Genomic DNA, 142,554 nt, shown 5'->3' on the forward strand with positions numbered 1-142,554 from the left:
CCGGGAGCTAAACCTCTCCAGCGCAGCTAAAGAAGTGTGGCTAAAGAAGCCAAGGCAGCGATCGTGATCCATCCCGCTCGCTGCCTTGGCTTCCTCTTTAGCCTTGCACAGCCTCTCCCAGCTGTAGAGGCTGCACGCGGCTATGGCAATTCCCCCACCTCCCGCAAAAGCACACAGGAGTGTGCGGCTCCTGCGGGCTTTTCTGCGAGGAGGGAGAAGGGACTGACTGGCTGCGTCAGTCCCTTCTCCCTCCTGGGGAAAAGCCCCCAAGAGACGCGCGGAGCTTCTGTGCGGCTCTTGGGGGCTTTTCCTGCCTGCCTCCCCCCTGCATTCGCTCCATAAGACGCACACACATTTCCCCTTACTTTTTAGGAGGGAAAAGGTGCGTCTTATGGAGCGAAAAATACGGTACCCATAAGACTGGCGGTTTGGAAATGCCATAATTTGTGCCGGATATCTAGATAGCCAGACCTTTCGTATCTTCTAATGTTAATATTATTACTTTAATACTAGGCTCTTGAACTAAAAGCAGCATGTGTGCTAAACAAAACACTAAAATTAAAACCACTTTCAATCTATTTTTAACTATGGTCTTCTACTTCCTCCATGGAAACAGAGACTGTAGCATTCTCAAGCACCTTGGGAGGTCCTGCTCCTAGCGTTTGGAGAATTTCAACTGCAAGTACTTTTCCATTGCAACAGGTGTCAAAGTGGACAAGAAAACCCAACAGTCAGTTTAACGTATAGAATAAGAGAACAAGACAAACATACGTTTAAAGAAGACTGGAAAACGTTTGTTGAATATATGGGAAATAATTGTGTACAGCTGAAAACACTGGCAGCATTAAGATAAATTCAACAGTGTAAATAAGTTTTGATGGATGCAATAATGGATTACTGAATGGTATAAAGGTAAAGGTAAAGGGACCCCTGACCATTAGGTCCAGTCGCGGCCGACTCTGGGGTTGCGGCGCTCATCTCGCTTTACTGGCCGAGGGAGCGGTGTACAGCTTCCGGGTCATGTGGCCAGCATGACCAAGCCACTTCTGGCGAACCAGAGCAGCGCATTGAAACGCCGTTTACCTTCCCGCCGGAATAGTCCTTATTTATCTACTTGCACTGGCATGCTTTCAAACTGCTAGGTTGGCAGGAGCAGGGACTGAGCAACGGGAGCTCCCCCGTCGCGGGGATTTGAACCGCTGACCTTCTGATCGGCAAGTCCCAGGCTCTGTGGTTTAACCCACAGCGCCACCCGCGTCCCTAGTTAAAAGGGTACCAATTTATTAACTTGCTGAAAATAGCAAAAACCATTCATCATCACAGAAGACTCAGCTGAAAGAAAGTAATACATCTCCAAGCCTGTGATATGAATTGCACAATAGGTGTTTGCACCAACTTTTAGTCAGTGGCTGTTTTTTGTTTTTAACTTTAGCTGCTTGTACAATTTCAAAGTAAAAAAATTAACTGAGTGTGGTTTTCATCAGAATCCGTTGACAGCCCAATTGCTTCTACTTCCTTCCTGTCCACCCGGTCCCGTTTCCTCCTTCTTTAGGAATTTATTCTGCAAACTCCCTCTGCATGTACCTTGTTACTCCTATAGAGCACTGTGCATATCAATGGTGCAATATCAATTATACCCATAATTGCTTAGAAATTATAATAAAAATAAATTGAACTGTTGTGGGAACCTTAAGACTCTGAATGGCCTTTGGCTAGAACAAATTAAGTTTCACTTGGGAGGAGCTACGTGGCAAAGGTACTCCTAGTTTAAAAGAAAATTAATTGACTTAAAGGCTCGTCTCATTTGAGACATGCAGGATGCAATACACTTCGTTTTTAAAAGTTGCCTTTTCAGGTGGGGGATTCAGCAGAATTTCAAATCTTGCTAGCCACTTTGCTGGAAGTTCTGAGAGGCTTCCTACATGGGACAGTAGCATACTGCTCCCCTTCCAAGAAATCCCATCTTCCTAGAACAGCAGTGTCCAAAGAGCCAGTGTGGTGTAGTGGTAAAGAGCGGCAGACTCGTAATCTGGTGAACGGGGTTTGCTTTCCTGCTCCTCCACATGCAGCTGCTGGGTGACCTTGGGCCAGTCACACTTCTCTGAAGTCTCTCAGCCCCACTCATCACCTCACAGAGTGTTTGTTGTGGGGGAGGAAGGGAAAATGAGATTGTTAGCCGCTTTGAGGCTCCTTAAAGGGTAAAGGGACCCCTGACCATTAGGTCCAGTCGCGGACGACTCTGGGGTTGCGGCTCTCATCTCGCTTTATTGGCCAAGGGAGCCAGCGTACAGCTTCCAGGTCATGTGGCCAGCATGACTAAGCCGCTTCTGGCGGACAAGAGCAGCGCATAGAAATGCCGTTTACCTTCCCGCCGAAGCGGTACCTATTTATCTACTTGTACTTGGCATGCTTTCGAACTGCTAGGTTGGCAGGAGCAGGGACTGAGCAACGGGAGCTCACCCCATTGCTGGGATTCGAACCACCAACCTTCTGATCGGCAAACCCTAGGCTCTGTGGTTTAACCCACAGCACAACCCTTGTCCCTTGAGACTTCTTAGGGTAGTGATAAAGCGGGATATCAAATCTAAACTCTTCTTCTTCCAAGCTTTTTTCAAAGAGGGCCAGATTTGATGAAGTGCACATGCGTGAGGGCCGACCATTTTGCCTGACATTATTTGATTGTTCCCCCAAAGCTGTTGGCCCTTTTTTTAGGATTGTTCCCCCAAAGTTGTTGGCATTTTTTAAGGATTGTACAGGGTCTCACAATTCTTAGGAAATACCTTTTGGAATAGCGGAAACTAGGTTCACAGGCAGAACAGAGAGCCGAACAGCGGGCGGGAGAGCGAGTAGGCAGTGATCTAAGGTGAATGGCTGCGTGCAGGAAGGGGAACGAGATTCCAGGGGCTTCGGCGCCTGACCCTCGCGGATAGCAGCTGCAGAGCTGAATTCCCCTCTTGCTTGCTTCATCCGCGCCACGCCTGCGTGCTGAGCTCCTGGTGAATGGTGCGGCAAGAGCAGCACCGACCAATCACGCAGTGCCGCTGCCGGACACGCACCAATCACAGCCCACCCTGCCCGCCTCTAACCTTCCTTGGCGGAGCGTTGGCTCCAGGGGAGAGCAGAGCAGAAGGCGCTCAGGGGCAGCAACAGATTTACTTTTCCAAATTCCCTGTGGGGCCGTTTTAAACCAGGTCATGGGCCGCAATTGCCCCCCCGGCCGGACTTTGGACATGCCTGTCCTAGCACAAGTACAAATACAGTGGTGCCCCGCAAGACGAATGCCTCGCAAGACGAAAAACTCGCTAGACGAAAGTGTTTTGCGTTTTTTGAGCTGCTTCGCAAGACGAATTTCCCTATGGGCTTGCTTCGCAAGACGAAAATGTCTTGCAAGTTTGTTTCCTTTTTCTTAAAACCATTACAGTAATACAGGGTGCATTGCTTGAAGAGGTGCAGTTGCAACTTGACTTCGAGGAGCAACTCATAGCACGCGGTGTGGTAGCCTTTTTTGAGGTTTTTGAAGACTTTGGTGATTTTTGAAGCTTTTCCAAAACTTCTTTTGCAGCCATTTGGTAAGTTAAACTTTTAAAACTTTTTTGGGGGTTTTTGGATTTTGGGTTGGGGTGTTTGGAATTCAAGGACTTGGTGTTGGGGAGGGGTTTGCAAGAATCTGAAAGCTTGTGTGGTTTTTTTTGGAATTTTTATGATTTTCTGTGACCATTGGGTCATGTTGTTTTTTTAAAAAAAAAAAAATTCTGGGTTTGAATTTCTGTGGTGGGTGGCTGGGGGGACAGTTCAGGGGGGGGTTGCAAGAATCTGGGAGCTTGTGTGGGGGTTTTTTGAATTTTTATGATTTTCTGTGACCATTGGGCCATGTTGTTGTTTTTTAAAAAAAAAAATTCTGAGTTTGAATTTCTGTGTGGTGGGTGGCTGGGGGGACAGTTCAGGAGGGGTTTGCAAGAATCTGGGAGCTTGTGTGGTTTTTTTTGGAATTTTTATGATTTTCTGTGACCATTGGGCCATGTTGTTTTTTTTCAAAAAAAAAATTCTGAGTTTGAATTTCTGTGTGGTGGGTGGCTGGGGGGACAGTTCGGGGGGGTTGCAAGAATCTGGGAGCTTGTGTGGGGGTTTTTTGAATTTTTATGATTTTCTGTGACCATTGGGCCATGTTGGTTTTTTTTCAAAAAAAATTTTCTGAGTTTGAATTTCTGTGTGGTGGGTGGCTGGGGGGACAGTTGAAAAGGGGTTTGCAAGAATCTGGGAGCTTGTGTGGGTTTTTTCTGCATTTTTATGATTTTCTGTGACCATTGGGCCATGTTGTTTTTTTTCAAAAAAAAATTCTGAGTTTGAATTTCTGTGTGGTGGGTGGCTGGGGGAGCAGTTGGGGAGGGGTTTGCAATTTCTGTGTGGTGGGTGGGTGGCTGGGGGAACAGTTGAGGTTTTTGAAGACTTTGGTGATTTTTAAAGCTTTTCCAAAACTTCTTTTGCAGCCATTTGAGGATTTTGAAGACTTTGGTGATTTGCAGCCATTTCGTAAGTTAAGTTAAACTTTTAAAACTTTTTTGGGGGTTTTTGGATTTTGGGTTGGGTGCTTGGAATTCAAGGACTTGGTTCAGGGTTTGAATTCCTGTGTGGCGGGTGGCTGGGTGCTTTTGAATTTTTTGGGTCTGAATCACTGATTCCCCCCCCCCCCCGAGTTAAGAAGATAGGAGCTGTGCTGCCATGGGACCCAAGAAGACTGCTGCTGCAGAGGCTGGCGAGAGGAAGAAGGAGAAGGTGACGCTGGAAATGAAGAAGGAGATCATCCGGAAGCACGATGGTGGAATGCGTGTGATGGACCTCGCCAGGGAGTACGGCAGGAACCCATCGACCATCGGCACCATCCTGAAGATGAGGGAGAAGATCCTTGCGACTGATGCAGCCAAGGGAGTCACCAGGATCATGAAGAACCGCCCAGCTGTTCTGGAGGAGGTCGAGAAGTTGCTCCTCATCTGGATAGAAGAGAAGCAGCGTGCAGGCCGTGATTTGTGAGAAGGCCAAGGCCTTGCACGCAGACCTCATCCGGGAACAGTCAGGAACCTCAGGCGAGCCAGAAGTCTTCAAGGCAAGCAGAGGCTGGTTTGACCGGTTCAAGACGAGATCCGGAATCCACAGCGTGGTCAGACATGGAGAGGCTGCCAGTTCTGATGTTCCTGCGGCTGAAGACTTTGCCTTGGAGTTCCTGGAGGTTGTGAAGACGGAGGGCTACGTTCCACAGCAGGTCTTCAACTGCGATGAGACCGGGCTGTTTTGGAAGAGGATGCCCAAAAGGACTTTCATCACTCAGGAGGAGGCCAAGTTGCCTGGCCACAAGCCCATGAAGGACCGTCTGACCCTGCTCTTCTGTGCCAACGCAAGCGGCAACCTGAAGATCAAGCCCCTGCTGGTGTACCACTCGGAGAACCCACGGGCCTTCAAGAAACACAAGGTCGACAAGGAGCAGCTGAGTGTCATGTGGCAATCCAACAGCAAGGCTTGGGTCACACGTGTGCTGTTTGTGGACTGGGTCAATCTTGCTTTTGGCCCTGCTGTCAAACAGTACCTGCTGGACAACGACCTGCCGCTGAAGGCTTTGCTTCTGATGGACAATGCTCCTGCTCATCCTAAAGGCCTTGAGGAGGACTTGTTGGAGGAGTTCAGCTTCATCAACATCATGTTCCTGCCGCCTAACACCACGCCACTGCTCCAGCCGATGGATCAGCAGGTCATCGCAATTTCAAAAAACTCTACACCAAGGAGCTTTTCAGGCGATGCTTCGAGGTGACTGATTGCACCACCATCACCCTGTGGGAATTCTGGAAGGATCACTTCGACATCGTCACCTGCTTGAAGATGATCACCACAGCCTGGAAAGGGATCAGCCAGAGAAATTTGAATTGCGCTTGGCGCAGTCTGTGGCCGGACTGTGTGGCACCAAGTGACTCTGATGCACAAGAGTCAACAGTGGTGCAGGACATTGTTGCCTTGGGGAGGACCATGGGCCTGGAGGTCACAGAGGAGGACGTCAGCGAGCTGGTGGAGGAGCACGACCACGAGCTGACCACCCAGGAGCTGGTCAAACTGCAGGCAGAGGCTGCGCAGGAGCAGGCCTCGCTGGAAGAGGAGGAAGCAACTGAGGAATGGCTGTCCTCCAAAGAACTGAGGGACATTTGCCTGAAGTGGAAGGATGTGCAGGCTTTTGCAGAGCGGAACCACCCTAACAAGCACGTGACACGTGACCTTGCGAACAGTTTTGATACAAGGGTCATGTCGTCTTTCAGGGAGGTGCTGAAAAGGCAGATGAAGCAGCAGACCATGGACAGGTTCTTAAGCAAGAAGCAAAGAGTGGAAGAGGAACCTTCTTCGAGTGGTCCCCCAGAGTCTTAGAAAATGTAATGTACCCTTTTTTGATTTTTAAATGTTTTTCCTGTCATGTTTAGAAACTTAATTTATTGTTCCTTCAATTTTTGAAATGCTCTTTACAGTATGTGTGACTTTAAAGAGCACTTAATAAACTCTTGTTGTACCAAATTTGGCATTGTTTGGACTATTTTTGACCATAGGAACGCATTAATTGGATTTCAATGCATTCCTATGGGATTTCGTGCTTCGCAAGACGAAAAATTCGCTAGACGAAAAAACTCGCGGAACGAATTAATTTCGTCTTGCGAGGCACCACTGTATCTGCTGGAAACGTAAAGAGAAAGAAGGTACCTTTTACCATATGTGGTGGTTGTGTAAGGTAATAAAAGCTTTCTGGGAAATGATATATCACGAACTGAAAAAAATGCTTAAAATAACTTTTGCAAAAAACCCAGAAGCTTTTTTATTAGGAATACTAGGTGCTGATATCCCAAAGGAGCAGAAAAGACTTTTTATGCGATGACAGTCACACGGATGCTACTAGCCCAGAGATGGAAAGAAGAGTCCCTACCAGAGAAACTGGCAAACCAAGCTGTTAGAATACGCCGAAATGGCAAAACTGATTGGAAAACGCAGGAAGCAAGAGGACAAAAACTTCAAGGAAGAATGGGGAAAGTTTATAATTTATTTAGGAGACCACTGTAAGCAGATGAAAACATTAGCAGGATTTTAATCTCACTTGTAATGTAACAAATACTATGGATAATATGGATAGATATAAAATATAGATATACAGTAATATGCAGTTGAAAACTTTGACAATAGGACCCATGGGGGGGGGAATCTCGATATTCAGAAAAATCTATTTATATGGGAATATAAAGAGCCCGCAGACCGTCTCGTCAAAGTGGTGCATGCTCTAGTTATCTCCCGCTTGGACAACTGCAATGCGCTCTATATGGGGCTACCTTTGAAGGTGACCCAGAAACTACAACTAATCCAGAATGAGGCAGCTAGACTGGTGACTGGGGGCGGCCGCCGAGACCACATAACACCCCAAGGCTGTTTGCCTCTTGCCCTCTTTATCCTCACCGCACCCCAAACTCAGGACTCTTTTTTCAGTTTAAGAAAACCCAGGTAGCAATTCAAAGTTTGCATCAACTATAACCCAGCATACTTTTTGCTCTGCTTCTGCATGTTAATTTAAGAAATTGGTCACAGGCATTTTGACTAAACCCCTCTGGATCACCCGCAAGAGCATATAAATGGGCAACGGAAGCATGCAGGTTTTTTGGAGCAATCACGGTGACGTGCAGGTCTAATGGTGTTCAAAGCTTCCTTTTGAGGAGCTGGCAAGAGGATTCACCTTTGTCCTGGAGGGTGGAAATAAAGATTTGTTCAGCTCTTGCCTAATATAAATTTCAGGGTGCAACAGTGTCACCCAGTGGACACACATGGAACTTATTTGTACAGGGACACTTCCTTATTCTATCTATTCTAGAGAATGCAAAGGGAGTTGGGATATCACAAACATAAAAACTTGGGCCTCCCAACAAAATATAATGATAATGCAACATTCTTAGTAGCACAAGTGACCTACCCCACAGCAATAAATTACTTCCAAGATCCAAATTCTATGTTCACCACTAAATAGATTTAGAAGAAATAATATATAGCATCTACATAGTGGCGCTGTGGTCTAAACCACAGAGCCAAGGGCTTGCCAATCAGAAGGTTGGTAGTTCGAATCCCTGCGACAGGGTGAGCTCCCATTGCTCGGTCCCTGCTCCTACCAACCTAGCAGTTCAAAAGCACGTCAAAGTTCAAGTAGATAAATAGGTACCACTCCGGCAGGAAGGTAAACAGGATTTCCGTGCACTGCTCTGGTTTGTCAGAAGCGGCTTAGTCATGCTGGCCACATGACCTGGAAGCTCTCTCGGCCAGTAAAGCGAGATGAGCACCGCAACCCCAGAGTCGTCCGTGACTGGACCTAATGGTCAGGGGTCCCTTTACCTTTACACATAGCATTTTCTGTGAATTACCGTATTTTTCGCCCTATAGGACACACTTTTTCCCCTCCAAAAATGAAGGGGAAATGTGTGTGCGTCCTATGGGGCGAATGCAGGCTTTCGCTGAAGCCTGGAGAGCGAGAGGGGTCGGTGCGCACCGACCCCTCTCGCTCTCCAGGCTTCGCACAGCTCTCTGCAAGCCGTGGGAGGCCGACGCTGGGCTCCCACGGCTTACGGAGAGCTGCCTGTTCTGGGGGCTGGGGTCGGGGGAAGCTCGGGCTTCCCCAGCCCCGAGCCTGGGGGGAAATAATTACCCCCCTTTATTCCCCCCCCCAAAAAACCTAGTTGCGCCTTATGGGCTGGTGCGTCCTAAGGGGCGAAAAATACGGTACATGCACTCCACAAACACGCATCACAGTAATCTTACACCAGCCTCTCTCTTGCAGATGAGGGACTTGGGCTCCCTTTTATGGTGTTACAGGAATTCTAAGGTCTCAAATATAGAATGTTGATAATTTCACAAGGTAAACACAAGTATATAACCCACATGTCTAAAATAGTGCAGGAGAGCAACCCAAAAGCCATCTTGGTTTTTCTTTCCTCTGCCTCCTTAATCCCCCTTGCCTGAGAACACACAGGCAGATAAAAGTCAGGGGGAGTTCCTGAAAGGATTCCTCTCCTATATCTATGAACCTCCTTGGTATTAATTATTGTTTGCCCAGATGCTCTGCATTGAGGGATGTCTGAGGGGGATCCTGATTGTCTTATCAAACGCTAATGTTTTGTGTAAACTGTGTCTGGAACTATATGAAATTTGCTAAGTCCTCAGTAATATCACACCTCAGCCTACCTGAGCCACAGCCTTAGGTGGGATGTAATTTCTGACTGTTCATAGAGGGGAAGTCCTCCTTCTCCACGCCATAAGGCAAACCCTTCAAAGAGATGTTTCTTCTCCCACGCTGGAGGAATGGTAGATGAAACTGATGGACTATATGGAACTGGCGGAAATGACTGGTAGAATCCGGGACCAGGGAGAAGAGTTGGTGGAGGAAGATTGGAAGAAATTCAAAGATTATCTTCAGAAACACTACAAAATTAAAGAATGTTAGAGTGATGTTGGATTGAAAATAAGTGGTTTCCAGCTGTACAGGTTAAAGTTATTGATAGACTAAGATTAAAGATTAGGATTAAAGATGTTTAAGGAAATGGAAATTTGGTACTTAAGAGGTAAAATTTTAATGTTATATTACATTAAGATTAAAGATTAGGATTAAAGAAGTTAAGATTAAAGATTAGGATTTACATTAAGATTAAAGATTAGGATTAAAGAAGTTATATATTATATTAAGATTAAAGATTGGGATTAAAAAAGTGGAAAAGAAATTGCTGGACAAACAATTTGGACTGGAATACAAAAGAGGGAGGTATGAGGAAGTCCAGAAAATAAGTAAATTCAAAAACGGAAATGGAAAAGTGATATTGTTTTTAAGTGTTCTGTTTTTTGTTTGTTTCTTTTGTATTTTGTTTTCTGTGTTCTCTTTTTCTTTTTGGATTATGTATTGTGTATTTTTGTATTTCTACTTTTATGTGTTTTTTTTTGTTTAACTTCTTTATTGAAATAAAAAAAATAAAAAAAAAGTGGATTTGTTAAAGACTGAAAAAAACAAAAACAAAGAGATGTTTCTTCTTGGTTCTGGGTCTCTCTTGCCTCCTTGCAAGGAGGGGAGGGAACTCTGTTGCAACAGAAAAACAAAGACCTGCCTTGCTTTCGCTGCATCCTGCCTCCATCCATTCATCTCTGACGGAACATGGACTTAGGGGACTCGGTGTCCCATGGGGAGTTGGTCAGCAAAAGCCGAACACCCCTATTTTTCTACATCAATAGAAAAAGGCCTCATAGTTAAAGCTATGGTTTTCCAAGTAGCGATGTATGGAAGTGAGAGCTGGACCATAAAGAAGGCTGATTGCCGAAGAATTGATGCTTTTGAACTATGGTGCTGGAGGAGACTCTTGAGAGTCCCATGGACTGCAAGATCAAACCTCTCCATTCTGAAGGAAATCAGCCCTGAGTGCTCACTGGAAGGACAGATCCTGAAGCTGAGGCTCCAATACTTTGGCCACCTCATGAGAAGAGAAGATTCCCTGGAAAAGACCCTGATGTTGGGAAAGATGGAGGGCACAAGAAGGGGACGAAAGAGGACGAGATGGTTGGACAGTGTTCTTGAAGCTACCAGCATGAGTTTGACCAAGCTGCGGGAGGCAGTGGAAGATAGGAGTGCCTGGCGTGCTCTGGTCCAGGGGGTCACGAAGAGTCGGACACGACTAAACAACAACAAAGGAAAAGGCTGGGGAGGAAGCAGTCTGGGGAAAGGGCAGCTTGCACAGAATAGCCTGATCTCAGTCACAACACAGAGAGAAACCTAGAATCCTAACAGGTACCTTGTTTGTTGACTCCAACACACCCAAACCCCTGGGAATGCTAGGACAGAGCACTCTACACAGGTAAGGGGGAACACAAGCCTTATAGGATAACCACCGCAACCCCCTCTCCTATATTCCCCCAAGCCCATCCCTGTGTTACATGTGAATGCGGTGAAAGTGTGCTGCCTAATCCATCTCTCTCCCCAAAGCAGCGAACAGTGTCCTCTGAACAGTGGGAAGGCACATCCGTTGCCTCATGCAGGCAAACCCTCCTCCACCTCAGCTTTTTTCTTCTTTGGCGATCACTCGTAGCTGAGTAAGATTGTCTTCCATGAACGCAGTCTTAACAGTGAGTCCATAAGTGACCAAGGAGGCAAATTCTGGATCCACACGTCCTTCCACAGTGGGGACATAGGTTTCCATAGGTTCCATAGGACATAGGTTCATGGTGAGGGTTTGCCAAGCATGCCTTCCTCTTAGCACGTTTCTCCCTTTCATTCGGAGTTTGAGCGTTTTCAAAGTCCACGACACCTTTGGTAAAGGCTGTTCTCCAACTGGAGCGCTCGCGGGCCAGTGTTTCCCAATTGTCAGTGTTTATACATTTCTTAAGATTTGCCTTGAGAGTCTTTAAATCTCTTTTGTTGACCACCAGCATTACACTTTCCATTTTTAAGTTTGGAGTAGAGCAGTTGCTTTGGAAGACGTGGCTTATACCAGATATAGTGAACATGTGCATGTGTCAAGAAAATATTGGGGGAAATGGTTTCAGATTACTGTACTGTAATAAAGAAAACTGATTATCTCCATGTGTATTAAGCTTTATTGCATACATGTATTTTTTTAAAAAAATAATGGTTCCCAGTTGTAGCGACAAAATCACATGCTTCTATTTTCAAGTTGTGGGTAGCTTCCAAAGCTTACTAGCAGAAATTGACATGAACTGGAGCTTGCATTTTCTGACATCAAGGACATGGGCTTGTTTGCGCAGCACAGCCATTCGTTAGAGAAGACCAAGCCTACCACTAAAGATCTGCAAATGCTAGAATGGTTGTAGCATAGGAACAAAATGAAATAACAAACAGAAATAAAGTACAGATGGCCTGAACAAAGCACTCCAGCAGGATTTATTAGTTGGTACAGCTAGGTCTAGTTTTGCTCCCCTCCTGTGCCAATCAAGGCCAAAAGAATGCTTATTTTACCATTGATCACGTGCAGCTGAAATACAACCTTAAAGATGAACGAGACAGAACAAAATATGTACAAATCAGTTGCAGAAATATGAACTCAAAGCAGTTTAGTTAACTCGGCGATCTTCTCTTCTCTTCCAGATGTCGTCTTTTCCACTATACTTGCCAGAAGTTCATGGTATTTATCCAAGCCAACCCTCAAGCTAAGGCAAATCTCCTTTTGGGGTCAGGGTGGGGGAGAGATAGGTAGAGTTACTTGTTACGAGTGAGGAAAAAACATGCTGGACAAACCTATAGGTGTCAATATCCCTCTGCTATAATCTATATAGCTCAGAATACTTCTGACATGTGCTAAGCTCATCAGAGCTGCACAAAACTGGACCTCTGTCTTCAAAGCATTACATATAATGGTATCATCTGCAGCCTCATCTCATCTCTGCCACATCCATTCGAGGACTTTATATGACTTATCACATGATGCATAGTGAAGCTCTATAAATGACAGCCGGTGTTTTGTTGCTGGCCATTATGGAATTCTGGGACGCGGGTGGCGCTGTGGTCTAAACCACTAAGCCTAGGGCTTGCCGATTGGAAGGTCGGCGGTTCGAATCTACACGACAGGGTGAGCTCCCATTGCGTGGTCCCAGCTCCTGTCAACCTAGCAGTTTGAAAGCACGCCAGCGCAAGTAGATAACTAGGTACCACTCCAGCAGGAAGGTAAACGGCGTTTCCGTGCGCTGCTCTGGTTTCGCCAGAAGCGGCTTAGTCATGCTGGCCACATGACCCGGAAAAACTGAGGGCAAATGTTGGCTCCCTTGGCCAGTAAATGAGATGAGCACTGCAACCCCAGAGTTGTTCGCGACTGGACTTAACTGTCAGGGGTCCTTTACCTTCACCTTTATTATGGAATTCTATACAAACTGCACCACACTTTCTGAGCTGGGTCCTAGTGCTTCAATGATATTTCCCAAAATTTTAAGCGCATAACTCGGTCATTTTTCTTGGCAAAGGCTTTACCAGCATACCCACCATTTTACCATCTTGGATTAGTAATAATAATAATAATAATAATAATAATAATAATAATTTATTATTTATACCCCGCCCATCTGGGCGGCTTCCAACAAAATATTAAAATACAACAATGCATCAAACATTAAAAGCTTCCCTAAACAGGGCTGCCTTCAGATGTCTGGTAGTTTTTATTTTCCTTTGACATCTGGTCGGAAGGCATTCCACAGGGCGGGTGCCACTACCAAGAAGGCCCTCTGCCTGGTTCCCTGTAACTTTACAGGCAATGAGAACATGTTTTATATTGGGAACCTAAATATGTTCAGGGCCATTGGCATGTGTGTTGTGTGTGTAGGAGGATGTGTTGATTTCAAGCAGAAAGAAACCTCTATAAAAATGTTCCACGGGTTCCTCTCTGGGTCCACGCACGTTAAGTACTAGTGTGTCCCTCTTCTCACCAGCAGAAGCCCCATCAGCATGACCTACATTGGCTCCCAGTACGTTTCCAAGCACAATTCAAAGTGTTGGTGCTGACCTTTAAAGCCCTAAACGGCCTCGGCCCAGTATATCTGAAGGAGCGTCTCCACCCCCATCGTTCTGCCCGGACACTGAGGTCCAGCTCCAAGGGCCTTCTGGCGGTTCCCTCACTGCGAGAAGCCAAGTTACAGGGAACCAGGCAGAGGGCCTTCTCGGTAGTGGCACCCGCCCTGTGGAACGCCCTCCCACCAGATGTCAAAGAGAACAACAACTACCAAACTTTTAGAAGACATCTGAAGGCAGCCCTGTTTAGGGAAGCTTTTAATGTTTGATGTATTATAGTATTTTAATATTTTTTTGGAAGCCGCCCCGAGTGGCTGGGGAGGCCCAGCCAGATGGGCGGGGTATAAATAATAAAATTATTATTATTATTATTATTATTATTATTATTATTGTTATTGTTATTATTATTACCCACTTGGCTTCTGTGAAGTTTGACCTATTCCACTTATGCATGTGTCGGAGTCATGTCTAATCTTTGCACTCACCTGAGCTTTCAACTTCTCTTTCTCCGCATTGTAATTTAGCTGCCGAATAGCACTTTTGAGCTGCTTGATTTCTGCATGAGTTGCTGTTAACTTCTCACAGACAGCTCCTCTCTTCTCCTGAAATTTGTTGCAGTACCTAGAAAATAATTAACTAGTTATTGTAGCACTAATCGCAAATAAAACCACATAGATAAAAATTGTACTAGCAGCAAATGTCAGTTCACATACTGGCGATTCACTACATCTGGGGGTTTTTTCATGCTTTATCTTGAAATAAGACAAAAGCAGAACTGGGTTTCTCTACTTGTGAATGTTTAGCCCAGTTTCCCAGACTTGGTTCTCCAGCTGTTTTGGGACTACAATTCCCATTATTCCTAGTTGTATTAGGTAGTAATGATGGGAGTTGTAGTCCAAAAACAGCTGGAGCAGTTTCTCAAGTTTGGGGAACCCTGGTCTAGATTAATATTACTCTATTCACACAAAAATACCGTGGAATGAGGATTTTAGAATATGAATCATATAGCTGAGTTTACTAACGATGTCAATTGTTTCTGAAGTTTTGAAAATAACTTTGGGAGAAGTTTTGCTTGAATTCAGTTCTATTGGCATGGCAATAGAGCTACCTTGTTTTTTTATCATAGCTATCTTTTTAAAAAAGCTCCTTTTTCCAAAGGAGAGTTCTAAGGATTATTCTTGCTTCTCCTATTCCGTCCCTCCATGAGCTCTCCCTGTCACTACTGCCCAAATTTACCAATTACAGTGGTACCTCAGGTTACATACGCTTCAGGTTACATACGCTTCAGGTTACAGACTCCGCTAACTGAGAAATAATGCTTCAGGATGAGAACAGAAATCGTGCTCCAGCAGCGCGGCAGCAGCAGGAGGCCCCATTAGTTAAAGTGGTGCTTCAGGTTAAGAACAGTTTCAGGTTAAGAACGGACCTCCGGAACGAATTAAGTATTTAACCAGAGGTGCCACTGTACATAGGTCCGGTCGTGACCGACTCTGGGGTTGCGGCGCTCATCTCGCTCTATAGGCCAAGGGAGCCGGCGTACAGCTTCCGGGTCATGTGGCTAGCATGACTAAGCCGATTCTGGCGAACCAGAGCAGCGCACGGAAATGCCGTTTACCTTCCCGCCAGAGCGGTACCTATTTATCTACTTGTACTTTGACATGCTTTCGAACTGCTAGGTTGACAGGAGCAGGGACTGAGCAAAGGGAGTTCACCCCGTCGCAGGGATTCGAACCGCCGACCTGCTGATCGGCAAGTCCTAGGCTCTGTGGTTTAACCCACAGTGCCACCCACGTCCCACAGACTTTTGCTTATTTACTCAAAGACCTGCTGCTCACCTTGAGCCTCCAATCCCCTTTCTGCCCTGAGGGCTGAGATGGAGAAATAAGAATGGGCCTTGCATTCTAAGTAACTCAGGAGCTAAACTGCGTCAAAGTCCCAATTCCTTGGAGGGGATTGGAACTGTGATGCGGCAAGTGTTGCCATATGAATCTGCTGCAGCAGTAAGAAGAAACAAACCAACGAACAAGAGATGTGTTGCATCTCTTTCGGAAACAAGCACAAAAATTCCCCACAGGTCTCGAGATTCTTGATAACCAGAAGAGGCAGAAAATTATGAAAGATTCATGAAAGGCAAATGGACTTTCGAGGGAGCCTTTGTGGCTTTTTTACAAGAGAATGAAAGAAAGAAGCCTTAAATGAGGACTGTGCTCAAAGTCAACTTGCATTGCGACAAACCACCTGCCAGAAGCAAAACTGTCTTCACGAAGTAGCAGAACCCCTTCCCAAAGGGTGTCATAAACATGTATGCTTTGGTCAGAATGCAAATTTCGAAACTGTATGATGATGTTTTAAGATACCAAGCAAAATAAGAACAGAAATATTAACTCATTCTTACTGAGTTATTGCTTGCTTGCGCTGTTCGATATCCTCACATGTCTTTTTAAGTTTGATTTCAGCAGTGGTGAGTTTCTCCCGTTTCACAGTCACTAGTCTCCTCAAGGTTATTTCCTCCATCTTGGCATTCTTTAATTCACTTTTGTTGCTCTCTATCTGGTCCTCTAGGGTTCGGATCTGATATGCAAAAAATACAAACAGCGGTTATATAGAGTCACTTCACAGTATTGTTGAGCTACTGAGTTATGTTTGGAATTTGTTTGTTTTTTTAGAAAAGAGCGTACCTGTCCCCACTCACATCCGATTGGCTAAGATATAAGCCAAGCTATTTATGGTCAAATCAGCAAATAGGTCAGTTCATTGCACAGAAATGTTTCTTGTCTTGCTGGGGGTAAGAGGGGAATAATTCTCCCCCAGTTTAGACATTAACCCAAGCTAAACTGACTTTGGTGGAGAGCCACAATAGAAATGTTAGTTCCCAATTACATTAACATTTCTTATTCTCAGGCAGAGGAAAAATGCCTCTATAGTAATAAGCTTAGCTAAAGTAGACGTTCTGATCATAGAACAGTAGAGTTGGAAGGGGACTCAAGGGTCATTTAGACCAACCCCCTGCAATGCAGGAATCTCAACTAAACCATCCAAGAAAGATGGCTGTCCAACCTCTGCTTTAAAACCTGCAAGGAAGGAGTCCACAACCTCCTCAGACCGTTCCACTGTTGAATAGCTCTTATTGTCATGAAGTTCTCCCTGAGGTTTAGTTGGACTCTTCTTCCTTGTAACTTGAACCCATTAGTTCTGGTCCTACCCTCTGGAGCAGGGGAAAACAAGCCTTTTCCATCTTCCATGTGACAGCCTTGAGATATTTGAAGATGGCTATCATATCTCCTATTATGCAAGGCTGTACATACCCAATTCCCTCAACCGTCACTCAAAAGCCTGGATTTCCAGAGCCTTGATCATCTTCGTCTTTCCTTTCCACATGCTCCAGCTTGTCAATATCCTTCTTAAATTGTGATGCCCAGAACTGGACACAGTACTCTAGGTGTGGTCTGATCAAGGAAGAACAGAGTGGAATTTGCTCCTCTCGATCTGGACGCTATACTTCTGTTGATGTAGCCTGTAACAACGTCAGCCTTTTTTGCTGCTACATCACATTGTTGACTCATGTTAAGCTTGTGGTCTAAGACCCCTAGATCCTTTTCACATGTACTACTCCCCTGTCTTACATTTGTGCATCTGGTTCTTCCTGCCTAACTATAGAAGCTTTATCCCTATTGAAATTCATTTTGCTAGTTTGGGCCTAGTTCTCCAGTCTGTTAAGGTCTTCTGCGGCATTAGCTACCCCTCCTAGTTTGGTGTCATCTGCAAATTTGATGAGGGCCCCATGTGCATAATTCCTTTGTCCAAGTCGTTTATAAAGACGTTGTACAACAACAGGCCCAGGACAGAATCCGAAGCACCCCATTTGTCACAGGGTGATGAGGGACCATTATGGGCTGGACCAGTATGCAGATGATACCCAGCTCAACCTCTCATTTGAATTGGAACCAGGCACACAGGCAATGTGAGTTTCTGGATGCGGTTGGAGGAGGAATGGCGTTCAATGGATTGAGGTTGAATCCCGACATAATACTAGAATTCTGGGGGCATTAATTAAACTGAATGTTGAAAGATTCAAGAAAGTCAAAAGGAAGTACTTTTTCACACCGCTTCATAAAAACTACATTTGCTCTCACAGTATGTAGTGATGGCCACTAACTTGGGTGGCTTTAAAAGACAAAATCAAAGAGGACAAGACTATCAATGGCTACTAGCTACAATGACCAAGTTCTACCTCCAGTCTCAAAGGCATCCGAATAAGGCAAAGGTAAAGGACCCCTGGACACTTAAGCCCAGTCAAAGGCGACTATGGGGTTGCGGCATTCATCTTGCTTTTAGGCCGAGAGAGCCGGCGTTTGTCCGCAGACAGCTTTCCGGATCATATGGCCAGCATGACCAAACCGCTTCTGGCGCAACGGCACATCGTGACGGAAACCAGAGCATACAGAAACGCCGTTTACCTTCCCGACACAGTGGTACCTATTTATCTACTTGCACTGGCATGCTTTCGAATTGCTAGGTTTGCAGGAGCTGGGACAGAGCAACGGGAGCTCACCCCGTTGCGGGGATTCGAATTGCTGACCTCCTGATCGGCAAGCAACCTGCAATCTACATCTGAATACCAGAGAAGCGCAAGAGGGGAGAGCGCTGCTGCACTCTGGTTCTGCTTGAGAACATTTCATAAGCACAGGGTTGGCCACTGTGAGAAGGTTGCCGGCCCAGCAGGTTCTCCTTATTTCCTTATGTCAGAAATATATGGCTGTGTGCTGCAAAGATTGCCCTAAGTCCACAGCCCCTTTTTGACTTTGCCCTTCCTCTGCACACACACAGGGACTGCCACATGATGGGTCTTATTTTTCTCATTTCCCCATCCAGTCCTCCATCTTGGTACCAGGAACCTACCAGGAATTAACCTCAGAGTTGTGCTAATACCAAAAAAATAGATTTAGCAACAGTTCCATAGCTAAAATGTAAGGGAGAGAAATTTGGAATACATACCTCTGCAACTATATTTGACAGTTTAGCCACATTGGCTACTTGGGTTTCCATTTTTTTCTGGTACAACTGGATCTCCTGCTGGCACGGTGGTAAGATTTCTACCAGGTCTCTGTAACTTTCATACTTCTTAATCACTTCTTGCTTTATAATTTTTTTGAAAAATTGAGCAGAATTTTAGCATCCCATGCACTTTGTATAGCAACATTTTTCAGAAAACCTACCATACCTGGCCACTTTCAAGAACTTAGCAAAATTTTCTGAAGGATTTGTATGCATTTATTATTTATTTAATAAAATTTATATATAAAAGGGAAAAGAATATAATGAAATTAGCAAACGCCATTAAAAGATTCAAAAAATTAAAAGAGCAATAAGCTATCAAAACACATCAGCATTCTAGATATTCTAGGTAGATATTCTATTATACTTTTTCTGAAGGGTGCAGAAAAAGCATTCAATTCCTCCTCTGATGCAATCATACAGATAAGCAATCATAAGGCAGAAAAGGAAGATTTTCTGCATGTGAAGCACACAACAAGCAAGAGGAAAGTTGTTTTTGCTCACTTGTCCAGCAGGTTTAATTGCTGCTGATATATAAAATACAAAGGGGGAAAAGATGGCTCACCTTGTCTTTCTTGAGTTTTTGCAGTGTCTGCTGGAGTTGTTCTTTACGAGTAGCCAGCTCCTCTGGATCATCTGCGATTTTGGACTTTAGTTGTTTTTGTTCTTCTTTTAGATTACATAGGGTTAGTTTTTGCTCATTCTAATTAACAAAGAATATAAATATTCTTAATGTTACCACAGGTTTAAATTAGATATTGAACAACTGTTTTGAAGCACATCTTTTACTGGACTGAAGTTAGTGACAAATAGACTTTTTTTTGCTTTCAAAACAAAACAAAGCCATTTCACTTGATTAAAGTAGTCAAGGCTTTCATTTCCGTGCACAGCACAAGGAGTGCAACATGCAGCCATTTCTGAATTTCCAAACTTTGGAACCTGTTCTACAAAGAGCAGCATGCAGGTAATTCTGCCTTAAAGTAGAGGAGACACTATTCAACACTATAAAGAATTGTAAACAGCTGAATAGAGTTTACCAACGTAAACAAACTAATAAAAGGTATTGGCATTGCAGTGTCCATGATCACATGCTAGTTTAAAATATAACCTCCTAGATTAAAAAGGCTGCTGCTATAAATCAGGCACAAAACTACATGTGAACCTGGGTCACTCAGAAGAACGAAAGTAGAAACCAAAACCATGAGATATTTCAGGACTTGTGGAATGTTGAGAGCATATTGTGTAGAGAAGAAATATGTGGCTTAATGCCAAACACAGAAATTCCTCTTTGCTGCTACGCTTTGTCTGGGGGGTGAGCCATGCTACTGCCCTATCACAATAAACACACAACTGGCTGTACTTTTGAATAAATAAAGTATACTATTCATTGTATCAAATTGTAAGTTTCAACGGAAGTCTCAAAGTTCAACGAAAAAAGTAGACGACCCAGTGGATCAGTTCATTCTCTAACAAAGAATTTCTATCTGTGCTTTTCTTATAAGGACGCACTTTAATTCTTGATTCATCCACAAAAATTTCTAGATGAAGAAAAGGTAAATGATGTGGGCTTGATGGATTATTGGACTCCAGGAACAGACATGTGGAATAGACACTTATACATGTATGGACCTTATGCATGAACTGATTAGAGAATGAACTGATCCACTGGGTCTTCTGCTTTTTTCATTGAACTTTATGAGACTTCCGTTGAAATTAACAATTTGATACAATGAATAGTATACTTTATTTATTCAAAAGTACAGCCAATTACGTCTTGTCTGTTTATTGAGTATGTTTCACGTAACCATAGGTTTGTTGTTTTTACTGCTCTATCACAAGCATCACATGAATATTTTTTTGGGGGGGGGGGAATGAAAATTTGTAAATGCTTAGGACAGAATTTACTCCATTTTCCAGCAAATTTGTTGTCGTAAGTTGCTGATGGCAACCAATAACAAAAACCTCTCAAATGAAAATTTCAGTGACAGGCATTTCTTAAGACTGTTTTGAAACTAAGGATTCCCATATCAAATATAGCTATTGGAGATCAATATATGCTGGTATTTCTTCGAGACTACCATTCCAGCTCCCCACTCAGCTCCACTTACCAGCTTCTGTGCTTTTTCTGCAACTTCTGTTTTCTTCTGGGAGATCTCTTCTTGCAAAATAGCCTAGTATGAAAGAACAATCACTTTTGCTAGTCAAGAAATGAAATTTGAAGGGGCTCATTCTGAACTCTAGAAGAACCTAGACTTTTACCTCACATGTCGGCCAGATTATAGAGGCATTTTGTAGAAAGCTAGGGGAATAACATACCCACAGGACCATAGATGAAATAATGGCAGTAGATAGATGCCCAATGCAAGTAAGCTCGTCTCTTTCTCTCTCTCATATTGCTCCTGCACAGGGCTTTCCTAAGCCCCCACTCAAATGAGAGAGATGCCAGCATGTTTCTATAGCTGGCTCTAGTAATTCAGAATTATCCCTGGAATCAGTTATCTTTTATTTTCTTGCTCTTATCTACAGCAGCCCAGCATGCTGCAGCAGCACAGCGGAAAAGAAGCAAGGTTTTTTCAAACATATTTTATTAATAAAAAAAAAAGTGAAGAGATTTTTCCATATTTGAACCATTTTATGTTCCCATCAAGGGACGTGGGTGGCGCTGTGGGTAAAACCTCAGTGCCTAGGACTTGCTGATCGTAAGGTCGGCGGTTCGAATCCCCGCGGCGGGGTGAACTCCTGTCGTTCGGTCCCAGCTCCTGCCCACCTAGCAGTTTGAAAGCACCCCTAAGTGCAAGTAGATAAATAGGTACCGCTTTATAGCGGGAAGGTAAACGGTGTTTCCGTGTGCTGCTCTGGTGCTGGCTCGCCAGAGCAGCTTCGTCACACTGGCCACGTGACCCGGAAGTGTCTCCGGACAGCGCTGGCCCCCAGCCTCTTAAGTGAGATGGGCGCACAACCCTAGAGTCGGACATGACTGGCCCGTACGGGCAGGGGTGCCTTTACCTTTACTTTATGTTCCCATCTCCTTTTTGGTTATTTTGGAGGTGGAAACCATTTTGCTGAGCCGCACCCCTAACAACGGCCATTTTGTGACTGGTGCTCATCATCTTAAAATTCCAAATGCACCCCCAAAAAGAGAGGCAACCACTCATGCCATTGACTTTAATGTTCTACAAATGGCAACAAGAAAAATTTAAAGGACAAGGTGTTCAACACTCTCCAGCAAAGACAAAAACTAAACAAAAACCACGAGTATTACTTAATAGCAAAGCAACTTTGGATTCCCAGCAGACTTCTGTAAGAAAGAACACACACCGTTTTCTGCCGATATTCATGGTTCAGTTTTTGCTCCAGCTCTTGAATATCCTGAGAGAGCTCCTTGAACTCTGCCTCTTGATCTGCAGGAACAGTACTGCACATACAGAAAAAGGGTATTTGTACTTGCCGTGTATGTTCACAAAGACCTACTTGTTTCCACTTAGTTCAAAAGCTCACTTTAATGCAATTGCCTTACAATCTTAGGGGTGGGATCCCACCAAAGGTTCTGCATGCAGCTGAGCTTTTCCATGCCCATTCCCTATACAGTGGTACCTCGGGTTAAGTACTTAATTCGTTCCGGAGGTCCGTACTTAACCTGAAACTGTACTTAACCTGAAGCACCACTTTAGCTAATGGGGCTTCCTGCTGCTGCCGCGCCGCCGGAGCACGATTTCTGTTCTCATCCTGAAGCAATCACCTTCTAAATCCGGCCCATGGACTGTCCGGGAATCAGCATGTTTTTACATGAGTAGAATGTGTCCTTTTATTTAAAATGCATCTCTGGGTTATTTGTGGGGCCTGCCTGGTGTTTTTACATGAGTAGAATGTGTCCTTTTATTTAAAATGCATCTCTGGGTTATTTGTGGGGCCTGCCTGGTGTTTTTACATGAGTAGAATGTGTGCTTTTATTTAAAATGCATCTCTGAGTTATTTGTGGGGCATAGGAATTCATTCATTCTTTTTTTCAAAATATAGTCTGGCCCCACACAAGGTTTGAGGGACAGTGGACCGCCCCCCTGCTGAAAAAGCTGGCTGACCCCTGCTTTAAAGTGAGGTATCCAAGCCTTAGTTGACTTACTCAAGTTTCTCCAACTTCAATGTTGCTTCCTGAATTGCTGTTTGAAGTCGTTGCTCTTTTTCCGCAGCTGATTTCTGCAAAAAGAGAACAGTTTACATTGCATGCAAACCAAAATGTACACTTGGGTCTACAAAACAGTTTGATCTTACAGGCCAGAGAACTGGGCCTATGCTTAGGTCCCACTGAAGCAGTGACTGTTTTTAGCCTATAGTACTGTACTTTATAGACTCAAGATTCCACTACTTTCTGAAGACAGTTGAATGTCATACAGAGTGATGACTGTCTGCAAGGTTCATTAACCTAGAGGCCTATCTTGCTGGGGGAGTCAAAACCATGAGTGGCTCTTCCTAACTCCCACAGTGGAAATAGGAGCACTTTCCAAAGAGGGAGAGTCGCTGCTGCTGCTACAAAAGTAAGGTGTTCCAGTCCCCAGAGCAGATTGGAAATCCAAACTTACCACACATTATTCCTTCACCCTAATGGTAAGAGGACTGATTGTCTGAAGGCAAGGCAGCTGGGGGAAAGATTTGTTCACTTTCTTACATTTATATACTGCCTTTCTTCCACCATGGGACCCAAGGTGGCCTGCAAGGAGTTCCCAGACATTCATGTACCCGGGCACCAACTGCATAGATGTTCAAGACCTGACATAGCTGTAGGCACTAACCAGCTTAGCAGACATGCCAACAATCCTACTGTTCAGGATTGGAAAGCTCTGAAGTGCTATTTGAAGGGGACTTTGCACTACAGGCTGAGGTTCACCAGTCAGAAGACTGGAGGTCTTGAAATCTTTGCAGATGCTAGTTTTGGAATTGACACCACGGATAGTACAAGCACTTCTGGAGTATGCTACATGTACAACCACTGTCTGTTTGACTGGTTGTGCAAAAAGCAGACGACAGTAAGCCTACGTTCCTGTGAAGCAGAGCTCAATGCCCTGCCATTTTCACTCATGGATTGTGAATGGTTGACGCAACTGTTTCAGGACATCAAGGTTTCTGTGAAATGTCCTATACAGGTGTATCAAGACAATAGATCCTGTTTGGCTTTGCTGAACTCAGAGTTGCAAGCAAATAACCAAATACTTGCAGATAAAGTCACATCGTGCAAGAGAGTATATTCAGAAAGGACTCATTCAGGTGTCCTACATGCCAGGAAATGAAATTCCTGCAGATCTGTTGTCTAAGCTTGTTGACAGAGAACAACTTAAGCTTTATGTACAGAGGTTACAATTGGGTTGAACCACAGGTACTACAGGTTACATGGAAAGGGGGAGCATGTTAGGATATAGTTCCGTTCCACCTTAAAAGGGTAGAGGCATGATGTTTGTGTGTCACATGCCTGTTTACTTCCAGCAGTCGCTGGGAACCTCCGTTTGTATATAGCTTTTGTGTTACTGCTGTTTTGACGGAGACGAAGGGAAGCAGACATGTTTTCCTATGCTGAATAAAATGCTGTACATTATGCTTGCATATCTCTCTGTCCGCCTCTTCTGCTGTGAGATGATTTACACACTCTGCTGACAGAGCGTGCACGGGTCTCTAATCGTATCTGAGGCTCGTGTCGCTGTTTGATGCTGTTCCAAGGGAGACCGGCTGCCGGCCGGTGGTTGGAGCCAGCTGGGGGCCTGCCTGATGCCCCCGTCTTCCCGGCAGTATCCCAACACCCAGACCCGCTTCACTTCAGCAAAGTGGCCCTTCAGCCCCATCAGACCACATCCTGGTAGGTATATTTAGCAGGAGCACACGGAGGAAGAAGTAAATGAAAGGCCCTGCAGTACGGTACCTCTAGGTACAAGAACTGGGAAGAAACTTCTGCTGCCAACTAGAGCTGGGGGGTGTCTGGTTTTCAACATCGCGATGCATCACCAGCCAAAGATTGTGGTCTGGCAATATGTTGCAATGTTGAAACAACGAGCTGCATTGGCCCCAGCTTGCGAGGTGCGGGGTGAAACTGCCTCAGTCCTCACCACGGAAGCCAAGGCACTTTTCACCCCAGCACCTCGCCACTGGAAGAACGCAGCTTGTTTGAAAGGCACGACTGGGGAGAGGGAGGGTTCCTGCCCCCCAGCTGAGCGAGCCCCGTGCCTCTCCAGCTTGCGTGTACATTGTACCCCCAGCGGTACATTGCAGGTGAAACCACCGCCGAGTCCCTCTGCTACCAGCAGCCCGATGTTGAAAGCAGCGCTGGTAGCAGAGGGACTCAGGAGCAGTGTCAGTTTCACCTGCAATATGCCGCCAGGTGAAGCTGCCATCAGTCTGCCCCTTATCAGTCTGCACCGATACATCGCCCAGGCCTACTACCAATTCTACTAAGCCCTGTCTCCAGTGACTGATGTGAGAACTCACATTGGATCTCCTCCTCCTGTTCTGAGAGAGAACCAACTGGTTAATCATCAGCCTGTGAAATTCAGATCCCCATATCCTTCCCTCACTGCCTTTTGGGTTTTGCCACACTTGTTAGTCTTTATATCTAGAGTCCTGTATCTTAACTAAAAGGTTGTTTAAAGGGAAATAATTTCATTAGGTGTGGGTTTTTCTCTTAGTTCTGGCAATAAATAGGTGGCATTCCAAAAGAACAAGAACCCCCCCCTGGCAATCCTATATCCCCCTTGGCTTTCTACCCCACAACCACCAAATCCCTAAACTTTGCCTCTGAAGTCCCCTTCTGCTGTCACCTATTACCCCTCCTATCTCTGTCGGAATCTTCTCCCCCCCCCCCGACCTGCCTTTCGTTGAAACCCATGCCTCCACCACCCACTATTTCTCATAGTTGCTGTTGAAAGGAAGATTTGAGGTGTTCTGTAGAACAAAGAGCTGGTAGGGAGTTAGGCAAACTAAAGGAAGTAGGATCAACTTCCTAAACTGGGATATTTTTATCTTGCCTCCTGCTGTCCCACTTTCTGCCAAACTGACCTTTATTCAAAAGAAACTGAAATACTGCATATATCCTATTGCCCACAGCTTCATTTTGACAGTACTAGTCTACAATTCTATGAAATGATACTATGGAGTGATCATTGTTTTGCGACATGTAAAGTCTAGAAACCCCAAACCCTGTAATTAATCTTACAAACGTGCTCTGGATTTCCAGGTAGACCTCACGACGCGAGTCACGGAAGAAAAGGAAGTTAATGAGGCCACTCAAAAAACGAGCTGTCCTCTTGGCTTCTGGAAGAGCAACATAAAAGGAAATGCTTTTGTAAGACATATGGGGCATACAATTTTTCAAATTCAAAAAGCCGCCTGAAGTTTAAACCCACAATAGATGGAATCTACCACATACAAATGATACATAGAAACTCTGGAAGCCATGAATATCGTGTGCAGGGTACAATCAAGGGAGTTAATCGTATAGTTTCAGAAAAGAGATCCCCTTTGAGCTGGCCACAGCATGTCTAATGGAATATTTTCAGGAACTGTACATGTAGTTCTGCTATTGTTTTTGCAGACTTTATCCTAATGCTGTTGTTGGAAACTGCAATAAGAACTGGAAAACTGAACTTTCACACAAAAATTCATCACAACTCCCGCCGCTCCCAGTATCCCAATTCAACAGCCTAAAATTGTGGGGGGTGGGTCAGTTTTAACTATTATCATGCAATCTTGCTAACCTACTGAAAATCACCCAGAGATCAACACTAGTAGATCCTGATCAATCTCTGCAATAAACAATATGGCTCTTTTTGCACTTAACTCCAAGCCAAAACCAGGGCTTTGCACAAATGCACAAGTTCCCAGAAATAAGAACGGCACCTAAGCATTCTGCCCCCTGCCCCATCTCCTGCTGCAGTGCTACTAGGGCTAAGCCACAGTTTGGCACAGTGTGTCTTCCAAACCTGGTTTCATAGTTTGCCCCCTCCAGACAAATCATGAATTGTAAACCAAGAACGAACCTTAATTACAGCTAAATTACTAACAAAATGTGCAAGCTAGTGACTCTTATGGGCTCATTTATGTATTAAATATCTATACTGCTTTTCATCTGAGGATCACAGGGTGGTTTGCAATATGAACACAAAAACACATAACACAGTAACTAACAAAACAATATTTACAGGGCTGTCGTAAAGATCCACCAGGAAAATGAATTAATTAAGACTTCAGTTTTTACGCTGGCTGGGTCGTAAGATGAGAGGAACATATTGGCATACATGGGGGGATGTATATATGCCGTACACGTACACAATTTCTAGAAGTGGGTTGCTATGGAAATTGGTATTATTGTTGGCAGACAGGTCGCCTTGGACGCTAAGGCATGTCTCTTATCCGTTTTTGATGATAAAATGTTAATGTAATAAAGTTCAGGACTTGTTTCCTCCTCCTGTAGCACGATGCGCCTTCCGCTTGGCTGCAATTCTACCCTGTGACGGCAACAATTGTAACCTGAAGACCGGACTGGCTCAAGGTTCCCCCCCCCCCCCCGTGATCTTTACAGCTTAACCAGCAATACGATAATCTTTATTGTCATTGTCCCATACTGAACGACGAAATTGAAAATCTACACCAGACATTCAGAAACCAACAAGTCTGCTATCCCAGCCTGGTTAGCCCTCTAAAAACTCTGATACCCCATAATTAAATACAATATACTCCCATAGAGACTACCTTACACTGCGTTTAAAACTAAAATCGCATTTGAATAGAAACTGTTTCTCAGGCAGCTAGTCCTAGTCTTTATAACCCTGTACCTTCTTCCAGAAGGCAAAAGCTGAAAGGGATCGTTTTTGGGGTGCACACTATCCTGCACTCATTTGAACCTGGGCCTCAGCAGTCCTAACAAACTGTAGGACAGGCAGTCGTGCAATAAAAATCCCTGACTGCACAACACATTCCCCCAGACGAACCCTTGCTGTGGGGAACACCGCGACTGCAAAACAGAATCCCATCCAAACTGCAACCCATGAGCCCTCGGTGGCAATTCCCTCAAGATCAAACCGAGAATTGTCCAAGACGCAACACATTAGAACACACAAGAGACATTAAAAGCTTACTTGGATTTAGAAGGTCAGCAATCTGGAAGTCGTTGACACGGCAGAGCGGGAAAAAGCGTTCCCTGTCAATTGTACAAAACATTAAGCATTTTTAAAATAGACTCTACATATACTTATAAACTTATTATTAGGGCAAACGATTAGAACCTGACAGATCTTTTCATGGGGTTACTCCCTAGTAAACATGTTTAGGATTGCAGATTTTATCTTAGCGCTCTGCTCTGAATCCGAATTAAACTTTGTTGTTGGTTTTTAAATAAAGATATCTAGCGGAAACATGTGCTTAACTCTATGAAACACCGTGCATGTGACACAACACTTTGAAAAAGCTGTGGTGCAAAGCCCGGCTGAGTAGAACTTTGAACTCAGCTTGCAAATTTAGCAGAACAAGATCAGCCATTACACAAGATTTATGTATTTGAGAAAATGTATGCCCTGCTCTTCCCTCACTATTACAATGCCCAGTGTAGCTTCAAGAAAATTTAAAATTACAAAAATGAGTCATGAAAACAGTGCAATAAAAGCAAGAGGTGGGCACAACAGATTAAAAACACACTGAGGACGAAGGATCATTAAGCTATTAAAAACTCAACAGCCACAGCCTGCTGGAACAAAGAAAAAAATTTTTTAAGCATCAGGAGGGGCTAGATAGATCTCCTGAACTAGGCAGCTCCATAACCCAGGCACAGCCACAATATCTATACCTGAACTCACAACACCTGCAACACATTTAATGTCTTACTAGAATAAAAGATGAACACAATGAAAAAAATTGAATCAAACCATACAAAATACATTCGCAGATCCATTTCAAAGGATAAAAATTAGTTTACAGAATGTGATTTCAGCATACTCACATGTTAGTAAAGAGATTCGCTATTGGCAGGAAGCCATCAAAAATCTGGGGATATGGAGTTTCAAAGGACACTGGCATCTAGGAATCAGTAAACAGAATCAGTAAAGAGATGCAATTTCTTTACTTAATTCTTCAGACAAATCTGAAAAATTTCTTTTCGTAGTATTATTATCTGCTAACCCCCTCCAGGGGTAACACAGCATTTCCGGCTCAGTGCCTTTACTGCCACCATCTGCCATACCACTGTGGGTCTTGCTTCCGGTGACCAACAGGAGACAAATTCCCCTCTCCTGGTGGCTGCTGGAATTCAGAATTCCTGCCTGTGATTTGTCCAATCATGTGCAGACAGAGCATGTGGGCCTGAGGCTGATTCTCAGGAGTCTTTAGGACTCCCAGCATTTAAAAGCCAGAATGGCCTTCGCTCAAGACCTATATTCATGGTTTACAATGTTCTGTTTTTCAATTGCCTTGTTACCTTTATGGACTTTGCTGCGGTCATTACTGTCACCGTATTTGGGTCCAGGCAGGAATTTCTCCCATCAGACAAATTGGGTTTTGCCTTCCTTACAGCCATCGTCACAACACTGGAAGATATGGCATTTGGGTTGGTTCCTAGTTGTTGGCAAAGGGGGAACTGGGAGCCTCTGCTTCCCCCTCTGGGGTGGTGTGGTATCCCATTAAAGGAATCCCAGGGAAGGGGCTTCTGTCCATAAGCCCAGGCAGGGGCTGAGGGCCACAGCACTACACAACGCAGCAAGACTGTGGGGGTTGCATCCATTTGATGTATGCCATGGGTCAATTCTTGATTCAGCCTTGACCCCTCGTATCCCTCCAGCCCACCTGCTGGATGGTGACTGACCCAGTGCCATGCCAAACTCACTGACATTTGCAATCAATAAAGTTGTGGACCAATTTTAACCCATAAAATGTAGCCTGTGGTTTTGGTCTACTGAGATGTCCTGATGTTCATGGCACCAAGGCGCACAAAACTAAGCCGCTTCTGGCAAAACCAGAGCAGCGCACGGAAACGTCGTTTACCTTCCCACCGGAGCAGTACCTATTTATCTACTTGCACTTTGATGTGCTTTCAAACTGATAGGTTGGCAAGAGCTGGGAGCTCACCCCGTCGCAGGGATTTGAACTGCCAACCTTCCAATCGGCAAGCCCTAGGCTCAGTGGTTTAGACCACAGCGCAACCCGTGTCTGCTATAACTCTGCATAAATACACAAGAGCTTCAAATTAGCATTATCTCCTGCGTTATGAAAATGACTGACTGTTCTGAGTGGGGAAGCCATGTTTGCTGTAATAGGCTAAGAATGTTGAAGACTCCTTAAGGCCTAATGTTATTTCTTGCAGCCTAAGCCAAACAACGGCTGCACTCACACACCACAGAAAGCCCTAGTGTGGATCCCAATAAACAATGATCCCTGGTTTGGGTGCAACACTATGTCACAGATTGTGGCTTGCTTTTCCTCCAACGTGAAAAAGAAGAGGCTAAATGGGCATAATTTGCTTGTGAGTGCTGAACAATGATTTATAGTTTACCACGACTGGCAAATATAGCAAATAAATTTGTTGTTTTTTAAGGTGCCCCAAACTCTCCACTAAAAATAACTACGGTTCCATTATACTCTGGATTCATTGCACTTTCCCCCCATGTCTTGTTTATATACTTACCATATAAAAGTGTTCCAGGCGGATTCCATACACAACTTGCAAGGCTCTCATAAAGATCATCTGCAGCACTTCAGGCTAAGAAGAGGCGAAATTTTATTTGCCATGGGAAACCAGACTAAGTTTAGATTTTATTTATTTCACTTTCCACTGCCAGAGGCAATTTTTTAAACAAATGCATATATTAATAATAGTATGTTTCTGCACAATAGCAACATTTGAATGCCACACTAAACCATGGGGAATGAGCTACAGGAAGCCTCAGGTTCACACTTCACCCTCATGACCAGTACAAAAATAGAACATAAGAAATTATAAAAACAGCCACAGATCTTAACTACGGCTAGTTGGAAGTCAGCTTGGTAATCCACAGTCTGACGCTGGTTGGTTTTCAAGTAGCAAGTATTAACATTAACCAGTTTGTTGGTCCAGATGATGCAACAAGCTATGGTTAAACAAACACAGAACAAAATGCTTCGAAACTCCTCCCTGAAGCGTGGGAAGCGGGTTTGTGGGTGCCAGTCCAATACTTGCTGCATCTCATTGATATTACACTAGCCATATGGAAGATGGAGCAAGCTTATTTTTTTCCTAATACAGAGGCTAGAACACAAAGAGATTCAAGTAACAAGAAAGGAGATTCCAACTAAACATCAGGGAGGTCTTTCAGAAAATAAGAGCTATTCAACATAGGAATGGACTCTTTAAGAAGTTGCTTAACTTCTTCCTTGGAGGCTCTTAAGCAGAGGGTGGGTGGCCACCTGCCACGGCTGCTTTAGTTGAGATTCCTGCATTGCAGGGGGTTGGACAAAGATGACTCTCGCGGTCAGTTCCAACTCTACAATTCTACAATTCCACCCCCTGAGCTGGGTCTGTTTTGCCATACAGTCATATGCTACGCTACCATAGCGCTGAGTTAAAGCGACATATTTACATGCAAACAGCTACTTTGGCTAAATTCACTCATTCTGGCTCTGTACACAGGGAAAAATCAAATGCATATTTTACCCACCACAGTGCTGCACTTTGATTCTGTGCCATAAATCCACTCTCTTACAGCACTTACCTTGACGTTTGGAAATAAGTCACCCTTGGAGAAGGTTTTGGCCTCGTTTGCTGTGAGCAAGCAGCTGCGGATGTGCGTGATGATGTCATTCTCACTGTACCTTGGAAAGGTGCAGTTATCCATTTTGTAAGGCGGTCTGCCCTAAAAAGAAAAAGTCAAGTACAACTTTTAAACCACTGCCAGGTGGGGAGGTGGGAGGAATCAACGACCAGCTTCTGCAGTCCCTGCCCAAATTCTCTCACCAACCTTTGTGAAATGTATGCGTGCAAAGGGGTTGATACCGAACAGGTGATTGCTTATTTTTAATTTCAGGGGTTCTTGGAAGTGGGAGCTATTGGGGGGGGCGGTTAAAGGTTCCCCTCCCGCCTGCTTATTTCGCCCATGTTGTGTGTTTCTTTACTTTTCTTTTCTTGAATTTTTATGCTGCGATGTTAGGACCGAGAGCTGCCTGTGAATTTAACTAATACAGTGGTACCTCAGGTTAAGTACTTAATTCGTTCCGGAGGTCCGTACTTAACCTGAAACTGTTCTTAATCTGAAGCACCACTTGTTTAGATAAGGCTGGGCAACAAAAACAAAAACAAGGCAACCTCATTTAGCAGTGTCATGGAATTGTGTTTAAATGTTAGCGTATGGTTCTGCTTCATAGCAGCACTTTAACACGATTAAACACTTAATAAAGAAAAAGAAAAGTTTCACTGGAATAATAATAATAATAAACCTTGTTCAACAAAAAGCAAAAAAACAAGGTAGCGTCATTTAAGCAGTGCAGTGGAATTGTGTTTAAATGTTATCCTATGGTTCTGCTTCATAGCAGCACTGTAACACCATTAAACACCTAAAAAAGAAAAGTTCCACCGGAATAATAATAATAAACCTTGTTCAACAAAAAGAAAAAGCAAGGTAGTGTCATTTAAGCAGTGCAGTGGAATTGTGTTTAAATGTTAGCCTATGGTTCTGCTTCATAGCAGCACTGTAACACCATTAAACACTTAAAAAAGAAAAAAAGAGCTTCACTGGAATAATAAGAAGCAAAATAAAAAAATAATATTAATATTAATAATAAAAAAACCAATATAACAACAACAACAACAGCAGCAGCAGCAGCAGCAGCAATAAACTATGTTCGCGGTGGGGAGCTATAACAATAACAATAATACTACTACTACTAATAATAATAATCCATATTTTGGGGGGAGGGGGGCTCTTTCTGGCTCCTGCCGAAAAACATTCCTACCCGGAGGCCTATGAAGTCGCCGTTTTATCCTCGCCTGTCTGTTTGCCGCAACCGAGCAGCGGAAGTTCCTCTCTCGGGAAGCGCGGCCTCCTCGGCGCTGAAGCCTCCCTTCTTCAAGCCCGGACGAGCCAACGCCTCCTCTTCGGCGGTTTGAATTTGGCGGGTAACGCCTCGCGCACGCGCGCACAAACACCAGCCCGGCGTCTCGGATGACGTCACGCCCAATCAGCGGCCCGGCTCGCGTCGTTCCGCTCCTTCCCTCGCTCGCGCGTGCGTGCGTTTGCGTCTTGCCCTTGACGTCACGCCCAATCGGCTGCCGAGAAGCCTTTTGTTTTCAAGCTTACCTTCTCTCCTCCCCGCCCCCCCCTCTCCGCTATTCGGTCCTTGAAGGTAACACGTGTCAGGATTTCTGTTGATCGCCCTCAGATTCACTTTTTTATAAAAAAAACCACGTTACAAAGAGTGGGAGTTACGAGAAAAAGGGGGGAAAGGAGGTGGGGAAATTTCTCCGCTCTTTATTTTCCTGACGGAGCTGTGTTCATTCTACTCAGCTGCCAGGAGGGTTTTCCTCTCTTGCCTCTGGTGTCATGGCGGCGGAAATTTACGCAGTAGAGTGACGAAAAGGTCAAAGGGGAGAGAGCAGTGCTCTGAACACTGAATTCCCTTCCTGTTTTCATTTATTTTATCTTCCACCTCGCGGGGAACAACAACAACAACATAAATTAATAATAATTTTATTATTTATACTCTGCTGAGCAACCTTGGGAGCTTACAACACATAAATTGTAAAACATTAGACATTAAAAATTTCCTCATACAGGGTTGCCTTCTGATGTCTTCTGTAAGTCAGATAGGGGAGTAATAATAACAATAAAAATAAAATTTTATTTATATCCCGCCTTCCCCAGCCGAAGCCAGGCTCATAGCAGCTAACAACAGTAAAATAATACAACATTCTAAAATCATTTCATTACAAAATCTGTTCAAATCAAATTAATGGCAACTATTGGGCTAGAGTTCTGTGAGGATTGCCAAAGGCTGTGCCCTGGCCAAAGGCCTGGTGGAATAGCTCTGTCTTGCAGGCGCTGTGGAAAGATGTCAACTCCCACAGGGCCCTAGTCTCTTGTGATCTCTGATTTTTACAGTGGTGCCCCGCAAGACGAATGCCTCGCAAGACGAAAAACCCGCTAGATGAAAGGGTTTTCCGTTTTTCGATGCGCTTCGCAAGACGAATTACCCTATGGGTTTGCTTTGCAAGACGAAAAGGTCTTGCGAGTCTTGCGATTTTTTTCGCTCCCCCCCCCCTTCTGCTAAGCCGCTAATAGCCTTTTAGCCGCTAAGCTGCTAAGCCTTTAATAGCCGCTAAGCCGCTAATAGGGTTGCTTCGCAAGACGAAAAACTGTTAGACAAAGAGACTCGCGGAACGGATTATTTTCGTCTTGCGAGGCACCACTGTATATGAATATAATAGTTGTTGTAACTGTGACTGTTAACCCTGGGAATGCCTTTCCCACCTCCTGTCTGGGGTGGTTTTTTGGGGGGGGGCTTTCTCCCCTTCCTTATTTAATTCCCACAACAACCCTGAGATGTAGATTAGGCTGAGAGGGGGTGACTGGCCCAAAGTCGCCAAGTGAGCTTCATGGCCAAGCGGGGATTTGAGCCCTGGTTTCCCCAAGTCCCCAGGGTGGCGCTGTGGGTAAAACCTCAGCGCCTAGGACTTGCCAATCGCATGGTCAGCGGTTCGAATCCCCGCGGCGGGGTGAGCTCCCGTCGTTCGGTCCCAGCTCCTGCCCACCTAGCAGTTCGAAAGCACCCTTAAGTGCAAGTAGATAAATAGGTACCGCTTTATAGCGGGAAGGTAAACGGCGTTTCCGTGTGCTGCTCTGGTGCCGGTTCGCCAGAGCAGCTTCGTCACGCTGGCCACGTGACCCAGAAGTGTCTGCGGACAGCGCTGGCTCCCGGCCTCTAGAGTGAGATGAGCGCACAACCCTAGAGTCCATCAAGACTGGCCCGTACCGGCAGGGGTACCTTTACCTTTACCTTTTCCCCAAGTCCCAGTCCAACACACTGAGCACCACACTATGCTGACTCCCTGTCTATTTACCTGGGGAAAATATTCCAAAACAAGGCTAGATTTAAGATGCTACAGCCACAGGGTGTCACTGTTGTATTTTTTCAGTGTCTGTCCACTTGGAATTTGGGGAGACAGGCAAACTAATGCCAGTGTACTGGAAGAAGCAAAGATCAGTTTCGAAGCAATGATTCTTCAACATCAACTTCGTTGGACTGGTCATGTTGTGCAGATGCCTGGTTATCGTCTTCCAAAGCAACTACTCTGAACTTAAAAATGGAAAGCGTAATGCTGGTGGTCAACAAAAGAGGTTTAAAGATCTCTCAAGGCAAATCTTTAAAAATATATAAAAACACTGACAACTGGGAAACACTGGCCTGCGAGCGCTCCAGTTGGAGAACAGCCTTTACCAAAGGTGTCGTGGACTTTGAAAACGCTCAAACTCCGGATGAAAGGGAGAAACGTGCTAAGAGGAAGGCACGCTTAGCAAACCCTCACCTTGATCAACTCCCGCCCAGAAACCCCACTGTGGAAGGATGTGTTGATCCAGAACTGGCCTCCACAGTCACTTACAGACTCGTTGTTATGTTCATGGAAGATGATCTTACTCAGCTACGAGTGATCGCCAAAGAATCCACTCAGAGCCAGTTCGTTTTGGGGGAATCTCTATGACTTCTTCTGGTGCCACTCCAATATAAGATTTGGAGCCACAGGGAACAACACCCTGTTGCATATGTCTTGCATATGTCTTGTCAGGAGGCAGTTGGAGGATGGATGGCGGCGAACAAATTAAGGATGAATCCTGACAAGACAGAAGTACTTTTCTTGAGGGACAGGGTGTGGGGAACTCCCTGATCCTGAATGGGGTAAATGTGTCCCTGAAAGACCAGGTGTGCAGCCTGGGAGTCATTTTGGACTCACAGTTGTCCATGGAGGTGCAGGTCAATTCTGTGTCCAGGGTAGCTGTCTACCAGCTCCATCTGGTACGCAGGCTGAGACCCTGCCTGCCCGCAGACTGTCTCGCAAGAGTGGTACATGCTTTGGTTATCTTCTGCTTGGACTACTGCAATGCGCTCTACGTGGGGTTACCTTTGAAGGTCACTTGGAAACTGCAACTAATCCAAAATGCGGCAGCTAGACTGGTGACTAGGACTGGCCACTGGGACCATATAACACCGGTCCTGAAAGATCTTCATTGGCTTCCAGTACGATCCCGAGCACAAGTCAAAGTGTTGGTGCTGACCTTTAAAGCCTTAAATGGGCCTCGGCCCTGTATACCTGAAAAAATCTGCAGGACTGAAAAAAAGGAATCTGAACAATCAGTTTGTTCAGAAGCACCCTCAGCCAAAGGCAAGCAGTACATGTAGGTTTTGGGTTTTGTGGAATGAAAGCATGAAAATATGCTTAAATAGATATCGTCTCATTTCAAAGTTTTACTGAAATCCACATTGAAGAAGCTGAATTTCAGTGTTCTGTTGCAAGGTTTTATGGGATGCTATCTATTTGAAAAGATAAAGTGACGAGGAAATGGGATGGACAGGCTAAATATTAGAGTTTAGCAAAGGAAGAAAGGATTTGCTGAAGAGAGTTGGTGCACTTGAGAATTATCTCAGCTTATCTCATCCTCACTCACTGAGTCTGGGAATGGATTGTCTATGTCCAGTTCTGGCACATTCAACAGATACTTGTTTTTATGGAAAGCTCCCACGTCTTTCTCTGCCATTCCTACTTCCCATATGGGAAAATCAGGAGCTGTCTTTAACCAGTAGTCTTCCATGGGACTTTTTCCAGTGAACCACCACTCCTAGGAGAAATAAGGAAACAGGAACTGCTCAGAATGTTACTTGAGAGAGTCCGTTTGGGATAGAGAGAGAGGAGTGGAGAGGAATCCATTCATCTTTTGCCTGGTACTATCTCTGCACCCTAGAATCGTGACACAGTTGTGAAAGAGCCACTTTCTGGCCAGCACACCACTCTGCTTGGTGGGAATTGACAAGGAACATAGCCAGTGCTATTTTTCTATGGAAAGAGGTGTCAGAACTCACCATGAACTCCTTCCTTGCTGGGACTGAGTTCTGGCTGACAAAAAGGTTCCGAGCGTACCACATGGAAAAGAGCAGGCTGCGCAAGATATGAAGCCACTCTGATGTTTAATCGTGTGCAATTGAGGTTTTTTAAAGTTGTTGCCTTTTTATTAAGAAATACAGATCAGTCAAAATTGCACACCAGCCATGCCATTCTGTATCTAGTCGTCTCCCAGGAATATTGGTCCAATCTCAGGCTTGTCCCATTTATATCTATATCTATCTCTATATCTATATCTATATGTATATCCCCTATTTCATTTACTCCCAATCTGTTACATACCACCATGTTATTCTTGGGCATCACAAATAATAATAATAATAATAATAATAATAATAATAATAATTTTATTATTTATACCCCACCCATCTGGCTGGCTTTGGGCGGCCACTTTGGGCGGCTTACCACATGTCTAAAAACATAATGAAAACATTCTTAAAAACGTCTCTAAACAGGGCTGCCTTCAGATGTCTTCTAAAAGTCAGATAGTTGTTTATCTCCTTGACATCTGAAGGGAGGGCATTCCACAGGGCAGGTGCCACTACCGAGAAGGCCCTCTGCCTGGTCCATCGTCCATTGTCCCTGGAGAAGTATTTTTTACTGACTGGTGATCTCAAGACTTTACCTTGGTAATTTCCAGCCAGGATTGCTCCAAATGGTTTCCATACATCTCGCTGTCCTCGAATGCCTTCTCAAGGAAGCTTTGGCTGTTTTCGTCCTGCCCAAGCATGAGTTGGACGTAGGCCTTCATATGGTAAACCCTGGAATAGTAGACGGGGCTTGTGGAGCACTGCGTAATTGCTTGTTCCAAATTCTAATGGGAGCAATAGGAGAATCATGCCAGGCAGAGTCAGAAGGACGGTGAGGTTGAATAGGAGAAGAAGGTTGGGAAGCAAAGACAAAACACGACTTCTCCCTTTTTAGTTCTCACAAGACAGGGAGCCAAACTGCTGTCTAAACCGTGGCTTGCGATGAAGCCCTCACCTCACTAAAGACAAACTGTAGCCAAGGTTTGTTCTTGGATGCAGCTCAGGGTTAGCAAGGAGATAGCGTAACCGCAGGTCACAGCTCAGGCAATAAACCTCAGCTTAGATCAGTATGGCAAGGAGCAAAAAGACCCAAGGAGAAGCAATATAGCCCATCCCAGAATCAGCTATTTGGTGGCTATTATCTTGTATTTAATGTGTTGCAAAAGTGTAGTCTCAAGAGGCTAAGGGAGACAATACGTGCTGTGACTCCTATCTTTTGGCGTACTGTAAAGGTAAAGGGACCCCTGACCATTAGGTCCAGTCGTGACCGACTCTGGGGTTGCGACACTCATCTCGCTTTATTGGCTGAGGGAGCCGGCGTACAGCTTCCGGGTCATGTGGCCAGCATGACTAAGCCGCTTCTGGCGAACCAGAGCAGCGCACGGAAACACTGTTTACCTTCCCGCCGGAGAGGTACCTGTTTATCTACTTGCACTGTGACATGCTTTCAAACTGCTAGGTTGGCAGGAGCAGGGACACTTGAGACAGAGGAAATTTCCAGAGCCCACCTCCAAGCCCTTACTTTTGTGATCTTGTTGCGCATCTCACGAGCCTTCCCAGGCCTTTCCTCGATATATTTCCTCAGCAGCAGAGCCTCACACTCCACAAACTTGCAGAATCCATGGTTAGCATAAAGCGACGCGCTCGTTCTCCTCACCAACCTTCTGGCCTGTTCAAACAGCTCCATAAAGTCATCCCACTCTTGAAGTCTGCCACACCTGTAAGACGGAGCGATGTCAGTTATAGGTCAAGAGGAGAGTCCTCTTTCTAGGGCTGTAGACTCTAAGCTCCAATTTCCAGCACAAATGGACAATAGATCTAAAATGCTGTCAGAGGCGGATTCCCCACAAAGAGTTCAGGGGCCAAGTGGACGCCTTTCCGCCATCTTCACAAAGGCCAAAAGCACTTGCTTTGGGAAGGAGGCTATAGCGCGAGGGTGCTTACATGTCCTAGAATCCTCCCTTCTTCTTCCTAAAGTCCTGCATGTGCCTGCCCAGCTTAGGGAAGGAGCTGGGAGGGCTCTAAGACCCTCCTAGAGCCACTGCACCTCCTACCCAAAGCCCAGCGCCCTGCTTACTGTGCTTTGTGGAGGCAGTGAATAAGGGGCACGTCAGATTTTGGCCTTGCGGAGGGTGCCCTATTACCAAGGTCCACCCTTGATGCTGTGATATTTCTAAGGTTGCAAGCGCCTTGCATTATCTAATAATAACAACAACAACAACAACAACAACAACAATTTATTATATATACCCCGCCCATCTGGCTGGGTTTCCCCAGCCACTCTGGACGGCTTCCAATAAAACCCTAAAATACAATAACCTATTAAACATTAAAAGCTTCCCTAAACAGGGCTGCCTTCAGATGTCTTCTAAAAGTTTGTTAGTTATTTTTCTCTTTGACATCTGATGGGAGGGCGTTCCACAGGGCGGGCGCCACTACCAAGAAGGCCCTCTGCCTGGTTCCCTGTAACTTGGCTTCTCACAGCGAGGGAACTGCCAGAAGGCCCTCGGCGCTGGACCTCAGTGTCCAGGCAGAATGATGGAGGTGGAGACACTCCTTCAGGTATACTGGACCCAAGGCCATTTAGGGTCAGCACCAACACTTTGAATTGTGCTTGGAAACATACTGGGAGCCAGTGTAGGTCTTTCAAGATCGGTGTTATATGATCTTGATGGCCGCTCCCAGTCACCAGTCTAGTTGTCGCATTCTGGATTAGTTGTAGTTTCCGGGTCACCTTCAAAGGTAGCCCCACATAGAGTGCATTGCAGTAGTTCAAGCGAGAGATAACTAGAGCATGCACCACTCTGGCAAGACAGTCCGCGGGCAGATAGGGTCTCAGCCTGCATACCAGATGGAGCTGATAAACAGCTGCCCTGGACACAGAATTGACCTGTGCCTCCATGGACAGCTGTGAGTCCCGAATGACTCCCAGGCTGCGCATCTGGTCCTTCAGGGGCACAGTTACCTCATTCAGGACCAGGGAGTCCTCTACACCCGCCCATCTCCTGTCCCCCCCAAAACAGTACTTCTGTCTTGTCAAGATTCAACCTCAATCTGTTAGCCGCCATCCATCCTCCAACCGCCTCCAGGCACTCACACCTTCACCGCCTTCACTGGTTCCGATTTGAAAGAGAGGTAGAGCTGTGCAACCGAAAAGCGCAACCTCAAACACTGCCCCCTCCAAACAGAGTGGCAAATAAACATAGTACTGTATTGCCCCTAGAATAAATGGCTAAAACATGGAAATTAGTGTGTTGCTTAAATATTTTTTGGCCTTTATCGCCCACGACATTTTGTTTCTTTCTAAGAAACAAGGCAAGTATTGCAGGGACGCCATCTATGGGGCAGCCCCCCCCCCCCCAATTCTTTCTCTCTCTCTAATTTTTATTAGATTTTCTGTTATGCAATTTAAAAAACTCGTTTTACATCCTTAAAATATCAATGACTTCCCTTCTTCTCTTTCCATGGTATTTTGCATATCATAAATCCCTGCATATTTTACATAAACTATACCATTCAGTATTTTGTTATTGCATCCATCAAAACTTATTTACACTGTTGAAATTATCTTAATGCTGCCAGCGTTTTCAAGTGTACACAGTTTCCTCCCATATATTCAATAAACCTTTTCCAATCTTCTCTAAACGTATGTTCTTCTTGTTCTCTTATTCTATATGTTAAGTCTGCAAGCTGCACATATTCCATCAGTTTAAGTTGCCATTCTTCTTTGCTCATTTTCCATTTTGGGGCTAACAAAACATGGGCCACAGTAGTATGATACATAAATAAGCTTTTCTGACACCTGGGAATTTCAGTCCAAATTATCCCCAACAAAAAGGACTCTAGGTTTTTTTTGAGGGGGGCGTTGAAAAGTACTTTAAAACATTTTTTTTCAATTCATAGTGGATTATCTCCCAATACTCTTTTACCCTTTTACAAGTCCACCACATGCAGTCTTAAGATTGAGATGAGTAACACCGAGTGCTAAACTTTACCAAATCGCCAGAGAAGAATACAGGCCAAGCATGATGCTGTTTTGAGACATAAGGATGCAGTTCATTTGCTGGTTCAAAACAAAGTCCAGGCAGAAGTCAAAGGACTTAAATGAAAAACCTGCAAAAGGAAAGACACCTGTAAACAGGCAGCCTGCCTCTGATCTCACAGGGAATGAAATAAACGTATGCAGTGCTTTTTCTGGGGGTACGCAAGGGTACGCATATCCCTAAACATTCTGTGAATTTAAGTTTGGCCTCATTGAGGGGCAGTATTTCAATATGAGTAGGAAAATGAGAGTACCCCTACCAATTTTTTTATATAGAAATAAAGCACTCAACATATGGATTTCAATTCTGAAATTACATCCTCTGCATTTATGAAATTTCATCGTGAAATTCAGTTGGGACATTCCAAGTATTCCCCAATGCAGAGACCCGGCCCGCCCATGAGGCAGGGTCATGCACCCGCCTCAGGCAGCGGAAGTCCAAGAGGCAGCACTCTGTCTGCCGCACTGCTTTTGTAGTCTCGAGGGAGGAGTTGCCTACAGAAAACGCTTTTCCAACTTGAAAACATGCCCTTTGATACAAACCTCATCCTTCTTTTCCTTCAACCAACTCCTTACCAGCCTTAACAGCTGTACATTTTGAGACCCATGCTTTCCAGTTACAGTGGTACCTCGGGTTACAGACGCTTCAGGTTACAAACGCTTCAGGTTACAGACTCTGCTAACCCAGAAATAGCACCTCGGGTTAAGAACTTTGCTTCAGGATGAGAACAGAAATCGCGCGGTGGCAGCAGGAGGCCCCACTAGCTAAAGTGGTACCTCAGGTTAAGAACAGTTTCAGGTTAAGAACGGACCTCCAGAGCGAATTAAGTTCTTTAACCCGAGGTACCACTGTACTTGCTTCTCTTCTTTGGCATTCCTCTGTTTTCTTCTTCTCAAGATGACTTGAGAATATTTTGCTACAAGGTGGGCTATCGATGTTTCCAATAGCTGCTTGTTTCTTGGAAGTCACACGCAGTGCTATTTTTCTAGAAAAAGAGGTGCTGGAACTTACCACGAACACCTCCCTTGTTCTCTTGGATTGGCAATGGCACTGTGGTGTTTGCCTCCTAGGTGGGTCATAAGGAAAGGGTTAAATGAGTGTGAAGTGATTGGCCGGTGGGAACCCAAGGGAAGGAGTTAGAGTTGGAGTTGTGTGGAAGTCAGCTGGGAGTTGGAGAAGGAAGAGGGAGGATAAGTCTGTGGGTTGGTCTAGTTTTAATGTGAGAGAGTGAGAGGACCTGTTAGGTGGAGTCAGATAGATAGTTGGGATAATCAGTTTGAAGTTGTTAGGAACGTATAGGTCAGTAAAGAAACTAAGATTAAGAAACTGCCAAGAAAAATGAACTGAAACCATAAACTTGCTCATGCTTATAAAATAAATTGATGATTTGTTCATGTTAACAACTGTCTGGACTCGTGTGTACCCGAGAGAAACGGGTTGGTGGCAGCGAGGAGGCAATCACTGTGGTGGCACAGGGTCAATAGATCGTCAAACATCCAGGGACCCTGTGCGCCCACCTGAGAGGTGTCGGAAATAAGTTCCAGCGAGTTCCAGCTGAAAAAAGCCAGCCACATAGTGATAAGTGCACAGTTCTTACCAGCATAAAGCATGAGATCGAGACAGCCGGTCACAAAGCAGGCCTGCCCAATGACATTATCATCTCGCATGGATAAGTCCTCCAGCCAGCTCAGCACATGCACAGAGTCCTGGTATCTAGAGAGAAGCACAAGGGTTGGGGGAAAAGTCTCTCCAGGCAATTCTGGTAAGGTACGGCAGTTCTTCCCAAGGCTGGCTTGGTTTGTTGTCAAAACTGTTAGACTTCCTGCTCCATGATTGCAGTCATGGGATTTTTGTATATCACATGACGGTACCAGTGGTACCTCGGGTTACATACGCTTAAGGTTACAGACTCCACTAACCCAGAAATAGTACCTCAGGTTAAGAACTTTGTTTCAGGATGAGAACAGAAATCGTGCTCCGGCGGCGCGGCGGCAGCAGGAGGCCCCATTAGCTAAAGTGGTGCTTCAGGTTAAGAACAGTTTCAGGTTAAGAACGGACCTCTGGAACGAATTAAGTACTTAACCCGAGGTACCACTGTATATGTTTTGACTCAACAGAGTGGGAAGTGACGGAGACAGAATGTTTGTGTTACTGTGTTCCATGAAGTGGGACTATTGTCCTTTGTTCTTTCTCTCTTTGCTGTCTGATGCTAGAGAGAGTGGGAGCCATGTTGCAGTGCTCCATGTGCGCTTATATGTAAATAAAGTAGATTAGCCAAAATGCTGAGAGGCTAAGGTCTGTTACGCAACTGCACAAACTCTGCGGATCCCTGAGTGTGCCGGTGTCGGTTGGCATCGGTCGCTGTGATGTTCGGGCTGAAGAAAGCTTTGAATCTCCCAAACGATCGACCAGGGGGGAGGGAAAATGCCAGTTGGGCATGTGTCTCTGCCACGGTCCTACTCGAGTGTAGGCTGAACTCCTGACAGCAACATGGTGGGTGGGCATTTTTCTGGCCATACTAGGCAGCCGCTAACTTATCATAGCTGTGCACTTCATGTAGGCTTTCCAAACTGTTTGTTGCCCAAAGCGCTTTTTTTGTGAGAATGCAAAAGCTGTGTTGTCCTCTTTGCAATGCCGTTCACAAGAAATAGCATGTGAGGGGCTTAAAGGTGACTTGAACCCAGTGCTGGCTTTACGTATAAGCTAAACAAGCTATAGCTTAGGGCCCCATTCTCTTGGGGGGCCCCAAAAAATTTAAAGGAAAAAAAACCCACTATATGTACATTTCCAAAATATAAGATATAAAACAAATAAAATAAAACCTACATACAGCAACAGTGTTTTGTGTTGTTTAGGCTCCTATGATGTAAGTAATGGGGGCCCCCTGCTAGCCTGCTCCCTAAAATATCACTGGTTTGCTCATTTCTATATACAGTGGTACCTTGGTTCTCAAACTTAATCCTATTTGTTATGTGCAAATGGCTTTAGATACCTATTAGGTCCATAAATTACAGTGGTACCTCGTGTTACGGACGGGATCCGTTCCGGAGGCCCATCCGTAATGTGAAATGCCCACAACTCAAATTGCTGCGTCTGCGCAGGCACACAGCCCGATTTGGCGCTTCTGCACATGCGCAGAGCATGATTTAGTGCTTCTGCGCATGTGCGATCGGCAAAACCCAGAAGTAAACTGTTCCGCTACTTTCGGGTTGCTGTGGGACGTAATGCGAAAAGACGCAACATGAAGCAGAAGCGAGGTATGACTGTACCATATAGCATATATTCAACACAAAAAACAGTGACAATTTGTTGTCGACAAAGGACAGCTGGACATATAAAGGGCCCCATTACCTTCAATAGCTTAGGGCCTCATCAAACCTAAATCCGGCCCTGATAGAGACTCAAGGATGAAAGCACACTGAGTTGTATCTACACTACAAACTGGTGTCAACATGGGGCTTGCAAGATCTGTGCATAACATCCACCCGTAGTATTGTTGCTACAGGAAACATAGGTATCCCTCACCAGATAATGTCAGTGTATCCCACTGTAATTCATGTTTCTGCATAAAGTGTAGAGCTACTTTTTGTGGTTAAGAAAGTCAGGCAGCCTACTGGGCATTGCGATTGGGCTTGATTCCTTCTCATCTTAAGGGAGGAGGGTCGTTCTCTGTGACAGAAACTTTAAAACTGCCGTTTTAGTGTATAGGAAATCTATCTGGAAGATAAATTGTACTTTGAGGAGTTCGTGATCTTCCTGCCTCTGTTCCTTCAGTTCTTTGATGGCATGAAGAACAGCATTTAATGCCCTAATCGGTTGGAAGGAAGTAATAGTGCTGGGTACTGTTAAGTTGTGGGTGAACATATCAGACGACACAGCGATTCTTCAAACAGCTCTTGTTTATTCACAGGCCAGAACAGAACTGGACTGAAGGGTTCAGCCAGCCTGCTTATATAGAGCTCCACTAGAACGCAACAGTAACCATTTTCTGTAACTATCCAAACACTGAACATCACTTTCAATCCCTTATTTGCATATGTGGACCTGAGTGAAAACTATCTACAGTACTCCCCCTGCTGGCCCAGGGTGAGAACTTCAGTACATAACAGGTACCTTCTTTGATGTTGGACATTGTTTTGAGAAAGTGGGGCATTGGGAGGGGGTAGCTAACAAATAATCTGCATGTAACCAGTAATGAATGATCTGCACATAGCCAGTCGGGCAAGCCACACAAGCTAGCTAGCTATAAATCAGATGATTTTGGGCAGAGTCTTTAGAGAGAAGCTCATGAATGGCGGCCGTGTAAACTGAGGCTACCTGGGGGAGTCACTTCACCGCTTCTTGAGAGCTTCCATGTGGCAGATTGAAGTGCTTGCTTGGTTTTCGAACAGCTTAGTTTTCGAACGTTTTGGCTCCCGAATGCCACAAACCTGGAAGTGAGTGCTCCAGTTTGCAAACCATTTTTGTTTTTTGGGTGTGTTTTTTATAAAATATTTATTGAAGTTTAGACATTGCAAAAAAACAGAAGAAAAACAAAAGAAAAATATAAACAATAAACAATTACAAAGCCTCAAAAACAAAAGTAAATACAATAGTACAAAACATCAACAATACAAGAAAAAAAAGAAAACAAAAGCATTTTTAAAAAAAGAAAAACCCAAAAAAGAACAAACAAACATACAAAAGAACCACATATTTTCATATCCTTATCTTTCATTTGCTTATTTCCTCGACTTCCTCACACCTCCTTTTTTGTATTCTAGTTCAATTAGATATTCCAGCAAGTCCTTTCCCTCTTTCACAAATTTAGTTCCATAATTTAACTTAACGTAATTTTAGACTTAAAATTACCTCTTTACCCAATATCAATCTATTCATACTTGATTCTTTATAATATTTCTACTAAAGTCATATAACTTCTTTCCAGCATCTTTCTAACATTCATTAATTTTAGAATATTTCTGTAAATAAGCTTTGAATTTTTTCCAATCTTCTTCCACCGACTCTTCTCCCTGGTCTCGGATTCTACCAGTCATTTCCGCCAATTCCATGTAATCCATCAGCTTCATCTGCCAAGTTTGCAAACCATTTTTGGAAGCTGAACATCCAACGGGGCTTCTGATTGGCTGCAGGAGCTTCAGATGCCACGCTTTGGTTTTCAAACGTTTTGGAAGTCGAACGGACTTCCGGAACGGATTCCGTTCGACTTCCAAGGTACGACTATATATTGCTTGCTGTTTAGAATAAAATCTTTAATCTTCTCACTCACTTGTGTTTTATATTACTTCTGAGTCTCATTTTAAAAGAACCACCTTCATTTGGCAAGACAACAATGGGAGATGCACGAGGCAAAGTACCTTGTCCTGAGAAAAAGAGCGTTGAAAAGGTCGTTGAGAACAATGCAGTCGAGTTTGGGCTTCTTCAGTTGCACACACAGCTCGTGCGCCCGGTAACCTGAAAAGAAAGCAATGCATAAAATTGCCACTCTTTCGATCCCAAAAGTCATATTTGGGAGCCGGCCAGCTGACTTACCAAGCTGGACAGCTAAAGGCAAGTTCCCCAAGCAGAGCTTCATGTAGGCTAGTGACGTGGCCAGCTTAGCTATGATTAAGAGCTCTTCTCCAACAACTCGAAGGTGTGCGCTACGTTGGATAGCCATTAACTCATATTTCATCCATTCATGCTGGTAGCCCATCAGCTGACAGCAGAGTGAGAATTCCATGTAGGAGGAGATTATCTATGGCGATGCAAACAATAAGACAAGTGAACTTTGTCGCCTATTGAGAGCTCTCGATCAGAGAGCACTCGAAATGGATTTAAGGAAGCATCTTGATAGATCAGAAGCCCTCTGAATTGATGCTGTTCTCCCCTTGATAACAATAACTATAACTGTAATTTTCAATAAGGCTATGATTTATGTTTGTCTGTTTTGTGTGTTCGTTTGTTTATAATATTGTGAAAACTAATAAAATTTTCGGGAAGATGCTGTTCTTCCTTTGACCCTTTTCATTTTTTAAAATTTTTATTATTAAAATAATTCAACATTAATACATACATGTTACGAATATACAAACATACAAACATACATTTCATACAATCCTTAAAAATATTCATACATACCACACTCAATCCCACAGATACTTCCTTTTCCCACCACCATCCCTCATCCCTCACCCCACCCTTGTGATAAACTTCCAATCTACTCAATTGCAATTTCTTTCCACTTCTATTACTTTCTTTCACATACTTTTAAACCAGTTTTCTGCTTCTTTTTCTGTTACACATTGTTATCCATCTTATGCAGTATTTCAGTATTTATAATGGAACTTGTTTATTCTAATAGGAGTTCTGATTTTTCAATATAATTTTGCAAGTATCCTTTAAACACCTTCCAGTCCTTGTCTATCTTCTCTTTTGAGATCCTTCCAATTTCTCCCATTGTTTTGGATATATTGTATTACTCCAATAATTTGGCAAGCCACTCTGTTTTTGTCGGTATAATACAAATTTTCCAATTTTTCGCAATCAATAGCCTTGTGGCTACTGTTGCATATAAATATAATGTCTTGTCTTCTTCCTTTAGACTTCCTGGTACTAGGGGAATAGGACCCTTTTCATTCTGACTTCCACCCCAGTGAGAGGGCCATGGTGGAACTCAGTGACTCTGGTGGGTGGGTAACATTTGTCTGGAGATGACCCAAGTTTAGGGTCCTGTGTACACCCAGCCCAAGAAGGACAAAGGGCCAGTGAAAAACACAAATCTCAGGGAGCTCCTGAGGTGCACTAATGCAAACACATACACACACGTTTCTGGTGGTTGGGCAGCTGGTGCCCCTCCCTGGACTTGTTCTGTGAGCTGGACTGTTGGTAAGGTAAAGGCAAAGGACCCCTGGATGGTTAAGTCCAGTCAAAGGCAACTATGGAGTTTTAGCATTCATCTCGCTTTCAGGCTGAGGGAACCGGCATTTGTCCACAGACAGCTTTCCAGGTCATGTGGCCAGCAGGACTAAACCTGGCGCAACGGAACATCGTGACGGAAACCAGAGCACGTGGAAACGCCGTTTACCTTCCCGCCGGAGCGGTACCTATTTATCTACTTGCACTGGCATGCTTTCGAACTGCTAGGTTGGCATGAGCTGGGACAGAGCAATGGGAGCTCATCCTGTCGCGGGGATTCGAACCACCGACCTTCTGATCGGCAAGCTAGCTATGCCAGGACTGTTGGAGCAATGGATGGCAACATCTACACTCCAAAATCCAGTACCCTCGTCTGACGGTGTAGCAAAGACCCCTCCCCATCTTCCAGCTCTGGCACAAAACCCCATAAATCTCTACCCCCTTCCCCTGCGTCGGCCTCCTGCCCCCCCCCCAGCTAATCCTGCTACTCTTCGGAGCCCTGCTATTCCCTGACATTTAGAGGTGATAAGCCTACTTCTGAATGATGTGGTCAGTGTGACCTTTTGCTTTGCTTTTGGAGAAATATAGAGCTAGGTGTGTCCTTTTGGGGGGTCTCTAATTGTCACTGTGGGTTAAACCACAGAGCCTAGGGCTTGCCGATCAGAAGGTTGGCGGTTCGAATCCCCACAACGGGGTGAGCTCCCATTGCTCGGTCCCAGCTCCTGCCAACCTAGCAGTTCGAAAGCATGTCAGAGTGCAAGTAGATAAATAGGTACCGCTCCAGCGGGAAGGTAAACGGCGTTTCCGTGCGCTGCTCTGGTTCGCCAGAAGCGGCTTAGTCATGCTGGCCACATGACCCGGAAGCTGTATGCCAGCTCCCTCAGCCAATAAAGCAAGATGAGCGCCGCAACCCCAGAGTCGGTCACGACTGGACCTAATGGTCAGGGGTTCATTTACCTTTACCTAATTGTCCAGGAGGCTTTCCCCTCTTTTAGACAGCTTAGATTTCGCTATGCTGGTCCTTACTTCCATATCGACCAGGTTTGATCATTGCAATGCCATCTAAAGAGAGCGGCCAACGAAAATGATTTGGAAGATGCAGTCGGTGCCAAGTGCTGCTGCACACCTCACGGGCAAATTTTCCCATGAAGGAGCAGCCAGCAAAAAGGCGGGAGCAAAAGCTTTCTGTACCTGGGACTCGTCTTGAGATTCCTCTGCACAGTTCACATTCATGAGAGCCGCTAAGCGGGAGAACTTTTTGCTGCTGCTGGCAAGATCCAGGCTGAAGAGCTGCCACAGCAGGGAAAGGCAGTGCCCTTGCTGGTACAGAAAAGCTAGTTTCTTCTCCCTGCTATAAAAGATACCATAGGAGTGCAGGGGATCAGAAAGCCTCAGGCTACCCGCTCCCTCACAACCCCCCTTCCTATCTTTGAGATAATCCAGGAAGTTCCAATTTACTGGTGCAATAAGTCCGTTTACCTTACTCCACCACCTATCAGGAGCCGGATCCTAGCCTGCACCCCACTTTGGCGAATGGGGATGCAGGCTCGGACATGGGCTGTGCCAGGGGGCGGAGCTGCGGAGCAGGAAGGCTTCCCTCAGGTCCGCCCCCTGGCCATTTAAATAGCCCTCACCCAGGGCCCTGCCTACTTTCCTTTGTCGGGTTCCCCTGCCCGCCCGCCCTCGGTTTAAGCTGTTAGTCAAGGACTTTGCTGTGGCTACAGCGGTCACCGTTTTATGGGGCCGGGTAGGAATTTGTCTGATCGCCGAAGAATTGATACTTTTGAATTGTGGTGCTGGAAGAGACTCTTGAGAGTCCCATGGACTGCAAGAAGGTCAAACCTATCCATTCTGAAGAAAATCAGCCCTGAGTGCTCACTGGAAGGACAGATCCTGAAGCTGAGGCTCCAATACTTTGGCCACCTCATGAGAAGAGAAGACTCCCTGGAAGAGTCCTTGATGCTGGGAAAGATTGAGGGCACAAGGAGAAGGGGATGACAGAGGACGAGATGGTTGGACAGTATTCTCGAAGCTACCAGCATGTGTTTGACCAAACTGTGAGAGGCAGTGGAAGACAGGAGGGCCTGGCGTGCTCTGGTCCATGGGGTCACGAAGAGTCGGACACGACTAAACAACAACAACAGGAATTTGTCCACCAGGCTAATTGGCTCTGACTCAGTGGTTTTGCCTACCTCATAGCAACCGTCACAACTGATTGGGCATTGGGGCAATCCTTTGTTTTGGATGGAGGGGAGATTGTAGTCTCCGCATGCCCCTCCAAACACTGGGGTATCCTGTTAAAGGGATCCGGGGGGAGTGGACATGTCCACCTGCCCAGGCAGGGCCAGGGCTGAAGGCACTCCCCCAGACGTCGGTCCCTCTGGGGGTCACCCTATTTGATGTAAGTCTTAGGAACCCCCACCTGGATTGACCTATGCGTCATAGCTGATGGGACAGGTTGGAGTTACAAGGCTGCAAACTGACCTGTCTTGCACCAGGTGATGTGGGAGCACAAACATAGGTGCAGATGCAGAGAAAAATGTACAGTGGTACCTCTGGTTGCTGATGGGATCTGTTCCGGAGCTCCCAGAGGGACCGATTCTGCACATGCACGCGGCATGGTTGAGTGCTTCTGGGCATGCGTGTGCGGTGAAACACTTCCAGGTTTGCTGCTTTTGCAACCCAAAGTTTACGTTACCCTGAAGAAGCGCCTCTACCCCCATCGTTCTGCCCGGACACTGAGGTCCAGCACTGAGGGCCTTCTGGTGGTTCCCTCACTGTGAGAAGCAAAGCTACAGGGAACCAGGCAGAGGGCCTTCTCGGTAGTGGCGCCCTCCCTGTGGAACACCCTCCCACCAGATGTCAAAGAGAACAACAACTACCAGACTTTTAGAAGACATCTGAAGGCAGCCCTGTTTAGGGAAGCTTTTAATGTTTGATATATTACAGTATTTTAATATATATTTTTGGAAGCCGTCCAGAGTGGCTGGGGAAGCCCAGCCAGATGGGCGGGGTATAAATTATTATTATTATTATTATTATTACCCGAGGGTAGCATAATCCGAGGAGGTACTGTATTTCTCATCTTCTCTAAGAAGATGAGAAACAATTGTCCATCCTATGCATAGTGACTGGGATAAAATCCAATCCAAGGCCTTACTCTAAGGTAGGTCCCAGCTAAGTATATTATGAGAAAAGTTTATGGCCCAAGCAGCAGTTGAACAGAACAATATGCTGCCTAGAGGGGGACAGAGTTGGAACAATTCCTCGACTTGAGAAGCTTCCTACTAGAGGCTTGACAGGCACCCAACTCAAGGTTACTTGAGATCTCGGCAGTGGACCTGTTGATCCACAATATTCCTTTCAGTTCTATAACTCAGCAGCACATCCACTCCACCTTCTAAAAACAATTTGCCAGAATCACCATACCCACTGGCCATTTGCCAAGGAACCTGCTTCTTCTGATGAGACAAGTGTTTGGAGGTTTCCACCATGGACTTGAAAAAGGCTCCTATAATGGTCATTGGGAAGCTTCTCTTCAATAAACGCAAAGCCTTCTTCACCAGTTTTTTTGCCAAATTGATTTGACCCATGTTGTAAGAGACCTACAGAGACGTGCGGGAGACAACAATGCAATGGTTATTGGCGAGTTCTTTAGTATCACCTGATAACTTCGCTTCTCGCAGTGAGGAAACCACCAGAAGGCCCTCAGAGCTGGACCTCAGTGTCCGGGCTAAACAATGTGGGTGGAGATGCTCCTTTCGGTATACTGGGCCGAGGCCATTTAGGGCTTTAAAGGTCAGCACCAACACTTTGAACTGTGCTCAGAAACGTACTGGGAGCCAATGTAGGTCTTTCAGGACCAGTGTTATATAGTCCTGGTGGCTGCTCCCAGTCATTTGTCTAGCTGCCACATTCTGGATTAGTTGTAGTTTCCGGATCACCTTCAAAGGTAGCCCCACGTAGAGCGCATTGCAATAGTCCAAGTGGGAGATAACCAGAGCATGCGCCACTTTGGCCAGACAGTCCGCGGGCAGGTAGGGTCTCAGCCAGCGTACCAGATGGAACTGGTAGACAGCTGCCCTGGACAGCTGTGAGTCCAAAATCACTCCCAGGCTGCGCACCTGGTCTTTCCTGGGCATGGTTACCCTGTTCTGGACCAGGGAGTCCCCCACACCCACCTGCCCCCTATCTCCCCAAAACAGAACTTCTGTCTTGTCAGTATTCAACCTCAATCTGATAGCTGCCATCCATCATCCAGCCGCCTCCAGACACTCACACAGGACCTCGACCGCCTTCACTGGCCTCCTCCTGAATCCCAGACACCTTGTTTAACGCATGAACCTGCAAGAGAGCCTCTTGGGCACATCTTTTCATGGGGGTGGGTTGATATGGGGCAAGGAGTATTGCATTTGTGTAGCAAGACTCCAACGGAAATAATGTTTGGCCATGATCATTCATGTTGCCTACGCAGCGATTGGGAGTATGTGATTACAAGAGGGGCTGCTGCAAGAAGCAGAGTGAAGTTGCTCATAAAAGTGAACACCACTATTTAATGTTTGCAAAGAAAATCGTGGGGTGTGCACCAGCTCTGCTCACCACACAGCAGCAACGACTTCTGTAGGAACTATTGTAGCCAGTTTTCCCAGAGGGGGGTGAGAAAAAGAAGAAACTTACTCAAGGGGTGGGAGATGAAGGTTATCCCAGTGTGGTATGCCCAAGAGATGGGTTACCCTCAACCACACCATGAGGGATAGATCAGTTGGTGGAGCACAAGACTCTTAATCTCTGGGTTATGGATCCGAGCCCTGCATTGGACGAAATATTCCTGCACTGCAGAGAGTTGGACTAGATGATCCTCATGGTCCCAGAGCCGTCTTTCCCATAGGGCTTAGTGGTTCATTACGCCAGGGCGCTGGCCTCTCAGGGGTGCCCCAGCGAGTGGGGGAGCTGCGCGGCTTTGCTGGCGGCCTCCCCTTTCCCTGCACGCCTGCCAGCTGCACCTCGCCAACCATATGGCTGGCGGGCGCACAGCTTGTCTCCCAAGCCTCCGCAGGAGGAGAGCAATCCCTGCAGAGGCTTAGGATGGAAGCTGCACCCCAACTATATGGCTGGTGGGCTGGTGTGCAGCTTCCTTCCCAAGCCTCCCTCCCTCCCTCACCCCACACCTCCAGGCTCCCCTGCGGGAAGGTAGCATCTCCCTCCCTCAACCCACACCCCCAGTCTTCCCTCCGTGAAAGTAGCAAGATGAACATTTGGGGGCGCTGGGCAGATCTTTGCACCCCAGCACCACATATGCTAAAGACGGCCCTGCATGGCCCCCTGCAATTCTACAACTCTATGATTCTATTATCTGATTTTGCCTTTCCAGGGTCTTTTTCCTGCCTCCATGTGAATTAGTGGCTCCATTAGTTCCTATGGGGGCGGAGAAACAGCTTGTGGGAGGAGCAAAAAGGTTAAGCCACCCTCACCGGTCATCCACAGGGCGGTGGCTTTCTGTCCATACTGTCCAGTATTAACCAATTTGATTTTTTAAGAATTGAGAAGGTTGCTATTTTTAAAACCCTTCACTGCTTAATGAATAGTAATTTCATTGTGGTATATTTTTGTTTTTTGAGCGTGTTGTGCTATTTTCTGATTTTGATTTCTATTAATCTGTATTGTTTGATTGTGGTTTGTTTTTTCTTTGTTTTTTCTCTCTCTTTTTCTTCTTTGTTTTCTTTTGTAATTCTAAAATTTTCAATAAATATCATTTAAAAAAAATGAATAGTAATTTCAATTTTAACAAATAACTTGAGTGGAATTAGCATCTCAAACTGCACAAGACTTCTGACAGAGCAACTGGGTAGGAAATGATGGATTGATTTAAAAATAGAAATGTGGGGAAAGGGGTCATACTTGAGAAGAAAGGGAAGCCCCATAGCTCTAGCCCTCAGGGCATCTCTGTGGGCATGTGCGCACCAGGTGATAAGGTGCACATTGTTAGTTCTGATTGCAGACCAACCATTACAAACTAATAGAATAGAATTAAGGGTGTGTTTGTGCATGTGTGTAAGATCTATTAAAGCGATACCAATAAATGCAATTTAATCAGCCCCCTCATTAAAAGCAGTCAGCTCCCAAAAGACTGTTGGAAGAAGGAGGTCTTCGCCGGCTGGTGATGCGACAACAAGGAAGGAACAAGTCGGGCATCTCTAGGGAGGGAGTTCAAGAGTCTGGGAGTAGCCACCAAGTGGGCCCCCACCCCAGGGTGCTTGTGAGGGTGGCAGGACCAAGAGACAGGTCTACCCTGAAGATCGCAGAGCCCAGGGAGGTTCCTATGAAGGAATACAGTCTTCCAGAAAGCTTGGACCCAATCCATGTAGGGCTTCGAAATTTCCACCCTCCCCGTATCAACCAAATCCAGCAGGTCCTCTTACCTCTCCCTTGAGGCTGTGCAATACTGACTCCTCAAACAAGCTAATGTTTCTTTGCTTGGGACTCACAGATTTCAGCATGAGCTCAGCTGTGTTCAGATATGTAAAAGCCTCAAAGAAGGACAACACAGAACAGAATATTTAGTTCCTTGATCCGTTTACTCCCATTCCCTTGCCCATATTCTGGTGCATCTGGGGTTGAGCTCAGCGTGCACACCCTCCATTCATCAGAGGAGTACGGGGAAACGGGCGAGGGGACAAGATTTCCTCTTTGCCTTTCTGACAAGTCCGCTCACCCCTCTTAGTGCATTGCGGGACGGCAGAGGCCTCAAACAGGGAACTTCAGGGCCCTTCCTGATAGGCGGTGGGAGCATAAGCCCCCGTCGCCTATCGGAAACCAGATCCTAGCCTGCACCCTGCTTTGGCAAATGGGGCTGAAGGCTGAGATTTGGGCTGTGCCAGGGGGCAGAGCCGACGGAGCGAGTGGCCTTCCCTCAGGTCTGCCCCTTGCCCATTTAAGCAGCCTACACCTGGGACACTACCTGTTTGTTCCTTCACCAGGTTCCCCACCCACCCTAGGTTTAAGGTGATACAGTGGTGCCTCGCAAGACGAAAAGAATCCGTTCCGCGAGTCTCTTCGTCTTGCGGGTTTTTTCGTCTTGCGAAGCAAGCCCATTAGAGGTTTAGCGGCTTAGCGCTACAGTATTAGCAGCTTAGCCGGCTTAAAGATCAGCTGATAAGCGGCTTAATGATCAGCTGATAAGCGGCTTAAAGATCAGCTGATAAGCAGCTTAGCATCAGCTGTTAAGCGGCTTAAAGATCAGCTGATAAGCGGCTTAGCATCAGCTGTTAAGCGGCTTAAAGATCAGCTGATAAGCGGCTTAGCCATCAGCTGATGAGCGGTTTAGCGGCTTGGGAAAAAGGAGGGGGGAAAGGAAAAAAACCCCGCAGGAACTCGCAAGACATTTTCGTCTTGCGAAGCAAGCACATAGGAAATTCGTTTTGCGAAGCACCTCCAAAACGGAAAACCCTTTCGTCTAGCGGGTTTTCCGTCTTGCGAGGCATTCGTCTTGCGGGGCACCACTGTAGTCAATGATTTTGCTGTCATTACAGTCATCACCACTTTATAGGGCCGGGTAGGAATTTGCCCACTGAGCTAATTGGCACTGTGACCCGGTGGTTTTGCCTACCTCATAGCAATTGTCACAACTGATTGGGCACTGGGGCAATCCTTTGTTTTGGATGGAGGGGTGGTTGTAGTCTCCGCCTGCCCCTCCAAACGCTGGGGTATCCCGTTACAGGGATCTGGGGAGAGTGGCCATGTCCACGTGCCCTGGGGGGGGGGGCAGGGCTGAAGACACTCCCCCAGACAGCGGTCCCTGCGGGGGTCACCCTATTGGATGTAAGTCTTAGGAACCCCTGCCTGGATTGACCATGGTGAGCGGACCAGAAGTACTGTATTTTTCGCTCCATAAAACACACCTGACCATAAGACCCACCTAGTTTTTAGAGGAGGAAAACAAGAAAAAAAAAATTCTGAACGAAACAGTGGATGCATGATTTTTGTGGTTCATGCTGTGGCAACAGACATGATATGTGATTTGACGGTGAGTTTCTCTCCTCATTGCTTGCTTTAGTATTCCTGTCTCCTCTCTTTGCAAGTTCGCTGTCTTTACCTCCCCCCTCTCGGGCAGCCTCCTTTATCGCCAGAGTCCTTTATCTCCCTCCCGATCGCTTGCTGATCAGCTGCTCAGCGGCTTTGTTTCAACACCCCCTCCCCTCTTTCTGGAAAAAAAAAGCACAATCTGCTTTTTGCTCCTGGGCAATTTAGCTCCAGGGACCACGCATTCGCTCCATAAGACGCACAGACATTTCCCCCTCCTTTTTAGGAGGAAAAAAGTGCGTCTTATGGAGCAAAAAATACGGTATTTAGATTGCCCCATGCCCATGCCAAAACTCTTTCACCTGTATTCAATAATGTTGTGGCCTGTTTTGACCCAAAACCAGTCTTACTGGACTCTTATTTATATGGGTTGGGGTATGGGGAGCCCGGTGTCTGGTCCTGCAAAGCTCGAATAGTTGCCCAAGCCCAAGCCATTTTTGTCCATTGACAAAACTGACCCTCTCACCCGCTCAACCAACAGAAGAGAGGGAGCAAACTCACCGAGCAGGGGAAACTAGCCTGCAGTAGAGTAAAATAAAACTAGCAATGGTTCTGTTCCCCACGTGGAACTACAAATAAGAGGACAAACTTCTACCATACACAGTTTTGCCCTACCACTATCCTGCGGCTTGGACTTTCACAAAACTTGACACATGCAATGTTGTGCGCGTTTAGGGTAGCCTCTGACTGTGGAGAAGGAGAGAGGGATGAAGGACATGGGCAGCTGGAGTGGGGAAGATTGAGTAAGTCTTACTCACCATATAATTGTTGGAAAGGTGGACATAACCACATGCAGACTCCAACAAGTAATAAAAGGCCCGAGGCGTATCTTCCACAGCCACGCAGTGTTGAGACAAAGGTATGATGATGTACTCCACAATCTCTTCACATTCACAGGAGCTCAGGTTCTTGATTCTTTTCTTGCCCATCTCAGTAAGCATGATGATTTCATCCATCCTCTCTAAAAACTTCATTTCTATATCTTCCGCTCTGACCAAATGGGGACAGTGGGGGGGGGGGGATCTCAGCAACTTCTAACATATGCTTGGCTCCTCAACCCAGGACAGAAAGGCTTAAGGCTTGTCCACCCTTACCTTTGCTACGCATTTCTGATATTTAGAATATACTGGACCCCATTACGTTTGTTTAAAAAAGGACTACCTAAGGCAGTCTGTTTCGGTGGCCTAATCCGGCTCGCTGGTCGGTATAATATGGCCCCTGTGGCAGTTTATTTCCTGGGGTAAGATCCTTAAAAAAAAACCTCCACAACTTCAACCCTAAAAGAAGCTCAACAACCCCAATCTAAAAGAAAATTTTGTGGTAAAATAATAAAACAGCTCAACAACTTCAATCCTTAAAAAAGGTCAACAACCTTGGTTGGCCCTTTGGTCGGCCCTCACGGCCCTTCACTTCATCAAATCTGGCCCTCTTTGAAAAAAGTTTGGACACCACTGATCTAAGGTATCTAACTGTTGGAGATGCAGTAGGGATAATGCTTCTCTAAAATGTATGTCTTTTGATTGTCCTATATGGAAATATTTTTGGCAGAAGGTAACTGAAACCATCAACGGAAGTGTACGGAACAACCTTACCTTTACAGAGCAAAATATCCTTTTGAATTATATGCACATGGAAGCTTACAAAAGGACAGTGTGCATGGACTCTCTGTGCCCTTACCACAGCAACAAGACTGATGCTGATGAATTGGAAAAATAAAAGTGCAGCTCCCCTTCTACGATTGAAGACTTATACAAACTCGCAATATATGAACAACTTGCATATAAATGCAGACTTGCCAAGGACAAATTCAATGATATTTGGAATCCACTTGTCATGGACACGACAGCTCAAAATCGTGAAGAGTAGCCGGAGCTAGAAAGCAGGCAGGCAGAGGAAGGACAGGAGACTGACAGATTTCTCAGGCAGCGAGAGACAGTGGGCGAATGCCTCCCCTTTCTGAAGCCGTTAGGAATGCTGCTTATCAGCAGAGCAAAAGCGGGCTGGATGAGAGCCAGCTCTCTGAACCTGTCAGTCCCAAAACTAGGTGAATGGAAAGGGTCAAAGACAGAAGGAAAACCAATAAATGTAAGGGGAGAAAGTTCAGGATATTCTGCAGTAGCCGGAAGTATTCTTCAGAAGACTCAACTTGATTGTGATTTATGGACGCTCTGAGAGAGAGAGAGCAGAGGCTAATTGCTTGTATGCAATAAATCTTCTGTAAATTACCGCTTGCGTGTTGTTTTCTCAAGCTGGCAGCTGGCCAGCTCCTGACACCACTCTTACAAATACTGTAATAGGTTGAGATCTGGTGAAGTACAATAACAACTTTGTAAAGTATACCGTTTTTTGGGGGGGGGTTCCCCTGCCCCTTTTATTTTCCCTTCTACACAGGTGCTGTTCACCCCCTTTTATTTACGTCTCATTGTGTTTAGTTGTACTTTTTGAACTTTTTGAAAATTAAATAAATAAATACAACCTTTGCTCCTCATTTTTAGGCACAAGTCCAGGCTTTTCAGGTCCAGGTCCGAGACTCCTTTTTATTTTTATTTTTTTGCCCCAATGCTTTCCCCATGCTCTTTACGACTAAATTGGAGCAAACAGCAATCTGTGGAAAATCCAAGTTGCTGTTTCCTCCAGCTAAAAGAATCTTGTGAAAATTCATCAGCCTTCATGTGCAAATTTCTCCTAATCAACATTCTTATTTGCACTTTTGCCTAATATATACATTTCTGTATAATATTTGCACTAATATAGCCAGCTCCTTCAATCCTTCCTCATAAGGCTTAGTTTCCAGACCCGTGATCATCTTAGCAGCCCTCCTCTGTACACATCCCAGCTGGTCAACGTCCTTCTTAAACTGTGATGCCCAGAATTGGACACAGGACTCCCAAGTGTGGTCTGACCAAGGCAGAAGAGTACTATTACTTCCCTTGACCTGGGTGCTGGACATCTGTTGATGCAGCCTAGAATAGCATTAGCTTTTTTACGTCTGCATCACACTGTTGACTCATTTTAAGCTTGTGGTCCACCAAGACCCCTACATCCTTTTCACATGTACCGCTAGTAAGCCAGGTGTCTCCCATCCTATATTTGTGCATCTGGTCCTTCCTGTCTTAAGTTCAGAATCTGACATTTGTCCCTACTGAAATTCGTTGTGGCCCAGTTCTCTAGTCTAGGGGTAGGCAATCTAAGTCCCGGGGGCCAGATCCAGCCCAATTGCCTTCTCAATCCAGCCCGCAGACGGTCCGGGAATCAGTGTGTTTTTACATGAGTAGAATGTGTCCTTTTATTTAAAATGCATCTCTGGGTTATTTGTGGGGCCTGCCTGGTGTTTTTACATGAATAGAATGTGTCCTTTTATTTAAAATGCATCTCTGGGTTATTTGTGGGGCATAGGAATTTGTTCATATTTTTTCCCCAAAATATAGTCCGGCCCATCACATGGTCTGAGGGACAGTGGTCCGGACCCCTGCTGAAAAAGGTTGCTGACCCCTGCTCTAGTCTGTTAAAGTCCTTTTGAATCCCGATTCTGTCTTCTGCGCCATTAGCTACCCCTCCCAGTTGGGTGTCATCTGCAAATTCGATAACCGTCCCCACAATTCCTTCATCCAAGGCATTTATAAAGGCGTTGAAAAAACAACGGGCCCAGGACAAAACCCTGCGACACCCCAATCCACACGACTGCTTTGGAGCAGAACAGGAAGTTAATTAACTGTCACAGATGGAGAGAAAAAGAGGGAGCGCCTGAGAAATGGGGCTTCAGGGAAACCATGAAGAAACGGGGTGAGGTGGGGGGGGAGATGAGGAGATAAAAAGGGAAAAAGTACAGAACTAGCAGGGAAGCTAAAGCATGCTAGGGAAGGGAGTGAGGGAAGGAAAGGGGGCAGTGAGGTTCAAAAGAAATCTGTGGAGAGAGGGAAGTATATTTTGGGGTTATGAAGAATAAAGATGATTAATAGAGAATGGCTTTAAAAGAAAACATGGAATTGAAAAGTCAACAACATATTTTACTATATTGTGACTGAACCATCTTTTGAGTCAAAATATAAAACTTGTAAAGGTAAAGGGACCCCTGACCACTAGGTCCAGTCGTGGCCGACTCTGGGGTTGCGGCGCTCATCTCGCTTTATTGGCCGAGGGAGCCAGCGTACAGCTTCCGGGTCATGTGGCCAGGATGATTAAACCGCTTCTGGCGAACCAGAGCAGCGCATGGAAACGCCGTTTACCTTCCCGCCGGAGCAATACCTATTTATCTACTTGCACTTTGACATTCTTTCGAACTGCTAGGTTGGCAGGAGCAGGGACCGAGCAACGGGAGCTCACCCCGTCGCGGGGATTTGAACCGCCGACCTTCTGATCGGCAAGCCCTAGGCTCAGTGGTTTAGACCACAGCGCCACCCGCATCCCTATAAAACTGGACCTCAGAGCAATTTCAGTTGAAAAGAGCTGAGTCCCCAATTCTAACCTCTAAGGAAGCTCACTGTGCCATATTTATGATGACATAATCATATAACAAGTTTCCCCATTTCTGCTGCATGTAATTACAACTTGGGGGGGAAACAGGGAGTAGCAATGTCACATCAAGTGATGAGTTGCACCAAATTACGGGAAGCAGACAACCCTGGGTCTCCCAGATCTTTAGTTCTGCCCTAAGCTACTGCCCTACGCTGGTGGGACTGTGGGTTAAACCACAGAGCCTAGGACTTGCTGATCAGGTCAGCGGTTCGAATCCCCACGATGGGGTGAGCTCCCGTTGCTCGGTCCCTGCTCCTGCCAACCTAGCAGTTCGAAAGAACGTCAAAATGCAAGTAGATAAATAGGTATCACTCCGGCGGGAAGGTAAACGGCGTTTCTGTGCGCTGCTCTGGTTCGCCAGAAGCGGCTTAGTCATGCTGGCCACATGACCCAGAAGCTGTACGCCAGCTCCCTCGGCCAATAAAGCGAGATGAGCGCCGCAACCCCAGAGTCGTCCGCGACTGGACCTAACGGTCAGGGGTACCTTTACCCTTTACGCTACTTTGCACTCTTTGGAGAAAGAGTGGTGAAATGCAGTCAAGAAAAATGAACACTGAATCTGCCAAAATACATCAGATATGGATTCACGGATGGCAAAAAGCCCTGCCTGTAAGCTCTCTATTTTCTGACTCTTAGTAGACAACCTCTGGTACTCTTCTGATAGTGACAACTATCAGTGGGCTTCTTATTTAATCACCTACATTATCTCTACGTTAAGGGCTCTCAGGTGAACAGAGCTGAAAAAGACCCCTAGTTGATCAACCGGATATACAGTGGTACCTCGGGTTAAGTACTTAATTCGTTCCGGAGGTCCATACTTAACCTGAAACTGTTCTTAACCTGAAGCACCACTTTAGCTAATGGGGCCTCCTGCTGCTGCCACGCCGCCGGAGCACGATTTCTGTTCTCATCCTGAAGCAAAGTTCTTAACCTGAAGCACTATTTCTGCGTTAGCGGAGTCTGTAACCTGAAGTGTATGTAACCTGAAGCATATGTAACCTGAGGTACCACTGTAATAACAAATACCAGCCAACGTTTTTAGTACTGGGTAAGATGAACTATTACTCTGATTTCATATAAGAGAGATTCTTAGACCCTTAAAGTACCCCAGTCATAGCAGAATGCCAAAGAATATAGAAGTTCTTTTCATCAAACCTAAAGGACTCTTGCAAGCTGGGTCTCCCCTGAAGCTCTTCTAGAAAAGGAAGGGAAGAATGATAAATGCATTGCTGCAGACATTATGGTTTCTTGTTAAGTAAGAAAAGGAATGGAATTCATAGGTATAAATGAGACTAAACCAAGCATTCATTTGGATGTGTGTGTGTGTGTGTGTGTGTGTGTGTGTGTAAACATGGAAGCATCATATGGAGATTTTTCAGTCGTGAGCTGTTAAATACGGTTGAGCCTACCTTTGCTAAGATTGCGTCTGTTGATTCTATTTTCCATCCAGGTGTCAGAAACAAGAATTTCTGAGGGAGGAAAAGAAAGCAAAGGAAGATGCATCTGATACGATTCCATCATTCAAGAAAGCGGTTAATTGTGTACATCTGGGGTTTCGGTGAAATCCGTTTACCGTTACTTGATCCTAGAAAACGCTCTGAAGCACACTGTTTAATGCTGGATAGGTATGCTGTAAAGCAAACAAAATTCAAGAATAAGTCCAGTGTTAAGCCTACTAGCATCTCTCAGTACCTGCATTAACAGCACTGTTTCTTGGTTATGGGACACTGGTTTTCACAATAAACGCACAGTTTATTGTGCGTAACCAAAGGCCGCTACAATGCATAGCAGAGGGCAAGGCAAGGTTTCCCTCTGAAATTGCATGATAGATATACCCTATAAAAAGTTTACAGCATAAAACTTTAAAATTAACATATCCAGAACAGAGCTTCTTAGGTGTCAGAGCAAATTTGGCTACCAGGTGCATAATCTGTAGGTCTTTATCAGCTAGGAGCTCAAGCATCCCCTCCTGGGGTACCATTCTGAGAGACAGTCAGTCAGTCAGTCAGTCAGTTTTATTGCACATAGCCAAAGGCTGCCGCAATGTACACAGAATTATTTGACAATTAAAAGGAAATATACTGAATTGATACAAAAGACTTAAGACATTTATATTATCAAAACATTACGTACTCTAAACAGAGCTATAAAAGTACCCCAATGTACAAATCAAGACATTAAACAATAAAATTCATAAGCTAAAATCATGACATGGCCACTAATGTTAAAAACAATGTCAATTAATACAGTGTGCAATTTATACTCAGCGTTTGGTGACAAAGATAGAGCATAGCCTGAAGTAGATAGATAGGATCAAATAAATTCATCTCCTTTACAGTTAATGGCTACCTTAGCTATATAATTTGCTCTAATTTTCCTAGCAGCAGTTGCAAAAAGTGCTACATGCCAAGTCACATACTTATCTGTGTCTGCGAGGAGATATAAAATCATGTCAAAGGGGTTCTGGCCAGGGGACCTTGTCATTATAGGTTCTAAAAATCTTTTTCTTGCATCATTATATAAAGGACAGTGCAAGATATAATGCATAAGGTCCTCTACTTCAGAACATCCCCTAATGCAAACACGTTCGGGTTTTTTGGTATGCCCCTGCGTCTCCCATCTCTATAAGCTGAGTTTATTGTATTTAGTCATAATTCTGTAAAAGCTTTCCAAAGTTGTGCAAAAGTCAAGAGAGACAGTGAAGTACAGGGGATAAAAAAATTTCTCTGGGGATTGAATATAAGGGGCAAAGCAGCAGGTAATGCACCCTTAACCTGATTGCATCCATAAATGCGCTTGCGTTCCATATGGGCAATTCCGAGGTATTTCCCCTCTAAATACACCGAGGGCATCTGTTGGAAACTTAGTTCAACAAACGCCCCACGCAGCTGCAGTAAGTCAGTGTCTCAAGGTAATGAGGCTTTAAGTGGTTGATCTTGATTTGGGGGTACCAAACAGAATAACGGGGAGCCATAATGAATGCTCTATCTTGGCATCCTGATCAAAGATCCAATTTCGCATGGACTGAGGGCTAACTCAGGACTAAGTCAAGTTACTGGGAACCAGGCAGAGGGCCTTCTTCGTAGTGGCTCCGCCCAGTGGAATGCCCTCCCACCAGATGTCAAAGGGAAAAACAACTACCAGACTTTTAGAAGACATCTGAAGGCAGCCCTGTTTGGGGAAGCTTTTAATGTCTGATGGATTACTGTATTTTAATATTTTGTTGGCAGCCAGCCAGAGTGGCTGGAGAAGCCCAGCCAGATGGGCAGGATATAAATAATAATAATAATAATAATTATCATCATCATCATCATCATCATCATCATTACTATTTCTCCATTTAGAGATTATAAACCCTAAGCTTATCATGACACTTTTGTGCCCAGCCACCTGTCCTTAGTTGCTCTGTCCAGCAGAGTTTAGTAAGAACATGGTCATCTTAGACATTTAGTCTGTGCCAGTACAGTGGTGCCCCGCAAGACAAATGCCTCGCAAGACGGAAAACCCGCTAGACGAAAGGGTTTTCCGTTTTTGAGTTGCTTCGCAGGACGAATTTCCCTATGGGCTTGCTTCGCAAGACGAAAATGTCTTGCGAGTCTTGAGATTTTTTTTTCGCTTTTCCCGCCTTTATCTAAGCCGCTAAGCCTTTAATAGCCTTTTAGCAGCTAATCCGATAAGCCGCTAAGCCTTTAATAGCCGCTAAACTGCTAATAGCGCTAATCCGTTAAGCCGCTAATAGGGTTGCTTCGCAAGACGAAAAAACCGCTAGACAAAGACTCTCGCGGAACGGATTAATTTCGTCTTGCGAGGCACCACTGTATCAGGGATGCTGGTTGGGGCAGCTGACATGTTCTGAGCTGTTGAAAATTCTCAAGTTGCTCAGCAGAGGGACCAAGAATCTTGGACTCTTCTCCGTAAGGGAGAGATTCAAAATAGTGACATTACTATACTCGATAGGTTGTGTGAGCCCACTGTTTAAGATTAGTTATCTTTTATGTTCCCATCACCCTGCATTCCATCTGCTGTTGCAATAATTTTAAGGTCTCAAATATAGAATAAATATTCATAGATGCACACATATCTAAATATATGAACCATTTGCCTGAAATAGTATGGGAGAGCAATCCTGAAGCCATTTTGTCTCTCCCAATGACCTCAAATATTCCTCTGCAGTAAGGGAGGCAAATGGAGAACGCCTTCTCTTTATCTTTTCGCTTACAAATCCTGTCTTAAGGGCGTATTTGTGTATGAATAGGGTGAGCCTGTGACCTGGATTCAGGAACTAAAGTATTACCGTAAATTTCGCTCTATAACACGCAGATTTTTTCTCCTAAAAAGTAAGGTGAAATGTCTGTGCGTGTTATTGAGCGAATGTGTGGTCCCTGGAGCTCACTTGCCGGAGCGCAGGGGCAAAATAGGCAAAAATCAAGCAAAAATAAGATCGGGCGGGCGGAGGGAAGGGGGAAGGCGGAAGCTTTCCTGCATTCTGCCTCAGGGTCTTACTGCCCACCCGCTTCTGTTGCTGCGTTTGCTCAAACTCAACAAAGAGCAGGGAATCCCCTGCCCTCCTGGCAAGCAGAGGGTTAAGGAAAGGATCGAGTCCTCCCTTCTAATTCTTTCCTAGTCACACTGCGTGCAGGCTCCAGCCCACCACTTCCTCCTCTCCGTGCTCTAGGGACTCGCAGGCAGCCGAAAAGCAAAAGCATGCAGGTGGGAGAGAGAGACAGAGAGAGGGCTGGCTTGTGTGTGTGGGGGGGGAACTTTTGCTTTACAATGGTAGGTTTCTCATTTCTTTTCCAAAAGCAGAGAGCCCTGCCCCCAGGCCCCCTCCAAATTACAGCTTCTCCAAGCAATGTACTGCTGGAGGGAGACAGTATGCTTGTTTGGAAGAGAAACCCTGCTTCCCTGCTCGTAAGTAACAGCAGGCTGGATTGCAGAGTGAGACATGGAAATCTCTGGATTTATATGCTGTATATCAAATATCTTAATCTATACTTTCTACACGCGGCTGGTAAATCAGAATCTCCTGAGCCAGGAGGATTACAGCATCTCTCCTCTCCCCTTCATTAAAAGCCTAATACTCTTCTTTGAAGAAGTATAACGTGAGAATGTTTTTTATATATATTTTTTAAAGTTCTTTTCCTCATTGTGCGCTATACACTGATAATTGCTGCCACAATAACAATTGATTGAAAATGGAATTTAGTCTCCCCCCCCCCCCATAGAGAGCTGTTCTTCAGACGTTTAGCCTTAATACAGTGGCTGATGTAATACCCTTCTGCTTCACTAGGCATTTTATATAGGGACATTAAAATTGATTTTCTACATCTTGGCAGATGAAAAAAAGTGTGTTACATGCCCTATTGCCCAAAAGTGTGCAAGTACAGAGCAAAGGTTGCAGTGACAGAGGTGGCCAAAAAAGAAATACCGTAAATAAAAAAGAAATCATACTTCGTATATCCTGTCTGGCTTGGGTGGGTGGGTGGGGTGGGGGCTTTTGCTTTCCTTCCCTCCCCATTTAAAACGTGGTGACAAAGCACGGATCCACATGGATCCTCAGGATTTTTGCATTGGGTCACCCCAAATTCACCATCAGATCACATTACATGTCCATGGCTACAGTCTGTACCAAAAAAATCACGCACCCACTGTTGCCTGGGGCTGCAATGGTGCAAAAACGTGGTTACAAAGCATGGATCCACATGGATCCTCAGGATTTTTGCATTGGGCTACTCCAAACTCACTGTCAGATTACATGTCTGCGGCCACAGCATGAACCACAAAAATCATACACCCACTGTTTCATTTAGAATATTTTTTTTCTTGTTTTCCTCCTCTAAAAACTACGTGCGTGTTATGGTCTGGTGCGTGTTATAGAGCGAAAAATACGGTAACCATCACCAAAGAATGGCCACGCTGCCCAGGTAATGCAACCAGCGACCTTTATCAGGTATCCTGGCAGACAGGATTTCTGCTGTAGAGTGACTCCTATGCTGTATGTATGATGATTTTGGGGTGGTCTTTGGCCAAGGGGGTTGGGCAATGTCCAAAGTCTTTAAAGGTCCCTGCACACTTTTGTTCAGGGTCTCCCTCCTTGCAAGGGGGGGGGGGGACTCTGTTGCAACAGAACCATAGCTGTCAACCTTCCCTTTTTTTTGCGGGAAATTCCCTTATTCCAGTGCCGTTTCCCGCTGCTTCCTGCTGCTATCCCAGATTGTTAGATATCCCGTAGACTGTCCCGGGACAGGTGAGGCTGCTGACCCCTTGTTTTCGAGGCTGACGATCCCTTATTTTCAAATCTGAAAGTTGACAGCTATGAACAGAACAACTTTCCACCGGATCCTGCCTCCATCCATTCTTCTCTGACCGATCATGGACTTAGGGGAAGTTGGGCAGCAAAAGCTGTTGGGCTTAGGGGAAGTTGGGCAGCAAAAGCCAAACCCCAAATTTCTACATCATGCAATCCCATTCGCCCTCCAATCAATATAAAACTTCCAGAAGGAGTTTTACCTGTTTCTGATGTTGGAAAAGATCGTGCAATGCTGCCTGAAGATTGGAACGGAACAAACATTGAGGCATCTTCATTCAGACCTGCAGTTAAAGGGAGACAGGAGCTGATGTGAACACTTCTTGCATTTGTATTGGGCATCAGTACAAACTCTGGGCTGCACTACGGAGGGATGGAGAAGCTTTTGCTCCTTGGGCGACCATGTCCCCATGAGGGGGCCGCATACCGATGGTGGGTGAAGCAGAGCCACTGCACAAAGCTGGTGGACCCAAAGCACAGAAAATAGGCATATATCTCACACAGCACATAGATATGTTTAACACATTAAAGGTAAAGGGACCCCTGACCATTAGGTCCAGTTGTGGCAGACTCTGAGGTTGCGGCGCTCATCTCGCTTTACTGGCCAAGGGAGCCAGCATACAGCTTCCGGGTCATGTAGCCAGCATGACTAAGCCGCTTCTGGTGAACCAGAGCAGCGCACGGAAACGCCGTTTACCTTCCCGCCGGAGTGGTACCTATTTATCTACTTGCACTTTGTGCTTTCGAACTGCGAGCTTGGCAGGAGCAGGGACCGAGCAACGGGAGCTCACCCCGTCATGGGGATTCGAACCGCCGACCTTCTGATCGGTAAGTCCTAGGCTCTGTGGTTTAACCCACAGCGCCACCCACGTCCCTATTTAACATATTAAGCAGTTTATAAACAACATATCACAGTTAATGGAGCTGGACTAGATGCCTTTGAAGGCCATCCTATTTTCTAGTTTTGTTTCTATCTTTACCTTTCATCTACAGTTGTCAGGATGCTGTCAGCCGCCCCCGGCTGGTTGCCCAGGAAAGTATAAAGACAAGGGAACATTTCTTACCGTCCTTTTTTATTTCAATGTTACAGAGAGAGGCTGTAGAACCCAACCTCTTGGATAATGGTGTTGTCCCGACTGAATCACCACACATACACCCCGCCCCGGTCTCTTCCACTTCCTCGTTTGTCATTCTCATCCTGTCCTCTATGGGTCCTGCTACGTGCCCTCTGTCTTTGAGCTCTTTGCTCTCCTACTTTCAAGGCATGCCAGGTTCTGGGAGATGGAGGGTCTGGGATGCTTTCTAATGACACCGTGTCAGCCAGCTGCTAACCTGGTTCTGCCTCCTCCTCTCCCATGATTTCCCAGCCTCCCCCCTCATCTGCCTCTGAGCTGCTACCTCCCTCAAACCCCTGTTGTAAATCTATACTGTCTTCTTCCTCTTCCTCCTCCCTGGGAGGGTCAGGATGGGGAGGCTATCCCCACCATTCCTCCTCTGCCCGGTCCCTGACAACAGTGCTCTCAGAGACTTCAACTGATCCCTTGAGTTTGTTGGGATTCACAGAATGCTGTGTGAGATAGTAAGTCTGCAGGCTTGAGTTTGCTAACTGATGCAACGGGCTGATGCAATCAGCCTGCAATATTTTCTATGGAAGTGCTGGGTCAGAATGACTCAGCAGTAATCTGCTGTCAGTTGATTGGCTGTCATCGGTTTAAAAGCGAAACCTGTCCAGCAGTAAGGACTTCCTATTTGCCTTAAGGTGCAGGCACGTACTCTGTTTGACTGTATGAACTGTTTGTGCATTATAGCCTGTAGATAGATATGTGTACAGTGGTGCCTCGCAAGACGAAATTAATTCATTCCGCAAGTCTCTTCGTCTTGCGGGTTTTTCGTCTTGCGATGCACGGTTTCCCATAGGAATGCATTGAAAATCAATTAATGCGTTCCTAGGGAAACCGCCTTCAGACCAGGTCCGGGGACAATCTGTCCCCGGACCTCTTCTGAAGGCTGGGGGGGGGGATAAGGGCTTTTCTTCCCACCCCCAGCATTTTAAAAAACCCCGGGACAGCGGAGGACTTCTCCGCTGTCCGGGCAATCTTAAAATGCTGGCGGGCGGCATTTTAAAATCGCCCCGGGACAGCGGAGGACTTCTCCACTGTCTGGGGCGATTTAAAAGCCCCTGGGAAGGCAGGCAGGGGGGACAAAGACTTTTGCCCCCCGCCAGCCTTCAGAAGGTGTTCCCGCCCCCCGCCCCGCTTCGGAGCACCGTTCCGAAGCGGGGCGGTGGGGGAAGGTGTTCCCACCCCCCCGCCCCGCTTCGGAGCACCGTTCCGAAGCCGGGCGGTGGGGGAAGGTGTTCCCACCCCCCCGCCCCGCTTCGGAGCACCGTTCCGAAGCCGGGCGGTGGGGGAAGGTGTTCCCACCCCCCCGCCCCGCTTCGGAGCACCGTTCCGAAGCGGGGCGGTGGGGGAAGGTGTTCCCGCCCCCCCGCCCCGCTTCGGAGCACCGGGAGAAGCGATCTCCCCGCAGCCCCTTGCTTCAAAAGAGGTCCGGGGGCAGCGGGGAAGAAGGGCTGCGCTTCGCGCTGCCCCCGGACCTCTTTTGAAGCAAGGGGCTGCGGGGAGATCGTGATCTCCCCGCAGCCCCTTGCTTCAAAAGAGGTCCGGGGGCGGACCTCTTTTGAAGCAAGGGGCTGCAGGGAGAAGCAATCTCCCCGCAGCCCCTTGCTTCAAAAGAGGTCTGGGGGCGGACCTCTTTTGAAGCAAGGGGCTGCAGGGAGAAGCAATCTCCCCGCAGCCCCTTGCTTCAAAAGAGGTCCGGGGGCAGCGGGGAAGAAGCGTTGCACTTCGCGCTGCCCCCGGACCTCTTTTGAAGCAAGGGGCTGCGGGGAGAAGCGATCTCCCCGCAAACCCTTGCTTCAAAAGAGGTCTGGGGGCAGCGCGAAGCGCTTCCCGCTGCCCCCGGACCTCTTTTGAAGCAAGGGGCTGCAGGGAGAAGCGATCTCCCCGCAAACCCTTGCTTCAAAAGAGGTCCGGGGGCAGCGCGAAGAGAAGACCCGCTGTCCCCGGGGCAAGCTTCGTTTTGCGAAGCAAGCCCATAGGGAAATTCGTCTTGCGAGGCAACTCGAAAACGAAAAAACCTTTCGTTTTGCGAGTTTTTCGTCTCGCGAGGCGTTCGTCTTGCGGGGTACCACTGTATATATAAAGGTAAAGGACCCCTGACCATTAGGTCCAGTCGTGACCGACTCTGGGGTTGCGGCGCTCATCTCGCTTTATTGGCCGAGGGAGCCGGCGTACAGCTTCCAGGTCATGTGGCCAGCATGACTAAGCCGCTTCTGGCGAACCAGAGCAGCGCACGGAAACGCTGTTTACCTTCCCGCCAAAGTGGTACCTATTTATCTACTTGCACTTTGACATGCTTTTGAAATGCTAGGTTGGCAGGAGCAGGGACAAAGCAACGGGAGCTCACCCCGTTGTGGGGATTCGAACCGCCAACCTTCTGATCGGCAAGCCCTAGGCTCTGTGGTTTAACCCACAGCGCCACCTGCGTCCCTTATGTGTATATATAGCTCACAATAAATATACTGCACCGAAGAACCTGGAACTCTGAGCATTTCTGCTAAAGCGCTGTGGAGAATTCACGACAGAGTTTCCGTCCGTTACAGATTACTTCCTGCCCTCTGGGCTCTCTGCAAAGTGACGACGCTCGCACCCAAACACTCCCGTCCTTCAAGCATCACCAGAGTTTCGCACCTGCTAAGGCCATGGCTTTTACCTCCTTGATCTGTTTGATCCAGTTTTTTCAGGGTTATGGAAACGATGGTGGAGGCAGCCTCGTTCAGGATGCTTTCCTTGCTTCTGGTCGCTTTCGTTCCCTGCGGGTCTATGTTGTGGAGCATGCCGTCCACGGCATAGCGGTGGAAGGGAATGAAGTCTCCTCCTCCACAGCACAGGCATCGGTGAGCCTGGCTCTCCAGGTAGCTGGCGCATTTGAGATGCAGGGCTCTCTTCTGGCTCTTAAGCCACAGCTCATAGGCTGCTTCTTGCAGCAGGGGCGTGCAAAACCCCATCACCTTACACTGCATCACGGACTCCTCTTGCTTGAGCCTGTTGGCAACCACCAGTCCAAGATCTGAAAGCCAAGGCGGGGTTTGCTCTCAGCTCTATTATTATTATTATTATTATTATTATTATTATGAATATTTTATTAGTTGAATATAAGAACAACATATAATCAGATACAGTGGTACCTCAGGTTACATATGCTTCAGATTACATACGCTTCAGGTTACAGACTCCGGTAATGCAGAAATATTACCTCGGGTTAAGAACTTTGCTTCAGGATGAGAACAGAAATTGTGCTCCAGCGGTGCCGCAGCAGCAGGAGGCCCCATTAGCTAAAGTGGTGCTTCAGGTTAAGAACAGTTTCAGGTTAAGAACGGACCTCCGGAACGAATTAAGTACTTAACCCGAGGTACCACTGTACAGTCATGTTACGTCCGCTTCATGTTACGTTCTTTCAGGTTACGTCCCGCGGCGACCCGGAAGTACCAGAAAGGGTTACTTCCAGGTTTCGCCACTTGCACATGCGCAGACACGCAAAATGACATCATGTGCATGCACAGATGCGGCAAATCGCAACCCACGCACGCGCAGACGCGGGTTGCGTTCTGCTCATGTTGCGAACGGGACTCCGGAACGGATCCCGTTCGCAACCAGAGGTACCACTGTATTATTATTATTATTTTGAATATTTTATTAGTTGACTAGAAGAACAACATATAATCAAATACAAGCAATCAAATGCAGTTTCCCCCCTAACCACCCCTCTCCCAAAACACCCCCAACTACGTCCAGGTAATTACATTAGTAATATAATCAAAGAAAAAATTATTTCTACAGTTGCTGGTTTAAAAAATATCATTCCACATGCTCCCGCGTGTCTTAGGTGGTTTAAATGCATGCTATTTCTTTGATGCATATGTAGTAAAGGAGGACCACGTTATGTAAAAGTTATGTATTCTCACATTGCTTTCTTTCACGTACCCTTTCTGTTAACTTTTCCATCAAAATTAATTTTAATATTATTATAACATCTTTATTGAAAGTTCAAAAGTACATAATTATATGTGCACTAAACATTGTGAGACGTAAATAAAAGGCAGAAAAAGAGAAACAGAACCCATGTAGAAGAGGAAATAAAGGCGGGAGTTGAAAAAAACCCAAAACTGTATATTGTACAAGGTTGTTATTGTACTTCACCAGATCTTAACTTATTACAGCATTTGTAAGAATGGGTTCCAAATATCATTGAATTTGTCCATGGAAAGTCTGCGTTTATATGCAAGTTGCTCATATGTTGCGAGTTTGTTTAAGTCTTCAATCCAATCGTAGAAGGGGAGCTGCACTTTTATTTTTCCAATTCATCAGTATCAGTCTTTTTGCCCGTGGTAGGAGCATGGAGAGTCTACTTGTATTGTCCTTTCGTAAGGTTCCATGTGCTCTCAGCTCTTATCAAGCACAGAATCCCTCCCACACAAAACTGCAGCGGCTAGAATTTCAATGGTTCTTAAACAGTAAAAGGTAAAGGGACCCCTGACTGTTAGGTCCAGTCACAGATGACTCTGGGGTTGCGGCGCTCATCTCACATTACTGGCCAAGGGAGCCGGCGTTCAGCTTCCGGGTCATGTGGCCAGCATGACTAAGCCGCTTCTGGAGAACCAGAGCAGCGCACGAAAATGCCATTTACCTTCCCGCCGGAGTGGTACCTATTTACCGTATTTTTCGCTCTATAGGACGCACTTTTTCCCCTCCAAAAATTAAGGGGAAATGTGTGTGCATCCTATGGAGCGAATACAGGCTCCTTGGCTTCAGCAATAGCAGCGCGAAGCCTCTGAAGCGCAGAGGGAGCGCTCCCTCCGTGCTCCGGAGGCTTCGCGTTGCTTTCGCTGAAGCCTAGAGAGCGAGAGGGGTCAGTGCGCACTGACCCCTCTCGCTCTCTAGGCTTCAGGGATAGCCGCCTGAAGCCTTTGGAGTGCAGTGGAACCTCGCGCTGCACTCCAAAAGCTTCGGGTTCCTTTTGCTGAAGCCGGGAGAGGAAGACTCTCCTGGCTTCAGCAGAGAGGGAGAACTGTGCAGCGCCCCTTCAGCGAAGCGGGAGGAGAAATGGAAGGGGCTCCGTTTCTCCTGTCGCTTCGCTGAAGGGGCGCTGAGCAGAGAGGGGGAGAATTTTTTTTCCTGTTCTCCCCCTCCTATAGTCCAGTGCGTCCTACGGTATCTACTTGCACTTTGACGTGCTTTCGAACTGCTAGGTTGGCAGGAGCTGTGACTGAGCAACGGGAGCTCAACTTGTCACAGGGATTCGAACCGCCAACCTTCTGATCGGCAAGCCCTAGGTTCTGTGGTTTTTAGACCACAGCATCACCCATGTTCCTTCTTAAGCAGTAGGACCAGCTAAACTCATGATTGATTAAGATAATTAAAAGCTGGTATCTAACACCGAGTAAATTGGCAAAAAAATAATAATGTATAAATCTAAATCAAATAAGCATACGGCAGGTCCACGGAATAGGAATTGTCTGTGTGAGTATGTGTTTCAGGCTCAGAGAATCGGGTATTGCGAAGACATCCCTGCTCTCATTTCTGCTCCCTCTCTGGTGTGTTCTGCAACAGGAAAATGCATCCTGAAACACAGCAAGGGAAAGCAGCCTCACTGTGTTTTAAGCCACTAATACATACAGAGCTTAGGACTCCTTAAATACCGTATTTTTTGCTCTATAGGATGCACCGGACCATAGGACGCACCTTGTTTTAGAGGGGGAGAACAAGAAAAAAAATTCTCCCCCTCTCTGCTCAGCGCCCCTTCAGCGAAGCGGCAGGAGAAATGGAGCCCCTTCCATTTCTCCTCCCGCTTGGCTGAAGGGGCGCCGCGTAGCTCTCCCTCTCTGCTGAAGCCAGGAGAACCTGAAGCCTTCGGAGTGCAGTGCGAGTTCCCGCTGTGCTCCGGAGGCTTCAGGTTCCTTTTGCTGTAGCCAGGAGAGTCTATCCCTGAAGCCTGGAGACCAACCGCTCTCGTTCTCCAGGCTTCAGCAAAAGCAACGCGAAGCCTCCGGAGCGCGGAGGGAGCGCTCCCTCTGCGCTTTGGAGGCTTCATGTTGCTATCGCTGAAGCCAAGGAGCCTGCATTCGCTCCATAAGATGCACACACATTTCCCCTTAATTTTTGGAGGGGAAAAGTGCGTCCTATAGAGAGAAAAATACAGTGCATATACATTACCAGTTCGACATGAAATGCCCATATAGAAACACCCAAGCTCTTGTGAAATCACCCTTTTCCTTTTGAGTAACCAACTTGGAATATTCTGGAAAGCATCAGTTTCCTAGGAATGTGCTTACCGGACTCTTGTCCCATTGATTTCACAGCTTTGGGGGAGAAGCAGAGCTCATTAGAAAGTTCATCCTGAATTTGGTTGGTGTTCATTTCTTTCCTTTCCCCAAAACACTTGAAGATGTGAGATTCCACCAGGGCTGCCAAGGTCTGGTTCATCTTCATCTTGGTCCATTCAGGGAGGATGTGAAACAGCAACTCTGTAGAGAAGGTCACACCAATAATAGCTGCACATTTCACCACCATCTGCTCAGAAGGGTTCATGTTGTCCAACTCAGCCAGAGCAATCCCTAGACAGGGGGGAAAAATTAAGTCATGAAGTGAGAAAACAGGCCAACATTAAAAATGCCGCCGAAGGATGAATAGCACAATCAAATGTCAGCTTTATCAGAGAGGAAAGCTGGATATTCTGTCTAAAATCCTTGACTTCTATAATTTGTACAAAGATACTCAGCTGGCTAAAAACCCCTCTCAGGGAATTTCCTCCATATGTGGTGGACCTGTTCTAAAGTGAAAGCCTTCTGGGACACAATATATAACAAACTGAAAAAGGTTTTAAAATATAACTTTAATAAAAAGCCAAACGTCCCATGCTGTACATACTTCAGGAGGAAGGATTTCACAGAGACGGGCCCAATGCCTCACCTTTTAATGTCGGAGGGAGCATTATGTTGTGCATCTTCACGTTCTGTGTGATGGTGCAAATGTATGAATCCGACTCTCTGGAGGTCCTGGAGGTTTGAGTCTTGAGAGCAGTAACAGCTGCACGGAGAAAGAACAACGAGATAACAGGGTTTAAATACCGTGTTTTCAAGGGTTTGGGGAACAAATATCACAACTGGAGAGAGACCTGTTGGAATGTAATGTAAAAGTGCTGTCTAAAATGTGTAAAATATTATTGGAATGGGGGACAAAGTATCAGCAAGTAAAATCCTCAATGAAACATTGGGCAATAGATATTGGTCATAATATAGACATGGAAGCGTGGGAACAATTGTGGAATAGGGATATAAAATTTACAGCATATTATAATCAGAGAGAAAATGATATGAAAATGATATACCGATGGTATCTAACACCAAGTAAATTGTCAAAAATGTATAAATCTCAATCAAATAAGTGTTGGAAATGTAAAGAGAAAGAAGGTTCTTTTTATCATATGGGGTGGCCTTGTAGTAAGGTTAAAGCTTACCAGGAAATGATATATAATGAATTGAAAAGGATGTTTAAAATAATGTTTGTAAAAAAACCCAGAAGCTTTTCTATTGGGAATTATAGGGACAGAACGACAGTACCTAAACTTATTCATGTATGAGACTACAGCAGCAAGAATGTTACTCTCCCAGAAAGAAAGAAGCAGAAGTCCCAGCAAAGGAAGAATGGATATAAAAGCTTAGTCATGACTAAGCAGTGTAATAAAATAATAACAATAACAACAATAATAATAATTTTATTATTTCTACCCGCCCATCTGGCTGGGTTTCCCCAGCCACTCTGGGCGGCTCCCAACAGAATATTAAAAACACGATATAACATCAAACATTAAAAACTTCCCTAAAATGGGAAGTGAGACCGGACTTCCGGTTGGCCGCGCGATTAATGGCGGATGGGAGTTCTTTCGGTTGAAAGAACCCCAGCGCTTTGAAGATTGGGGTGACCGCGAGAATGTCGTGGAACCCCGAAAAAACCTCAGATTGAGCATTCTGAGGACCTGGTGTTCCTGCGGGTACCCCTTGTGACTCCCCTGCTCCCTGGTAAGCAGTGACTCCTCTTGGATTTCCCTGCAAAATCTGCTGGTCTGCGTCTTGTTGCACGGCCGGCTCCTGCTGCCGTTGCAGGCCAGCTGTGTGTCATTGAGCCTTTCCTAAAGGAGATGTTAGGATGCTGCCAAAATGGGAAAGCCATCACTAGCACTGAGCGCCGGCCATTCTACAGGAGAATTGGCACAGAAATCCACGCCAGTTAATAAGCGGCCGCTTACTGAAAAGGTTGTCCCATTCGTCTTCTCTCTCTTCGTCTTCCTCTAGCATGTGGAACTGAAGGACGTTGTTTAAGTGGAGATTCCGCAGGAGTTCCTCGCAGTACAATGGGTTCCCATGGCTTCTTTGTATTAAGAACCTGGGGGCAGAGAGTCACAAGTGAGTTCTAGGATAAGGTTACCAGATTTTTTTGAATGAATCCGGGGACACTTTAATTATTATTTTTTGAATTTGCATTTTATTTATTTGTTAACTTTCATATATTAAATCAGTAAATGTTGTCATATTGCATTATAGGACTTACTATAATATAATTTCCAACATGTATACAAAAATTATATACAAATTTTATATACCTAGAAAGAAAATGAAACAAAAAAGAAAGAAAATGAAACAAAAAAGAAAGAAAGAACAAAGAGAAAAAACAAAAACAATTCCCCCCAAAAAATCATATACATACCAACACACTAGACTTCTTGTCTTTCCTGTTGTATATTCCTTTTTTACAAATGAATGTACTCTTATTATTGTATATTTCTTTACATATTATCTAATACATACCTATATCAATATGTGCTCTTAGTCTCAGGTTACATATGCTTCAGGTTACATACGCTTCAGGTTACAGACTCTGCTAACCCAGAAATAGTGCTTCAGGTTAAGAACTTTGTTTCAGGATGAGAACAGAAATCGTGCTTTAGCGACGTGGCGGCAGCAGGAGGCCCCATTAGCTAAAATGGTGCTTCAGGTTAAGAACAGTTTTAGGTTAAGAACGGACCTCCGGAACGAATTAAGTACTTAACCCGAGGTACCACTGTAGTGATGTATGGAAGTGAGAGCTGGAGCATAAAGAAGGCTGATCGCCAAAGAATTGATGCTTTTGAATTATGGTGCTGGAGGAGACTCTTGAGAGTCCCATGGACTGCAAGAAGGTCAAACCTATCCATTCTTAAGGAAATTAGCCCTGAGTGCTCACTGGAAGGACAGATCCTGAAGCTGAGGCTCCAATACTTTGGCCACCTCATGAGAAGAGAAGACTCCCTGGAAAAGACCCTGATTCTGGGAAAGATTGAGGGCACTAGGAAAAGAGGACGAGATGGTTGGACAGTGTTCTCGAAGCTACCAGCATGAGTTTGACCAAACTGCGGGAGGCAGTGGAAGACAGGAGTGCCTGGCGTGCTCTGGTCCATGGGGTCACGAAGAGTCGGACATGACTAAACGACTAAACAACAACAACAAAATGGTTCAAGAGAAAATTTTAAAAGATCCACTGGACAAGCACTTCCCACTTACGTCTCAAGCTCCCTGGCAATGCTGACCACCCCAAGATCTTGGCAGGCCTTCTGAACGATGACTGAAGGGGTCAACTCCCTTAGCTGAACGTAGGTGGTGTCTTCGCTGCTCATGAGCCGCGCTGCGGCAGCGCAAGGCAGTCTCCCCTTGCGGGGTGATGGAGACAATGACATGACCACAAAGATGCCGATATCGCTTAGCAAGTTCTCCAGGAAGTCCCACGAGGCCGGGTCCATGAACTGAGCTTCATCAATGACAAAAATGAGAACTTCTTTCATCACTGCCTAAAATGACAACAAACCCCACAAAAAATGAAGTGATAACTCCTGCAGGGAGCTGTACTTTTTAACTCTTCCCTGCATTACCAGGAGCTTTTATCTTAGATGGTTCGTGTCTGGTACGCATTTTAAATTGTTTCATTTTTTCTTTACATTGCCTGGAAGGCATTTTCTTTACATTGCCTGGAAGGCATTCTAATAAATAAACTCACTGTTTAGCCTTTGATTTAGTCACTACATATATTTGTTGTTGTTATTCTTATTTTATTACTTATCGAATTTATAGCCCACTCTTCCAAAGAATGTACCTAGAGGCAGAAAACTGAATTTCCTTAATCCAGTCTGCATGATGCTGCTGGTGGTTTTTAAAAAAGCAACTGCAATATTTTCAAAACCACCCTGCAACCTGATGGTCCCCTCTCTTTCCTGTAGTTACTACTATTTTTCCTAATACTGTACTAGTCATTGAAAAACTAAAAAAAAACTTTCCCCCCTCCTTACGGCTGAAACCATGACCAAAGCAGTTTCCACACCATGATTAAAATGTGTGTAGCTGTTAAGAGAGAATTACATGAAAATGATGTATAGATGGTATATTACACCAGTGAAAATGGCTAAGATGTTTAGGAAAGAAAATAATAGATGTTGGAGATGTAAGGAAAAGGAAGGAACTTTTTATCATATGTGGTGGGAGTGTAAATGTATTAAAAACATTGGGAAATGATATATAATGAATTGGAAAAAATGTTTAAAATGAATTTTGTTAAACATCCTGAAGCCTTCTTGTTGGGTATTTCAAATCAAGAGCTGCCAAAAGAAAAATGGACACTGTTTATGTATGCCACAACAGCGGCTAGAATCTTAATTGCCCAACATTGGAAGACAGAAGAGATACCATCAAAGGAACAATGGCAAGAAAAACTGATGAACTATGCAGAATTGGCTAAGCTAACAGATAAACTACAAGAGAAGGACAAAACGGACTTTAAAAGAGTCTGGGAACCATTTACAGCCTATTTGCAGAAACAACAAAATGGACTGGATTCATTGGCAGGTTTTGAATAAACGTTCACAACTTTATTACAGTAACATATACAGTGGTACCTCAGGTGACATATGCTTCAGGTTACATACGCTTCAGCTTACAGACTCCGCTAACCCAGAAATATTACCTCAGGTTAAGAACTTTGCTTCAGGATGAGAACAGAAATCGTGCAACGGCGGCAGCAGGAGGCCCCATTATCTAAAGTGGTGCTTCAGGTTAAGAACAGTTTCAGGTTAAAAACAGTTTCAGGTTAAGAACAGACCTCCAGAACGAATTAAGTTCTTAACCCGAGGTACCACGGTAATTTAGAGAAATGATAAGGGAAGTTACTTTTATATAAAAAATGCAGGAGACAATAAATAAAATCAGACAGAAGAGGGGCAGTTGAGGGAAGTACAGGGGGAAGGGAGGGAGAATAAATGTATATAATATGACTGAGATTTGTATTTTTATTTGTTATAAAATTCAATAAATATTCTTCTTTTAAAAAAATGTGTGGCTGTCAGGGGTGAGATAAAGATTGTATTGAGAAATGGATCCATGTCATAGGGACCCAGTTGATCAGCCATGTTTCAGTGGTTAGGATCTATGGGTTTGCCTAAAGATAGATTCCCATATACCATGGTCTGGTTCTACAAAATCAACTTCAAACCAGAAAGATTACGGCACCAACTGAATGCAGATGGTTCTCACGTTGTCGTGGGGTAGTAAATGTGATAGAGATCAGTGGGTCAGTCTTTCCTTTTTATATATAATTTTATATATAATTTTTATTAAATTTTCTATTTTACAATTTCAAAAACTCGTTTTACATCCTTAAGATATCAGTGACTTCCCTTCTTCTCTTTCCATGGTTCATTTCACATATCATAGAATCCCTGCATATTTTACAAAAACTAAACCATTCAGTATTCCATTATTACAGCCATCAAAACTTGTTCACACTGTTGAATTTATCTTAATGCTGTCAGCGTTTTCAGCTGTACACAGTTATTTCCCATATATTCAATAAACGTTTTCCAATCTTCTCTAAGTGTATGTTCTTCTTGTTCTCTTATTCTATATGTTAAGTCTGCAAGTTGTGCATAGTCTGTCAACTTAAGTTGCCCCTCTTCTTTGGTTGGGACCTCAGTCTCTCCTGAACTTGGGTCGCCAGGTGTTTTGGGACTACAACTCCCATCATCCCTAGCTAACAGGACCAGTGGTCAGGGATGATGGGAATTGTAGTCCAAAAACAGCTGGAGACCCAAGTTTGGGAAACCCTGCAATGGGTGTTAGCCATACTTGGAGCAGACCCAATGAAATCAATGGACATACTCAGGTCCATTGATTTCATTGAGCCTACTCTGAGTAGGACCTAGTTGTATATCACCAAGCCACTTTATTGGGAGCTGCCAAGAACATAATAACTGCTGCCCACCGTGCATGAAAAGTACCACTTACATTCTTTAGAATATTGACGAGAATGTTCTCCAGCTTTTCATTCTTTGCTTCATTACTCATTTTGGAAACCTCTTCTGATGTGGGGAACTGACCAGAGAAACCAAACAAAGAAATCACACAGTGCTTTTGTTAGCAACAGAGAGTTCTACATTCCTTGTCAGAAGTGCATATGTTAAGAAGCAACCTCAAATCCATTTGAAGCCTCAAGGTATTGGTTTCTCACCCTGTGAACTTGGGACTCAGCCAGACTGATAAGGAAAAAATTGTTTTATATGTGTTGTATATGCATTATAAAGGTAAAGGCACCGCTGACCGTTAGGTCCAGTCGTGGATGACTCTGGGGTTGCAGCGCTCATCTCACTTTATTGGCCGAGGGAGCCGGGTACAGCTTCCGGGTCATATGGCCCGCATGACTAAGCCGCTTCTGGCAAACCAGACCAGCGCACAGAAACGCTGTTTATCTTCCCGCCGGAGCGGTACCTATTTATCTACCTGCACTTTGACGTGCTTTCAAACTGCTAGGTTGGCAGGAGCAGGGACCGAGCAACAGGAGCTCACCCCGTCATGGGCATTCGAACCGCCGACCTTCTGATCGGCAAGCCCTAGGCTCTGTGGTTTAGACCACAGCACCACCCGCGTCCCTCTATATGCATTATAGGCAAAGGTAAAAGACCCCTAGAAGGTTAAGTCCAGTCAAAGGTGACTATGGGGTTGTGGCGCTCATCTCACTTTCAGGCCGAGGGACTCAGCATTTGTCCACAGACAGCTTTCTGGGTCATGTGGCCAGCATGACTAAACTGCTTCTGGCGCAAAGGAACACCATAACAGAAACTAGAGCACATGGAAACGCCATTTACCGTTTTGGGGATGCTGGTGGCGCTGTGGTCTAAACAGCTGAGCCTCTTGGGTTTGCCGATTGGAAGGTCGGCGGTTCGACTCCATGCAACAGGGTGAGCTCCCGTTGCTCTGTCCCAGCTCCTGCCAACCTACCAGTTCAAAAGCACACCGGTGCAAGTAGATAAATAGGTACCGCTGTGGCGGGAAGGTAAATGGCCTAGGATCTCTGTTTCAATGGTTGCTTTAGCTGAGAGGCCTGAAATACTGGGAGCTGGACTATTCAGGGCTCTTTTATTTTGTGTAACTACAGTCAGCAACAAGGAAGAAAACATTGGTGGGAGTGTCAAATTCATTTAGCCGCCACAATAGGAGTGTTTTTCACTTCTTCATTGCCTTCTGTAGTGTATTAGTGCTACTGGTTTGCCACCCCAGAAACTGTCTGAGGTGCCATCTGCCCTCTCCATTTAAAACAACACCATACAATTTCAATCAGTCATGGCTTCCCCCAGAGTATCCTGTAAAATGTAGTTTCAGGGTTCTTATGAGAGATGTTAGGAGACATCTCCCATTCCCCTCAATGAGATATAATTTCCAAAGTTTCCTGAGAAGAACAGAAAATCTTCTGCAAACCAACATGGTTGCAGCTTTTTTTTTTATACTATGTCAATGTATTTTATATTAGTTTGTGCTATCGGAATACGTAAAACAAACAAACAAACTGTTATGAACTAACCTTGGATCCTAGAACAATAGGCAAGTAGGATCCTAGAATGCAACAACTGATTGGCTTGCAGGAGAAGACCAATCAGGCTCCAGGAGGGAAGCAGAATCAGCCTATTAGGCTGGTAGGATCGTAGAATGCAACAACTGATTGGCCTGCAGAAAAAGACCAATCAGGCTCCAGGAGGGAAGCAGAATCAGCCAGTCAGACGGGACTCATTGTGTAAATAATGTGTATAAAAGCCTGAGGTTTGGGGGGCAATTCAATCACTGTTTTACAAGCAAAGAGCATGAAATCACTACAGGACTCCGAGTATATTTCACAAACAAATCACCAACCACCAGGAAAATGAATTCAGAAGAGATAAAGGTCTTGCCTGCTTGCATCTTTACCTTAACATGATAGAGATTGTTGAGAAGGCAGAAATACTCTTCCTTAACTACCCCTCGGATTCTGGTCACAAGGATATACTGTCTTGCATCGTAGGTCTTGCAAGTATCAATCCCCAGAAACATAGCCATGAGGGTCCGGATGACAAAGAAGTTCTGCCACACATTGATCTTTGTGAGCTCCATCGCCACCACCCTGCATAATGACAAGAATATTGGTGAAAAGACTTCACTGCCTCTTCCACAACCGATGGAGAAACATTTGCTGCTGGGTGGGGGAAGATCAGGCCCTTGAACTGGGTGGTTAGCCTCCTCTGCCCAAACGTACAAGGGCACAGGTGGCTGTTGCCCACCAGAAAGTAACAGCTGGGAAGGGCTTCTGGAACGGATCCTGTTGGGAAACTGTGTACGTGCAGCTACTCACACAGAGTCAATTAAGGTTTGCAGACAGCCACAAGGCAATCTGAAGGAGTAAGTCTGCCTGGTGATAACAGAGGCATTGAGACAGCTCCCTGATTGGTCAAGCTCTTTCAAGGGAGTGATAATTAGAAGAGTTTGGCTTTGATATCCCGCTTTATCACTACCCGAAGGAGTCTCAAAGTGGCTAACATTCTCCTTTCCCTTCCTCCCTCACCACAAACACTCTGTGAGGTGAGTGGGGCTGAGAGACTTCAAAGAAGTGTGACTGGCCCAAGGTCACCCAGCAGCTGCATGTGGAGGAGCGGAGACGCGAACCCGGTTCCCCAGATTACGAGACTACCGCTCTTAACCACTATACCACACTGGCTCTCAATTAATTTATGGCCTACTAACTGGAATGTGTTAGTTCAGTAGCTAGCAAAAGATCCGTGTTCTGTTCCTGTAAATAGTCCACTGTATATAATAAACACCTAACTACAAGTTCCTGGTTCCTGCTTCGTCTATCCTGTCTGAAGCCAAGTTGCCAATTGCTTCCGTGGATTCTGCGTTTACTCTACTAAGTCTGGCTAAGGTCCTGCAACTAGTCAGAAAGTTGCGAAACACCAAATAGGTTTTACCAATAGATCCTGCTTACACGGGGGACAGGGAAGTGTTTCTGGAGTTAAAGACTCTTGCTGCCCAGCCCTGAGTCAAGAGAGTTTGGAATACACAGCAAAGTACGGTTAAAAGCATTAACCTGTGGCCTGTGTCTTGTCCTAAGTAGGCAATCTCAGCCAACAGCTGGCTTTTACCATATCCCATGAGGCCTTCGTAGATGATAATGCGGCTTTTTCTGTCGGCTTTAAAATCACTCAGCAAGTTTTCAAAGAGGTCCGTCTCCTTCTTGCGGCCTAGGGGAAGCAAATAAAGCCAGTGGGACGTCTTCAAGAGAAAGCCTCGCACAACTCAAACTAATATTCATGAAATTGTTAGATTTCAAATTCAAAATTTACATTTGCGTTCTGAATGCAAAAAACTTCCACCGGTGCTAACATTTCAGTGCTGTCCTACACCTGAATTTTTGAGTGCTTATTTGTTTTTGTTTGTTTGTTTGTTTGTTAAACCCATACCCCACTTCTTGCATGCTGTTAGCTGCAAGAAGCTTGTGTTGGGAAGGACCCAGGAGTCGAGAAAGGAGGTGGGAGGATGGAGAACAAAGAGGCAAAGAAAAATATTCTGAAGATGTGGCAAGATATTATGAAGTGTGTTCTTTATGGACCATATCCTGGTTTTTGCTGACGATGCACTATTTCTACATGCCTATCCCCAGAACGAAAGCCCTACGTCAGATGCGAACATAGTGTATATAAATAAACGCTGCCAGATTTAAAAAATAAGCCATTTTACATGAAAGACATAATCAAGTCTAAGCTTAAGCATGCGGCAGCCCCATTGCTCTCAGTGGGAGAGTTAAGCCTAGTGGGGTTTCAAAATCTTTTAACTCTCACTTGATTAAGATGTCACTGGTCTGGTCTGGTCTGGTTTTGTTTTTTGTTTTGTTTTGTTTTGTTTTGTTTTGTTTTGTTTTGTTTCGTTTCTACAGGTTAGCATGGCTCCCTCTCTGAAATCTGGCTGGATTGTATTCTTAGTACTTAATGATATCATTCGATCCTCTAGGGCAGTGATGGCCAAACTTGGCCCTCCAGCTGTTTTGGGACTACAATTCCCATCATCCCTGACCACTGGTCCTGTTAGCTAGGGATAATGGGAGTTGTAGTCCCAAAACAGCTGGAGGGCCAAGTTTGGCCATCACTGCCCTAGGGCATTGCAGCTTTTGAAAGTTCCCCTCTTAAGATTCCTTTTGGGGAGGAGGGAGGGTAGGGGTTATGTCTGCAAACCTTGCCCCCCTTACTGGTACCTCTTTCTGCATGGGTGGTGCTGTTTGGGCTACAAAGGCAACAGCAGTTGCACCTGAACATCAATAACAGAGCTTATTATAATATGTAACCATTTGAATATCACAGATCCATAGCCTTTTCTCTCTCTTGCTCCAATAAATGATCATCATCAATGTCGCTGAATGAAGAATATGTCACCTACCCAGCAAAGGGTAATATTCGCATCTCTCTCTGCTCAGATATGCTTTGTAAATCATTCTAAAGGAATGAGGACAAGAAAAGGAAACCTCGTAAGTTCTTCAACTCAAATTGGGAGCTGCTTTCGTTCCCTGAGCCCATTCTTCATTCAAAAGTATCCCATGCCAGGGTTTTAGTAACCCATCATGACAAAAAAAACCCCACCCTTTTATTGCCCAGCTGTACGCGAAGGTAATACTTACGTTTTCTCCGTGACCCCAAGGAATTTATAGACTGTCCCAGGGTTCAGAACACCTTTCATCTCAATTAACGGGAGCTCTTCAAAGAAATAGGATGGCAACTTGGATTTGACGCAAGTGACAGCATCGCAGGTCACTACCCCGGGATAATACATCATCATTCGGGCCGCAAGGTTCACTTTCCGGCCGATGACTGTGTCATGGGAGAAACAACAAGGACAAAACATACTTTGTCTTTCTTCTAGCTGGTCTCTTAACACAGAGAAACAGGAGTGGCATTATTCTGGGCCACCTCAAACACCACCTTGCGCCGGACAACACTTCTGCCAGACCAAAAGACTGAACTTCCTGTGGCACAGCAGCAGTGGGCAAATAAATGACAGAAGTCCCGCAGGCCCATCTCATGGAAACCTGCTTGATTCCCTCCGTTCACAACACCAGCTCTCAACAAGACCTGATGGGGGACTCTTTCTGGGAGGAAGCGTCCGCAGCAGGGCGATTTAGAGGTGTGGTCTGGCTGTTAGGTCTCTTTCCTTGTGGCCGCCTACTCAGGATGTCTCAGGGCTCGCCCATACTTCTGTGTGTCCCTTGCTTAGAAAGCACAGGGGCCAAGTGGTTTTCTGCTTTTCCAGTACAGTGGTACCTCGGGTTAAGTACTTAATTCATTCCGGAGGTCCGTACTTAACTTGAAACTGTTCTTAACCTGAAGCACCACTTTAGCTAATGGGGCCTCCTGCTGCCGCCGTGCCTCCAGAGCACGATTTCTGTTCTCATCCTGAAGCAAAGTTCTTAACCTGAAGCACTATTTCTGGGTTAGCGGAGTCTGTAACCTGAAGCGTATGTAACCTGAAGCGTATGTAACCCGAGGTACCACTGTAGTGGTTTTACCTTTGCTGCACAGCTTCCCCACAGAAAACCCACCGCTCTTTAGCACTAAATCAGAGCAAATGGTAATTTGTGTTAATAATAATATTAATAATAATAATAATTTATTATTTATACCCCACCCATCTGGCTGAGTTTCCCCAGCCACTCTGGGCGGCTCCCAATCAAGTGTTAAAAACAATACAGCATTAAATATTAAAAACTTCCCTAAACAGGGCTGCCTTCAGATGTCTTTTAAAGATAGGATAGCTGCTTATTTCCTTGACATCCTATGGGAGGGTGTTCCACAGGGTGGGCGCCACTACCGAGAAGGCCCTCCGTCTGGTTCCCTGTAACCTCACTTCTCGCAATGAGAGAACCACCAGAAGGTCCTCAGAGCTGGATCTCAGTGTCCAGGCTGAACGATGGGGGTGGAGATGCTCCTTCAGGTATACTGGGCTGAGGCTGTTTGCTTGAAGTCAGTGCTAAACCATGGGATTTTCCCAGGAGAAAGCAGGAGGGTGAACAGAAGAGTGGGTGAGCACTGCATCTTGTTGTTTCTTTAACGTTGCTGTGCATTTTAACGCTTTATTTGGTTTTTTTTATTATTGAACTATTTTGTTGCGACTATATGTTTCTTTTAATGTAAACTACTTTGGAGGTTTAAACATTTGCATAAATAGAGGACATGGGAAAATAAATAAATAGAGGGCACAGGGAAATAAATAAATAGAGGACACGGGAAAAGCCAATGCTATAAGCCAAAAGGATTTCAGCAGCAAGATTCCTCCCCTTTTTTTGGTATATAAATTTTGCTTTTTAATTATTATTATTTTTAATTTATTATATTGTTTTGACAAAGTAATATCCATACATAAATAAGAATCAGATTTGCACCCCACCCCCGAGACCATTCCATTGTAACTAACCAACCTCCCAAAATTTCAATACCTCTTACGATGGTTTGACCCCTTTCCATTTTAACAGTACAAATTCTACAAATACCCTTCAAAATCATTTCTCCTGCATAATCACCGTTTTACCTTAGTGGCACATGTTAATTTATCATTAATAATTATATCCCACACATCTTTATACCATTTTTGCATTTTATATTCTGCTTGCGCCTTCCACTTCCTAGCCATCATAATTCATGCAACTGTCAATAAATTTGTGAGCAATGCAAACTTTCCACCCCATTGTAAGCAGCAAGATTTCTGCCCAGTTGTGCGGTACGGGAGAATCCTTAGAAGCAACAACCTAGAGAAGGCAACCCACCAAGAGATGATGATGATGAAGAAGAGTTTGGATTTGATATCCCGCTTTATCACTACCTGAAGGAGTCTCAAAGCGGCTAAAAATCTCCTTTTCCCTTCCTCCCCCACAACAAACACTCTGTGAGGTGAGTGGGGCTGAGAGACTTCAGAGAAGTGTGACTGGCCCAAGGTCACCCAGCAGCTGCATGTGGAGGAGTGGGGAAGTGAACCCGGTTCACCAGATTACAAGTCCACCGCTCTTAACCACTACACCACACTGATGAAACACTAGTTGGGTTGAGCAGCAAGGCAAAGGCTCCAGGCAGCGGTAACCGGAGCAGGAGTCTGCAAGTGAAGGAAGCTGGTGCTGGGAGTTTGCCAAAGCACAGGCTATGAGGGGGCAAACAAGGAAGCACTGCTGGGAAGCACTGAGGTGGGAGCGAATCTTTCACTTACTGCACCAACATCCATAAAACTGGCCTTGAACACAGGGGAGGTACAAGAGGCTTCAGTCACGATACCTGTGTATTCATGTCTCAAACGATGGCCAACTACTCCACAGAAAACTGGCCCACTGGTGACTCCAATGGAGACAAGTCTGAAAACACAAGAGAGAGAAAAGGTAAAGGTAAAAGACCCTTGAACGGTTAAGTCCAGTCAAAGGCGACGATGGGGTTGCCGCGCTCATCTCGCTTTCAGGCCGAGGGAGCCAGGGTTTGTCCGCAGACAGCTTTCCGGGTCATGTGGCCAGCAGGATTAAACCGCTTCTGGTGCAACAGGACACCATGACGGAAACCAGAGCGCACGAAATGCCATTTACCTTCCTGCCACACTGGTACCTATTTATCTACTTGCACTGGTGTGCTTTCGATCTGCTAAGTTGGCAGGAGCTGGGACAGAGCAACGGGAGCTCACCCCGTTGTGGGATTCGAACCACTGACCTTCTGGTTGGCACGCCCAAGAGGCTCAGTGGTTTAGACCACAGCCCCACCTGCGTCCACCTGTGTTGATGTGCTCCCCAGCCCAGTTCTGTAGCATCGTGTGAACTTTTTGTCTCTGGCGAGTGCTTTCATTCCCATGGTATGCAATATTGCACCTACAGCGAACTTGTAGCTTATGCGAGGGTTCAGTTCTGGGGGGTCCACACAGAAATGCAAAACTGCATAAAGCTAGGAACCCCAAGTACTTCCCCCCAATGAAACCATCTCTACCTGTCCAGAGCAGGTCTCACCTTCTGCCTTGCTATCTGGGCAAATGAATACAATTATGTAGATGAAACATTCGTAACAGTGTGAAGTTGACTCCCGCCTTTAGCTTTGTCAAATTCTAAGGACAGGATTAGAGTTGACCCTGCGGGCCAAGGTGTCAGATAGCCAACACCTTTCCTGGACCTCTGAGGCCCACTTTTTCTTAAACCATAATGGAAACTCAGTTTGGAACTGGTTCAGCAATTACAAGCATCATTGGGGTGGGCAGGGGGAATTGGAAAAAATTGGTTTCAAGGGTTCTAGATCAAATGGCGATTTTGGTTGTATGCCTTATTGTTATGTACTGAGCTGAATGCTAGAACAATAGGATCCAGAATGCAGCAGTCTGATTGGTCCACAGGAGCCACCCAATCCAGCTCCAGGTGGAAGTGAATCAGCAACCTAGTTGGCCTGCAGGAGCAGCCTATCAGGCTTCTGGAGGAGGCAAATCCGCAACCTGATTAGCCTACAGGAGCAGCCCGGAATCAGCCAATTGTGTAAATAATGTATATATAGCTAGACGTTTTGGGGAAAGTTTCACTCATTGCTACTATGAGCTGAATAAAGAGCATGAAATTCACACTCGACTCTGAGTATATTTCACTTATTATACCGGCTTCCTATTATATCCAACTAAGCTTGCACCAGGATCCAGCAATACTGTTGTGCTCCTTGTTGGAATGCTTTTTGGAAAACAGAAAACAGACAGTCTCCTCCCCTTTGGAGCAGAAAGGGACCAGACAACCACACTCAACTGCCGAAACTCCTCAGGGCTGCTCAGCCATTCTGGTTTGCTTTCCTTCCCCTAGCACAGTCCTTTCCCTTCAGCACTGAGTGACATGCCTAGGCTGAGGCCTCTCCTCCTCACCCACATCTACACTTCCAGCTCTTTCCACTCGAAGCAAATAGTACTGCAATAGAGGAGTGGGAGACAAGGGCCACCCACTACCCGCTGCAGTCTAGGGCATGCCAGACACCTCCACAAAACTGGATGGACCCTAATTTCCCAGTACCTTGCTCTGTTGCATTGAACCCACATCCCAGCTGCCATGTTTCTTACGATGCTCTACTAGGGCTGTGGCACAAGCGTCACCAGAAAGCAGTAAGAGGGTGGGACTGTCGACAGTCCCGTTGGGTGGCAAGCCGGGGGTGGTGATTCTGGTGTGAGCAGCACCCGCAACCCTGCCAAAGACATATCCCCGGCCCACTCAGTCACTTACCTTACTTTCATGAGAGCCGTGGAACAGAAAGCATGGATTTTATTGGCACTGTCCAGAGCATTTGCACCTTCGTCAGACTGTTTATCCCCAGGGAGGCCAAAGATGCACAGCAACGTGCAACCCTTATGGGGGCAGGGGCAAGAACATCGGAGAAGTTGTTATAAGAGCAGCTTATTGCCATTTGCAAAATGCAGATATTTACGCATGTAGGGTTTCTGTGTGCAGATATTCAGGCTATGGTCTCCCAAAGCAGCCATATAAAATTCTAAAATAATTGTCCCATAAAAATAATACATGAAACAAAGCTAAGTACAGTGGTACCTCGGGTTGCAGATGCTTCAGGTTACAGACGCTTCAGGTTACAGACTCCGCTAACCCAGAAATAGTACATTGGGTTAAGAACTTTGCTTCAGGATGAGAACAGAAATCACGCAGCAATGGCGCGGCGGCAGCGGGAGGCCACATTAGCTAAAGTGGTGCTTCAGGTTAAGAACAGTTTCAGGTTAAGAACAGACCTCCAGAACAAATTAAGTTCTTAATGCGAGGTACCACTGTAGTAAAGGTAAAGGGACCCCTGACCATTAGGTCCAGTCATGACCGACTCTGGGGTTGCGGCACTCATGTCGCTTTATTGGCCGAGGGAGCCGGTGTACAGCTTCCGGGTCATGTGGCCAGGCGAACCAGAGCAGCGCATGGAAACGCCGTTTACCTTCCTGCCGAAGCGGTACCTATTTATCTACTTGCACTTTGATGTGCTTTCGAACTGCTAGGTTGGCAGGAGCAGGGACCGAGCAACGGGAGCTCACCCCGTCGTGGAGATTTGAACCGCCAACCTTCTGATCAGCAAGTCCTGGCTCTGTGGTTTAACCCACAGCACCACCCACGTCTCACCACTGTAGTAGGAAACCCTAATGTCAAGTAAACCATACAATAAAATAGAAGAACACTATGTTTTCAGCACTGGCGGTTAGTTCTGACAGAGAGGGTTTGCAGTGAGGATGTCTTAACGCCAACTGGCCATCAACCAGCTCTGAGGGAAATGTTGCCACGATTCAAATCCTGGCTCATTCGTGGAGCTCACTGGCCAATCATGGAGGTCATGTTGGCCAATCGCTGCATCTCAGCCTACCTTGTAGACTTTTGGGGAGGGTAAACTGAGAGGGAGGAAGAAAGTTGATTCTTCTTTTCTTGGAAGAAAGGTGGGTTAGTAAACGTGTTAATTAATACTGCACTGTATTAATTCCTTTTGGGAATTATAGGGACAGAACTACCCAAACTGTATAGAAATTTATTCACATATGCGACTACAGTGGCAAGAATGTGACTTGCCCAAAAATGGAAAGAAGAAAAAGTCCCAGCAAAGGAAGAACGGATACAAAAACTTATGGAATATGCAGAAATGGCGAAACTTACCGGAAAAATAAGAAATCAAGATAGCAAACTTTTTATTTAAAACATGATAATGGTTTATTGAATGTTTACAAACAAACTGTAAATAGATAAGAATATTGGTGGGGTTATTGTAATAACCTGCAGTTTTGTAAAAACCTGCAGTTTCATCACCTGCTACTCACACCACATGACTGCAACAAAATTTCTGAAAGACCTATATTGGCTCTCAGTATGTTTCCGTGTTGGTGCTGACCTTTAAAGCCCTAAAGGGCATCGGCCCAGTATACCTGAAGGAGCGTCTCCACCCCCATCGTTCAGCCCGGACACTGAGATCCAGCACCGAGGGCCTTCTGGCAGTTCCCTCACTGTGAGAAGTGAGGTTACAGGGAACCAGACAGAGGGCCTTCTCGGTAGTGGCGCCCGCCCTGTGGAACATCATCCCATCAGATGTCAAGGAAATAAACAACTATCTGACTTTTAGAAGACAACTGAAGGCAGCCCTGTTTCAAAAAGTTGTTAATGTTTGATGTTTTTATCGTGTTTTTAATACTCTATTGGGAGCCGCCCAGAGTGGCTAGGGAAACCCAGCCAGATGGCGGGGTATAAATTATTATTATTATTATTATTATTATTATTATTATTATCTGAGGGCACAGCTCAAAAGTGCCCACAGCTACCCTGATGACATGAGTACATCATATAAAGAATGTCTGTAGAACCTTCCATCCTACAGTGGTCTGTGCCAACCCCAACTCTTGCCATGCCTGCAGGAGACTCACTTTGTCAAACATGAAGACCTTGTTAATCTTGCCACTGAGCGGGTATATGATCGCCGCGATCTTCGTGTTGGCATCCTGGATGGCCTTACAGAGATGGTGAGTGTTGGCGCTTTCGTCAAACTGCAGATTCACAAAGACTATCGTCACAGGTCGAAGCTCGGATAAATATTCCAGGGGCTGGTTGTCATCGATCTGAAAAACAGGACAGGAGAATGTAAAGGATGAGCAGTAAGACACGTTGGAAATGCAAGGATAAAGATGGAGATTTTTATCACATGTGGTGGACATGTGAGAAAATGAAACAGTTTTGAGAACAGATTTATAACGGATTGAAAAAGATATTTAAATACACTTTCCCGAAAAAGCCGGAAGCTTTCTTGCTAGGCTTGATGGGAGAGGAAATAGAGAAAGCAGATCAAAGGTTATTTATGTATGCTACGACTGCTGCCAGAACTTTGTTAGCCCAAAAATGGAAAGTACCAGAATTACTAACAATAGAGGAGTGGCTGACGAAGATGGTTGATTATGCGGAACTAGCAAAACCGACCTGTAGAATCCAAAATCAGAAGCAAAATTCCAAAAAGACGAGTAAATTTATGGAGTACATCAATAATAACTGTAGAAATCTGAAGACTCTGGCAGGACTGAAATAAATCTTAAGTTGTAGAAAGGATTGGATACAATAAGAAACTGTGGAAAAGTAACTGACATAAGAAAACCTGTTGAAGGGAGGGAAGGAAGTCAACGCTCAGCAGAGTGTGGGGAAAGAAGGTGGGGAAGTGATTGTTGAATTTTACTGTATTTTGTTTGTATTAAACAAAACACCAATAAAAAGCATTAAAAAAAATCTGAAAAACAGGACGGACTGGGTGTGGCGCAATGGGGGACGCCACAACTTGTTAGGATATTTCCGTTCCTCCTTGAAAAGGGAGCAGGCTGTTGTGTGTCACAAGCCTGCGTACTTCCTGCTCACAGGAAATTTCTGTTTTGTGTATAGCTTTTGTTTCAGTCTGTTGCCTCGACACGAAGGCAGGCAGTCATGTTTTTCTTTTGTTCTGACCAACGTTGAATAAATCTGTAAAATATGCTCTCCTGGATGAATCTTTCATTGTGGAAACTCTGCGAAAAGGGCGTGCACGAGTCCTGGAATGTGGACAGCTATTTCTGAGGCTCGTGTCACTAATTGACTGATACTGTTTCCACGGGAGACGACGTGGAGGCATGATGGCCTATGTTTCCCTGGCAGTATCCCAACACAACTGTGATTTAGAATGGAGTACGGGAGGTGCTGGATTTTGGTGTCACAGCTGAAATTTGAGACCCCGAGTGAAAAGAGTTCATTGATAACTGGAAACCTCTAAAGACTTACTTAAAATGTAAGCGTTGCAATCTGAATTCGGTAGCAGCTTTTGAATAAGCTCTGTAAATAAAGGTTAAATGGGTTAAAATAGATATATATACATAGATGCGTATTCATATTTTATTATGATTGTGCTGACAAATCTAGGTAATAGGTTTATGAGAGTGAAAAGATGTTGAGAAGGACGGGAAGTCAAATTTATGAAGATATATACTTCTTTGATGGAATTTTTATTTTGATGAGTTTGATTTACAGACTATAAAATGTCTTTGATGTACGGATGTAACTGCGGTTAATAAAGCATTAAAAAAAAAGAAAAATAACTTGGCCAGTATATATGTCGTGTCTGTCTTGTGGAGGGGAAATTTTTAAGCAATTCGATCAAAGGGAAATGAACCGTAAAAGGTACAAACTGTAATAATTATGACACGGTTTAAATATATTGTTGTGAGTTTGGGGTGGGGAGAAGACTACATGCCTGAGTCCTTTTGAATCCCTGGATCCAAGAATACAGTTGCTGGAATAGCCAGACAAGTATGGGTTGTGAAGGTAAAAAGGAAGTGGCTCTGTAGAAGGTTCTTTTTATCATATGTGGTGGTCTTGTAGCAAGGTTAAAGCTTACTGGGAAATGATATATAATGAAATGAAAAGGATGTTTAAAATAACCTTTGGGGTTTTTTAAAAAAACCAGATGCTTTCCTTTTGGGAATTATAAGGGCAGAACTACCTAAAATGTACAGAAACCTTTTCATGTATGCTACTACAGCGGCAGGAATGTTACTTGCCCAAAAATGGAAAGAAGAAGAAGTCCCAGCAAAGGAAGAATGGATGCAAAAACTGGTGGAATATGCAGAAATGGCAAAACTTACCGGAAGAATAAGAAATCAAGATGAGAATATTGGCAGGATTATTGTAATAACCTGCAGTTTTACAAGCATATATTTAAAGAAGACGAATAAATGAGCAAATTCAGTTAATTTGGATATGCAAAAGAAGATATTAAAAAGAAATTTAAGGAACCGCAGAAAGAGGGGGAAGGAAGTCAAGTTATGAAATGTCAAAATGATAGTAAAATCAGTGAAATGTGTAAAATTAGTGAAAAGTATAAACTTGAAAAGTATAAATAAATAAAATATCAGAAGACACCCCCCCCAAAGGAAGTGGCTCTGTGCTGGATGACAAATGAGTGGGGGCCTATCCCTCAACTGCCTATTAGTAAGAGAAAAAGGCAGAGTTGAGGCTAGAAATTAGAAGCTGGGCAGCTGAGTGACAGAGTCATGCTTGATTTCTTTTGGAATCCGAAGCTGTGGCTATGAGATAAGCAAGACCCTCTTGTGGTGCTGGTGCTGTAAACCCTCCATCGTAGGCTCAGGTTGTTGTTGTTTAGTCGGTTAGTCGTGTCTGACTCTTCGTGACCCCATGGACCAGAGCACGCCAGGCCCTCCTGTCTTCCACTGCCTCCCGCAGTTTGGTCAAACTCATGCTGGTAACTTCGAGAACACTGTCCCACCATCTCGTCCTCTGTCGTCCCCTTCTCCTTGTGCCCTCCATCTTTCCCAACATCAGGGTCTTTTCCAAGGAGTCTTCTCTTCTCATGAGGTGGCCAAAGTATTGGAGCCTCAGCTTCAGGATCTGTCCTTCCAGTGAGCACTCAGGGCTGATTTTCTTCAGAATGGAGAGGTTTGACCTTCTTGCAGTCCATGGGACTCTCAAGAGTCTCCTCCAACACCATAATTCAAAAGCATCCATTCTTCGGCAATCAGCCTTCTTTATGGTCCAGCTCCCACTTCCATACATCGCTACTGGGGAAACCACAACTTTAACTATACGGACCTTTGTTGGCAAGGTGATGTCTCTGCTTTTTAGGATGCTGTCTGGGTTTGTCATTGCTTTTCTCCCAAGAAGCAGGCATCTTTTAATTTCGTGACTGCTGTCACCATCTGCAGTGATCATGGAGCCCAAGAAAGTAAAATCTCTCACTGCCTCCATTTCTTCCCCTTCTGTTTGCCAGGAGGTGATGGGACCAGTGGCCATGATCTTAGTTTTTTTGATGTTGAGCTTCACACCATATTTTGCGCTCTCCTCTTTCACCCTCATTAAAAGGCTCAGGTTGTATATATGTGTAAATAAACCATGTATCCTGGAGACACCAAAGTGTGCCTCAGTCTGAGGAAACCCAACCCTGGGGAAAACACAAAAAAAACCCTGGAATCTCACACGGCTCAGAGACCAGGGTGGTGCGGAACAATATGTAAAATTGCCACAGCGATCATTCACTAACCAGGCTGTGGTAAGACAAACAACACAGAATTGATAAGCTGATGATAGACATTATCTCAATTCAGACCATTGGGATAGAACTGGACTTATTGATGAGGTGCAATTTAGCGGTTTTATGTTGGAGGCTTCTTTTGAAGTTCCTTTGTTCAGGAAAGGTAACTTTAAGGTCTGTGACTCAGGAGGCTTCATACATGGAAGAAATACACACATTACCTTAATTTAAAAAATAATAATAATACACAGAGAATGACAGTAGCACTGCCTTTTTGCAACACAGCACGTAACAGTAATCAGAAAGCAACTGTCAAGCACTGAAGTACCTTTCTTAGGATATTCCTCATCACGTATTTTCTCAAACACTTCTCAAGTTTGTCATTTGGAGGCAACACAGAGGCATTTCTCAAAATCTCTAGGGAGGAAAGGTGAGATCATTTTCACTGAGGAAAGAAAGACGTGATTAGGAAAGTTTAGAACAGGATGGAAGCTTCTGCCGATATGCGCAGCAGCCATGCACCCACTTGCGTATTTGTGCAGGGCTGCGCAAAATGTATGGGGGCCAGTTACAGCCCCACTAATTGCCAGTTGATTATCCCTGCGCTAAGTAATTTTGGGGTGGTGGAGGGTCTGGTGCCATTTGCTTGAGCCACTATGATGTATATATGTCACTAGACATCACATGTATTTATGTTATTACACCTTCTGCCCAGACGCTGAGGTCCAGCGCTGAGGGCCTTCTGGTGGTTCCTTCCCTGCGAGAAGCCAGGTTACTGGGAACCAGGCAGAGGGCCTTCTCAGTAGTGGCACCCGCCCTGTGGAACGCCCTCCCACCAGATGTCAAAGAGAACAACAACTACAGTGGTATCTCGGGTTAAGTACTTAATTCATTCTGGAGGTCCGTACTTAACCTGAAACTGTTCTTAACCTGAAGCACCACTTTAGCTAATGGAGCCTCCTGCTGCCACCGCGCCACTGGAGCCCGATTTCTGTTCTTATCCTGAAGCAAAGTTCTTAACCTGAAGCAGTATTTCTAGGTTAGCGGAGTGTGTAACCTGAAGCGTATGTAACCTGAAGCGTATGTAACCCGAGGTACCACTGTACCAGACTTTTAGAAGACATCTGAAGGCAGCCCTGTTTAGGGAAACTTTTAATGTTTAATAGATTATTGTATTTTAATATTCTGTTGGAAGCCGCCCAGAGTGGCTGGGGAAACCCAGCCAGATGGGTGGGGTATAAATTATTATTATTATTATTATTATTATTATTATTATTATTATTATTTTTGCTGCAACAGACTAACCCTCTGTAATATCTTGGACTAAATGAGTTGTTCTGTGAACACATGGAATAAGTGAATGAGTTAAGAGTTTCTTGGTCTGTGAGTGTGTTTGAGGAGGAGATTTAATTTTTTAGGATAATGCCTTAGAGCTTCCTTATGGCGAGAAGTCCTTTCCTTTCCTTGACAAGGGCAAAAAATGATTGCATGAGCTCTGTCTGTGCATGTGAAAGAAAGGGACTCTCTGTATTGCCATCTTTCAAGCACTGGTGCTTTGCACTGTATCCCTGTCTCAAAACTGGGCATATGTTTCCTAGGAAATCTTCTACATTTGCAATTTATTGCATGAGGCATTTGATGTGTGGTATGACTTGAACCTGTGGCTTGGCTCCTTTCTTGATAATTCTGCTCTTTACGAAGGCAATTTGCCGCCTTTGATATGTGTAGTTCAGGCGCAGTGGGTTAAACCACAGAGCCTAGGGCTTGCCGGAAGGTCGGCAGTTTGAATCCCCGCGATGGGGTGAGAACCCATTGTTCGGTCCCTGCTCCTGCCCACCTAGCAGTTTGAAAGCACGTCAAAGTACAAGTAGATAAATAGGTACCGCTCCGGCGGGAAGGTAAACGGCTTTTCCGTGTGTTGTTCTGGTTCGCCAGAAGCGACTTAGTCATGCTGGCCACATGACCCGGAAGCTGTACGGCGGCTCCCTCAGCCAATAAAGCGAGATGAGCGCCGCAACCCCAGAGTCAGTCACGACTGGACCTAATGGTCAGGGGTCCCTTTACCCCTTTATATAGCCCGGTCTGAGTTTTACCATGTGTGAATAGTACTGTTTGGTACTGCAGAGGATTTAGGAACACATAGATAAGGAAGGCCTTACCCAGATCTGTGTAATAGGCAGGAAAAATTGTGTTGTCTTAAGGCTTGTCTACACTTCTGCTTCTGTTCCCATGCCTAAAAAGCACAGTTTCAAGCCGTTTTCAGCTTGGCCCACCCTTTCTAGGCATGAGTCCAAGGCAGTTTTCCCCTTGCCCCTGGGAAAGCCCCACTCTTTAGCTCTAAATCAGAACAAAACTCAACCTGCAGAAAACCCGATTGCTATTTGCTTTGATTGAGCACTAAAAGAGCAGTTTTCCCTGGGGGAAAGAGGTGTGGATAATCCCGAAGGGTGGGTAAACCCGGGTATAATGCAATCCCAAATACTGTATCCTAATGTGTTTTTTGTGATGTATGCAGATTTTAAAAGTACTTAACAATGATATGACATGTGCTTTGTATGCATATAGTTTCAGGTTCACTCCATAGCACTTATTTAAAGTATTTTAGGGCTCTTCCCTATTATTGGTGCCTTTGCCATCTGGTTCACATTGGGAGGCAGATTTCGCCTGCAGAAAATGAGAGTGGGAGCCCCCACCATACAACTTGCCCCAGCCCAGCACCCCTTCAAGGGACATCTATGGACCTCTTTCTAGACATCTTACAATAGCCAAAGAACTCACCAAAATTGTCACAGATGCGATTTTGGTACAGGTACTGTGTGCATCTATCAAAGAACTCCTCAGTGTCAAAATCCAGGGTATTTCTAATGTATCGAACCTGGCAAACAGAATTACAGCTGTTTAACCATCTTCACCCCTGTTTCTGCCAGATATGACCTTTGTCAGTCAACTTCCCAACGTTAATCTCTCCCCGCACCACGAGACCCCAAACACATTTCCTTGGATGCAAATTACCATCACATTTCCCCCTTATCTGTCTCCTCATGTCCCAACCCTGTTCAGCACCAGTATGATTTAAAGAGTGGGCTTTTGCAGGGAAAGCTCAGGGCAAACAGCAGCAGCAACAACAAATGCTTGGTCACAGAGTATTAAAGTGTGGACCTCTACCTGGAAAGAATGGAGCCAAAAGTAAGTGTGGATAAACCCTAAGATCACAGAGAGTAGCTGCCTTTTCTAACAAACAGCACTAACCTGGGAGGGCCAAGGATCTTGAACTCAGCCATGTTCTATTTCCTCCACCAGACGTTTAAACTTTGTCTTTCTTTGTTTTCCAAAAAAAAAATATTGATTTTCCAAATTTATAAACAAACAAACAAACAAACATAAATCCTAACTGTAATAATTCTACTTTTGTTGACATTAAGTGACTTCCTCGAGTCCCCCTGGCTGAGTTTCAATGTACCGTATTTTTCGCTCTATAAGACGCACCAGGCCACAAGACGCACCTAGTTTTTGGAGGAGGAAAACAAGAAAAAAAAATATTCTGAATCCCAGAAGCCAGAACAGCAAGAGGGATTGGTGTGCAGTGAAAGCAGTGATGCCTCTTGCTGTTCTGGCTTCTGGGATAGCTGCGCAGCCTGCATTCGCACCATAAGAAGCACACACACATTTCCCCTTACTTTTTAGAAGGGAAAAAGTGAGTCTTCTAGAGCATAAAATTTACTTAATCAAGTAACATCTTTCTTTCTTTTCATAATAAGTTTAAACATATTATTCTATAACATCACATATTTAAATCCTAAGCCAATCTAGTACTTGCAAGTATTTCTAATTAAGTTATTAGAAGTTTAAACTTTGGGTAGAGAGAAAGGATGCCACAACAGGCAGCGGCAAGTGTGTTGTCCACCGCCGGCACCCACCCACCTTAACAGCTCGCTCATCTTTGATTTTTTCCACCTCAATTAATTTCCGGTCGCAGAGCTCCCAGCAATTTGGCGACAGGATAATTTCACTTGCTTTCGCCAAGTTCTGGGCCAACCGCACTTCATCCACTGCCCGGCCGATTACCAGGAAATACTGGTGCCTGTTGTCTCCGACCACAACTTTTGAGATGTGACCTGCAGATAATCCTGGAGAAAGGTATAATATCGTAATCCGTTTGAACACCTCACAGAAATGGCTAGATTAACAATGGAGAGAATGCATGAATGAAAACATATAAACAAAACAAAATCTAAAGGGACAGCATACAACACGGACAAAAAGCAGGTTGATTAATTGCTGATTAATTGTCCAAGAGCATTTATTTAGTAGTTGGGGGTTGAAATAATATTTGCTGCAGCAAAAGACGTTTGCGTGGCGATACCCGCCCCCTCCCACAGATGGAATAAATAAAGACACCGGACACCAGAATTTAGGTTAATGGGCGAAAAATGGCCACAACTTTATTGATTACAGGTAAGAACGGTATTGGCCTTAGGCATTGGCCCTAACAGACTATCCGGTCTAACCGGGAAGGGTTAAGCACCAACAGGGGGAGCCCCCGAGATGCACATCCCTAGGCGCTCCCCAAGGGGTTACTGCTCGGGAGCGCGCTTTAGGCCCTAGCCTCCGTAGGTTTCGGACGAGGCGATCGCCAAAGAAAGTGTTATGTACTGATGCTCTCACCCTGGGCCAGCAGGGGGTACTGTAGATAGTTCAGGTCCACATATGCAAAGAAGGGATCGAAAGTGACGTTCAGTTATTGGATAGCTACAGAAAATGGTTACTGTTGCGTTCTAGTGGAGCTCTATATAAGCAGGCTGGCTGAACCCTTCAGTTCAGTTCAGTTCTGTTCTGGCCTGTGAATAAACAAGAGCTGTTTGAAGAATCGCTGTGTCGTCTGATATGTTCACCCACAACTTAACAGAAAGAAAGAAGACTCTGTGAAATGAACAGTTAAGTAAAGGCTCGTCGACACCTTGCAGGGGTCCATGAGGTTTTCCACACGCCCCATGCTTTCTAGCGGTTTTGACTTTAACCTGCCTCTTTCCCCGGGGAAAGCCGCTCCTTATCACTGAATTGGAGCCCACGCCAATGTGTGGGAAACCTAACGGATGTTTGCTCTGATTCCGCAGTAAAGAGCTGGTTTTCCTGAGGGCAAGCATCAGGACAAGCGGGACTGTGGATGAGCCCTGGCAGACCATGGGAGGAAAAGAAGAGATTTAGGTAACTTCTGTGTAATGCATGGCTGTTAAGTGAGAGGGATTGCCTGCTGGCTAGAACCAGGGGTTGATTCCATCAACATGTCTCCGGAAAAATTTACCCATCACTTGGGAAGACAGGCACACTAATGCCAATGTACTGGAAGAAGCAAGGACCACCAGTGTCAAAGCAATGATTCTTCAACATCAACTCGGTTGGACTGGTCATGTTGTGTGGATGCCTGGTTATCGTCTTCCAAAGCAGCTGCTACTCTATTCTGAACTTTAAAATGGAAAGCGTAATGCTGGTGGTCCACAAGAGAGGTTTAAAAAAATGTAGTATAAACACCGACAACTGGGAAACACTGGCCTGCGAGCACTCCAATTGGAGAAATCATGTCCTCCCTAAAAGAGGGCACGTGTTGCAGTGAAACCTGGAGACTGACCACCTCTGTTGTGGGTGGGTAAGATTGGTCAGCCACAACACCCACTTGGTAGGTCCCTCAATGTTGGGTTCAATCTGGCCAATGGGGCGCACTCCAAACAGATTGAGGGACCTATATATGCCCATGCACATGACCCAGTGCTTCCTCTTTCGGCTCATGCAATTGGAACACCCGCCCACCTCTCCCTACTTTTAGGGCATTTTGCGCTTGACCTTGCTATGCCGTCGTGTGTCGTCTGTCGTTGGGACAGGGGCATGGCAGGAATTTTCCCCACTTGGCTGATTGGCTGTTGCCATTTGGGTTTCACCTGCCACACAGCAAATTGTCGCAACTTGTAAGGTTGCAGATAGGCTCTGGTTCAGGTGGTAGGGATGGGAGAACACTCTCACCATCCCTATGTGAAGGGTATTACATTAAAGGAATCCAGGGACTCAGCTTGGTTTGGTCAACCCCTGAGAGGGGGTTGTGCCCATGCCTGAGTCCAGGGGGGCATCTGGGTGGTGAACGTAGTCTGTTCCTGGCTTTTCGCCTACCCAGGTGTTCACCCTTGGCTGACCTATGCTGGTGCCCTGGGTCAGTGCTGTCTGCAAGGGTGCAGGGGGCTAGTCGAACCAGAGCCTATGCAACCACTCACCTTCTGTAATCAATAAAGTTGTGGCCTAAATTCTGCCAAAAACCAAAACTAACATTTGAGTCAAGTGTGAATTTATTTGGGGGGGGGGGAGGTCTCTGGGTCTGAACATGCAACAGCCTTTACCAAAGGTGTCATGGGCTTTGAAGACGCTCGAACTCAGGTCGAAAGAGAGAAACGTGCTAAGAGGAAGGCACATTTGGCAAACCCTCACCATGATCAACTCCCGCCCGGAAACCAGTGTCCCCACTGTGGAAGGGCATGTGGATCCAGAATTGGCCTCCACAGTCACTTACAGACTCACTGTTAAAACTGTGTTCATGGAAGGCAATCTTACTCGGCTACAAGTGATCGCTAAAGAAGAAGAAGAACCCGGGGGAAATTATAGCAAGGACCCCTGGGAGCTCCTGCCTTGCTGTGCCAGTCTGTGCTCCTGTCTCTCTCAGGCAGAGGCACACATTTCGACCTTCCAAGCATCACAGGCTCTGAGCTCCATGTAGGGGAGGATGCAGTACCTATCTTAACGCGCAGTTCCAGTCCCACCTCCGTATCGCGAACCCCGTATTCTTGCTGGATGCTGAAGCTACATTTCAGTGCCAGAGTGATGATATCATTTATATGGCATCGCTCCACCTTCCAGAGTGCCAGCAATGCATCCCCTACAGAAGCCAGAGAGAATAACAATAATAATGATGATAATAATTTATTTATACCCCACCCCGTCTGGCTGGGTTTCCTCAGCCACTCTGGGCGGCTCCCAACAAAACATAATAATAATAATAATAATAATAATAATAATAATAATAATTTATTATTTATACCCCGCCCATCTGGCTGGGTTTCCCCAGCCACTCTGGGCGGCTTCCAAAAGAATATTAAAATACTATGATACATCAAACATTAAAAGCTTCCCTAAACAGGGCTGCCTTCAGATGTCTTCTAAAAGTCTGGTAGTTGTTGTTCTCTTTGACATCTGGTGGGAGGGCGTTCCACAGGGAGGGCGCCACTACCGAGAAGGCCCTCTGCCTGGTTCCCTGTAACTTGGCTTCTCGCAGTGAGGGAACCGCCAGAAGGCCCTCGGTGCTGGACCTCAGTGTCCGGGTAGAACGATGGAGGTGGAGACGCTCCTTCAGGTATACTGGACCGAGGCCGTTTAGGGCTTTAAAGGTCAGCACCAACACTTTGAACTGTGCTCGGAAACGTACTGGGAGCCAATGTAGGTCTTTCAAGACCGGTGTTATATGGTCTCGGCGGCTGTTCCCAGTCACCAGTCTGGCTGCTGCATTCTGGATTAGTTGTAGTTTCCGGGTCACCTTCAAAGGTAGCCCCACGTAGAGCGCATTGCAGTAGTCCAAGCGGGAGATAACCAGAGCATGCACCACTCTGGCGAGGCAGTCCGCGGGCAGATAGGGTCTCAACCTACGTACCAGATGGAGCTGGTACACAGCTGCCCTGGACACGGATTTAACCTGTGCCTCCATGGACAGCTGTGAGTCCAAAATGACTCCCAGGCTGCGCACCTGGTCCTTCAGGGGCACGGTTACCCCATTCAGGACCAGGGAATCCCCCACACCTGCCCGCCTCCTGTCCCCCAGAAACAGTACTTCTGTCTTGTCAGGATTCAACCTCAATCTGTTTGCCACCATCCATCCTCCAACCGCCTCCAGACACTCACACAGGACCTTCACCGCCTTCACTGGTTCTGATTTAAAGGAGAGGTAGAGCTGAGTGTCATCTGCATACTGATGAACACCCAGTCCAAACCCCCTGATGATCTCTCCCAGCGGCTTCATATAGATATTAAAAAGCATGGGGGAGAGGACAGAACCCTGAGGCACCCCACAAGTGAGAGCCCAAGGGTCTGAACACTCATCCCCCACCACCACTTTCTGAACACGGCCCAGGAGGAAGGAGCGGAACCACTGTATGACAGTACCCCCAGCTCCCAGCCCCTCAAGACGGTCCAGAAGGATGTTATGGTCGATGGTATCAAACGCCGCTGAGAGATCCAGCAGAACTAGGAAACAGCTCTCACCTTTGTCCCTAGCCCGCCGGAGATCATCAACCAGTGCGACCAAGGCAGTTTCAGTCCCGTGATGAGGCCTGAATCCCGATTGGAAGGGATCCAAAGGGTCCGCTTCTTCCAGGCGTGCCTGGAGTTGTTCAGCAACCACTCGCTCAATCACCTTGCCCAAGAATGGAAGATTTGAGACTGGGCGATAGTTGGCCATCGTGGCCGCATCTAAAGATGGTTTTTTAAGAAGCGGTTTAATAACCGCCTCTTTCAGCGGGTCTGGGAAGGCTCCCTCACGGAGGGAAGCATTCACCACCCCACGAAGCCCATCGCCCAGCCCTTCCCGGCTAGCTTTTATAAGCCAGGATGGGCAAGGATCAAGGAGACAGGTGGTTGGTTTCACTCGTCCAAGCAGCCTGTCCACATCCTCGGAGGTAACAGATTGGAATTGATCCCACACAATTTGACTAGACAGGACTCTAGCACTCCCCCGCCCCGGCCCTGCTCCCACGGTGGCGTCTACCTCTTCCCGAATCTGAGCGACTTTATCTGCAAAAAACTTTGCAAAATCATTGCAGGAGATCATGTGGCCCGTATTGGGCCCCGATGTAGCAGGTGGTTCCGCTAAATTGCGGACCACCTGAAAAAGTCTCCTGCTGCTGTTTTCTGCAGATGCAATAGAGGCGGCGAAGAAAGCCTTCTTCGCCGTCGCTACCGCCACTTGGTAGGCTCGACACTGAGCTCTAACCTGTGTCCGGTCAGCTTCAGAATGGGTCATCCGCCACCGGCGCTCTAGCCGTCTCAACGATTGTTTCATTGCCCTCAGATTCGTGGAAAACCACGGGGCCGTCCGGGCTCCATGCAATCGGAGAGGGCGCTTCGGAGCCAAACAGTCAATAGCCCTGGTTAACTCCACATTCCAGCGGGCCACCAGGGAATCAGCTGAAAGGCCATCAACATGGGATAAAGCATCCCCTACCGCTCTCTGGAAACCATTTGGATCCATTAAGTGGCGGGGGCGGACCATCCGAATCGGTCCCACCTCCCTGCAGAGGGGAAGGGTCGCGGAGAAGTCAAGTTGCACCAGGAAGTGGTCTGACCATGGCACTTCTTTTGTTTCGCTTTTACTTAGTGTCAGAACACCAACATCCATGGAGGTAAACACCAGGTCCAAGGCATGTCCGTGGCTATGGGTTGGGCCAAACTTATTCAGGGACAGCCCCATGGAGGCCATGCTTTCCACGAAGTCCATTAATAATAATAATTATAATAATAATAATAATAACATTAATAATAATAATAATAATAATAATAATAATGTGATGAAACATCAAACATTAAAAACTTTCTTAAACAGGGTTGCCTTCAGATGTCTCCTAAAAGTCAGATAGTTGTTTATTTCCTTGACATCTGATGGGAGGGCATTCCACAGGGTGGGCACCACTACCAAGAAGGCCCTCTGCCTGATTCCCTGTAACCTCACTTCTCGCAGTGAGGGAATTCCCAGAAGGCCCTCAGCATTGGATTTCAGTGTCTGGGCTGAACGCTGAAGGTGGAGACGCTCCTTCAGAAAGACTTGGATTTGTGACTGAAATTCCCAGGGGTCAAGAAAGGTTATTTATGCATGTCACTACTGCAGCCCATGTTTCATTAGCTCAAAAGTGGAAAAATGATTGATGTCCCAACCAACGAAGAAAGGCAACTTAAGTTGACAGAATATGCGCAGCTTGCAGACTTAACATATAGAATAAAAGAACAAGAAGAACATACACTTAGAGAAGATTGGAAAACATTTGTTGAATATATTAAATTGTGTACAGTTGAAAATGCTAGCAGCACTACGATGAATTCAACAGTGTAAATAAGTTTTGGTGGATGCAGTAATGGAATACTGAATGGTTTAGTTTTTGTAAAATATGCAGGGATTTATGATATGTCAAACGAACCATGGAAAAAGAAGAAAGGAAGTCATTGATATCTTAAGGATGTATAAATGAGTACTTTAAATTGTAAAATAGAAAATTTAATAAAAATTATATACAAAAGAAGAAGAAAGACTTGGATTTGTGGAACATACAATTGAAAGCACACACACACACACACGTGTGACACCCACCCACAGAAGGGTCCTACCTGCAAATTTCAAGACATCGCCTCCAAACACCAACACCTCTGCAAGGGAAAGAGAAAGGGAGAAGGGTTACAGAAGTAGCTTCCATTGCTTTCACAGTTATTCTAACTTTCTGTGTGCTCTTAATACCTTAAGAAGACAGACAAGGGTATAAAGTTTTAAATTGGGGTTGGTTACTTCACCACCTCAGCCCCTAAGGTAAAGGTAAAGGGACCCCTGACCATTAGGTCCAGTCGTGACCAACTCTGGAGTTGCGGCGCTCATCTCGCTTTATTGGCCGAGGGAGCCGGCGTACAGCTTCCGGGTCATGTGGCCAGCATGACTACGCCACTTCTGGCGAACCAGAGCAGCGCACGGAAACACTGTTTACCTTCCCGCCAGAGCGGTACCTATTTATCTACTTGCACTTTGACGTGCTTTCGAACTGATAGGTTGGCAGGAGCAGGGACCAAGCAACGGGAGCTCACCCAGTCATGGGGATTCGAACCACTGACCTTCTAATCGGCAAGTCCTAGGCTCTGTGGTTTAACCCACAGTGCCACCCGCGTCCCACCTCAGCCCCTACCAGGAGGAAAAAAGAAAGACAACTAAAGTTACAACCCAGAAAGGGCACTGCCACTTTCTGCTGCTTTCCCTCCCTGTGGGCATTAATTAGAGGCTGTTATTAGCCCACCAGTATCGATCACCCTTATAGCAACTGTGGGTGCTGGTGGGCCACAATTCCCAGTTTAAAATCCAGGCTCGAGCCCTCAGGAGAGTTCAATGATCCCAAGATGATTTGAGATTTGAACCTTGATCCATCAAGTGAGTGTTCTGAACTTGGGCTTAGCCACGGGACAGTGCCGAAAGGGGGTGCCCTCCACTTGCTCCCCCATTTCTGGACTCCTGGAGTCCAGCTTTTGGTCCGTCTGGCCCTTGACTGCCTGTTGTGATTGGCAGTGGCAACAACGCCCCAACCTTTTCGGCTGGAGTCTCTCCTAGCCCTGATGTCAGAAATCCTTTGAACAAAGGTGGCAGCGACTGAAGCCCATTCCAACCTCTGATCTTTCATTTTCTACTTAGAGCTTAGGTCAGCTCAAAATTGGTCCTGGCCATATTTTAGCCCTTGCACGATCGCCTGGCACTTCCCAACACTGTCTGAGTGCTGGGACGATAGAATATCTCTGGAACCAAAGTGAGGGTTGTGATGTGAGGTTGTAGCCTCTGCCTGCCCCTCCTCATAAGGGTATCCTGTTCAAGGGATCCGGAGGTGTGGATCCTGTCCGATGCCCAGACGTGGGCTTGGGACATGCCACAACTCCAATAGGGACCCCTCGGGGTGCCCCTATGTGATGGCCTGGGAATCCGATTCAGAGGCTGAACCGGAGGAATCCCAGCCTGCACAGAAGTCCCCGCCTCCAGGGCCGGCTGAATTGGGGCAGGGCCTTGATTCTGAAGCACCTGCACCTGTGCTGGATCCTCAGGAGCAGGCACCAGGTGAATCCACTCTGGCTCCGGAGGGGGTTGAGGACACAGTGCCTACAGGTGCGCCTCTCCCAGCCCTGTCAGGGGAAGGTGAGTCTCCCCCTGGGTCCAGTAACCCTCCAGCCTCTCCTGAGCTACAGACGCTCAGGGCAGAGAGGCGGAGGGAACTGGTTTCTCCCAGGAGGAGTGCTCGCCTTAAGGCCAGGAGAGGCGGGTCTCCTGGGGGCCGGGACCGCCCCTGGCCTCAGAGAAGATAAAGGCCAGTCAGCCCGGTCCCAGGTTGCGGGAGCAACGTCGTTGAAGAGCTGTTTCGGCCAGCACCCAGACCTGTTCCCCCAGAGTTCCTGTCCTTGCCCAGCTCCTCGCTTTGGACCCCGCTTCGCCTGTGGAGGACTGTCTGCCGACCCTCGACTCAGGTCCTGGACCTCGCCCCACGGTAACCTCCCCCCGGGACCAGCACACCCTACTTGATGTAAGTCATAGGTATTGGCAAAACCTATTTGGTGTTTCGCAACTTTCCGACTAGTTGCAGGACCTTAGCCAGACCTAGCAGAGTCAACGCAGAATCCACGGAAGCAATTGGCGACTTGGCTGCAGACAGGATAGACGAAGCTGGAACCAGGAACTTGTAGTTAGGTTAGTTATACTGTATAACTTGTAGTTATACAGTGGACTATTTATTTATTATTTATTATATACAGTGGACCGATCTTTAGCTTGCTCTCCTATACACGACTTACAACTCCTACACTGACACAGAACTCTGAACCTCTGAACTCCTGAACAAACACAGTTAGGCCAATAATTATCACTCCCTTGAGAGAGCTTGACCAATCAGGGAGCTGTCTCCATGTCTCTGTTATCACCAGGCAGACTTACTCCTTCAGATTGCCTTCTGGCTGTCTTCCAAACCTTAATTGACTCTGTGTGAGTAGCTGCATGTACACAGTTTCCCAACAATAGGGCTCTGTTGGTGGTTTACCCTTAGTTGGATGCCCTGCAGACGGGCAGGAGTCAAGATATAGCCTGGCTTCACCCCAATGCATAAGCCAAACCGCTTACATCTGTAACCAATAAAGTTGTGGCCTATTTGAACCCATAAACCAAAATATGGAGTGATGGGAATGTAAGTCATATGTGGTGGGATTGTCCATTAGTTAATGAATTTTGGAAACAGATTGGTATAGAAATATCGAGAATTGTGGGAAGGAACGTGGAAATAACTAAATTAATGGTTCTCATTACCCTGAGTAGTACGGTTACCGAGTTAAAAACAAAAGAGGAATGCAAATGGGTAAAATTGATGGTAATTGCAGCTAGACAGGCTATAGTGAGTAATTGGGGAAATGCCGAAGAGCTAGGGGTGAACCAATGGAGGAAAAAACTGAATAATATTATAATTTTAGAATGCCTAACTGTGAAGATACATAGAATGAAAGGGTTTGAGGTCAGTGAGAAAGAGGAGGATTGGTTTGAGAAGATATTGAATTATTTGAGTAGGTTTGAACAATTTGGGGCAATTAAAATAAACCTTGTGGAGGGAGGAGTGTTAAGGTATATGGAAGTGTACATATGGTTAATTTGAATATGTTATTATTGAACATTATTGAACATGTATATTACTGAATATGTATATTACTGAATATTGTATACCCAATGTATCAGCCGCCTGGGGGGTTTCACTGTTTGTGTTTTGGTGGTTGGTAAAAATAAAAAATATAAAAAAAACCAAAATACTTGTGTACGTGTGCTCATTATCTACTAGAGAACTGCAGGGTCATGGGGTCTTGGCATTCAGGTTGCTCTACTTACCTTCCACGATGTCTCCCACATAGTTATTAAGGGCCAGCGTTAGCTCATCAGCACCGCGGTCAAGGTTGGTGGTCATGCTGAACTTTTCGGTCAGTGCCGTGAAACCTTTAAGATATGTAAGCACTTGCTATTAGTGAAACACAGCTTGAGTTACAGCCAAGAGGATGGAAGTGGGAAAGGCAGGCGGAAGGTTTCACATCACTTTGGGAGACGGTTTCTTTTCTTCCCTTCCCCCCACCCCCCAATATTTTATTATTGGGGGCTGACTGCTTTTATGCATGGCTGGCTTCTGTTTTGGATACAAGCCTATGAGAGAAGCGAGAGACCCTCTCGGGGCGCAACGCTTTGAACTCCTCCCCATCAGGCTCAGGTTGTATATCTGTGTAAATAACCCATATGTCATAAAGACACCACAGTCTCCGCTTTGCTGCATTTCCAAACTCTGCGTAAGCACTGGGACCCCTGGATTCTCACCCTGCTGAGGAGTTTGGGGTGGCATGAAGCAATATGAACGCCTGAGAAGCTGGGTTTTATTTTCGGTATGGAGGGACTTACGCATCCTTTACCCATCAGGACAACAATTTGAAGTCCCTCAACTCTCTTCCTTTCTTTCTTTGAGGTGCCTCCGAAATCTGCTCCCATCCCTCCCTCCCAACGCCGATCTCCCTTTGCCTACCTGAAATGTCCACAAAGAGCAACACGCCATCAAAGCTCTCAATGAAAGGCACTTCCTGGGAGAAATCACCATAAACTATGAGGTCGGGGACATGAGCGGCTACTTTGCCGAGGTTCGAGATCTCAAACTGCTTCTTGTCCTCACTCGTCATTCCTGCTGAACGTTTATTGGGACACTGTCTCACAGCTGCCAGAGAGAGGCATTGGGACTTCTTACCTGGTGCCTAGGGACCGGGAGGGGAGGGCTCCTTCCCGCACCTGTGTCGGCAGCATCTCTTTTGTCAGCCACATGTCACAATGAAGTGACAAAGGGCTCTTCTCCAATAGCAGTTACTTAAAGTTGTTTCCTCCCTAACAACGGTTGCTAGGCTAAGCGTACTCATTTTGCCAAACAACCTACTGGGACGCGGGTGGCGCTGTGGGTTAAACCACAGAGCCTAGGACTTGCCACTCATAAGGTTGGCGGTTCGAATCCCCGCAACGGGGTAGCTCCCGTTGCTCAGTCCCTGCTCCTGCCAACATAGCAGTTCGAAAGCACGTCAAAGTGCAAGTAGATAAATAGGTACCACTCTGTCGGGAAGACAACTGTGTTTCCGTGCGCTGCTCTGGTTTGCCAGAAGCGGCTTAGTCATGCTGGCCACATGATCCGGAAGCTGTACGCCAGCTCCCTCGGCCAATAAAGCGAGGTGAGCGCCACAACTCCAGAGTCGGCCACAACGGGACCTAATGGTCAGGGGTCCCTTTACCTTTTCAAAGCTGTTTCCTTCCTAACAATGGTTGCTAGGCTAAACGTACTCATTTTGCCAAAGAACCTACTGGGCCAAGGGCCACTGCAGGCCCCCACCCCACCCAAAGGGCAGGCTAAACTCCAACAAGTTCTTTTAGCCGCGGGCCGATCCACTGTCCCTCAGACCTTGTGGTGGGCCAGGGTAGCGCCACTGGGGGGCAGAGCTGGAAGAAGAGGCGAAGGGGGCAAGTAGTACTCCCACCCCTCAGTGCCAGCCCCTGCTTAAAATGGCACTCAGCCAGCTCAGCCCAGCCCCCTTCCTCCTCTAGGCAGGGCAGGGAGAAGCCATTTTGCATCCTTAAGATATCAGTCACTTCCCTTCTCTTTCCATGGTTCATTTTACATATCATAAATCCCTGCATATTTTACAGTACAGTGGTGCCTCGCAAGACGAAATTAATCCGTTCCGCGAGAGTCTTCGTCTAGCAGTTTTTTCGTCTTGCGAAGCAACCCTATTAGTGGCTTAACGGATTAGCGCTATTAGCGGTTTAGCGGCTATTAAAGGCTTATCAGCTTATCGGATTAGCTGCTAAAAGGCTATTAAAGGCTTAGCGGCTTAGATAAAGGGGGGGAAAGCGAAAAAAAAATCTCAAGACTCGCAAGACATTTTCGTCTTGCGAAGCATGCCCATAGGGAAATTCGTCCTGCGAAGCAACTCAAAAACGGAAAACCCTTTTGTCTAGCGGGTTTTCCGTCTTGCGAGGCATTCGTCTTGCGGGGCACCACTGTAACTATACCCATTCAGTATTCCATCGTTGTTGTTGTTGTTTAGTTGTGTCTGACTCTTCGTGACCCCATGGACCAGAGCACACCAGGCACTTCTGTCTTCCACTGCCTCCCGCAGTTTGGTCAAACTCATGCTGGTAGCTTCGAGAACACTGTCCAGCAATCTCATCCTCTGTCGTCCCCTTCTCCTTGTGCCCTCAATCTTTCCCAACATCAGGGTCTTTTCCAGGGAGTCTTCTCTTTTCATGAGGTGGCTAAAGTATTGGAGCCTCAGCTTCAGGATCTGTCCTTCCAGTGAGCGCTCAGGGCTGATTTCCTTAAGAATGGATAGGTTTGATCTTCTTGCAGTCCATGGGACTCTCAAGAGTCTCCTCCAGCACCATAATTCAAAAGCATCCATTCTTCGGCAATCAGCCTTCTTTATGGTCCAGCTCTCACTTCCATACATTGCTACTGGGAAAACCATAGCTTTAACTATACGGACCTTTGTTGGCAAGGTGATGTCTCTGCTTTTTAAGATGGTGTCATTCCATCATTACATCCATCAGAACTGTTGAATTTATCTCAATGCTGCCAGCGTTTTCAGCTGTTCACAATTATTTCCCATATATTCAATAAACATTTTCCAATCTTCTCTAAACGTATGTTCTTCTCTTATTCCATATGTTAAGTCTGCAAGCTGTGCATAGTCTGTCAACTTAAGTTGCCAATCTTCTTTGGGACCTCGCTCGTTTTCCATTTTGGGGCTAACGAAACACGGGCCGCAGTAGTGGCATACATAAATAACCTTTTTTGACACCTGGGAACTTCAGTCTGAATTATCCCCAACAGAAAGGACTCTGGGGTTTTTTTGGGGGGGGGGGTATTTTAAACATTTTTTTCAATTCATAGTAGATCATTTCCCAATACTCTTTTACCCCTTTACCCTTCCAAGGGCAAATCTATAGCACAGACTTAAAGTAGTTTTATTGTCCTTCCCTCTCCCCAGGGAACTTTGGGAACTCAGAAGGGATGCCTCATGCCCCCCCACCCACCCCAGTTAGAATTCCTGGGATATTTGGTGGGAAGCCTTGCTGGGAAACGTGCATAAGACCAATATTGGCTTATGGTGTAGACATGTCCAAATGGAAACAAAATCAGTTTTACCCATAGCCTAGAGCCTTAGTGACACAAAGGTGAAGAACAAGTCTAGTACCCACCACGGAAGAATGTCAGCATAAAATGTTCAAATACGCTGAACCAGCTGGTCTGGCAAATAGGATAAGAGAAAATGAAGATGAGGAATATAAGGAGGAATGAATAATGTTTATTGAATACTTTAAGAACCAGTATAGACAAATACAGTGGTACCTCAGGTTACAGACGCTTCAGGTTACAGACGCTTCAGGTTACAGACTCCCCTAACCCAGAAATAGTACCTCAGGTTAAGAACTTTGCTTCAGGATGAGAACAGAAATTGCGCCGCCACAGCACAGTGGCAGCAGGAGGCCCAATTAGCTAAAGTGGTATCTCAGGTTAAGAACAGTTTCAGGTTAAGAACGGACCTCCAGAACAAATTAAGTTCTTAACTCGAGGTGCCACTGTACATAGCTTAGCAGGTCTCGAGTAAAGCCAGCAGATAGAATATATATATATATATATATATATATAGTCCAGTAGCACCTTAGAGACCAACTAAGTTTGTTCTGGGTATATAAGCTTTCGTGTGAAATACAGTGCATACACTGAAATGGAAGACACCAGACCCTTATATATAGTGGGAGGGTGGGGTGGGGTATTTCTCAGAAGGGTAGTAGGAGATGGATGATTGACTCAATCGGTATGGTAAACCTGTTGATGGCTGTTAATGACTGCAATTATTCCTACAGGAAAGAGCAAGGGATAGTATGCAGATGATCAGTATGTGTAATAAGGCAGGAATCCAATATCTCTATTAAGACCAGGTATCTCCATAGTTTTCAGTTTAGTAATAAACTGGAGTCGTTAACAGTCATCAACAGGTTTTACCATACCCATTGAGTCAATCACCCATCTCCTACTACACTCCTGAGAAAGAAGTGTGCATGCACATGAAAGTTTATATACCCAGAACAAACTTAGTTGGTCTCTAAGGTGCTATTGTGATGGCCTGGGATTCGGACTCAAAGGCTGAACCTGAGGAATCCCAGCCTGCACAGGAGTCCCCGCCTCCAGAACCAGCTGAGCCGGGGCTGGGGTCTGAGCCTGAAGGGTCCTCACCTGTGCTGGATCCTCAGGTGCAGGCATCAGCTGAGCCTGCTCTGGCTCCTGAGGTGATGGAGGACCCATTGCCTGCAGGTGCTCCACTCTCAGCCCCGTCAGGGGAAGCTGAGGTTGCCTCTGGGTCCGGTAACCCTCCAGCCTCTCCTGAGCTGCAGAGGCTCAGGGCAGAGAGGTGGAGGGAACTAAGTTCCTGCAGGAGGAGTGCTCACCTCCAGGCCAGGAGAGGCAAGTCACCTGTGGACCGGGGCCGCCCTATGCCTCAGGGCAGATAAAAGCCAGCCAGCCCCAGTCCCAGGTTGCGGGAGCAATGTTGTTGGTAGCCGGTTCCTGCCTGCACCCTGTCCTGCTCTTCTGCCAGAGTTCCTGACCCCACCTGACTCCCCGCCTTGGACCCAGCTACAGCTTTGATGGACAGCCTCCATACTGTACCCTCGACCTCGGACTGGACTTGGACCTTGCCACACGGTTAGCCCCGAGGACCAGCACATACCCAGAACAAACTTAGTTGGTCTCTAAGGTGCTACTGAACAATTTTTTAATTTTTTAATATATTTCGACTGTGTCAGACCAACACAGCTACCTACCTGAATCTAGCAGATAGAGTTTTTAATAGATAACAAACTGGTTGAATAAAAAGATGTGGATTACGTGGAGCAGTAGAAAAGCAAAAGGAACCAGGAAACGACGGATGGAAGGGAAGTCATATGGTATATGTATACAGGCTGTATTTGGTATGAAGTTGTAAGTGGGACAGAGGGAGGGGAGGGGGTTAAATATGCTCTTTGTTCCTGTTTTTGAAAATCCATTTTTTTAAATTTAAAAAACCCCCAGAATATATGACCTAGGCAGTAACTCCTTGATACATCATCACTCCAGATTTGTGGGCCAAACTGGTGATGTCATAAAGGCAACTGGTACCAACTGGGATGACATGGGAGCTGGTCCAGCAGCAGGAAACACTTCTCCTTTAGTGCTGAAGGGAAACCCTTCTTCTTCCGTTTAAGGTGTATAGGATGGGCTATCTTATTCCGCCCTCTTTCCGTACTTCCACACCCTTGTGGATAGCCGTTCTCATTGTAATCAAATGGACAGGAAAGGGCCTTAGCTGTCCGTCAAAGTGCAGCTGTGAACAAAAGGCAGTGAATTGCAGCATGAAGGCTTTAGACAAAGTTCCGGGCTCAATTCCGCTGACCACCAGGGAGTTGATTCTGTCCGACAACAAACTCGTCACGTTGCCAGTATTAGAGATGAGCTATCTGAACGAACTGGTCTATCTGGACTGCAGCCACAACCTGTTAGAAATGGGCTTGGATTTCACCTTTCCTGGTATAGTCAAGTTGACGTACCTAGACCTCAGTTTCAATAAGCTCTCCTTTGTAACGCCTTACACTTTCTCGCAACTCAACAAGCTGCTGCTGCTGAATCTCTCAAGCAACCCAAAGTTGGTGGAAGTGAAGGACAAAGCCTTTGGCAGCAACCCCCTTCTGCGATTTGTGGATATGAGCGACTGTGGCTTGACGTACGTTGGTGGCGAATTATTCAAAGATCTGCACAACCTTCATAGTTTGAGACTGAAGGGGAACCCCTGGAATTGTGACTGCAGTTTCTTGGAGTTTTGCAACTGGATGAAGAAAGCTGATGTTGTGTATCCAGGTGAGACCTCTTCCCAGGTGTGAATTCTGTGGGGTGCCTTCTCCTGTCCACAGGCACTCGGGGATAGCCCACCGAGGACGCGGGACAAAGCACCCTGAGAAGCAGTACCAAGGAGGAAGAGGCATAGCTGTCAAGCGTCCCTTATTTGGCGGGACAGTCCCTTATCCCAGCGCTGTGTCCCGCTGCTGTCCCTTATTGATGATGTCCCTTAAATTTCCCGGGTTTCAAAGGAAGCAGCTCCTCTCCCTCCCTCCCTCCCTGCCAACCAGGGAGGAGGGAGGCTCCAACTGTGTTGCTTGGTTGCGTTGCTCACCCAATAAGGAGTCTAAGAACGACTGGGGGGTGGAGCTTGCATGCCTTGTGCTGATCAAATTGGCCGTGTTGCCTGCGGCCCTTGCTCAGCACTTCCCAGCGGAGAGGTGACGGTGGTTTTCCTTGCTGCATCCCCTTTGCTGGGTTGCTGGGTTGCTGTGCTGGTCCCTTATTTTCAAATATGTAAGTTGACAGCTATGGGAAGAGGAAGCATGGGGAAATGGGAGACAAAGGATGAGCTAGTAAAATCCTCAATGATACATTGGACAATAGATATTGTTCATAATATAGACACGGAAGCATGGGAACAATTGTGGAATAGGGATACAAAATTTACAGCATGTTATAATCTAAGAGAAAAATGATATGAAAATGATATATCGAACACCGAGTAAATTGGCCAAAGTGTATAAATCTAAATCAAATAGGTGTTGGAAATGTAAAGAGAAAGAAGGTTCTTTTTATCATATGGGGTGGTCTTGTAGGAAGGCTAAAGCTTACCAGGAAATGATATATAATGAATTGAAAAGCATGTTTAAAATAACGCTTGTAAAAAAAAACACAACAACCCGGAAGCTTTTCTTTTGGGAATTATAGGGACAGAACTACTTAAACTGTACAGAAATTTATTAATGTATGCTACTACAGCGGCAAGAATGTTTTTCTCCCCAAAATGGAATGAAGCAGAAGTCCCAGCAAAGGAAGAATGGATGCAAAACCTTATGGAATATGCAGAAATGGCAAAATTTACTGGAAGAATAAGAAATCAAGATAACAAACTTTTTATAAAAGAATGGAAATGGCTTATTGAATATTTACAAATAAATTGTAAACAGATAGGAATATTGGCAGGATTATTGTAATAACCTGCCATTTCATAAGAGTATATATTTAAAGCAGATGAATAAATGAGCAAATTAAATTATTTTGGATATACAGAAAATATTCAAAATAAATTTAAGGAACCGCATTATACATTTCACTGATTTTACAATCTTTTTGACATTTTAAAACTTGAATTCCTTCCCCCTCTTTCTGCAGTTTCATAAGTTTTTGTATCCTTCTTCCTTTGCTGGGACTACTTCTTTCCATTTTTGGGCAAGTAACATCCTTGCTGCAAATATTGCTCTATTTCCTTCACCACCCCCTTTTGACACTTGAAGTGTAGATTTTTAAGTATTGTGTTTTAATGTTGTAACTCATCTTGGGACCTTAGGGTGAAGGGCAGGTTAGTAACGATGATGATATGCTGATGAAGATGATGAAGAAGACGAACAATACAGTGGTACCTTGGTTCTCAAACTTAAACCGTTCTGGAAGTCCATTCCAAAACCAAAGCATTCCAAAACCAAGGCACGCTTTTCCATAGAAAGTAATGCAAAATGGATTAATCCGTTCCAGACTTTTAAAAACAACCCCTAAAACAGCAATTTAACAGGAATTTTACTATCTAATGAGACCATTGATCCATAAAATGAAAACAATAAACAATGTACTGCAGTCACACAATCAATCAGTAGCTGAACTGGGTTCCACACAGTCACACACAAAAAAGAGCCACAAAAGCAAAAACGCAAAATAAATAGCAAAAACAGACAGACCTCAGAGTAACACTCAAAACGGAGCACGTTCAGCTTCTGAAAAAAGTTCTCATACCGGAACACTTACTTCCGGAGTTTGCAGTGTTTGGGTTCCAAGTTGTTTGAGTACCAAGACATTTGAGATCCAGGGTACCACTTTATATTAAACTTTAAATCTAGCTTATGTGGAGGAAGGTCAGAGAAGGTGGAGATTGTTCATAATATACTGGTGGTGGTGGAATAGGTCTGCTCTAGAGCATGAATGTCTGACCCAACTGAAGATGCCCTGTACTTCTGTGAGCCAGAGAAGTTTCCTCCCTTTCATGATCTCTCCAGGGTTCTTCACTCGTTTTTTGCTTGTCCTTGGTCTGTTACGGCACATTCCTATTATAGATCTACCAATTAACAAATTAAAATGCTGACTGTAACTCCTCTTAAATTTGTTTGTTTTTTCCCCTCCCGCAGACTCTGAGGAAATGACTTGCAACAAACCAGAACTTCTCAAGGGTCTGACACTCAGTGTGGCCGAAACGAAGCTCCACTACCTCTGCCTTGTGCATTTAGACTTCCAAGATTTCGTCTTCTTGGGTCTGATGGCCATCTGCATCTTTTTTGGAGGAACTTTGGTGGCCTGGCTGGTTGGGCTAGCCACAGTGATCTATTATCACCCCGTAATGAAGGTGGACGAGGAATTGGACGAGGAGGAATACAGAATGATTTAGACCTGCTGTTTTGGAGCTCTGAGAAGTGTCAATGGCCTTTAGCCCTTCTGTTTCAATGCAAAATCCATTTGCTGGTGTTTCCCCACCTTTTGAGGATGGTCTCACTTTGCCCCTCCTGTGTGTGCACAAGTATAACCTTGCAGTATAGAACGGGGCCTGACTCTGCCAGGTGTCAGCGCCAGGGTAGAGGACATGGGAGACTGGGTGCTTCCAGGTGTGCTGGGCCCAGGGGTTAACCTGAAGGAGCGTCTCCACCCCCATCATTCAGCCCGGACACTGAGGTCCAGCTCCAAGGGCCTTCTGGCGGTTCCCTCATTGCGAGAAGTGAGGTTACAAGGAACCAGACAGAGGGCCTTCTCGGTAGTGGCGCCCGCCCTGTGGAACGCCCTCCCTTCAGATGTGAAGGAAATAAGCAACTATCCTATCTTTAAACGACATCTGAAGGCAGCCCTGTTTAGGGAAGTTTTTAATATTTAATGCTGTATTGTTTTTAACACTTGATTGGAAGCTGCCCAGAGTGGCTGGGGAAACTGAGCCCGATGGGCGGGGTATAAATAATAAATTATTATTATTATATAACCCAAGCAACGTGGTCCAGGTCCGGTCCCGAATCCAAGGGTTCCACGAGGAGTCAGTCCGACAGGGCCAAGGCAGGACACGAGGCAGGAAACCAGGCAAGGTCAGGCACAGGGTCTCAGGCAGGTTCTAGCAAACAGCAATGTTGCTCCCGCAACCTGGAGCAGGGTCCGACAGCCTTTTATCTTTGTCAGGGTAGCGGCTGGTCCTGATCCCCCGGCGACTCACCTCCCTGTTTCGCCTAAAGGCGAGCACTCCTCCTGCGAGTACTCGGGTCTCTCCTTCTCTCAGACCTCAGTCTCTGCAGCTCGGGAGCTGTCGGTGGGTTACTAGACCCAGAAGCCACCTCAGCCTCTCCTGACCCAACCGGTAGTGGAGCAGCTGTACGTGATGGCCCAGCTGAAGGCAACGAGGTAATCCCCGTAACTGGAGCCAGGGCAGGCTCAGGCCCCTGATTCGGCCCAGCTGGTGCTTGTTGCAGGGGAACCTGTGCAGACTGGGGCTCTTCAGAATCAGGCCCCAGACTTGGTTCACATGTCGCCTGAGGCAAAGGATCCGGTGTGGACTGAGACTCCTCTGGTTCTGAGTCCGAGCCCGAGTCCCAGGCCATCACACCAGGATGCAAGTCCAAGTCTCGGCCCCCAAGGAGTCAAGTGGGAAGGATGCTCCTGGGGGGCGAGTGTGATAGCCAACACTTGGTGCCCCACCTGCTCCGTAAGAGCTGAGGACATTTCTGAAAGGGCCCCCAACCAAAGGACAACTGCGGCCATTGATTTAGAGGATTGGGGTCAGATGTTTCATTTGTCTCCCTGAGCCTGTGTGTGCTTCACACATGACCTTCAAACCTGCTTGCACGAAGGGAATCTTTTATGTGGGTCAGCTGCCCACCATGCTGGAAAAAAATGTCAAAAAGAGCTCCAAAGTCAGAAATTCATACCCACGACAAGAGCACAAATTTAAATGGCGTTCCTTACAGGGGAGGGAGAGGGGAGGATTCTGTTAATCAATGGGTGCAGCATTGAAACCAAATCACGAGGGCCTTTCCCCTAATACCTGCTACATTCACACTCCTAAACTAAACAATAAAGTCCTAAGAGAGAGTACTCATACTAACAATAGCGGTGGAAAAGGGGTGGGAGCCTGTTCATTCAACAAGAAAACTCCCCAAAATAGAGAAAGATTGAAAGTTACCTATTTGGTGCTTAGAAGAGCTCTTGCAGATATAAACAGGTTGCAAATCCGTGTGTGTGTGTGTGTGTGTTTTATTAAGCATTATTATTTTATTTTGACAAAGTCATAATCAGAATAAAAATGTGCTCCCCACCACTGAGACCATTCCATTGTGCACTAGTGGCCAAAATTGTGGAAACCTTTTGGGGAAAGTGTATTTCCGAGGTTTGATGGCTCACAACACCACTTTTGGGGGCAGTAACACCATAAAATTATATATCAATGGAAAGATAATTTAATGAAGAACGTACAGTAATTGAAATACTTTATTGTCACTTGTACAACTTGTATACAGTGAGATTACACAAGCACCCCCCACTCAGCTCTCTTAGTTTTAATTCCCCTTGTTTACTGACGCACACCCACCAAACCCAAAAGTCAGTTGCCCTGTTGTTATCTTTTCATTCAGCAGCCTAACAGCCCACTGACAGAAGCTGTTCTTTACCCTGTTGGTGCAACTAATCATCCTTCTATATCTTCTGCCAGAGGGCAGGAGATCAAGAAAGTGCCGGCCAGGGTGTGAATCATCCCTGAGAATTTTCCTCACTCTCCTGAGGCAACGTTCTTCCGCTATTTCATCCAGCAGATTCACGGGACAGCCCATAATATCTTGTGCTGTATTCACCACCCTCTGTAGGCGCTTCCTATCAGATGATGTCAAACCAGCGTACCACACCGTGATGCAGTAGGAAAGGACACTTTCTATTGTGGACCGGTAGAAGGAGATCATCAAATGTTGATTGACATCGTTCTTCCACAATACTCTGAGGAGATGGAGTCTCTGTTGGGCTTTCATCATCATCATCCTTTTTATTCGACCGTCAGTCAGAAAAAAGTACATTTTATCAATACACAGTTAAAAACATCCAGGAAGATTTTAAAACTTAGCCAACACTAAAATGGGCTAAACAGATAGCCCCATATCAATACAATCAATTATAGTCTTGTGACGCTTAAAAGCTAAAAAGAGAAATTTGGCCACCAAGGAAGGTATAGCTCTAGTGGCGTTATTCAGCAAGTGTAAAACCTGGTTTTCTCCGGGTAGGAAGCTGAATTGACATAGGAGAGGGTCTATAAAATTTTGTCTAAGCTCTGCATAAGAAGGGCAAGTCAAGAGAATATGTTCAGTGGACTCAACCACACCCATGGCAAGGGAGTATTTGAAGTCGTTGCGGGATCATGTGGGCAGTCTATCTGCTTGGAAGTGTTTAAAGAGTTGTTTGGAGTCATTGCAGGATCATGTAGGCAATCTAACTGCTTGGAAGTAACAGGTGAAGGAGGCACAAGATTGCAGAAAAACTCCTCCAATGATGAGATAGAAGGCTCTAAGATCTTAGGTGGTGAATCCAGCCCAGTAGGCTTCAAAACCTTCGACCTAGGTTCTGAGGCATTAAAGGAAGAGTCTTCCACAGAAGAGGTACGGCCACGTTTTAGATTCGTCATGCTAAACCCCTTGAGCGGCTCGGTTATCTAAGAGTCCTTCAAAGGCCAAGCAAGAGCTGGTGGAAGGCCAGGGAAGCGCGACCGGTGGCTGCCCAAGTTACAGCTAATCGAGTTGTTAGTGAAGCTCATTAAGGAGATTTATGGCGCTGGCTTTGCAACCTTCCACAGGGTGAGCTCCTGGCGTTATCATCAAAACGTTATCGCGCCAACTTCCAGAGAAAAATAGGAGCGGAGTAACTTACAGCATGAACTGGAAAGGGGAGCTCCGGCAAGCGCGTCTTACTCGGCCTTGACGATACAGCAGGTTTGTGTCTCCCTTCAATGGATGAGAGCTGTGCGTTAGTTGCAAAGACTGCAAACTATCTTCTTTAGCGTTCCTTGTTACGCTAAATCGAGTTCAGCCATAAAACAGTAGGTAATAAAACAGTAAAACAATAAACCATTAGGCTAAAAGCAAAGGAAACAAAAAGACAACTAAAAATATAAACATAGGGTCAGAGGATGGCTAAAACCTAATTCGTTGGGCTTTCTTAACCACCTGGGCATAGCTGTCAACTTTTCCCTTTTCTTGCGAGGAATCCTATTCGGAATAAGGGAATTTCCCTTTTAAAAAGGGGAAAGTTGACAGCTATCCACCTGGGTTGTATTTATTTATGTAATGCACTCTAAAAGATGGGGGGGGGGGGTAGAAGTCTTAATTAAGTTCCATCACACAAGCCCTGAATGCCTTCTCAGCCTTGGACTCTCTAAAATTTTCTTGGTGATTGTCAGGCACCCTAGTCTGCCTCAGGTACAGAAGACATACACTTACTTTCTTTTTTTCCAAAAATTTTTTATTGGTTTTCACAATATTATAAACAAACAAACACATAAGACAAACAAACATAAATCATAGCCTTATTGAAAATTACACTTATTAACTTTGTTAAGTGACTTCCTTGCTTCCCCTTGGTTGAATTTCATTGCATATCCTTTTAACGGTTTTCCAAATCACAATTCTTATAAAATTTAAACATTAACTTCCTTAAATCTTCACATTATGAAATTAAACATATTAATTCATCACTTAACATAAATAAAATCCTAAGCCAATTAAGTATCTGCAAGCTGTTTTCAGTTAATTTAACTTAACATTTAATTTAATTTAATTTAATTTAATTTAATTTAACTTAAACCACGTAAATAATCATTAAATTTAATCCAATCTTCCTGATATTCCTCCTCCTTCTGGTCATGGACTCTTCCGGTTAGGTCAGCTAGCTCCGAAAAATCCATCATCTTCATCTGCCAATGGCAGAAGACGTACACTTTCTCTTGTGTATACACACAAAGCATGCCCAAAACCTGTGTAGGAATGAACCTTGGATGACATAAAGGTGTCAACTGGCAGTCAACACGATACAGAACAGCAAGTGGCCGTTTTGCACATTCAAGAAAGTGAGCTCTCTGCCCCAGGTGCTTCAGTTGGCAGTTTGCCCGAGATGTTGATGAGCGAAGAGTTTGCAGAAAGCAGAGCACCTTGAGCTCTCCACAGAATCGGTGCAGAGAAGAAATGGCTCCCCGCCCAGAATGGAGTGGAGAAGATCGGGGTGCAAAGGGAGCCGGGTGCTGCTTGCGGTGGGTGGTGCTGCTCCTAGGAATCGGCAGGACGGCAGAAGGTGTGTCGTGTCCCCAGGGGTGCACTTGCGAGTATCTGGCCGTGAACTGCACAGGGAAGAGGCTCGCAGAGTTCCCGACGACCATCCCTCTGGACACCAGGCAGCTGATCCTGGCTCAAAACCAGCTCAGCTACTTGCCATCCGTGGAGCTGAACTTCCTCAGCGACTTGATCTATCTAGACTGCAGTGGCAATGCTTTGGGCCAGGATCTGGACTTCACTTTCGTGAGCATCATCAGGCTTGTCTACTTGGACCTCAGTTTCAACAACCTCACCTTGATCACGTTTGGGACCTTTTCCCAGCTCGGCAGCCTGGTTGTTCTCAAGCTCTCCGACAACCCCGGCCTGGTGGAGATTGAGAAGGACTCCTTTGCCAACAATACCTGGCTGAGGCACCTGGATGTGAGCCGCTGTAGCTTGACGTTCATTGATGCAATTACCCTCAGGGACCTGCCCAACCTGAGAAGCCTGGGCTTAAGCGGGAATCCCTGGTTCTGCAACTGCTCCTTCATGGAACTGTGCAGCTTCATAAAAGAGAGTGGCATAACTATCCCAGGTGAGTGGGAAATGCTGAGCATCTAGGGGATGGAGTCCCATCTCCAGGTGAGCTGTAGGGCACTTACGCAGCTGCTGGGCTGAGAGGGTGAGCAGTCTGTGGACTCAGGACAAGAATGTCCCTCTGGCGTTTGGCCTTTAAAAATAAGTCCTCTGCGTTACTATGCTTAGAGCAAAGGCATGTATGTACCACTACTTTGCTCCTCTGCCTCAAAAGAGTCAAAGCCAAGGAGGGAAAGCAATAATTTACTTTTCAATGAAGTGGCAGTACAGTGGTACCTCAGGTGACAGACGCTTCAGGTTACAGACTCCGCTAACCCAGAAATAGTACCTCGGGTTAAGAACTTTGCTTCAGGATGAGAACAGAAATCACGCAGCAGAGGCGTGGAGGCAGCGGGAGGCCCCATTAGCTAAAGTGGTGCCTCACATTAAGAACAGTTTCAGGTTAAGAACGGACTTCCAGAACAAATTAAGTTCTTAACCTGAGGTACCACTGTATAACTATTGCACCAGGAAGGTACTTTCTTGTCGAAGTTAACGGAAGCTCTTTGAAAATGTCTAGCAAACACACACAAATATTTCGTCTCTCCCCCTTCTCCCCTCGTCAGCCATCAAGGCAACAGAGAGCCCTGGTGCTGTTTATCCTGAATTTCTTGTGATTCCAGAGTCAAAATATTGTGTGCAAGCTTCTCTACTATCCTGAGCTGAGTGTTTCTTGCTTTATTATGTGCGGTTTTGCTGATGCCATTCTTTTCAGCTGTTGTTGCTTCTTATTGTTGAAGAACCATCTAAAAGGCTTGCCGTCAGTGGCGTAGCGTGGGGGGTGCAGGGGGTGCCGGCCACACCGGGCGCAACATCTGGGGGGGCGCGCTCGCACTCGCAGCTCTCTGCCCCTCCCTGGCTCACTCACTCTCTCTCACTGCAGTGCTGGCTGTGCAAATCCGATCCGAGCCGCTGGGTCGCCGCCCACTGTGGAGGGGGTGGGTGCCAGGCGTGCGGTGCGGAGAGAGAGTGAGGGACTATCTGGGGGAGGGACAGTGCAGCGGCCGCCCAGCGTAGCGCTGAGCGCGGGAGAGAACCACACCAGACCAGCCCAGGCAGCAGCAAGAAGAAGCTGGCAGCGGCGGCAGGTTAGGGGTTAGGGGGCGCAAATTACTTGCCTTCCCCCGGGTTAGGGGGCGCAAATTACTTGCCTTGCCCCGGGTGCTGACAACCCATGCTACGCCGCTGCTTGCCGTATTATCATGGTAGTTTTTTGGGGGGGAGGGGGAACCCATGCAATTCACAAAGTTTCTTTTTTTTCACGTTACAATATTTCTTTTATTATAATTATTATTATTATCAATTCTTTATTGATTAAAAGGTTTGCATGTCTATACAAACATTATGTACTATCTCTTAACAGGTAAAAAAAAAAGAAATTATATAAAATAGAAAATTTATAAAGAAATAAAGAAGTAACAAAGATCAGAAACAAAGAAATCAAATTTTAAAAAAGAAAAAAGAGACAGAGTTATTTACATAGTAAAAGTACTCATCAGCACAATTCTTCCCATCCTTCTCATCATACTGTTTGATATAACATTCTTTTTTACACAGGTTTACATTGTATAATATCATTTCTTTCTGCTTTGTATACATCCCTTTGATCTTTTTCTTTACAAATATCACTCAATTTCTGCTAATACGGAGTTTCAATCCTTCCCTCGCGCGTTTACCAAAGCGGAGGCCCTTTCCAATTAATTCCGATACACTACTCCCTTTCTGAATCCTTCCCTCCCTTCCCATATTCCAAGCAGAGACAAAGCTAGGCTCCCAGAAGACTATTTCTATTCCTGCATCATAACTCTCAGAGAAGGGAAGGGAAAAGAAGGAGGCTGCTTATGTGTCAGGGAAGGCAGTTGTGTTTCCCACTTATGTCACACAACTCACCTTATAGCCTTGCCACGGCTGTTTCAAATAGCGAGCAACACTGTTTGTGTGTGAAACAGACACGTCCCTCTGCATTCCTCTGCGCCTTGTTTGAGAGCAGCGGTTAAACTTTAATGCTGGCTGCAAGCTTATCTGGCAACGAGAGCTCCTCTTTCCTTCTGGAAATGAAATAAGACACACCATGCTCCATGCCAGCTGGTGGCACAAGATGGCACATCATGATAACTTTGTGGCTCCACTTGACCGCTGTCTTCTACAGTATGAGAGCCAGCTCAGGGCAGGCAACCTGTCCAATAAAATTAGGTGGTTCTAGTGCCAGAGTTGGGTGGTCCAACACTGCATGAGTTCTGCCAATGGCATCCACACCGTTTGGGGAAGTTGGGAAACAGCTGGCACTGTGCTCTAAACCACTGAGCCTCTTGGACTTGCCAGTCAGAAGGTCAGCGGTTCGAATCCCCGCGACAGGGTGAGTTCCCATTATTCTGTCCCAGCTCCTGCCAATGCCTCCCCAAAGATCTCTCCAAACTAGGAGATGGGTAGCAAAATGGGCAGATGAGGTTCTGTGTAAGGAAGCACAGAGGGACCACACCGTCACAAAGATGGCATTGGGCTACGTCATCTAGCCCAACTCCCAGCCAACCCAATGCTACAGCATCCTTGGTACATGGGGGGTGCGGGTGGCGCTGTGGTCTAAACCACTGAGCCTCTTGGGCTTGCCAATCAGAAGGCTAGAGGTTTGAATCCCCGTGACGGAGTGAGCTCCCGTTGCTCTGTCCCAGCTCCTGCCAACCTAGCAGTTCAAAAGCACGCCAGTGCAAGTAGATAAATAGGTACTGCTGCAGCAGGAAGGTAAACGGCGTTTCCGTGCGCTGTGGTTTCCGTCACGGTGTCCCGTTGCACCAGAAGTGGTTTAGTCCTGCTGGCCACATGACCCAGAAAGCTGTCTGTGGACAAACGCCTGCTCCCTCGGCCTGAAAGTGAGATAAGTGCCGCAACCCCATAGTCGCCTTTGACTGGACTTTACCGGACTTTACTAGGCCCAAAACCAGGTGAATGTGACCCATCTGCAGGGCTGGCCCAAGACATTTTGGCACCCGAGGCAAACCACAAAATGGCGGGCTTGCCGCTGCCAGGGGAGAAGGAAATTATGCTTGTGCATGCGCACAAGCTATTTCCAGTGCTGCTCCGACCCGGAAGTGGGCAGCCGCGCAGCGCAGCGCCAGTAAGAGCGGGCAGTGACAGCGGGCGACGGGGGTTGCCACGGGCCAGATAAACAAGTCCGTTGGGCCTTATCCAGCCCGTGGGCCTTAGTTTGGGGACCCCTGTCAAAGCCAGATCACCCTTGTGTTCACCCACTAACATGGACTAATAATAGCTTTTCATTCAGTATTCACCAAGACAATTATTTTGGAAGGATTACCAAAAAAAACCAAACCTCAGCTGCAGAAATCTTTCCCCCCAAAGTGATGGAGAATTCTGCCTCCCCCTCCAAGAATATTTGGCCCCTGGGAATGGGTCCAGTAGTCAGTCTACTGGGCGGTAAGCCATTTTAGATGCTTAGCAGAAAGATAACAAACAAAAATGCTGATTTATTTTGTTTCCTGAAATATATATACCACTTGACTGGAACAAACATGAAAGCAAGTTAGGTCTGAGTTTGAAGGGGAGGGTGTCTTACTGGGTCTGGAGAAGATCAAGGCCACAGGCCTGTAGACATGTCCTTAATTGACATTTTTTTATGCACAAGTCGAGACTTGTTGTCCCTCTTGCGTTTCCTCTGCAGACTCTGACAACGTCACCTGCTACAGCCCAGCTTTTGTGCATGACTTGAAGATGCTGGAAGAGGCACAGGAGCAACTGAATTATAAATGCTTCATCCATTTTGATGACCAAGACTATCTTTTCCTGGGTCTGGTTGGGTTCTGCATCTTCTCTGCTGGTACAGTGTTTGCCTGGCTCTTGGGAGTTTGCGCGGTTGTATATGAATTCTTAACTGCGACAGGAGACGATGAAGACGAAGAGGACTGGGACGAATGAGCCTAGTAGATTCTGAAAATGGACTTGGTGATATATTGAGAGCGTCATCCTATGTATCTTTACTTGGAAGTAAGCCCCGCTGATCACAATGTGACTAACTGCAGTCCACCACGCATGTCCTAGGAAGCGATCCTTTTTGAAGACAGTGGGGCATACTTCAGAGTAAATAAGCGTAAAATGCCTGAAAGTAAAGACATCCTCAGAATCATATTTGAAACTCTATGACAGCAAATGCCAGCAAATTACCTTACTGGAATAGTTTGGCTTTGGAGAGTGATATTATTCTGTTAAGATGTTGCTGCTATGCCTGGCGCTAGATTGGAGTGCAGCTTTCCTCATATTTGGTAATGGCTCAGAATTGCTCTTTACTTGCAATAGAAATATTATTAGCGAGATGCAATGCGATAGCAACCCTTTCAGATGCTTACTGAAAACATGAGATGTGAAGCGCATAAAATAAGCTCCTTTCCAGCGCGAACACTGCTGACTGCCAAGGAAAGACCACCCCCATCCCCAATTAATTGAGTCTAACTACTATATATCTCAGGTTGAAACAATTTTTCACTGGCTCTCCTCTTCAGCCTGATATGGCTGACCTTTAAAGCCCTAAACAGCCTACCCAGTATACCTGAAGCAGTGTCTCCACCCCCATCGTTCAGCCTGGACACTGAGGTCCAGCTCCGAGGACCTTCTGGTGGTTCCCTCACTGCAGGAAGCCAAGTTACAGGAAACCAGGCAGAGGGCCTTCTCGGTAGTGGCGCCCGCCCTGTGGAATGCCCTCCTGTCAGATGTCAAGGAAATAAACAACTATTTGACTTTTAGAAGACATCTGAAGGCAATCCTGTTTAAGGAAGCTTTTAATATTTGATGTTTTATTGTGTTTTTAATATTCTGTTGGGAGCCGCCCAGAGTGGCTGGGGAGGCCTGGCCACATGGGCAGGATATAAATAAATTATTATTATTATTATTATTATTATTATTATTATGCACAAATTGACGAAGTGAAAGTTACTTTGGCATGCAATAAATCAGAGGTAGCTGTGAGTGGAGACATTTCACAAATCAATGAAGTATTAACCTCTCTTACTTACCCTCTCTCAAACCCGCTCCATTCAGCTTCCTCCCTTTTTGAGGAGTTGCATAAACTTGATGTACCAATAAAGACTTGTGCTGATGTATCGCCTTTTTCTTCAGGAACCGTGTGTCATAAAAGAATTGCCAAGTCTTTGGTGTTTTGGCCTCCCTAATCTGATATATGAGGGATGTGGGTGGCGCTGTGGGTTAAACCACAGAGCCTAGGACTTGCCGATCAGAAGGTCGGCAGTTCAAATCCCCGCGATGGGGTGAGCTCCCGTTGCTCGGTCCCTGCTCCTGCCAACCTAGCAGTTCAAAAGCACATCAAAGTGCTAGTAGATAAATAGGTACCACTCTGGAGGGAAGGTAAACAGTGTTTCTGTGCGCTGCTCTGGTTCGCCAGAAGTGGCTTAGTCATGCTAGCCACGTGACCTGGAAGCTGTACGCCGGCTCCCTTGGCCAATAAAGTGAGATGAGCACCACAACCCCAGAGTTGGCCACAACTGGACCTAATGGTCATGGGTCCCTTTACCTTTACCTAATCTGATATATGAGTGTATGATATAACCTCCCACATTTTTTGCCATCTAGTCCACATGACTGGGAGAAGATGGAAGACGCCACTTGCTCAGCCGAGTTGTCGGAGGTACCAAGAACAAGCAAGATAGTGACTTTCTTCGCAGGTACAACAGATAGTCACTGTCAATATTGCACAACAGCATAAGCTTCATTTCCTTATCAGCTGTGTGCTTCAAAACTTCCCCGCATTTTGGGCACTCCCACCAGATGTGGAAGAATGTGCCCACACTGCTTTGCAAGCTTATTTTTCATATATATAATTCCCAAGGCTGTTCAATGTGTGCTTTTAAATGTCAGTATATAGTACAAATTCACAAAGGACACAGCCACATTAATGCAAGAGACTTTCATTGTATTTTCAAGTTTTTATTGTTATATTAGTTGTCCAGGGAACTTTGTTATTGGGCAGCATAAAAAGGTTGTAAATAACTAAATATTTTTTATAAAAAAACAAGATAACATAAACAAACAAAAAAACAACCAAGGCAGAACCTCCACACAGATGCAAAGAAGAGAAATAGAAGTGGTAATATAAGTACAGTTGAAAGAGCCCGACTAGATCTGTAATCAGGTTCAGTAATAACTCTTCCAAACACAGCCAACATTGGCATGGTAAAAGATAAAGGTAAAGGGACCCCTGACTATTAGGTCCAGTCGTGACCGACTCTGGGGTTGCGGTGCTCATCTCGCTTTATTGGCCGAGGGAGCTGGCATACAGCTTCCAGGTCATGTGGCCAGCATGACAAAGCCGCTTCTGGCGAACTAGAGCAGCACACGGAAACGGCGTTTACCTTCCCGCCGGAGTGGTACCTATTTATCTACTTGCACTTTGAGGTGCTTTCGAACTGCTAGGTTGGCAGGAGCAGGGACCGAGCAATGGGAGCTCACCCCGTCATGGGGATTCAAACCGCCGACCTTCTGATTGGCAAGTCCCAGGCTCTGTGGTTTAACCCACAGCACCACCTGCGTCCCTGTAGGTTATGGTTACCAGATTTTTTTCAGTGAATCCAGGGACACTTCTTCTTTTCTTCTTCTTCTTCTTTTTTGAAGCTGAGTGGCAACAGGGAGTCAGTAGTGGGGATGGTGAGGCAAAAGACCCTGGGCCCAAGCACACATGCATATTGTATAAAGGTGCAAAGCCCTTCTTTCGCACCCTGTGAAACACAAATGCACAGAGTTTTTAAAAAACTGGGCAAAGGCCGCCCACCCGCGACTCCCGAGCCTCCCCCAATCAGTCAAAACGAAGGGAGAAGGGGGCAGGGGGCAGGAGATTGCACAAGACACATCATATGGGGACTTCTGGAGAGGAAAAATGGTGGGCACCACGACAGTGAGCAGCTCCTGAAGCCAGCCAGAGCCCACTGCGCTACCAGGCAGGCTCTGGGCTGCTGAGGCTGTCACTGCCACGTTCACCAGGGAAAGATTTGCAAATCTGGGGACTGTCCCCGAGAACCGGGGACGTCTGGTAACCCTACTGTGGGCTGTGTCTCAAAATACTCTCGCAGCTCACTTTTTGGTATGCGAAGTTGGACTGCCCTGAAGTGCAGGATACATAAGGGATGCAGGTGGCGCTGTGGTCTAAAACCGCTGAGCCTCTGGGTTTTGCCAATCAGAAGGTTGGCAGTTCAAGTGACGGGGTTCGAAAGCACGCCAGTGGAAGTCCCAGCAAAGGAAGAATGGATACAAAAACATATGGAATATGCAGAAATGGTGAAACTGACTGGAAGAATAAGAAATCAAGATAATAAACTTTATAAAAGAATGGAAATGGTTCCTTGAATATTTACAAACTGTAAACAGATAAGAACATTGGCAGGATTATTGTAATAACCGGCAGTTTCATAACAGTACCTATTTAAAATAGATGAATGAGCAAATTAAGTTAATTTGGATGTGCAAAAGAAGATACAGTCATACCTCATGTTACGTTTGCCTCACGTTGCACGTTTTCAGGTTGCGTCCCGCGGCGACCTAGAAGTAATGGAACAGGTTACTTCCAGGTTTCGCCGCTCGCGCACACGCGCAAAATGACGTCACATGCATGCGCAGAAGCAGCAAATTGTGACCCGCGCGTGCACAGACACACAGGCGAGGGTTGTGTTCTTTTTAGGTTGCGAACGGGCCTCCGGAACGGATCCCGTTTGCAACCAGAGGTACCACTGTAAATTTAAGGAACTGCAGAAAGTGGGGGAAGGAAGTTGAGTTTTAAATGTCAAAAGGATTGTAAAGTTAGCATAGCATAGCTGTCAACCTTCCCTTTTTTGCGGGAAATTCCCTTATTCCAGCGCCGTTTCCCGCTGCTTCCCGCTGCTATCCCAGATTGTTAGCTATCCCGTAGACTGTCCCCAGGACAGGTGAGGCTGCTGATCCCTTATTTTCAAATCTGAAAGTTGACAGCTATGAAAGTTAGAGAAACGAAGATCATGGCCACTGGTCCCATCACCTCCTGGCAAACAGAAGGGGAAGAAATGGAGGCAGTGAGAGATTTTACTTCCTTGGGCTCCATGATCACTGCAGATGGTGACAGCAGCCACGAAATTAAAAGACGCCTGCTTCTTGGGAGAAAAGCAATGACAAACCTAGACAGCATCTTAAAAAGCAGAGACATCACCTTGCCAACAAAGGTCCGCATAGTTAAAGCCATGGTTTTCCCAGTAGTGATCGCTGATTGCCGAAGAATTGATTCTTTTGAATTATGGTGCTGGAGGAGACTCTTGAGAGTCCCATGGACTGCAAGAAGATCAAACCTCTCCATTCTTAAGGAAATCAGCCCTGAGTGCTCACTGGAAGGACAGATCCTGAAGCTGAGGCTCCAATACTTTGGCCACCTCATGGGAAGAGAAGACTCCCTGGAAAAGACCCTGATGTTGGGAAAGAGGGAGGGCACAAGGAGAAGGGGACGGCAGAGGATGAGATGGTTGGACAGTGTTCTCGAAGCTACAAACATGAGTCTGACCAAACTGCGGGAGGCAGTGGAAGACAGGAGTGCCTGGCGTACTCTGGTCCATGGGGTCACGAAGAGTCGGACACGACTAAACGACTAAACAACAACATAAACCTGAAAAACATAATATATATATATATATTTAAAAAAAGGCAAACTATGCAATGCTTTTTTAAAAACCATTATTAAATTTTATTTATACTAGGCCTAACTAGACCTAACTAGGCAATGCTAATGTTCACAGAGAGAGAGAGAGACAGAGAGAGATGTACTCAAAATTTCCTCTCTCCATTGGAGAGCGCTCTTGCGCGCTCCGCGTTTCGGAGCAGCCGCGCCCTCGGGTGGATCCGCCCCGACGTGGGCTGGGCTTCGCGGGCAACCCTTCCCTCTCGGCCCGGGGCGGCGCTGCGTTTCTCGGCGTGCACTTGCTGGGCGGCGGTGACGGTGGTGAGTCCGGGTCGACGGGGCGGGCGGACGGGAGGACGGGGGTCTTCGGAGCCGGGCAGAGCTTCCCGCAGCCGTGCGCCCTGCTCGGCCCTTTCCCCGGCTCTTGGGCCGGTGGCCCCTGGCTGAGCTCGGGCGTCGCGGGCCAAGTTCCTCCCGCCCCGCCCGCCGGGGCGCTTTTGCCCTTCGCGGGCGGCTCCCTACCCCGGCGGCGGCGAAGCGGCTGCTGGTGGCTCCCGGATCTCGAGTGCGAATCCTGCCGGCTGCAAGCAGCTGCCGGTTGGACTGAGATTGTGGCGAGGCTTGAAAACGGCAGGGCTTGTGATCAAATAGCATAGAGATCATAGGGGTGTAAGGGGGCCCTGGGCATCATCTAGTCCAACCCCCTGCAATGGCAGGAGTATGCAGCTGTCCCATGCGGGGATCGAACCTGCAACCTTGGCGTTCTCAGCGCCACGCTCTCACCAATTGAGCTCAACATGCCAGAAGATGGGGCTTTTGTCCAGGACTGGGAGGAAGCTGGAGGGCAGGACCAGCCCCTTGTTGGGGGGGGGGGGGTCCTTCAACAGAAACAGCTGACTTTCAGCCTTGTGGAATGAGCAAGGGCTGTTAGAGTAGCGCATTGGCGGCCAGTCAGTTCCCTTGCATAATTTTGCCCCATATGAAGCATGTTGGGCAGCAACTGGTTTGCGATTTCCTAGTCCTGTTACCATTCTCCGAAACCACATGCTCGGCTTTTCACACAAGCAGTTGACTCAGTGGAGGGACTTGCTCCCTTGGTGGCAAGCGGACGCCTCTGGAATGAAGTGTGGGCTTGACCTGATATGTTGTTGTTGTTGTAGTTGTTTAGTCGTGTCCGCCTCTTCGTGACCCCATGGACCAGAGCACGCCAGGCACTTCTGTCTTCCACTGCCTCCCGCGGTTTGGTCAAACTCATGCTGGTAGCTTCGAGAACACTGTCCAACCATCTCGTCCTCTTTTCCTTGTGCCCTCCATCTTTCCCAACATCAGGGTCTTTTCCAGGGAGTCTTCTCTTCTCATGAGGTGGCCAAAGTATTGGAGCCTCAGCTTCACGATCTGTCCTTCCAGTGAGCACTCAGGGCTGATTTCCTTCAGACCTGATATATCTGGGGCAAATCACACCAGCTGCAACCTGCTCTGGAGGACTGAGCCTTGCAAGGGAGGTGGGCAAGGCAGGTGTACAGTTTAACTTGCTGGGGTGAAAGGGCATCAGGTTGCAGATAAGCCGCCCCTGTGTGTTTGGACTTTACACCTTAACGGCTCTAGGTGGGGCAACTTTACACAAGGTGAACTCGCTCGCTGTTGCTTTTTCTTCCGGACCAGGCCTTCAAGTCCCTGGGCCCTCAACTTTGCCCAGACTTGGCTGCCGCACGAAGTGCAATTTCCTTTGTCACTGAGAACATAGTAGAGGGAAAATCCTGCAAAAAGCCAGCCTCTGCTCTAGAGCACTTTATAGCTGCCTCCTGGCATCCTTTGATCTTTGTCTTCCTCCTTTCCAGTACTTCAGGCTCAGGCGGTTCCTCTGGGTGCATCGCTGGGGTTTTCAGCCTAGGATTTTTGCTATTGTGGGAGGCGGGTGTTGCTTGCGAAAAGCCTCCCTTGAGTGTATAGATTTCAACTTCATAGGCAATGTTCAAATATATAAAAGGATGTCACATAGAGGAGGGAGAAAGGTTGTTTTCTGCTGCTCCAGAGAAGCGGACACGGAGCAATGGATCCAACTACAAGAAAGAAGATTCCACCTAAACATTAGGAAGAACTTCCTGACAGTAAGAGCTGTTTGACAGTGGAATTTGCTGCCAAGGAGTGTGGTGGAGTCTCCTTCTTTGGAGGTCTTTAAGCAGAGGCTTGACAACCATATGTCAGGAGTGCTCTGATGGTGTTTCCTGCTTGGCAGGGGGTTGGACTCGATGGCCCTTGTGGTCTCTTCCAACTCTATGATTCTATGATTCTATGATAAGTTTGGCAGATACCCGGAGATCTGAGGTGGTTGTTTAAGACAGAGTGGAGTATCCGGTGTGTTTGATGCAGGCATTTGGAGATAGAGAATGCCAGGGGGAAACATGCCAGTAGTTTGAAACTGTGCTTGCACCCTGGCGCATGGATGTGCTGCAACAGCAGCTCTTCATTTCTTGATCCTGCAAGGACTTATTGCAAAGGCTGTCTGATCTGAACATGCGCAGACTGGCGCAATAATCTAGAGTCAGGGGCATTTGGGGGCACATTAATTTTATTAACAGCCACTAAAATCAGACATTGCCCTCATGGGGCTTGTTTATGGAGGAGAGATAAGATTGTTGGCCTCTGGAAAAATAGTCCTGTCTCTCATTTCTGACTCCTCAACAGTAATGTTGATGGCTCTAGCTGTAATAGTAGAGAAATAAACATGTTTTTCATGGGGGTCAGAAAAATGGCCGACAGCAGCATCGATAAATCTCAGGAGGGAGGGAGCTCAGTAGCAGAGGCACCACCACAGAAAAGGCCCTGTTGTTACTTGCTGTTTCATTATATTTGCATTGCTTGTTGCGTTGCTTTAATTATTCTTAAACAATAAGCCACATTTGCCATTTTACAGCTGAAAGAAGGAACTGAAATTACTACAAGAAAAGGGGGATAAAGAAATAGGTATAGGCCATTGCCCAAATTGATGTGAACTGCCTGGGGCTACAATCCTATACAGTGGTACCTCGGGTTACATACGCTTCAGGTTACAGACTCTACTAAGCCAGAAATATTACCTTGGGTTAAGAACTTTGCTTCAGGATAAGAACAGAAATCGTGCAGCGGCAGCGCAGTGGCAGCAGGAGGCCCCATTAGCTAAAGTGGTGCTTCAGGTTAAGAACAGTTTCAGGTTAAGAACAGACCTCCAGAACGAATTAAGTACGTAACCAGAGGTACCACTGTAGTTACTTACTGAGGGGAAATTCCACTGAATTTTGCTGGTCTTACTTCCAAGCAACATGGAAGTCAAGCAGTGTAGGGAGAGCAAAAGAGCAGAATATGCCCTGGGAGGAACATGCAACTGATCCGCACCAAAACTTTGTGCATTTTAATTGAGGAGGAAACAGAGAATGTGGGCTGCAATGCAGACTTCTCTCCCCTCTCCAGAATATCAGCAAGGCTCGTCTCTTAACCCCACTCCGTCCCTTAACCCCTTTGGTGGTTGCACCAAACGCAAGTAAGACTGCCAGGTGGATGAACGCAACTCACCCCCGTTCTGAAAATAAGATTGGAATCAGCGAATTTGGGAGGAATGCAGACTGAGTAGAAGTTGATTAAAGGCACAGATAGTTCTGGGCAGAATCCGAGACCAGGGAGAAGAGCTGGTGGAAGAAGACTGGAAGTTTAAAGACTATTTATAGAAATATTGCAAAATTAATGAATGTTAGAACAAAGTGGGAATGAAGTTATATGGCTTTGGCAGAAATGTTATAAGGAATTAAGTATAAATCGATTAATTGAGCATTAAAGGGTTATTCTAAATAAGGTTAGAATGTGTTAAGATAATTATAGGATAGAAAACAGAGGAAGATGGAAAGGAATTGCTGAAATAATTAATTGATGTGGAATACAAAAGGGGAGGTGTGAGGAAGTCGTGGAAATAAGCGAATGAAAGATGTGACATTGAAATTGTTTAAAATGTTCTTTGTTTTGTTTTATTTGTCTTGCATTGTATTGTGTTGTTTTTTGTTTCTTGTTTCTTTTTGCTTCTTTGCTTTGTTTAACTCTCTTTCTTTTTTTTTTGTAACTTTTAAACTCTTAATAAATATTATTATTATTATTATTTTTAAAAAAGGCACAGATAGTTCTGTTTACAATACATTTCAGTATGTTCTTCCGACCCCTTACACCCAGTGCCGACATATCAAGGGCTTTTGGCATCATTTCTCTACTTGGACAAAATAAAAAAAATCCTTCCAGTAGCACCTTTAAGACCAACTAAGTTAGTTCTTGGTATGAGCTTTCGTGCGCAAGCACACTTCTTCAGATACACTGAAACAGAAGTTGCCAGATCCTTCTATATAGTGAGAAGGTGGGGAGGGGTATTACTCAGAAGGGTGGTGGGAATGGGAGATTGGCAGATAGCTGAGATGAGCCTGCTGACGACTCTTAACGACTGTAATAGGTCTTACAGGAAAAGGGTAATAGGTCTTACAGGAAAAGGGTACTTGGAGTTAGGGTAGCAATGGAACTGGAAGCCGGCTCCTGCTGTGTTGTTGCTTGCTCCACTGTATTACTCTCGGATCCCTTTCCCATTGTGCTCAGGGCCAGGAAGCTTCTCGCTGTGACCTGTTGTCTGTCTCTTGCTACCAGAGTGATGGGTGCTTGCCCACTCTGTGTCTCTTGGCGGGGCGGGCGCGATTCTGATTCTTGGGCTTGAACTAACCTTCCCCTTTCCCCCTCTCCTCAGTGCCAAGATGGTGGTTCTCTCGAAGGAATACGGCTATGTGATTCTCACCGGTGCTGCCAGTTTCATCTTGGTAACACACCTTGCCATCAATGTGGGGAAAGCCCGCAAGAAATACAATGTTCAGGTGAGTTGGGGGGGGGGGATGCTTCATCAAGACTCTGGGAAGACAAGAGTACGGACCCAGCATATCCAATATAATCTGATCATTCTGCTCACCGTATTTTTCGCTCTATAAGACGCACCAGACCACAAGTTTTTGGAGTAGGAAAACAAGTAAAAAAATATTCTGAATCTCAGAAGCCAGAACAGCAAGAGGGATCGCTGCGCAGTGAAAGCAGCAATCCCTCTTGCTGTTCTGGCTTCTGGGATAGCTGCGCAGCCTGCATTCGCTCCATAAGACGCACACACATTTCCCCTTACTTTTTAGGAGGGAAAAAGTGAGTCTTATAGAGCAAAAAATATGGTATTTCCTGTGGGGTCCGTACTTCCTTTTTTCAAAGAACCATGTTTTTTTCAGACCTCATGGCCAGTGGCGTGGGATTTTCCCCCTTTGCTGGCTGGAAAGTGGGTGGATTCCTCCCCCCACCCACTTTGGTGCGCTCTTGAGTAAGCCATGTGCAAATGGAACAATGCAGGCAGCTATTGCTACTTTCTGCCAGGTGACATGCGGCCTCCGTGGAACCTCCATAGTCAAAGGCAGTGTACCGCTGAGATGGCTCTTACCTTTATGTTCTGCTTGCAAACGCCCAAGTAGCACTTGGATGGCCGTTGGTGGAAACTGCCTAGCTAGACCATGAATCTGTTCCAGTTCTGGTGTTTGCACGCATTATGTAGGCAGGCCTTGAAGGTGGCTCGGGGTGTCCTTGGCAGTAGATTTGATCTTCACATCATAGCTTCCAACTCTCTCTGGTTTTTTAATCTGTGAGGACTTGGGCAAGGAATTTGGGAGTTGGCTTTTGCAAACGCCCACAGTTGGCAGCGCTGCACAAATGTTTCTGATCTGAAAGCTGCCGCAGGGGGAACGAGCTGTATCACCGCTCTTGCTGGCTTTTGTGGTTCTCAGCTGCTAGCAACGCTTCGGGAGCCGTTTTGCAGAGGTCTCCAAAACAGAGGAGTCTTGTTAGAGACAATTTGTGCACAGGAAAAACTTCCCCTCCTCTTCCTGGAAGGCTTTGGTGCCGCAGTTAGGAAGGAGGCCAGAGGGTGTGTCTGCTCTGCTCTGCGTTGGTGAGTCATAAGCCCCTCTAAAAACAGCTGGAGCTGGGCTTTGTGAATGGTTTCTCGTGGCTCAGGGATGGGTGGGGGACTTCAGCCACAAGACTGGCAAGCCGTGTCCCTACCACTCCTCTCCCTTGGCACTCTCACTTCTGTGTTAGTTAACTCCTGCAAAGAGCCTTTGAAATGCACTTTGCAGGCAAACATAAAGGGAGAAGAAGCAACTTGGGAGGGGAGGGTTGCTGCTGTTGTGTTTGGGCTCTTATTCCCCCTTGTGGCGAGTGACCTGGCTTGTCTCACTTGTTACTGTTTGCTGAACCCTTTGTTGACTTTTGCTTGGCTGCTTCTGGGTCTGGGAAAAAAGAGAGTTTCTTCCTCTGCTGCCATGGTGGGAAGGCTTGAAGCAGAAGGCAAGGGAAAGATGGCGGGAAACAACAGGAAAGTCTTGCACAGAAGGAGCACGCTCAGACACAAAGTTTTAATTCACCTACCTGACATGGTATGTCTATGAATGTGTGTTTCCGGCAAAGTGCAAAACAGAAGCCCAATCAGTCGGTTGCTACCATGGCTCCATTCTGTGTGTGCCCATTGGGTGTGGGAATAGAGTAACACATTGATCACTAGGTAGCACGTGGAACACTTAAACGGCTCAGGACTGCAGTACCTCAAGGACTGTCTCTTTCCATACGAACCTACCCAGACCCCGGTATCATCTTCTGAGGCCCTCCTTCGTGTGCCGCCTCCTTGAGAGGCCCAAAGGGTGGCAACACAAGAACAGGGCCTTCTCTGTGGTGGCTCCCCATCTGTGGAATGCTCTCCCCAGGGAGGTTTGCCTGACGCCTTCATTATACACCTTTAGGCGCCAGGCAGAAATGTTCCTTTTTAACCAGGCCTTTGGCTGATCTGATTGACATCCTATGCCCTTTTAAAATGTGGGTTGCTTTTTTGTGGGGGGCTATTGGGTTGTTGTTTTTTATTTTTATTATGTATTTTGTGGTTTTATATTTTGATTTGATTCTGTGAACTGCCCTGAGATCCCCTGGGTAGTAGTAGTAGTAATAATAATAATAATAATAATAATAATAATAATAATAATTTATTTATACCCCGCCAATCTGGCTGGGCTTCCCCATAGGGGAAGTTACAGATAGGTAGCCGTGTTGGTCTGCCATAGTCAAAATAAAAAAATCCTTCCAGTAGCACCTTTAAGACCAACTAAGTTAGTTCTTGGTATGAGCTTTCGTGTGCAAGCACACTTCTTCAGATACACTGAAACAGAAGTTGCCAGATCCTTCTATATAGTGAGAAGGTGGGGAGGGGTATTACTCAGAAGGGTGGTGGGAATGGGAGATTGGCAGATAGCTGAGATGAGCCTGCTGACGACTCTTAACGACTGTAATAGGTCTTACAGGAAAAGGCAAGGGGTGAGAAGGTGAGAAATGGCTTAGTCATGTATAATGGGATAAGAATCCAATGTCTTTGTTCAAACCAGGTCTCTCCATGGTTTTAAGTTTGGTAATGAGTTGCAATTCAGCAGCTTCTCTTTCCAGTCTATTTCTGAAATTCCTTTGTAGTAAAACAGCTACTTTGAGATCTTGTATAGAATGTCCTGGGAGATTGAAGTGTTCTCCTACTGGTTTCTGACATCAAGAATCACAAAACAGAGAAAAATCTGACATCAAGAATCACAAAACAGAGAAAAATCTGACATCAAGAATCACAAAACAGAGAAACCAGTAGGAGAACACTTCAATCTCCCAGGACATTCTATACAAGATCTCAAAGTAGCTGTTTTACTACAAAGGAATTTCAGAAATAGACTGGAAAGAGAAGCTGCTGAATTGCAACTCATTACCAAACTTAAAACCATGGAGAGACCTGGTTTGAACAAAGACATTGGATTCTTATCCCATTATACATGACTAAGCCATTTCTCACCTTCTCACCCCTTGCCTTTTCCTGTAAGACCTATTACAGTCGTTAAGAGTCGTCAGCAGGCTCATCCCAGCTATCTGCCAATCTCCCATCCCCACCACCCTTCTGAGTAATACCCCTCCCCACCTTCTCACTATATAGAAGGATCTGGCAACTTCTGTTTCAGTGTATCTGAAGAAGTGTGCTTGCACACGAAAGCTCATACCAAGAACTAACTTAGTTGGTCTTAAAGGTGCTACTGGAAGGATTTTTTTATTTTGACCATAGGGGAAGGTTATAGGGCGGTATATAAATTACAACAACAACAACAACAACAACAACAACAACAACAACAACAACACTTTTCTCCTCCAACTCCACAGTTGATGAGGTGTGGACATTTACTTTCTTCCTTTCTTTCTTTCTTTCTCTCTCTCTCTCTCCCCCTTCCCCCACTAACCCCCCCAAAAGTACCCAAACATGTACAGCACAGACCCTGAAAATGGACATCTCTTCAACTGTATCCAGAGGGCACACCAGAACACGTGAGTAGCCCTTGGCACAAGGAGTTTAATTTTGGTTTCTTAAGTGTTTAATGCCTCGAGTGTTGCAGCTGCTGCTGTTTTGGGAAACCATTCTCAGTGCAGCAATCCCTGCCATTCTGCCTGTAGCAGCCGTGATAAAAACACTTGAGGAAATCCATACTCTAAACGCCTGTCCGGCCTCCTGCAATGCAGGAATCTCACAAAAGCATCCCTGAAAGATAGCCATCCAATCTCTGCTTAAAAGCCTCCAAGGAAGGAGACCCCCAACACCTTCCAAGGGAGTCGAATGGCCCTTACCCTCAGATACTTCTTCCTGGTGTTTTGCTGGAATCTCCTTTCTTGTAACTTGAAGCCCTGGGTTCGAGTTCTACCCTCCAGAGCAGGAGAAAACAAGCCTGTCCCCTCCTCCGTGTGTCAGCCCTTGAGATTGCCTTTTGACTGTCGAGTGTCTTGCTACGGCCAGTGGTTTGTCAGCAAAAGGCTTGTCAGAGGCAGGTAGTTCAGAAATCTGCATTGCTGGAGCACAGAGCTCATGCAGCAGCCAGGAAGGTGGGTTACGGAATCCCAGGGAAATTTCCAGCTTGTGGAAGCGAAATTTTGCTGACCTTTCCTGCCGAGAGAGAGCATGCGATTCCTACATCAATATATGTTGGGAGTCCCTGTCTTTGGACCGTTGCACATCAACTGTGTACCTGCCTCGGCCTTCGTTTTCTCCCCTTTATATACCAATCCTTGATATTCTGCTCTGAACCTCCTCTTAATTCCTGTGTGCACATCCCAGAGGTTGGAATGGGGAAGATGCAATAAGGGATACATTGTGCAGAAGAGCAGTTTTTGTCTCCATGGCACCCTGACAGAGCTCCAGAGGCCCGACATTCCCGTAACAGGAAGGAATCATTGCAAGCGTGCAAATTATTCAGGGACAGCTGTGAAATCTGCTGCCTTCCTTGCATTCTCTTGTGAGAATGATGTCCTGGTCTCTGACACCAGCTGGCACAAATGAGGGAGCTCATTCCAGGCCATTTAAAAACAGAAACAAAGCCACAACGCACACACCTGTCTCTGTTCTTGCAGGTTGGAAGTGTATTCCTCCTTCTTATTCTTTCTTGGAGTGAGCGGAGTCTACTTCCCGGTAAGTACCAAGATGAGAGACTTGGGGGTTTGTTTTTCCCCAGCCTGCTCAGTGGGAGCAAAGCCCGGGTGTGACTGCGAAGCCCAAGGTACTTGATTCTCTACTGAAGTTTCTCTGGAGCAGAGCTCAGGAACATCCATACAGTGTGGTGTAGTGGTTAAGAGCGGTGGACTCGTAATCTGGTGAACCGGGTTCGATTCCCCGCTCCTCCACATGCAGCTGCTGGGTGACCTTGGGCTAGTCACACTTCTCTCTGAAGATTTTAATGTTTAATAGGTTATTGTATTTTAGTGTTCTGTTGGAAGCCACCCAGAGTGGCTGGGGAAACCCAGCCAGATGGGTGGGGTATAAATAATTAATTATTATTATATTATTATCTCTCTGCCTCACTCACCTCACAGAGTGTTTGTTGTGGGGGAGGAAGGGAAACGAGATTGTTAGCCGCTTTGAGACTCCTTAGGGTAGTGATAAAGCGGGATATCAAATCCAAGGAAGACCCCAAAACTCCTTTACAGGAGAGTGTAATCAAGTCCAGAACAGGCAGTTGACCAATTTCCTGGACACGGGAACCCCCGCTTAACTGGGTCTCTGCCTTCTCAGGACTGAAACGCCACTTATTGGTTCCCGTTCTGCACTCCACAGTGTCCAGGCAGCTGCTCCTGATTCAAACGTTGCCATAGAATTGTTGCAAGGGACCCCAAGGGTCATCCAGTCCAACCCCTTGCAATGCAGGGATCTCAACTAAAGCATCCATGACAGATGGCCATCCAGCCTCTGTTTAAATACCTCCAAGGAAGGAGAATCCACAGCCATCTGAGGGGAGTCTGTTCCACTGTTGGAACAACTCTGTGTTATCATACTGATTACCACTCCCTCCAAAACCTCTAGTGACTGCCCCGTTCTATAATTATAATTATTATTATTATTATTATTATTATTATTATTATTAATTCCCCAGCCACTCTGGGTGGCCTCCAACAAAATATTAAAATACAGTAATGTATCAAATATTAAAAGCTTCCCTAAACAGGGCTGCCTTCAGATGTCTTCTAAAAGTCATATAGATGTTAAAACCAAACTGGGGACAAAATGGAAGCTGATCTCCTCTTCCCTGTTGAACATTCATATCAGCACCAGTCCTCTCAGTGAGCGGTGACTATTTCTGCTTTTTCCCCCAGCGGGTTGCTACAGGACTTGGTGCATCTTGGATCATCGGAAGACTGCTTTATGCTTATGGCTACTACACAGGAGGTGGGTTCATGGGGCTGGTTAAACGCAATCCATTCGTCGCCTGCAGAGCTGCTCCGATTGGACAGTTTTCCTTGGATTCCCAATTGGATCTGTTGCCAAACTCTTCCATGCACTGTGCAAGAGCTTGGAAACTAGAGCAAATAGTTGGGAAT

General features: G+C 45.9%; 5 protein-coding genes and 1 long non-coding RNA gene across 8 annotated transcripts in view; 4 read left to right on the forward strand and 2 right to left on the reverse strand.

Moving 5' to 3' along the window:
* Positions 1 to 11,605: 11,605 nt before the first annotated feature.
* NUF2 (NUF2 component of NDC80 kinetochore complex) lies at positions 11,606 to 32,715 on the reverse strand. Its single transcript, XM_081012258.1, has 14 exons — positions 32,549 to 32,715; positions 31,312 to 31,452; positions 30,249 to 30,323; positions 28,572 to 28,648; positions 27,715 to 27,776; positions 25,794 to 25,891; positions 22,722 to 22,795; positions 21,920 to 22,016; positions 20,710 to 20,772; positions 19,167 to 19,304; positions 18,542 to 18,682; positions 15,942 to 16,117; positions 14,032 to 14,167; positions 11,606 to 12,212 (listed from the first exon to the last, which is right to left on the reverse strand). The coding sequence occupies exons 2-14, from the start codon at positions 31,432 to 31,434 to the stop codon at positions 12,093 to 12,095; spliced, it is 1,380 nt and encodes a 459-aa protein (XP_080868384.1). The 5' UTR covers positions 31,435 to 31,452; positions 32,549 to 32,715; the 3' UTR covers positions 11,606 to 12,092.
* Positions 32,716 to 36,037: 3,322 nt separating this feature from the next.
* On the reverse strand, positions 36,038 to 109,689 carry ADCY10 (adenylate cyclase 10). Of its 3 annotated transcripts, none has more exons than XM_081012015.1 (35): positions 109,639 to 109,689; positions 108,747 to 108,851; positions 105,473 to 105,511; positions 101,841 to 101,984; positions 98,990 to 99,195; positions 97,847 to 97,943; positions 95,397 to 95,485; positions 91,437 to 91,628; positions 89,266 to 89,387; positions 87,320 to 87,396; positions 84,682 to 84,871; positions 84,444 to 84,499; positions 83,101 to 83,254; positions 81,948 to 82,140; positions 79,998 to 80,084; positions 77,232 to 77,515; positions 75,941 to 76,077; positions 74,605 to 74,721; positions 73,968 to 74,249; positions 70,349 to 70,705; positions 66,778 to 66,858; positions 61,841 to 61,897; positions 61,677 to 61,736; positions 61,423 to 61,462; positions 56,511 to 56,742; positions 54,093 to 54,200; positions 51,103 to 51,278; positions 48,865 to 49,024; positions 46,309 to 46,513; positions 46,134 to 46,230; positions 42,374 to 42,489; positions 40,729 to 40,846; positions 38,256 to 38,451; positions 37,330 to 37,518; positions 36,038 to 36,423 (listed from the first exon to the last, which is right to left on the reverse strand). In XM_081012015.1, exons 2-35 carry the CDS (start codon positions 108,820 to 108,822, stop codon positions 36,229 to 36,231), a joined length of 4,929 nt encoding a protein of 1,642 aa, XP_080868141.1. In that variant the 5' UTR covers positions 108,823 to 108,851; positions 109,639 to 109,689; the 3' UTR covers positions 36,038 to 36,228. The 3 variants fall into 3 exon arrangements, with proteins under 3 accessions (XP_080868141.1, XP_080868140.1, XP_080868142.1); XM_081012014.1 differs by having other exon boundaries at positions 109,423 to 109,674; XM_081012016.1 differs by lacking the exon at positions 70,349 to 70,705 and having other exon boundaries at positions 109,423 to 109,674.
* LOC308480655 lies at positions 55,182 to 61,930 on the forward strand. The gene is made up of 2 exons (XR_013988193.1): positions 55,182 to 55,526; positions 61,718 to 61,930. It is a non-coding gene; the product is annotated as an uncharacterized lncRNA (long non-coding RNA).
* A 4,406-nt stretch (positions 109,690 to 114,095) lies between the features above and the next one.
* LOC308480586 (leucine-rich repeat-containing protein 52-like) lies at positions 114,096 to 117,448 on the forward strand. The gene is made up of 2 exons (XM_081012311.1): positions 114,096 to 114,828; positions 117,186 to 117,448. Exons 1-2 carry the CDS (start codon positions 114,189 to 114,191, stop codon positions 117,440 to 117,442), a joined length of 897 nt encoding a protein of 298 aa, XP_080868437.1. The 5' UTR covers positions 114,096 to 114,188; the 3' UTR covers positions 117,443 to 117,448.
* A 4,795-nt stretch (positions 117,449 to 122,243) lies between these two features.
* Positions 122,244 to 127,049, forward strand: LOC308479549 (leucine-rich repeat-containing protein 52-like; the record flags this gene model as incomplete). Its single annotated transcript, XM_081010252.1, has 2 exons — positions 122,244 to 122,904; positions 126,583 to 127,049. The coding sequence occupies 2 exons, from the start codon at positions 122,244 to 122,246 to the stop codon at positions 126,870 to 126,872; spliced, it is 951 nt and encodes a 316-aa protein (XP_080866378.1). The 3' UTR covers positions 126,873 to 127,049.
* Positions 127,050 to 131,778: 4,729 nt separating this feature from the next.
* The window catches only part of MGST3 (microsomal glutathione S-transferase 3), a 13,379-nt gene continuing 2,603 nt past the window's right edge, over positions 131,779 to 142,554 (forward strand). The window contains exons 1-5 of the mRNA XM_081012371.1: positions 131,779 to 131,916; positions 136,346 to 136,469; positions 139,946 to 140,019; positions 141,094 to 141,151; positions 142,330 to 142,402. Of these exons, the coding sequence (XP_080868497.1) occupies positions 136,353 to 136,469; positions 139,946 to 140,019; positions 141,094 to 141,151; positions 142,330 to 142,402 (322 nt within the window). The 5' untranslated portion in view covers positions 131,779 to 131,916; positions 136,346 to 136,352. The remainder of the gene's footprint in view (positions 131,917 to 136,345; positions 136,470 to 139,945; positions 140,020 to 141,093; positions 141,152 to 142,329; positions 142,403 to 142,554) is intronic.

This window comes from Podarcis pityusensis (genome assembly GCF_964106645.2).
Source record: "Podarcis pityusensis genome assembly, chromosome: 6".
Lineage (NCBI taxonomy): Eukaryota > Metazoa > Chordata > Lepidosauria > Squamata > Lacertidae > Podarcis > Podarcis pityusensis.

Bases quoted from the DNA above. Each gene is read 5' to 3' on its own strand.
- LOC308480586 (XM_081012311.1), top strand. From the start codon at position 114,189: ATGGGCTATCTTATTCCGCCCTCTTTCCGTACTTCCACACCCTTGTGG. The intron at 114,829-117,185 runs GTGAGACCTCTT...CCCCTCCCGCAG, and splicing joins AGCTGATGTTGTGTATCCAG to ACTCTGAGGAAATGACTTGC.
- NUF2 (XM_081012258.1), bottom strand. From the start codon at position 31,434: ATGGATAACTGCACCTTTCCAAGGTACAGTGAGAATGACATCATCACG. The intron at 30,324-31,311 runs GTAAGTGCTGTA...GCCTCTTCTTAG, and splicing joins ACTTATTTCCAAACGTCAAG to CCTGAAGTGCTGCAGATGAT. The intron at 27,777-28,571 runs GTGAGTATGCTG...TACAATTGACAG, and splicing joins GCGAATCTCTTTACTAACAT to GGAACGCTTTTTCCCGCTCT.
- ADCY10 (XM_081012014.1), bottom strand. From the start codon at position 109,573: ATGACGAGTGAGGACAAGAAGCAGTTTGAGATCTCGAACCTCGGCAAA. The intron at 83,255-84,443 runs GTAGGTGACATA...TGCTTCCCCTAG, and splicing joins CGAATATTACCCTTTGCTGG to GCCGCAAGAAGGAGACGGAC. The intron at 49,025-51,102 runs GTATGGTGATTC...TATCTTTTATAG, and splicing joins CCTTGGCAAATGGCCAGTGG to CAGGGAGAAGAAACTAGCTT.